The 144,179-nt window shown below is 36.1% G+C and overlaps 1 protein-coding gene, 1 long non-coding RNA gene and 1 pseudogene across 4 annotated transcripts; 2 read left to right on the forward strand and 1 right to left on the reverse strand.

Annotated features, from left to right (window-relative positions):
• The first annotated feature begins 648 nt into the window (after positions 1-648).
• On the forward strand, positions 649-2,006 carry LOC150069523 (ornithine decarboxylase pseudogene; annotated as a pseudogene).
• Positions 2,007-41,881: 39,875 nt separating this feature from the next.
• On the forward strand, positions 41,882-80,765 carry Vgll3 (vestigial like family member 3). 3 transcript variants are annotated; one of them, XM_090347830.1, is made up of 5 exons: positions 41,885-42,296; positions 54,138-54,423; positions 62,839-63,077; positions 63,247-63,375; positions 78,848-80,765. In XM_090347830.1, the coding sequence occupies exons 1-5, from the start codon at positions 42,174-42,176 to the stop codon at positions 79,064-79,066; spliced, it is 996 nt and encodes a 331-aa protein (XP_090203956.1). In that variant the 5' UTR covers positions 41,885-42,173; the 3' UTR covers positions 79,067-80,765. The 3 variants fall into 3 exon arrangements, with proteins under 3 accessions (XP_090203965.1, XP_090203956.1, XP_090203974.1); XM_090347848.1 differs by having other exon boundaries at positions 41,886-42,296; positions 54,306-54,423; XM_090347839.1 differs by having other exon boundaries at positions 41,882-42,296; positions 62,839-63,375; positions 78,848-79,094.
• On the reverse strand, positions 61,879-63,213 carry LOC150069525 (uncharacterized). Its single transcript, XR_016538042.1, has 3 exons — positions 63,138-63,213; positions 62,754-62,917; positions 61,879-62,313 (listed from the first exon to the last, which is right to left on the reverse strand). It is a non-coding gene; the product is annotated as an uncharacterized LOC150069525 (long non-coding RNA).
• Positions 80,766-144,179: the final 63,414 nt, after the last annotated feature.

Genomic DNA, 144,179 nt, shown 5'->3' on the forward strand with positions numbered 1-144,179 from the left:
CAGATTTCTCAGCAGAGACCATGCAAGCAAGAAGAGATTGGAAGGATATATGTCATGCCCTTAAGTCAAATAACTACCAACCAAGAATACTGTACCCAGCTAAGCTCTCATTCATAACTGAGGGAACAATAAAAACATTCCATTCCAAGGAAAAGCTGCAATATTATGTAATAACAAAACCAACATTACAGAAAATTCTCAAAGATGTTCTACACATAGAAAACCAACACAAATGTAATACAGAGAAAGAAATGTCACCTAAAACTAATACCATCTAAGTACCACAAGAACTGTCAAGACACAGGGCCTAATGAAAGCTTTTAAAAATAGCAGGAACTGGTCAGTCTCTGCTGCCACCATCTCTGCTGCCGCCACCGCCGGCCACCCTCAGCCAGCAGCTCAGCGCCACCTGGGGCCGGTGTCTCTGGCAGGCGGGAGCAAGGCACCTGATGGGGGCTGCAGCGGGTTGCCCCGCGCTCCTTGGGCTCCAGCTTCAGCTTTGGTGGCAGGGCATCTCCACGGGGCCGGTGAGCGGCACGTGGACGACCTGAGGTTCATTTGTTAAGAAGAGTTCTTGCTAAATCTTCAGAGTGAACTCTGGCCACTTGGAGCTTGTTGCATTTCAGAAGCACATTCAGAGCCACAACCATGAGCCACTTTAATAAGAAAGAGATTGACTGCCATATCCTCGATGAAGGCTTTACTGCCAAAGACATCCTGGACCAAAAAATTAATGAAGTTTCTTCTTTGGATGATAAGGATGCCTTTTATGTCACAGACCTTGGAGACATTCTAAAGAAGCATCTCAGGTGGTTAAAAGTTCTTCCCCGAGTTACTCCCTTTTATGCAGTGAAATGTAATGAGAAGAAGAGCCATCGGCACCGGCTTTGACTGTTCCAGCAAGATTGAAATACAGTTGGTGCAAAGCCTCGGATTGCCTTCTAAAAGGATAATCTATGCAAACCCTTGTAAGCAAGTGTCTCAGATCAAGTATGCAGCCAGCAGTGGAGTCCAGATAATGACTTTTGACAGTGAGTTGAAGCTGATGAAAGTCGCCAGAGCACATCCAAAGGCAAAGCTGTTTTTGCGGATCGCCACTGATGATTCCAAAGCAGTCTGTCACCTCAGTGTTAAATTTGGTGCCACACTCAAAGCCAGCACACTTCTTTTGGAATGAGCAAAACAGCTAAATATTGATGTCATTGATGTCAGCTTCCACGTGGGGAGTGGCTGTACCGATGCAGAAACCTTTGTGCAGGCTGTCTCTGATGCCTGCTGTGGCTTCGACATGGGGGCTGAGGTTGGCTTCAGCATGTATCTGCTGGATATTGGTGATGGCTTCCCAGGATCTGAGGATGAGAAATTGAAATTTGAAGAGATTACCAGTGTGATTAACCCAGCCCAGGACAAGTACTTTCCATCAGACTCTGGAGTGCAGATTATCACCGAGCCAGGCAGATACTATGTGTCATCTGCGTTCACACTTGCAGTTAATATCATTGCCAAAAAAATCGTATGGAAAGAGCAGAGTGGCTCTAATGATGAAGATGACCTGAATGAGCAGACTTTATGTGAATGATGGCGTATACAGATCCTTCAACTGCATCCTTTATGATCATGCACGCGTCAAGCCCCTCCTGCAGAAGAGACCCAAGCCTGATGAGAAGTACTACTCCTCCAGCATTTGGGCACCCACGTGTGATAGCCTTGATCGCAGTGTTGAGCGCTGTGACCTGCCCGAGATGCACATGGGCGATTGGATGCTCTTTGAGAACATGGGCACCTACACTGTGGCTGCTGCTTGTACTTTCAATGGCTTCCAGAGGCCAACTATCCATTATGTGATATCATGGCCCATGTGGCAGCTCATGCAGCAAGTCCAGAAGCAAGGCTTCCCAGCTGGTGTGGAGGAGCAGGATGCTAGCATGCTGCCCCTGTCCTGTGCCCAGGAGAGCTGCCTGGAGAGGCACCCAGCAGCCTGCACATCTGCCAGTATCAATGTGTAGAAACTTCTTATAGCTGTCAAGTGCAAGTGTAGCTTGAATTAAGGGATTTGGGGGGACCACTAAACTTAATTACTGCTAGTTTTGAATGTCTTTGTAAGAATAGGGCTGGCACAGACACAGCAAAAACAGAAGCCTAGGAGATGGGGCCACACTTTTCTATGTTCCTATGGAAACTATTTGCATATTTGTTTTCTATGGATTATTATTTACTTTTCCAACATGTTATAAAGAGTGCCCTTCGCTGCCAAGCAAGCATTTGTAGCTTGTACAATGGCAGCAAGGGCAAGAAGCTTAGTGTTGGGAGCTGTTTTGAAAATAAAGTATCTTGAAATAATGAGACATTGGAAAAAATGGCAGGAACTAATAAATATTTCTCAATTATGACCCTCAATATCAATGGACTTAACTCTCAAATTAAGTGTTATAAATTATCTAGTTGGATCAAAAAGCAAGATCCATCATTCTGCTGTCTTCAAGAGACACATCTTACCCCCCAAAACAAACATTTTTTGAAAGTGAGAGTTTGGAAGAAAGTATATCAAGCTAATGGCCCCCATAAACAGGCTGGAGTGGCCATCCTCATATCAGATAAAATAGACTTCAAACTAAAATTAGTGAGAAAAGACAAAGAAGGTTACTACATACCATTAAAGGGATCTTTCCTCCAAGAGGACATAACCATCCTAAATATCTACACGCCTAATCTCGGACCTCTGAACTTCATCAAGCAAACTTTACTTTCACTGAAACCATACGTAGATTGAAACACAGTGATTCTTGGTGACTTTACCACACCACTCTCACCTATGGACAGATCAAAAAGGCAAACACTCAACAGAGAAACCTTTGATTTGAACAACTGTATAGACCAACTAGATCTAACAGACATCTGCAGATTATTCCACCCAGCAACAACACAATATACGTTTTGTTCAGCAGCACATGGAACATTTTCCAAAATAGACCACATATGAGGTATAAAACAAACCTGGGCAGATTCAGAAACACTGAAATTATTCCCTGCACACTTTCAGACCACAAGGACATCAAATTGGAACTGAACACCCATCTCCACCAACGAAAACCCTGTAACTCATGGAGATTGAACAACACATTGTTGAATCACCAATGGATTATTAAGGACATCAGAACAGAAATCCAAGAGTTTATGAAATGTAATAAAAAGGAGCACACAAAATACCAGCTCCTTTGGGACAGGACAAAGGCAGTACTCAGAGGAAAATTTATAGCTCTGAGTGCCTACAATAACAAATTCAAAAAATCACAAACCAACAATTTAATATGTTACCTTAAGCTCCTGGAAAAAGAGCAGCAAACTAACCCTAATCCCAGTAGAAGGAAGCAAATTATTAAAATCAGAGCAGAATTGGAATAAAAAAAAACTATAGAAATAATCAACAAAACAAGGAGTTGGTTCTTTGAAAGAATTAACAAAATTGACAAACCCTTAGCAAATCTTACCAAAAAAAGAAGGGAGCATACCAAAATAAACAAAATCACAGAAAAAAATGGTAATATCACGACAGAAAATTACCAAGATCCAGAGTATCATGAGGGAATACTTCTCAAACCTTTACGCCAACAAATTTGAGAATCTAGATGAAATGGATGAATTCCTAGCCAATATTAATATACCCACACTGAACCAAGAAGAACTAACCCAACTAAACAGGCCTATTTCAAGAAATGGCAATAAGAGATCTTCCACCTAAGAAAAGCCCATGGCCAGAGGGATTCACAGGTGAATTCTATAAGGTCTTCAAAGCAGAGCTACACCAATACTCCTCAAGCTCTTCAACGAAATTGAAAATGAAGGTTCTTTACCAAAGTCATTCTATGAAGACAGTATAACCCTCATCCCCAAACCAGACAGATTCATCAAAGAACTATAGACCCATATCTTTGATGAACATTAATGCAAAACTTCTCAACAAAATACTGGCCAACCGTCTCCAACAACTCATCAAAAAAAAATACACTATGATCAAACAGGATTCATCACAGGGAGGCAAAGCTGGTTCAACATATGCAAATCAATTAATATAATTCAACACATCAACAGGAGCAAGGACAAAAATCACAGGATTGTCTCAATAGATGCAGAAAAGGCATTTGACAAGATCCAACACCCCTTTATGTTAAAAGCTCTGGAGAAACTAGGAATCCATGGAGCATTCCTCAGTATAACAAAGGCTGTGTATCACAAACCCACAGCTAGTATTATACCTAATGGTGAAAAGCTAAAGCCAATCCCTCTAAAATCAGGAACGTGACAAAGATGCCCATTCTCTCCACTCCTCTTTAACACAGTATTAGAATTCCTAGCCAGAGCAGTAAGTCAAGAAGGAAGCATAAAGGGGATCCAAATAGAGAAAGTAGAAGTAAAACTTTCCCTCTGCAGATGATATGATTCTGCATTTAAAGAATCCTATAGACTCCACTCCCAAGCTCCTTGAGCTGATTCAAAACTTTGGAAAAGATAGCATGATATAAAATTAACCCTCAAAAAGCAACTGCCTTCCTCTATGCCAACAGTGAGGGGAACAAGGCAACAATCAGGAAAGCAACTCCTTTTGCAATAGCCTCAAAGAAAATAAAGTACCTAGGAATTATCTTAACCAAGAATGTAAAGGACCTTTTTGATGAAAACTTTAAAACCCTGAAAAAGGAAATTAAAGCAGAACCAAGGAAATGGAAAAACCTTGCATGCTCCTGGATTTGAAGAATCAACATCATGAAAATGACAATCTTGCCAAGGCCTATCTACAAATTCAATGCAATACCCATCAATATCCCAATGTCATTCTTTAAAGAAGCAGAATAGGCAATCCAAAATTTCATATGGAATAATAAAAGACCCTTGTATAGCAAAAACACTTTTTAGCAGAAAGAACAGCGCAAGAGAAATTTCAATACCAAACTTTAGACTCTATTACAGAGCTATAATTATCAAAACAGTTTGGTACGGGCACAGGAACAGGCCTGAAGACCAATGGAATAGAACTGAGGACCCAGATATTAAACCACAGACCTATGGCCATCTAATATTTGACAAAGGAGCCAAAAAAATAGAATGGAAGAAAGACAGCCTCTTCAACAAGTGGTGCTGGCAGAATTGGTTAATCACCTGCAGAAAACTAAAGTTAGATCCTCCTTTGTCACCCTGCACTAGAATTAATTCCAAATGGATCAAAGACCTCGAGGTAAAAGCTGACACACTGAAACCTTTACAAGAAGGAACAGGAGATATACTAGGCCTCCTTGGCACAGGTTGAAACTTTCTTTATAAGGACCAAGAATCACAACAAATCAGAGAAAGGCTGGATATGTGGGACTAAATTAAACTGCAGAGCTTTTGTATGGCCAAGGACATAGATAGAAAATTAATTAGGAAGCCTAGAGAATGGGAGAAGATCTTCACCAATCATACAACGGACAAAGGCCTCATATCTAAAATATATCAACAGCTCAAAAAATTGAATCACTCCAAAACTAATCTCTAAAGAAACAACCATCCCATTAAAAGATGGGCCAAAGATTTAAAGAGAGTCTTCTCTGAAGAAGAAATACGAATGGCCTATAGACACATGAAGAAATGCTCAACATCTCTGGTCTTGAAAGAAATGCAAATCAAAACAACTCTAAGACTCCACCTCACTCCAGCTAGAATGGCCAGGATCAAGAAATCTAATAACAACAGATGCTGGAGGGGATGTGGCCAGGAGGGATCACTACTACACTGTTGGTGGGAGTTCAACCACTATGGAAAGCAGTATGGCAGTTTCTCAAAAGGCTAAAGATAGAACTCCCCCATGACCCAGCAATTCCACTACTAGTCATGTACCCAATTGTCCAGAAACAAGGAGATACTAAATTCACTAGCACAACGATGTTCATTGCAGCACTATTTACCATAGCAAAGATATGGAACCAACCCAGATGTCCCTCAGTTGATGAGTGGATCAACAAGTTGTGGTATTTGTACACAATGGAATTCTATGCTGCTGTCAGAAAAAAACGACATCGCCCCATTTGTTAGGAAATGGAAAGACTTAGAAAAAAATCATATTAAGTGAAGTAAGCCAGACTGAAAGGAACATGGGCTCAATGGTTTCCCTCATTTTTCATAATCAGTAGAAACCTTGGGCTCTCCTAGCAGAGATTTTCAATAGAGGAAAACCTAGATACATAAAGCCATATAGTATGACGCTAAATGAAAGGACCTCTAGGATATATAAACAAAAGCCATATAATGAGTGATTGTTGTCCTTAATGTACTATGTTATCTCTCATCTCTTTTGCTGTTCCTTGGTTATTTCATATTGTTACAGTATCTCACTTCGTTATCTGATATATTGGATATATTTGTATTTGGTTATTTGAAATTGGATAGGGAAGGGGGTAAAACAAGATGAGGGTTTGGGTGGGGGGCAGGGAAATGGGAACCAAGACATGAGAAAGGGTATTAGTGTATGTGAAGTAATGCACCTTCTCTCTGGCAAATATAATGTTACCCTTCTATTAATTACAATAAAAATATATGGAAAAAAGAAGGAAAGAAAAAATTAATACATGAGTAGACAAGATATATGTAAAGTAGATTACTGTCTAGAACATATAATTGCTGTATACATAATAAGAATAAATATTTCAAAACAATTAAATGGGAAACTGTAATATAATGTTATTTTATACAGTGAAACTTACCAATGCTGAAAAAGTATATATTTACAGCCAAATCTTGTAAAACCAAATCTATGTTCTTCATTTCTGTAACAAAACATCCTTAAAACTGTGTAAATTTGAAATATAAAACAAGTAACTTTTATAAAGAAAGAAGAGTGAAATAAGCTCCTAAATCTGAGAATCTTGTGCTTCATTTGTTTTTAGGATTGCTTGTATTATTTACTATGAGAATAAGCAACCCATGTACGTTTCTTCCAAAAATATAGTTTAGTTATTTGTTGTTAGTGATCAAGCAATGATCTAAATTCAAGAAAAAACTGGAAATTAAAAACATTAGTTATATCCCAGAGAATGTAATTAGAGATTTCCTCCTAGAACAATTGTTTGTTAAACTTGTCATTTAAAATATGATGTAAACATAAGCCATATAATTAATGATTGTTGTTCTTAAGGTACTATGTTATCTCTCATCACTTCTACTGTCCCTTGGTTATCTCATATTGTTACACTATCTCACTTTGTTACCTGATATATGGGATATAATTGTATTTGGTTATCTGAAATTGGATAGGGAATGGGGGAAAACAAGATGAGGTGTGGGGGAGGGAGGAAGGGAAATGGGGACCATGACATGTGAAAGGGTATCAATGTGTGGGAATTAAGGCACTATTTATCTGGCAAATATCATGTAACCCTTCTATTAATTACAATAAAAATATATTAAAAAAACATTAGTTATAAAAGAACTTGGTGAGCTGTACTTACATTTTGTTAGATTTTTTCAGTTATTTTGATGAGCTAAGACAATTGTTATATTCTTTGTGACTTGGTGGCACTATACCTTAATAGGCATATTCTCCGGAGGTTTTAAAAATACAGTTAATATTTCCTAGCCTTTTACTTATTTTTGTCTGCTATATTTTGCTGAGTAGAATTTTTACCTTCCTGATTAGTATTATTCTTTTGTGATTTGCCATTCACTTTGACTCAGTTAAAATGGTTTTGAGTTTGAAAATATTTTACACCCAATATAGCAGAATTAGATTTTCAAATAGAATTAATAGAATTACAAATATAATTAAAATAATTGAAAAATATAACAGAATTAGTTCATATTTCCTTCCTTGTGTCCACTAGGTGATTATAATCTAAATTATATATTATCTAGATTTTACACCTTTTCGCTCTCATTTGCTTCTTTTGTTCTAGGGTTGTATTCCAGCTCTCACCTATAGTTATTTTTTCACATTAAACTCCTCTAGTTATTAATAGCTATTATACATCCCCAGTCTCTTCCCTATTGTCTTCCTCCTTTCCTTTTTTATCTCCTCTTTCTTGTTTTTAACTTGGACAGGTACTTCTGTGAGGTCACTCAGAATGAATATAGGAAAATGTGTATCTCAGAAAATTATGAAAGTGAGATCCATCTAGTGGACAAAACATTGTACCACATACAATGTGATACAATGCTTTGTGCATATATAGAGACATACATAGACACTTACATATAACACTTAAAGTACATCAGAGAATATTTTCTTCTGAAATAAAAATTATACTTATCCACTCACTACTCAGATTTGTCTCTTCCATGAAGTCAAACACACACCTACACAAAACCTTTACAGCCTGCTTCAAAACGATTAATCTTAACTCTTAACAAAAATTGTAATTTAGTATTCATTTATGTTTATATGTTTACAGTATCTTCCATGTCTACAAAATGTCTACAGTATGTGTACAGTATCTACAGTGAATTATTGTTGGATTATAATTGTGCAGTGGAGGGAACATTGATAGTTTGATAATTTGTTAATTCTATTTCAGGTAATATCTCTGTCTCCTAGTCACTGCCAACCAGGGAGGAAATGAACAGAATAAGTCATTTTTTACTTCAGAAACTAGTATTCACAATGCAATGGAACCTACTCAAAATTTTATTTGGTAAGTGAGTCGAGTTTCTCTGTTAAAGAGAACAAATAGAGCGTGTTAGAACCTTTCCTGTATATGGAAAATAGATGAGGGCCACATTCTTATTTTCTTCTGATGAATGGAGTATCTGCTGGGAAACAGGTTGGACTAGGGAAAGAAACATACAAGTTCAAGGATACTGGATCTATTTAATATTCAACACCCATTCAGTAGACACAGTACCTGAACAATGGATGAAGGGAAATGAATTAAGAAGCATGAAGGAAGAGCACAGAATTGGAATCTATCCAAGTAAAAGTCAGATGAGGGGAAAAAAAAGCAATTTATAGGTAGATAAAATTTCTCTTCTAGTGAAACTGTGAAGCATACCTTCTGGTTTCATTTACATTACCTTTGTTACAAGTAGTTTTCTATCCTGAAAAACATTTTTATTCCATTTCAGTGAAATATTTGAAATTTAAACTGTTAGGTATCTGTGGACTCTTCTAGAATACACAGCTGGAAAAACAAGGATATTTAAACCCTCAAATGGTTTGGGTGTATTTCAAGGTTTTGTTCTTGGCTTTATTATGTGTGGATGAAAAAAACTTGTCCTTGGCCTCTGAATTTAAGAGTAACTATTTAAAACTTCCAGATAGCAACACCAGCATATCACTACTTATTAAATATAGGTTTTATATATTTAAAGCATGTAATAATCAACTTAAATGGATGATTAGAAATGCATACATTGATGAATATGAATATCTAAATCTTTTCCTCTGAAAGTAACATTTTGTCCTAATCCTGTGTGTTTTAGTTTACAATTGCATCAGAAAGGACATAGCTTTTCTTGACAGTTAATATTTTGAACCAATATTTCTCTGTAGAGTTAAAATAATGAATGTTTTATTTATTTAATCCATTCCCTATATCAAGATAGCATAAAAGAATGCTTATGCATAAATATCCATATGGTAATAATTTTTAAAATAAGTTTATCCCCTATAACCACAAAAATCAAACCTGGCAGCTGATGGCTGGCTGTTAGGGAAGACCCAAAAAATTGTGATTGCAAGCTATGATGAGTAAGTGAACCACAAAGGACCCCTGGCACAACCAGGCAAGAAGTCAGGTAAAGAAGGACTTACTAGTAATTATGTTTCCTGGTTGTCTACAAGATGACAACAAATTTTATTTGGGGCATAGTCTCATATGTGTCTGTTTTCTTATTTTGATTCTTGTCCTCCCTCATGAAAACTGGTGACCAAAAAAGCTAGAGTTTAAATTGTCTATTTTGAGTTGGGACATATGACTTCCTCTAAATGTCTCATGCTTCTAAATCAGGTATTACTCTAATTTCTGTAATGTTTACAGATCAATAGGCACTACCGACTATTGTAAATTTCCTACTTTTACCATTTCTATGTTTAGTGGTAAAGAACTAAGGAAACTTGTAGAAATCTGTTTTTAAGACTCAAGAGGAAATTAACTGAATTAAAATGAGTAGAGAGGGGGCCGGGAGTTTGGCCTAGTGGTTAAAGTGCTTGCCTAGCATGCATGAAGACCTGGGTTCGATTCCTCGGTACCACATACATAGAAAAAAAAAAGCCGGAAGTGGTGCTGAGGCTCAAGTGGTAGAGCTCTAGCCTTGAGAAAGTCCAAGGACAGTGCTCAGGCCCTGAGCTCAAGCCCAGGACTGGCAAAAATAAATAAATAAATAAATAATAAAAAAAATGAGTAGAGAGGAACAATTCAGAAAATTCAAGAGCTGTGATTTCCAATTACCAATATCTTCCTCTTCTCAATTTGACTTACACCAGCCTTGGTAAAAAATTAGTTATTGGGGTTTCATCCAAGTCTTTGTCTCATTTCCATTATAGTGTGGAAGGTAATATATATAGTTCAGATATGAATTGTGATACTCTTTTTCTTTTCTACCTTCTTTTCCCCTTCTCCAGATAAACCTTCGTTACTTATTCCGGACAGCCATAATCATAATCAAAATAATGCTAATGGAAAAAGAAGAGCGATAGCTTGGGTTTCACTATGTTCTTTGCTAGGAAATACTTAAGCCATGAAGGAATAAGAGGATTTTTGATTGGAGAGAAGAGTGGTACAGAAGGAAATCTGAGAACGAAAGGGTCTGGGAGGAGTGAAGAGATTGGCGAGAAAGGGACATTGTGACCCTCGGGTCGCCAGGTGGAGTCCTGAGAGGCTCAGAAGCCATAGCCATCATGACAATAATTCTGTGATCCAAATATAATAGAAATATATTAACAGCAAATAACCAACTCACTTGGTCACAGAGTAGGAATTTCAGTGCGGAGTTGAATATTATCATGACTAAGGATCATTCAAAACAAAGCAGAATGGAAAATGCAAAGATGTGGCTTCTTACCCATAAGCACTTACAATAGTGTAAGTCTATCCCAACTTAAACCTAGTCTCAGAAAACGATGCAGGAAATTCAAACTGACAGGATAGTTGTCTGTTACACTGGCAAAATAAGAGCTCAACATAGCGAATTCATATTTCAACTGAGTAAATTCTGCTTCTTCTGCACTACATCAAGTTCTAATAGTTTTTTATCACTACCAATGTAAAAGAAAACACTCTACAGTGAGAGTGGGTATCATATTATGTATAAATATGGTAACATTTGAAAAAAAAGAAATATCAGTAACAATGGGCACATATTTATCAAGAATTAGAATATATGCAAAGGTATATACAGTAAAAGAACAATACATTTGGGTAAGACCTTGAGAAAATTTAGGCCCCAAATAACTAATGGTTAGAAGGCTAACTGTGAGGGCAGGAAAAGCACAAATTGGACTATAAAGTTCTTGCTAACAGACATTGCTTTTGTATTGTTGAAAAGGATCTCCCTAATCTCTGGCCTTGAGAAAACCCAAGGACAGTGCTCAGGCCCTGAGTTCAAGCCCCAGCACTGGCAAAAATAAGTAAATAAATAAAATAAGTTAAAGGATCTACATAAAAATTATTCAACAGGGTATTGACAAGAGTAAACCTGGCTCTTACAGAAATAATTCAGGCAAGGCTTTTAATAATTCAGAAAGACTTTTGTGAAAGCTGATGAGAAATTATTAGGGCTTAATCCATGGAGTGAGGCTAGATGGCAGACTGAAATTTACTTGGCTTGAAGAATTGATGGGATGTGGCCAACTAGTCATGAGTTATGAACAAGAGGTTGATGATAGCCCCCAGTTTCTGAGTGGTATGTTAGTATCATTAATCAAAGAAGATAAGGACTATTGGGAAAAGATATACAGAGATGTCTAGCTGACCACTGGATGATCACAGACCATTTGGTCTCTGGAAATATTTTTGAATTTATGAAGACTAGGGTCATTTCATAGCATAAAAAACGGGATTGAGGGAAATGTATTGAGACTTTCCAGTGTGTTCAATCTTCCTCATTCCTTCCTATTTTTCTACCATTTTCCTTCTTTATCCTTGGAACAAAGTACAGAATGCTTTATTCCCAGTGATGCTCAAGCTTGACATCATCTCTGAATTTGTCTTTACATTTGGTCTCAATCTGTGTTCTATTGCTCTTTCTATTGATTTAATTTTGGAATCCTGAAAATAATTCCATAACTCTTTCCTCAGAATAATTTAAACTTGTTCTGCTCTGTGGTAGGAAATAGGCCATGAATCATCCCAACAAAGCAGAGAAATTATAGAGTAGGATATAATGCATTTCCACACACCTTTCCAATGGACCAAGCTGGTATTCATTCATCACCCAAACAGGTCTCAGTTGTGTAGCAATAATACTGGTGTTATTAATTAGCTGTCAGATATGACTATTGCTCTGATTTTCAATACTATGGACAACACAAACAGAGATTTCTGAATTCTAATCTCATTTTGTGAACTTCTCCTATATACACTAATTTAGTCCCCCTCTCAACATGATAACCAGCGGTTATTACCCATGTAATGCTGATAAAGAAACACAGACATAGAAAATTATTTAATGTCACAGAAAGATATAGATCCAAAACTAAAGTAAATCATTTCCCTCTTATTCAATAAATAAGGTGAATATATTTTAATTTTCTATTGCTGTTATAAAAAAAATTCACCATACCACAAATTGGAAGTCAACAGCCTCCTAGGGTTTTGAATGGTGCTAAAGAAACAAGGAGCATTTGTTCTATAGGCTCTAAACATGATTCTGTCCCTCGTTCTTTTGCTGTTGTTTCTATAAACCATCTGCATTATTTGCCTAGTTGCCTTTTCCACCATCTTCATAGTAAGCATTGCAGTCTCTTCAAATTTTCCTCTGATTGCTTCTATTATATCGCCTTTCTAACTCTGATCCTCTTAAGTCCTTCATATATAAATGCTTGTGATTAAGTTAGGTTCACACAGGTCATTGAGGAATCTCCCCACATCAAGGCCACTAATCATGTAATAAAGTCTCTTTTGTCACATAAGGTATATACTAAAAGGCTTCAGGACTTAGATATATATGTGGAGAAGTAGTATGTTCTTATATCATGTAACCATCTCAATTTTAGCCTTCTGATTTTTTTCTGTAATAGCTTTCTCTAAAAGTAATATTCTCCCCTATATTCACAAAAGACAGTGGCAGAGAGAGAGAGAGAGAGAGAGAGAGAGAGAGAGAGAGAGAGAGAGAGAGAGAGAGAGAGAGAGAGAGAGGGACAGTCAGAGACAGAGACAAAGAGAAACACAGAAACAGAGACACAGAGAAACACCAGTTGTCCATTCATACACGTACTTTTCAAATGTGAGAAGAGGAAGTTACTGTAAACATAAGAAATCTTGTTAATGGTGAGAAATGGCATCTCACAATGTTTAGTACATTTGTTCTAGCCCGAATAACCAAGGGACACCAGAAACTGCAGTCAGCAAGAAGTGTGCAAGAAAACCATTCCTTTGACTGTTTTATCTGCATATGTTTTTCATATCGTATCCTGGCAGACAGTTTGGTTTATTTATTTTACAGTACTACACTTTCCAAAAAATTTAAGCTGATGAATCTACATTGAAGCTGGTTCAAAATGATGATTTCTAGTTCTTCTGATGTTGGAATATTCTCAACAAACATGTAGAATGATACCCAATAAATAATAGTTGGGAGTCGTTCATGTTTCATTCCAGAATCCTCATGCTTCTGTCAGGTGTAAAAAGATATGTCAGGAATGATGCCATAATCTTTCAGGTGGCATAGGGTTAGAAGTGTCTGATTGAGAAATTGTTGGCTAGATACCAAGGTCATACATTCCATGGCCTTTTGTTTCACAATAAATACAGAGTACTTAGCTTCTACTAATTCTCCTTCATAGTCCTACTGTGATTCCATATAAAAGACATCATACAATTATGTTTAATGAAGCTAGTTCATCTCAATTGTTTTAATAAGCATTATTTTAAACTTTCCTTCTTACAACTATTTAAATAAATCTTAAGTGATAGATCCTTTGGGCTCTTCATGGGTAAAAAGGATGAGATGAATTGTCATTTGAGTCATTATTTTGATTATAGGCAGTTCTGCTTTCTGTCTTTCTTTGAATGGTCTACAATCTTGAGAGTTTCATTGATTAGTATTTTCATTCTTCTGATGTATACCCTACTTTAATTATCCAGAAACAACAGAAGATAATTTCTTTTCTTTCTTTTGTTACCCTGGGTACTATTAAAATAAAAATAAGCAGCTTTTGTAAATGGATGCATCTTGTTTATGTCTCTCTAGCAAGTGAGTAAAAATTTCATGTTATTTTTAACTCTCAATCTATTATGAGAAGTTGAGAAAAGTATTTTTTATGGATTAACATTTCTTTTATGTGTTTACTTGCTAACTATTTGGGGAAATAAAATAACCAATCTGCTAGAGACTCCTCTGTCTTGGTATGGTGCAGCCAGTTCTCCACATTCATGGGTAAAGCAGATAAATTTTCATTTAAGGTAGTCATTGGCTAAAAAGCAGTTTGTTGTCTTTTTTCTCAAAAGTGCTTAGGTTTAAAGATACATCTTAAATCTAACTAAAGGAACATCTTTTTAGTTATTTTCTTTTGAGAACATGAGAGTGTGGATCATATAATGTCTAAATGTAAAAAAAGACAGGCAGGTTTTTAACTAGTAAGATCCCTGGATATACTTCTTTAGACTCTTGTTCTACCTTAAGAAGTAACAGAACCTAATTCTAAAAATACACCGTATTTATTTTAGCTGAAAGGGTAGCACGAAGATTCTTGGCCTTTTATTAACTTCCTCACTGCACTTGCTCAAACCCAGATGTGTGAGCAGAGAGATTGTGAGCATGGAAAATGATTGCACATGTGAGCAGATTCTTGCTAAGTGCTGTCGATGGAGCTGTTGGCTGGAGGAAGAAGTGGCTCTGAATTGTGGTCTAAGGAATGACTTGGGAGGAGGGTTAGAGAGAAAATCAGGGAATTGTTGGAAAACATGTTGCCTAAAGCAGAAGGAAGTTTCAAACTGATTCTGCATGTTTGGTTTCAGTGGGAGGAAGAACTGGAAACATTTGTGAGATTTTCTTTCTAAAAAGAGGCACTTCTTACTGCAAAATAGACTACAACTGTCACTTAAAAGAAAAGACCTGGTCTTGGGCATCAAAACAACTGGATTTTAATGAATCTGAAACTATTCTAGTTGTATCTTCATTCATTCTTCAGCATCATTGCATCTAGCTCTGTATACTCTAATGGTGTACATAAGGCAAGGCCTTCTGGCAAACATGTCAAAGCCCCTCAGGGGAGCTGATGTGAAAATAAACATCCAGCAATGCCAATCTCCATGGATGAAATTCACCATCACCCAAGTGAAAAGATAGAATTTAATGTTATCTAAATTTGTTCATAAACACTGATAGAAAGTGTGGGCACAAATGAAGCCTGAAATCACTCACCTAATTAACCAGAGTATCTGAATTTTTTTTCAGTCATTTACTAATCATTTTCAACCATTCTTTAAATGCCTACTAAGCACAAGCTATTGTAATGGGGGTGCAGATATGTTAGTTGATTGAAAGAATAGAGATCACTATATAATGAGAGTCTTCTTTGTGTTCATAGATTTGGTAGATCATTTGATTTTGAAAATATACTGTAGGTGACACCACAACTATGCTGACCCAGACAGGTAGACCTCTCATCATCCACCTCTTGACCAGTTACTTCAGTGCCTTTGGGATGGGTAACCAAGAACAATAAATGCTGTAATAATTTAAAATCATGGACCTATTAAAACCATTTAAGCACTTTTCCCTAAAGAAAGTATGGCCTAGAATAATCTGAGATCTTCTCTTCTCTTTACCTGTAATTAATTTTAATAGTTTGCTTACAGAAAAATTTTCACCTAATTTCATGACACTTTTTTAAGTTAGTTGCTGTATCCAAACTAGAATTTAGTCTATTTTAAAACAAAACTAGTGTTTGCTCCTTTTAATAGTGAAACATGCATCCATAGGCAACCTCTCTCAGAATAACTTGGAAATGTAAAATAACAGCATACAGACAAAGATTTTTTGATATATGAGATGATAATGGCTATGTTGCTTCCTTATTCTTTCTGTCAACTTTTGTAAGCATAGTTTCACTGGTCACTTTTCTTCAGAGGGAATTCAGTGTAGTCACAGGTTTTCAGATTCCCTTGCATCCCAACGTGTTGCCTTGGCTCTGCTATCCTCATTTAGCATTACCCAGGAGGGATTTCAAAGTTCTCATTATTTTTTTGGCTCATCGCTGATCTTTATAGGGAACGGCAGAATTCTTGAGCCAAGAAGCCTAGCCTACAGGAGAGGTCAACTCCAGGAGGGGTGAGGTATTCAGTGCTGACGTCTTTATAGTCCACAAGTGAATGGCCAGCAACATCAAGGGAAGAAAATGTGTGACTAAGTGCTTCTGCTTATCCAATCGAGTGGTCCTGCCAAGACCTCTCCCTGGGTAGAAAGGTACTTAGAGAGATGATGCTTGCTTATCTCATAGAGTAGTCCTGACATACCCTCTCTTAGTCTTTAGAAGAATTCAGAGAGAGGGGGAGATTTTAAGGAGACTGTTTACATAAAGGAAATGTGTCTAAGACATGCAGATCGTTACAAAAGTTATATTTTCACTAAAATTGATTAAGTGTGATATCATAATTTACTTAGAACTTGAAAGCAAAGATGATTTCAATCTTTTTAGGTGACATAGGAAACTGAAAATTATTAGTATGCTTTTTCCTGAGAACTATGCAAAGACTTTCTTCATATCAGTGTTGGATCTTAATCCATAGTAATTTTGTCTATATAATTATGAGGTATAATCAAAATATTTTCTCTAAGAGCCCAAGTGTCAAATCTTATTAAAGTTTAACATTAAAGGTAGACAATGTATCATGAAATAGTGTTATGTATAATATTTATTATTTGAACAACTTATATACCCAGTATTATATGAAGTTCTTTGTTGTTTAACTGTTTTGTTACTGATAAATTGGAATTATTAAATGTTTATTCACTGATTCAAAAAACATAAAAGAGCTCCTCTGTATTAGGTGTGGTAAGCACTTAGGCTACAGAAGGAGCAAAGGAGAATACCTATATACAACTAATAATTATGTAGCTAAATACCACATTCACTTATTCTTTATAACAAATACATGAAGCAGATAATTATCAACTTGAAGGTTCCATAAAGCAAATGATTGTCCAAGGATATCCAGCTCTTAGTTAACCCTTAGCTTATATGATCCCTAGTTAGCCTGAAGAAAATATGACTCTGTAGTATCTTAGAGAGTATCAAAAAAGTAATAATTATGTTTCTGTCCATAAAATCTAGGACAGTAAAAGTACAAGTTTTATAATTAATGGCAAGCAAGGATCTCATTAATTGATAAACAACACTTTCTTTTCCCATACAATCTGTGTACCTTACTTAAAATGTAAATAAATTGAAAACTAGAACCAAATTGCTGTTGTTTATTTTTTTAGTGATTGATTTCTAAACTTGAGAATATCTGAATCTCTTGAAACATTTATTTATTTGGATTTTTGACACTAGTCTTCTCGGTGATAGTTCCAATGTTCAAAAAATATATTTTTAAAAATTTGATAATATTCAAAAGCATTACCATGTAACTTATTACATGGTGAAAATATATTGCAATCAAAATGGAAAAACTAGCTATATTTCATAAAGAAGAATGACTTGGAAAATAATATACATGAACTGAGCAATTTTAGTAAAATTGAGTCCATGTGCAATAATGTTTTCCAAAATATAGAAACTGAACCATCTTCTCTGGACATAAATTAAGTGCAGAAGAGGAAAATAGTTCTTATTCGACTCTATTTCTCCTTATGGTTTATAAAACTAATTTTAAAGTCTTTTTATTTTATTGTAATTGCTTACTGACATTAAATAGAAGCACATTTGTGCTTCAAGTGTTGTTGATAGTTTTAAAATAACCCTTATATAAAACATATTAATGTAATTGTTTTTTGGAAACCATTCTTTTATGGCATGGTATTAGATTTGTGATTAGAGCACATATATTTTCTTAAATAAAATTAAATATAAGCATTGAACAAGTCAGGAAAGTCTTTGCTATGGTGTTGTAATAAACAACCCTCAAATCAGGGAACAACACAGCCCCACATAGATCCCAAATCCATCTCAAAGTCTCATTCCAATCACCAAACAGACAACTAAGACTGCAGGTTCAAATATATTATATTCAAATTCAGGTCTATGGTATTGTGAGCTTTACATGAGCCTATTAAAGGAAAGACTGGAATATTTATGGATGCCCCTAATACCCACAGGATGAATATTTGAGATCATTCAGACCATAGTCATTTAAAAAAGATGTAGATGTTCAGATATGGTGGCCCATTCTCAAATACTTCAAGCAAAGATAAGAAGACTGAGTGTCAAGGCCAAGTAAAGAATATAAAGTAGGAAGTCTCAGAAAACAAGTCAGAGTAGTGACATGTCAGTTATATTGGAAAGAAGCAAGTGAGAGGATAGAAATCCAAAGTCAATTTGAACAAAAATTATGAGACTATATCTGAAAAAAAAGGTAATTGAAGACAACCATTTAGAGAAATGGATCAAGTGGTACAGCATTTCCTTATCTTGAGTTCAAATACTCTAAAGAGAGAAAAGTAGAAACCTATTCCTAACAAAAGGAATACTATTAAAATTGTGTTTCCAAACAAAAGTGTCTTTAATTCATTCTGAAAATTTTATTAACCAACACCATTGTGCTATCTCTGAGTTAGGATCTTGGAAGCAGAGTCAGAAGAGGATCTTAGAGAAAAGAAGATATAGTGGTGTTACAAATAAAATGAAGGTGAGACAGAAACCTAAGAATCTGCAATAGCCACATATGTCTTTCTCATGCCATTTACACAGAAACGATGACTTCAGAATTTCATCTGGGAGGAAAAATGAAGGTTCGGAAGAAAAACAATGGAAAAAATTACCATTTGGTGAGCTGAAGAGTGGTATGAAATAGCACTAGATTTTCTTAGCAGGAATGAGTTATAAACTATAAATGAAGGTCTAGTCTGCTAGAGAACAAAAGGGATGTTCACCATGTAAATGAATCATTCATCTATTCCTAGGCACTATGTTCTCAGGTACTTTACCTGTGTTGATGAAAGAAAAGCAGTGGTGAGTTCAACTTCCTGGACTAGATTATGTTGTGTTAAACAGCCTGGAAGAATTTATAGGAAATTGAGAAAGCCAACGTGGAGAGATCCAGCTTCACAGTCCCTAAACAGGAGTCAGCAGAGTGGAGATGGATCTCTAAGAGCTACAAGCTTTGCAAGCCCTACTGCATTCCAGAGTCACAGCAGAGCACTGCTTACACTCACCATGTTTGTGGGGTTGCAACTCCAGTCCTGCTGATAACAAAAGGGAGCGAGGCTTGGGTTTTCCTCAGTAGGGCATTAACTCAGCTTGATTAAAGAATTACCTAATGTGTGGAAAAGTGGCAGTTTCCATTTTATCACGTATTCCGTCAATCTTCTGTGCTGGGAGAGTATTCTTGATATTCTTGACAAAGGGAAGAGTGTGTGTGTGTGTGTGTGTGTGTGTGTGTGTGTGTGTGTGTGTGTGTGATTTTTGGTGAAGCAATAAAATGAGACTATGTGTACTCTCAATACATCTGACTCTCCATGGAGATCAATATCCAGCATTGTACTGGTCATTTCTCACACTGTCATTTTCTTCAGGCCCTAAACCTTTCCTTATAGTAGAAAATTTAATAAGAGATCATACACTACAAGCAAATAATATTGAAACTTAAAGGTAAAAAATAAGAATAACAAAGAGGAGATAAATTTTCTACTACAGCCAATGCAGCGGACTACAACAAAGTTTAATTCTGACCATATGCAGACCATGTCGCCTAGAAACTTAACAGCAAAGCTGTTGCTCAGCAACTTGAGATCCATCAGCTGCTCTTGTAGGGAGCTGACATTGGTGACCACAGTGCTTTGAAAAATACAGCAACACAAGAGATTAGAGAAAGTAAACTAAACAGACCTAAGCAATTTAGCTTTGGATTCATCCTAAGAAAACTTCATGCAATCTGAGGCTTAATATTCACTGTTTAAATCAAAGCTCAAAATTTATACTCTTTACAGGAGTTGTACTCATATGGTATGGATTTTGCTTCTGATCAAGAACTGTTGACTTAAAATGGTTAGTTCTTTAATAACCAGATTGAGGCTCTACTAAATGTGTTTTTATAATCTTAATCATAGACTGGTAATCCTATGTTGTAATATACATAATAGTAACCTTTCCTGTGATTTCACATTAGGAATAAATTTATTTCAGATATCAGATTAGTGAAGTCATCCCTCAGCCACGTTGCATATATATATATATATATATATATATATATATATATAGTTGGAAAGAAGTGAGGTTGTGTCCATAGTGCAAAATATAATGCTAACAATTTTAGCCAAATAGGAAATGCTTAGTTTTCTCATTAAAATAAAGGGAATATTTCTGCCTGGGAAAGTATACTTTTGATAATCTAGCCTAATGATAAATACTTAGTAAATTGTATAAAACAGGTAGAAGGAAACAGAGTCAGCAATGTTTACTACTCAGGGTTTTTCATAGATATTATGAGCTTTAATAGCTTTCTTGTGCTGTATTTTGAAAGCTGAAGTACTAACCTTAGAGGCATCTTATTAATAGGAAAGTTGAGAGGGTCAGATTAAAGTATAATCCAAAAGGAAAAAAAAATCATTTTTTTCCTTTTTCATTTATCAAATTACATTCTTCTTTTTGGATTTTCAATGGGAGCTGATAATAATGATAATGATTATTTTACATTTTGGCATCTTACTCTTTGCCTCCACTTTCCATGTAAAGCCTATTTAGCATTCACATCAACCACATGAATTTGGTGCTATTATCATTTTGAGTTTTGAAGTGAATGCACTGAAAGAGAGAATGGATTCATCATTAATTCTGAGACTTAGCTAATAGAACAGGGGGTGCACCTCAAGCCTCTATGACTCAAAAGCCTGACCTGTTGACTTTGTGTTCCAGGTACTACAGCAGAGAAAGGAGACAGCTTATCCCTCTATGTGGTAAGTGAGAGGATTTTAAGAAAATAGCATGGAGGGAGTGAGAAAAGCAAGAAAGCTGAGTTAAACAAACAGCAGAAAACATAAATGGTCTCAGTGAGGGATAGGAACCATTTTCAAATAGATTTATTAGACCAGTTACTTGATGAAAGTCATATAGTGATGAAGGAGCAAAAGTTCACTTTGCATGAAATTTAAGGAGTCAACTTTTCTTGTGTGATGATTCTAAAGTGATAATTAAGTGCAATAAACATTACTGCCCATATTCTGGCATGTGATCTATGTTAAATTTTCTGGGCTGTCTTTGAATCTAATATTTTAACTATGTTAAATAAGTTATTTAATCCATTACTATATCCAAGCTGCCTCTTATATGGAATTTAAAAAAATATTTTGAGTCACCAAACTATTTAAACAGAAGACAGTGAAATTAGAATTAATACTTACAAAAGACCTCCTAAGTAATTACGTTCCATTAAATGGGATTCATTTAAGTAGGATTTACAAGGTCCTAGTAGAGAGCCCTCAGTGATTGTTAATTGACAGTTTCCATTACAAAAAAAAATGACATGCATCATGCAAATCTTCCTAAAGCCTCAAGAAAAATTGGTTGTGTTGATATTTTTGTCACTGAGGAAGTATCTATTTCATTGACATAAGGAAACGAAATATATTTAGATTTGTTTTTGCATGTGTTATACAAGAGTCTCAAGGAGTTAGTTCATAGCCAATTAGATGGTAATACTATAGCATAGGCATCTCAGTAGCTGAAAGTCCTCAATTCCCTTAGGGAATTTCAGAAATCCGTTTGGTGTTTTAGAAATCCAGTGTTGAGTTTTGACTTTGTGCTCTCTGGATTAATAAGATGGTATCTAAGTAGTTGATGAGAGAAGTCCGTCTGTTGCTCCTCCATTAGCCCACAGCACATTCAACAGTTTAGATTGTGTTGGATGAGCTGGTATTTTGTAGAGGTTAGGAGAATGGGCTCTGTTCTTGTATACCTAGAGATATGACAATAAAGCAGAGTTGTGACTTCAGAATGTGTGACTCTAAGCAAGTTTTTTAACCTGAGCCTCAGAGTCATCATGTGTCCAAAGTGATTTTTTTTTACAACAGCTACTTAATTGACTGAAATATAATAAATGGGCAACACTTGTTACTATATGTAACTTACAGTGCTCATTGAGGAAGAAAGATGACCATTCTACTGAGTATATTTGTTAAGAATGCCAAAGCAAAAAACAAACAAACAAAAAACAGATTCCCAGTTAAGTTTGAAGTTTTATTTCCTATGTTATATGAGAGAACACAATAAAAAGTAGAAGTTGAAATCTTATCTTCCAAATCTTATTTGGGGGCAATAGGCACTCAGGTTTTACTAGAACAGTTTTTATGAATATATGATGCTATGGAACTGAAAATTTTGAAATAGTTTATATTGATTCATTTAAATATATACAATTTTCTCACCTACTAACTTTACTGGTTGAGAAAGTAGCTTAGGAACTTTCAGATTCTTGATACATTTGTTGGCATGGAGGTGATAAAAAACAAAAATTAGCAAGGAAGTGTAACAAAGATCTAAGGTATAAATCAGTATAACACTACAAATGATACTGTTTGTATGGTAGTACATAGCAAGTGAGTCATACTGAAAGAAGTGCCTAGACCCATGGCTTACAGGTCTTTGAACAACATCAAGTAGATGTGCAATAATTTTCCAACTGTTATTTCATAAATGGATTGGGTTTACAAGTCAGTTCTCAAGCTGGCTGATGAAATCACAATTCCATCAATAAATATCAAATTGCAATGGAAAGGGTATACCTTACAAATGATATTAGAAAAGAATATAAGAATGATTTAATTTAAAAATATAAGAATACAAAATGTGATCTTAATCTTAAAGGTGTCTCTAAAGGAATAACAATGGAATTTAATATGATGAATATGAAAGACAATCATGAAAAGAGAAAATCGTAGCACTAGGAAAAGCAAACACAAAAAGCCTCCAATTTAGACCTATCATTGTTAATGCCATTTCACTCTTTAATTTTACAATTAAATTTTTATTGTATTTTTAAGAAATGAGAGAGGGTGGAGGAAGTAAAGTGGGAGAAAATCATTGAAGGATCAGTACTGTTCAAGAAGTAATGTAACTGTAACCTCTCTATACATCACCCTGACACTAAAATAATATAAATTAAAATTACAAAAATAAAATAATCCTCCATGTGTCTTGTCTACCATGGATTTTCTGGTCTTGGTGTTTTATAAGAGGAGTTGGCATGAATAAAGTAAAAAGCTTTTTGAGTCATTCCCATTCCCTAAGAAATACTGCATAATCTAAATAAAGAATGCTACACTTTAATGGGCATCATATTTTAATTTGTGGAAGGCAAAATTGCTTTCTAGCAGTTTATAAATTATATGAGCATATGAAAATTCAACTGGCATGCATTATTCAAGAACAAACAATTATCCAGGATTGGTAGAGGGAAAAAAAAGCATGAAATACAATTGAGAGTTCTCTACTTTTCTCTTTTTGTTTCTCTTCCCTTCCCTTCTCTCATATAAAGATAATACAAACATATTGAAAATAAAGAGGTAAAGGATTATTTTGTTATTTTCATGAATTATTCATTAGATCATACATACAAACTATAATAGTATAGGGACAATAGCTCAAATCATCGTTTTTGATTAAAAGTCTTACATAAATTTACAAGCAAATTTAACTGAAGAACTAATGAATTAAGATAAACACCTAGATTAGTTTTTTGTTAAGTATGCAAAATAAAACAAATTACAACTCACATCAGATCATAGCAGCTTCTTCTTCTTCTCCTTCTCATCTTCCTTCTCTTCTTCTTCCTTCACCTCTTCCTCCTCCTCTTCTTCCTCCTTCTCCTCCTCTTCTTTCTCCTGCTACTCTTTCTCTTCATTTTCTGGAAGGGTGAGGTTAGGAGTATTATATATTAAATACTCTTGTATACTTCAGTGTGGATTGTACTAGTCTAGATATTTAAAGAAATTCTTTATTAATTATAATACTTAGTCTTCTTTTGTGGATGACAAACTGAAGAGTAACACTATTGCATCTTTTGATTGGTAGGTACTAAGTATGTTCTAGGCACTAAATACATGGTATCAGAAAAGAAATGTTATATGTTCTGACTTTCCTATCTAGTTCCTGTAATCTAGATCAAGGTTGCAAGCTCTTTGCTGGAGAAAATCCAGTTATTGAAATGAATTTCCTGTATATACAACTTTCTGACTCTTCTTGTCTAACCATTTTCCTTAAGCCAAGTGAATAACAGACATTGACAGCCACCTTTTAGCTAATAAATGTGAATTATACATGCATGCGAGTCTGTTGTTTTTCATTTTTTATTTCCTAATTCACAAACAATTTAAGGGATAGAAGACATAATAAAAGAAGACTTCAGAAAATGCCACTTAGAAATTTCTTAAAAGAACTAATCATAGAACAATTCTATGATCCAGCGATACCAGTCTTAGGCATTTATCTGAAAGATTACAAATCAGGGTACAGTAAAGACATGAGGACAACCCCATTCATTCCAGTACTATTCACCATAGCCAAGGTATGGAAACAGCCCAGGTGCCCCTCAATAAATGAATGGGTCAAGAAAATGAAATACATACAAAATGGAATATTTGCTCATCCATTGGGAAGAATGACAGTACCCCATTTTCAAGGAAATGGATGGACCTATAAAAGGAAGGAGAATGTGTCCTAACATTGTATGCCTAGCCTATAAAACTGGAAGGGATTGGCTTCAGAATGACAGAGGAGAATAATAAAAGAGGTGACATTGATGACGATACATTATACTTACAGATTTCTTGAATGTAAACCTTTTGTGCAACTTATTAAAGATAATAAAAACTATAATAAAATAGGCAGCTGTCAAATATGCAAATGTTAAGAGGCAGAAATTAGTAGTCTACAACTAAAAGAATATTCAAATTTAAGTATTACCTTACTTTTTATGAATTAGTCAAGTCTCTGCTTCTTTCTTCCTCAACTCTTTCTTTTGAAAGTCAAACAACTACTCTGGAAGATTCTGTAGCACTAACAGTTTATAAGCCTACTCGATCTCCAGCTTTTTCTCATCCTTAAACATTTTAACAGTCTGACAATACATAAAAATCACCTTATTTATTGACTCCAGACAACTGCAGTGTTGTACTGATGAGATTCACATGTGTTCCTTTACCTAACCAACCAACTACACACATGCTTAGATGTGAAGAAAGTTCTTTAATTAATAGATAATGCCATGTTACATATTCCATGATGATGATGAGGCAGCAAGAAATTATACTCATGTATGTATGTCTATGTTTATGTGATATAAACATACATGCTTATGTATATGTTTCGAGTGATATGAACATATTAATACAGAAGAGAGAAGAGAAGGAGGAGGAAGACTAGGAAAAAGAAGGATGAGGAAGACAATGAGAAAAGAAGAATAAGAAACCAGTGGCTTGTGCCTATAATCCTAGCTATTCTGCCCAGGCATGTACATTAGCAAAACGCACTTATGCTCTGCTTGCCATAAGCAGGAAAACAGGCTCGTGCCACCATGTCTAGCTCTTCCTTCAGAAGAGATCTTGGGGTCATTTCTTGTGCCCAAGATGACTTCCTTTGTCAATTTCAACAATCTCAGCTTCCTAAGGAAGCTGGTGTGAGCCACCATTGCCTGGCTCAATAAATCATTTTTCAAGAGTAAAAGAAAATGTACAATCAAAGGTGATTTCAGTCCCATGTATGGATGTAGAATTATATTTACATTTATTTTTTCTAAATTTTCAATTTTTTTCCTTTTTGTCATGCAGTAATATTTACTTTGGAGTCCTTTGAACATAAATACATGCATACTAATTTATATTGACAAACTTGGCAAAAGAGACCATCTATGATGAGGGAGAGTCAAATTAAAAAATGGGGTGTATTCTTAAAAAATAAATTTTAAGACAGGGCAGTATATACTTTGTGCAGCTATAGTCCTATCTCTGTCCAGGGACAGTTACATAGCATAGAAATTACTTCTTCCTGTTTAAGACATGAGCTAGTTTTTCCATTGTGCATTTATTACATAGCTAATAAGACAGAACCATTCTATTTGTTTTTAATGTCCTGCCAATGAACATACCACCAAGAACAATAACTACGAAATACATTACCATATTTTTAAAAAACAATCTGTCTTTTGCCCTGTAGTTTTGCCAATCTGGGAAAATTTAGACTTCTCAGTAAATCATAAATTAGATATGTGGCATCATAGATTTCCTTGAATATCCCTGGGTGCATAAAGAAATTGAAGGGCAATGTCACAACATTTATTCATTCTGAATTTAATCTTTTATGAGCATATTAGGTTTAGAGTCAGAACTGCATCTTCTTCAAACTTTTGTGTAAATCTTAGTGCATAATTTTATATTTACAATCACAGCCACTTTGCTTATAATTATTTTTAAATTCACTTAGTCAACAAGAGCACATTTAGGCTTCATCTTCTGTTATTTCTATGATATTGAAAGAAATTTTGAACTCATCAGATTTTAGTTTCTTTATACATGCAATGAAAATAATATTGGTGTTTGTCTTAGAACTGTTAGACTCAAGTAAATTTACATTCAAAGTGGTTTTTAAAGTCCTAAAATACGATAAGACATCAGTAAATGCTGCTTTCTTTGGTTGATCAGGCAATCATGATGTGGTAATGAAAAACGGAATTTGGTTTAGGGTAGCTGGAAATCTTTTGGATTCTCAATTGATTTCTAGTATTTTTTTGTGTCTTGTTATCCGAAGCACTGCTAGGCCTTTGTTTTACCCTTTTAGACAGCTCTGACAGTTGTGTAGAGAACAACTTGGAAATTTAGTGTCTGTCTTTATATGCAAAGTTGTGGAAACAGAAATGTTTATGTTGAAAGCAGCAAACCTGCTGTCACACACACACACACACACACACACACACACACACACACACACACACTTGTATGGGTGTTCTTTATACAGAACCAATGTCTTCCTCTGGGACAATATTTGAATAGGCTTTCTTGCACTTCTTTCTAAAAGACTGAAATTTTCTGTACTTAGGATTTCTTCCCTAACTAACTGTTACCCAGAGGTCACCTGGTTTTTGTTACATACATTCCTTTGTAGGAAGTGAGGCTCAGGAAATAAGTACAAATGTTATTTTTGCTTTTGTTTTTACTACAAATACTAAATTCTCCTTTGCTTTGAATATGTTTTCCTTCTATTAGTATCCACAAATCTAGAGCAAGGTAAGAAGTTAGAATAGTCTCAAACTTTTAACAATTATGTACCCAGTAACAAAGAATGTAAGCCTATCTTTATAAACACAAACTGTGTATATGTATATATACATTATTATGCATATAAAAGGGATAGCAATATTTTATTAATGTGCTGAGTTAACTCTAAAAATTGTACATCAGAAGCAAGCATCCGTATTAACTAATCAGGAGTGCTACTAGACATTGTTCACAGGCCATGTTAATCTCACAGTTTTTTCTCTTGTGCATACCAGAATCAATGGCACATTGAATGTACTCAATAAATATAACATCTGCATATTTTAAAATAATTGTGTACATGAGTATATTATTTCATTGAAGATTCATATTCTTTGAAAAATATGAAAATGTTTTTGCCTAAAAATCCAATTCACTACTGGACCTGAGCTTTCAGAAATTCTTCTTTACTGTATGATTTAAGATAGAACAAGGTATGCTGTATTTATAAAAGAATTTCACAACAGTAGTGAAAAAAGACTTATTTCTTCACCTTATCATTTAGTAAGGTGAAGCTGGCCTACCTTGTGACTCTATCCAGAAGTAAAATGAGTTTGTGCAAAAGTTCATTTATTTGAATTAATCCTTTCAGCTGGGAAGATGCTAAGGTATAGTCTCAGCTTCTCAGAAGACAGAAGTAAAAAGATCATAGGAAAAGCACAAGGTTCTATTTGAGGAAAAACAAATTAAGAAAAGCAAAAGAACTGAGGTTAGAGCTGGAATGGTAAAAGACTTCTTCAGCAAGTACAAGGCCCGGAGTTCAATCCCAGTTGTGCAATGAATAAATTAATTAATTAAATATAATAATCAAAATAATTTTTGACTTTTGTTATTCCATTGGAGCAAGCATTAAGAATGATAAATACTTGCTCATTGTATTTGCATGACAGATAAATGTGAAACCATCTATTTTCCTTTAGTTTCTATTTTTCGAGGCTGAATATCATAATTCATGTAATCAGGCCTCATTCAAAATCACCCAGTACCTGATCATGTTCTTTCTTTTCCTCTGAGCAGCCTTCAAGTTGTTACTGACAGTTAATTGTAAGAAGTAAATTCTGTACCTCAGTATCCCGTTATTTGAATTCTAGAGATCTCATATTCTTCTTAATTTTATATCATCCCCTGAGATTTATAGGACACAGGAAGATCTTCTAAAGTATTAACCAATGCTCGCAATTCCTCATTCCATTTCAGCCTGTCACCTCTCCTCCACTCAGGCCTCAAGGCTTCAGGCCGGCCTTGCCTCAAGGTAAATAACAACTGTGGAAACTAGAGAAGGAAAACATCAAATTCCTGGCTTTTAAGCTTTAAAAGCCATACACGAATACTTGAAAATCAAGTTTTTCTTGCCTTTGAAGGGATCTGAACTCTCTGGACTCATAGAGATAGGTAAGTGCTGTGGAAGAGACCAGAAACTTGGACATGGGAAAGGTTTGAGAGGTAGGTGGCTCTTTATCCTCTACCCTCTTTTCTCATCTTCATCCTTAGGGTTAGCTTCTTTAGATGTGAAAAGGAGCAACAAAAGTTAGACAGCATAATTGTGTTCTGGCATGCTGAAAGACAGCGGCTTCCTGAGAATGTTGACAGGAAAAGAAGAAAACAGACATGTCAATCTATTTTAACCACAAATCACTACCCAAATAATTTGAGAAAATCTTGAAGTGACTGAATTGACTAGTGATGTACTAAAGTTGCTTTTTTGTGTGCTTTCAGCATAACCAGTTGCTGGGACAGAGAATACCTTGGGTCTTAGAATAAAGACTGTCAGTGCTTCCGTATTTGCGGGACACAGTGTGAAAATACGCAACTGCAAACAGTTTGCTCATGATTGGAAAAGGTATTTGAATTGAACTGAGATGATCTAAGGTTCATGTCTCATCCTTCTGAATTTGACTCCATATTAATTTTCTCTCATAAAGCAAAATTATTATAATATATGTATATATAATGTATCATGAATTTCTTATGGACAGAACGAGGCTATTACATGAGGTAAGTGCTGGGGAAAATGCTTTGTAATATTTAAGTTGTTGTGAGCACATCATCATTACTGTGCCTTTATCAAAAACTTGAAAGGCAACACAAGTGATTTGATACTGTATTTTGTCCTTGGGTATGAAGAGACAGTAGGGTTTGATCTGTCTAAAGAACCACCCAGACTATTTCAACCATAGAAACAGATTCAGTAGAGGATCACTATTATCCCCTTCTAATCTAGATAATAACAACCTGACTGGATCCAGAGATGACAATTGTGGTGGTAATACTCTAATGATTCTGCATATTTCCTGAACTTAAAGCAACAGTGTTCAATATTATATCTCATATTTCCCAAGAATAGCTCCTGCATTTCCTTATCTCGCCCATGTGTTCACATGAGTTTTCTCATATTCTTAGCATATCTGAAGTTGATAATGCTCTAACCCAAATATCAAATGCTCTAAAATTACTTTTACTTTTTTTGTAAACATTTGTTATTATCCATAGCGAGCATGATGTGCTTCCAGGAAAAATAGAAACAAACAGTTCAGTCACTGAGCATTTATGAGATTTGGTTTCATAAATTTGGCAGCAGACATGTCATTATTTCAGTTATTCATTTTTAAGAAAGAACAAAACTTATATTTGGATACTCTGAGAGAACTGGGCATGTGTTGAGGCAGCTGAAGTACTGTTTTATCCTGATTTGTTTATTTTTGTGTTTCCTGTCTCCTTGAAAGTTCAACAAAAGAGTCCATACAGAATAATTTTTTTTTTTTGGTAAAGATCAGTGCCATTTACAAAACAGAGCGTTATTGCAGACTTAAGAGATGGTCTTGGGCTGGGAGTTTGGCCTAGTGGTAGAGTGCTTGCCTAGCATGCACGAAGACACATACATAGAAAAAAAAAATGCCGGAAGTGGTGCTGAGGCTCAAATGGTAGAGTTCTAGCCTTGAGAAAGGCCAAAGACAGTGCTCAGGCCTTGAGCTCAAGCCCAGGACTGGAAAAAAAAAAAAAAAAAAAAAAAGATGGTTTTAATTGTTCTGTTGGTAAGAACAACAGAAAAGGGCCTGTGGAACTTCTTAATACAATGGGTAAAACAATTTAGAGGTACTTAAATTATGTATCAATAGTGTTCACTCTCCACTTTGAACATAGTAGGCACATTTTATACGAGATGGACTGTGCAGACAAATGCTTGCTTAGATAATGATATCAAATCAGTGGATTATATGGGACCCTTATTTCCTAGTATATATAATGGAGATAATTACTCCTCTGGTCTCGTGAGGTGCCTGTGGATTTGATGAACTAATATATTATAAAGCATTTACAACCATCCAAGAATATTGTAGGCGCTTGAAAGTTTAATTATGATTATGATCATTATCATCACTATTATTATTGTCTCCTTACTCCATTATCATGATCAAGTTTATAGTGTGTTAGATAATCTCAAAAAAGTATTATCCTACAATATACCATTATTTGATGGCTTAAAAAGATAGGGACATCTACTTAAAGATATATGAAAGATGAACTGTAAAACCCATATCAAATATGTTTCTCATCTATGTCTTTATCTGACTGAGAGACCAAAGGAAGAGCATGAGGAAAACATTGATAAACTAACAATTCCACAGCATTCAGCTTTCACAGATCAGATAGAGCTATTCAATTGAAATTAAGCTCAGCAGGTTTACACTTAGTCCTTACCTTTGGTGCTGGATGAGTCACCAGCAATGTATTTAACTGCCTTTTCCCTCAAGGAAGTTATCTTTTTATAAAGGAGGTAATTATCATAATTGAAATGATCAGAGCAACATAAAGAGCAATAATTCTAATTGCATACAATCAAGTCTCCAAATATAAAGTGAAGGTAATACAAATTGCAATGCTATAAAGGAAGTCAATTTTCAAACATTAGGATACCATGGATAAGGCAGGTGCTACTTTAAATGGGCTTTGGCAGTAGGTGGAATTTTAAAAAATATATTCCAAGCAGTGAGAAACACAGAAACAGTAATATTTAGATATCTTCTCCACTGCACACAGTCTGAATGAAGTGGGTTGCTGGGATTCAATTAAGTTTTAAAATTTGAGGATGTATGTATATGTCATTTTTTGAGCAAACAAAAATATGAAAATGGGGAACAGCAACAATAACAAAGTTAACTCTTTTTCCCCTTAAGAAGTTACTGGCCTTAAAAGTGGGAGGGAAACCTTAATATATAGCCAATTGTATACTTATTAAATGCAAATTATTATAAGAATTGTGATTTTTCTCTCAGTATTCTTGCTGAATACCTCTTGGGCAAAGCAAGAGTATAGCTAATGGTGACACTTTGTCCCTAGTGCTTGTTGCAAGTCTGTGTGGGTTTTCTGTTTTCTGTCTTCCGAATGACAGCAACATGGACCTTTGGCTTCATTTACTCTAAAATATTTAAATCAAATTATAAAACTAATGTATTAAAAATGAGAAATAAATGCAAACCAGATCCTTCTAGCTGCTGTGACTTATTAGTCCAATTGGTCTTTGTCTGTGGCTAGTTAGCCCAGTGGGTTAGAACAAAGTGCTAATGATGCCAAGATCAAGAGTTTAATCCTCCCTGGCTGACTTAGCTATGTTCCATTCCATGGACAGAGCCATCCTCATTACCAGACCAGACTTCAAGCGAGTGCGTTCCACTTGTCAGAGGCTGACAGTGAGAATGGATTTGAATCAGCCTGGATCTGTCATTACTACTACGAAAATAAAGCACAAATTCAAGGTACACACTGAACTATTACCATGTCATTGCTTTCCATGAGAAAAGATGATCCCATTATACACTTGAGTGATACTGCTTTGCAATTTTTATTAGTAATTAAGTTGTTAACAGTACATGGATAAATAATTATTACTGAATGCTTGTTTCAATAATTCAGTATCTTAAAATATTTTATTTCATTTGATATATAATAATTGCCTGTACTTATGGGGTGTAAACATATATATATATATATGTATATATATTATGTAGACATTGTGAGATGATCAAATCTAGCCCATTAACATATCTATCATTTCTCTTATTATTTTTTGTGTGAGTTGTGGGGCTTGATCTCAGGGCCTGGCCACTGTGCCCTGAGCTCTTTTACTCAAGACCAGTGCTCTACCACTTTGGGCCAAGTTCCACTTTCAGTTATTGAGTAGTCAACTGCAGATAAGAGTCACATGAGAACTTTCTGCCTGGGCTGGCTTTGAAACTCAATCCTCAGATCTCAAACTACCTGAGTAGCTAGGATTACAAGTGTGAGCCACCAGTGCCATCCTTCTTATTTTCTTATTTTGCAGGTTAAGTTGTGTATTGGTATGTTTTTACCTCATTACTCTAATGTAATAACCATAATAAGAGGAGTCAATAAGAGAAGTCAATTTACTACATGTTAAATAAATCAGGAAAAAAAACAACAACCCTGCAAGGAATACTTGCATCAATATTTAAAACAGTATTTCAGAGTAACCTATTTATTCTTTCCATGATGAATAGACTATAGTAATGCAAAAGGCATGACTAAATGCATGTCTCATGTGCAATCTACACATGTCCTACTCCACAGCCTGCCTTGAATCACAATGTTACCAGTTGGTTTGTGGTTTTACATCAGAGTATTTGAAAAGATTTGCAAATTATGGGGGTTTTGGTGGTTACTGGGGTTTGAACTCATGGCAGTGTGATTTCTAGAGAAGGGCTTTACCTTGTGAATCATGCTTCCATCTCTCTCTCTCTCTTTCTCTCTCTCTCTGGATTTAGATGTCTTATAATACATCTTTTAGAAATAAAATACACTTTTAAATGTAGAATATATTTTATATATTCTATAAATGTCCAAGGTAGGCTTCTGACAGGGATATAAACATATTTTGATATACAAGTCAAATTCTATCCTATTAATTTTATATATTTATTATTATTAATATTTTTATTGGTTGTATGGCTTCAATTGGGGCCCTGAGAATTGTCCCTGAGCTTCTTTTGCTTGAGGCTAGTGCTCTACCATTTTCAGCCACAGATCCACTTTCTGTTCTGTAGTGGTTAGTTGAGAGATGAGTCTCACAGAAACTTTCTTTCCTGGTCTGGCTTTGAACCCTGATCCTCAAATCTCAAGCCTCCTGAGTAGCTATGATTACAGGCATGAGCCACTGGTGCTCACCACTAATTTTATTTATAGTATTTGTAAATCAACCCTAAACCTCTGCTTTCTGTCTCACTTAGATGCAAGAGGATAGGAGGAAAAATTATAAATATTATATTCATCTTTAAGTTGATAGCAAAGACTAAGAATAGATGGAAGACACAAATCTATTATCTGCTGAGCTGATTTAAATTCCCTCCTTCTGAGCCTGCATTATGCTACCCTGCTAAGTGGGATTTAGGCACATTTTAATTTGGCATATTTTTTAAATATGAAAAATACTTTATTTGATAACTGATTGAACTAAGAAAAGGGAATCTTTTCCATGATGATCAAATTATTTGTTGAGATCATTATGGGGTACTGGCAAAAATTTTCTGGAGTAAAAAAAAGTTACTGGGATGAAATATAAATTAAGTATTTGAACTACAATAATAATATAATATGGAATTGTTTTATTTAGTTTATTTATTTATTCATTTTGCTAGTTCTGGGCTTGAACTCAGGGCTTGAGCACTCTGTTTGGGTTTTCTCAAGGCTACCCTTCTATCACTTGAGCCACAGAACCACTTGTAGCTTTTTCTGTGCATGTGGTACTGAGGAATTGAACCCAGAGCTTTGTGCATGGTTGGCAAGCACTCTACCATTAGGCCATGCTCCCAGCCCTCATTTATTAATTTTAAAACTTCCATGTAAGATATTTTTTACTGGAAATGTTAGACATTCTTTGAAACATTCTGGTTCAGAGATTAATCTTCTATGTTGCATTCATTTAGAGGTGATTCAAAGATTGAAAGAATATAGAGCAGAATGTGAAAGGAACAAACTCAATATTTAAAGTTCAAGAAAAGAGGATTTAGCAAAGGAGACTGAGAAAGAATATCTACATTTTTTAAAAGTATATAAAACAGGACAATGCCTTGCAAAGATATCAAGAGGAGAGTCATTCAAGGAGAGTAATCCACAAGGTCAAAATCCATGAACATAAAATGTGGAGAGGTTAGTATGGTAAGGTTTGCCTGTCAATGGGTCCATAACTAGTGATCTGAATAAATTTTCATGGTGAGATGAAGTAAAATAGTACATGGAAAGGGAAATAGTGAAGAAAAGTGAGTTTGAAGGATAAAAGAAAATTTGAGAAGATAGGAAGTAATTATTGTACATGGGGCAGAGAAGCAGTAACCTTGACAAATATGGAGGACTACCCTTTCACGCAGATGACATGAAGCACAATGGTTAATGCATTAGGTCTTAATGTTTTTTGGTTTGTTGTTGCTGTTGTTGTTTTCCCCAGTCCTGGGGCTTGAACTGAGGGCCTAGGCCCTGTCCTTGGAGTTGGAGTTTCTCAAGCCTACTACTTTACCACTTGAACCACAGCACCACTTGTAGATTTTTCTATGTATGTGGTACAGAGGAATTGAACCTAGGGCTTGGTGCGTACTAGGCAAACACTATACCAGTCTTCATGTTTTATCTGTGAATTTGGACCTCCTATTTTTCTTTCTATTCTATTGGCACCATTGACACTTTTCTTAGAGGTAGTCTGAGTCTCTTCCAGGCTTTGAAGTCCACTTCCGTTAGCCCTCTTACACTTTCTTAGGCAAAGGGGCAACAGGGGTTTCTTCATCCTAGGTCTTCCCTCCAGACTCCCTTGCCTCAGACACACTTGTATTGTTTTACGGTGGATGATGCAACCAAGTACCAGAAACATAGTGACTTGAAACAAGGCTCACTCTTTATCTTATGTTTCTGGAGGTCAAAAGTGCAAGACATCTCATTACTGATGTAAGTAGCACTGCATGCTATCTGGAGGCTCCATTGGAAATCATTTCTTTTGCTTTTCTAGCCTAGATTCTGTGCTCTTAAATACCTATGTTTTCTAAGTCAGTGATGACATGTAGTCTTTTATTTTTTATTTTTATTGTAATTAATAAAAGGGTTACATGATATTTGCCAGATAGAAGGTGCATTAATTCACATACATTGATACCCTTTCACATGTCTTGGTACCCATTACCCCCCCCTCCCCCCCCCGTCTTGGTTTTCCCCCCTTCCCTATCAAATTTCAAATAACCAAATACAAATAAATTCAATATATCAGATAACAAAGTGAGATACTATACCAATATGAGATAACCAAGGGACAGCAAAGGAGATGAGAGACAACATAGTACATTAAGGACAACAATCATTCGTTATATGGCTTTTGTTTCAATATCCTGGAGGTTCTTCCAATTAGCTTCATACTATATGGCCTTCTGTATCAAGGTTTTGCTCTATTGCAGATCTCTGCTAGTAGAGCCCAAGGTTTCTACTGATTACGACAAATGAGGGAAACCATTGAGCCTAAGTTCCTTTATGTCTGGCTTACTTCACTTAATATGATTTTTCTAAGTCTTGTAGTCTTTTTTAAACAAACAAACCAACAAAACCAGGGGCTGGTAGCTCATGCTTTTATTCCTAACTACTCAGGGAGGCTGAGATCTGAGGATCTCAGTTTGAAGACTGTCTGGGCAGAAAAGTCCCTATGCGATTCTTATCTCCAATTAGCCACTCAAAAACCGGAAGTGGAGCTGTGGCTCAAGGTGGTAGAGCACTAGCCTTGAGCAAAAAGACCTCTAAGACAGCACCAAGGCCCTGGGGTCAAGCCCCACAACCAACAAGGAAAACAAAACAACAATAACAACAACAACAAAAAAAAAACTTTGCATCAATATGACACTGATTCCTGAATCTCCAGTTTCCTTTTCAAAAAAACCTTGGTGATCACATTGGGCTCAGCCAGATAATCAAGGTTATCTCCTTCTCCTTTGATCCACTCACAATGGTGCTGGAGGTGTGGCTCAGTTAGTAGAGTATTAGCCAATGAGAGAAAGAAGTGAGTACTGAGTCTCCTATTGAACGTAAAAAAAGATCCACTCATAGACAGACTTAATCTAGCATCATCTAATCTCCCTTTTGCCATGTAAGATAATGTATCTCAAATAGGATAGAGAAGCATGTACTGTAAATCTCAGCTCCAGGGAGATTGAAGCAGGAGCCTCACATGTTAGAAGTATTCTGGGCTCCATAGTGAGTATGAGACCAGCCTGGGCTTCAAAATGAAATATTATTTCAATATAACTCACTCAAACACATTCATGAGTTCCATGAGATCAGAGTAATGATCTCTTGGGTGTGGGGGCCAAGGGAAATGCTCTTCTGCCTAGAACAATCATGTAATGTGTGGAATAGATAAGATGCACACATATTTCTTATAGTCAGAAATCTTAGAGCTGGGTATATTTTCAGGAGATTAAAGTGAGGACGGAGGAATGACCAAAAGCTAGCTATTGGTGACTAACGACAGATGAGAAGAGCAGTTTGATATACAGGTTGAGATATCCATACAAATCTATGATGTCTTATTGTAAATAATATTCCACATTTTTTACCCTCACACTCTGATACATGAAAAACTCACTCTAATTTACTTCTCTACTGAAAATTAACTTTGGAGATTCAGCTCAATAAATTACACCTGGAACTTTGAGTCTATTCAAAGAAGCTTGGTCAATGGTACTGAAAATGCAATGAGAATGAACTCCTGAATCAGAAGAATTGAGAACGTTAAGGGTCATTTGTGATTTTTGCTATTATTTGTGTGATTTGGATAAAAAAAAAGAATAATAGGTAAATATATAGGTAGGCTTGGATTCTGCATCAGAACAGAATGGTGAAGAGTGCTTCAAGATGAGTAGCAAATACTTGGAGAAACATTCACTGAGACGCCCACATAATCAAGTTCTAACCTATTGCTCTTCTGTACACTATAGCAAGAGTATCTTAGTGGTCGGGTTTAATTTTCTGATCTGAGCAAGTTACTAATGCAAAATATGATTGGCTTGGCTTATATACCTCTTAAGTTCTCCCCTCCATTTAAATAGAAATCTAACAGGAAGTCTCCTTTTGTGTATTTATAAATGCATGCTTCCATAAATATGTATGACTATGTTCACATATCTATAATTATGTAAGTATACATATATTTACTTAGAGAATCTTTCCAAGGGCTTTATAAGAAGAAGATTGATCCAAGAATGAAAAGATAAGGGGCTTTGATTCTAGTTCTGCCACCATCTCTAAAGATCCTTTCATTAGGTAATCTACTTGCCTAAACAATGAAATCTTTAAATGAGGTGATGCTTTTTGATACTTTACTAGTCAAAAATGTTGACTATCTGCTTAGGATAAGTGGGTCGGTTACATCTCACCTCCTACCAGAATTTCAACTTAGTTCTACTTTAGAGAAATAGTCTTAACTTTTTAAATGAACCACCTCAAATGGTAGAGTTTCACAAGCTCTCCTCTTATGTATATATCTGTCATTCTAGATTCTAATTCTGGGCAAAATTTATTTTTATGTGCTCATTTTAAACTACATTGCAATATAGAATAAATGGAGATATAAAAAACACATTTGTTAAAAATATAAAAATAGTTTGTTAAACATGACATTTGAAATATGTAGAAATCAGTGTTAGCCAGGTACAGTGGTTCATGACTGTAATCTAGCTACTCAGGAGGCTGAGATCTGAGGATCAAAGTTCAAAGCCAACCTGGGCACAAAAGGACCTGAGATTTTTCTCCCCAATTAACCTCTAGAAAACGGGAAGTGGGACTTGGCTCAAGGATAGGGCGGTAGCCTTGAGCTGCAGAGCTTGGGGACAGCGCCCAAGCTGAGTTCAAGCCCAGTGACTCACAACACAACACAACACAACACAACAAAACAAAACAAAACAAAACAAAAACAGTGTTAATAAATCTTTCAAAAAAATAACTAATGTATTTGTAGGTATGTATTTGTAGGTATGATTTGCCAAACCCTCCCAGGCTGATTTTATGCTGTTTAATATGGATGCATTATGTATTTGTGACACAACTAAATATTTGGGACACGTGCATGCTATGGCAATAAGGACAGGCATTGACCTTAGTTCTAGTTTCACTTTTCTCAGTCAATAAATAGAATCTGACATCTCTTCAATAATAAATGTGGGGGTTGAGTGAGGTAGAAACAACCTCTGCCTCTTTTGTGGAGACTAGACTCTCCTCCATGAGGGTAGTGGAGGAGGCAATTAGTGAATGCATCATTGTGCAAAGTAGTAATAATTAATACATTAGATTATTTGAAGATAAAGGCATTAGGTAGAGTGTTGGGGAAAGGCTGCCCTCACACAAACCAGAATCATGGCCTAATGTAGTCATTTTACCCTCTAGCCTCTTAAATTATTTCATCTCACCAAGATGTGTTCATTCTATTCCAGAATAGAAAGTCTGAAGCACAATTAGCACCATGTTCTGTTGTGACTTTCCAAAGACTTCATATTTGCTTAGATCTCTCATGAATTTGTAAGTCCTTCTACTAATCACTGTCTCTTTTCCCTTTTTTGTAAATAAGTTAGTTGATGAATGTTTATTAAGCCTAGAATTATATGACTGAGATTCCAAGATAAAAGTCACCCCTGTTCTCAAGCAGCTATAGTCATGTTGGGGAGACATGACTATAGCAATTTCTGATTCAGTTGTTAATTAACAGTATGATAAGCATAATATCCGTGGAGTTCTGCAGCTGCTGACAGTAGATGCATGGGGATGGTCTCCTTTGGAAGTCTTAAAAGATGACTGTAAAAAATAAGACAGAGATAGAGGAGGGGCTGGCTGTTGATATCAGGTTCTGCAAATCATGAACATCTGCACGATGATTCTATACATGTAGGATATGGTCACATGTCTATATGCTAGATTGAATGATTAAGAATTGGAACTGCAGATTATAGGGAGGTGAGGATTTTTTTTTTAAAGAGGCAGGAAACCTCTAGGAAACCACTAGATTTGCAGTGGATGGAGTACTAAAAATAAGGTTGTTGTCTGAGTGTTTGTGGCTCACACCTATTATCCTAGCTATTACCCTAGCTACTCAGGAGGGTGAGATCTCAGGATGTCCATTTGAAGGCTAGTGCTCTCCTCCTTTCAGCCATAGCACCACTTCTGGTTTTCTGGTTAATTGGAGATAAAAGTCTCAAGGATATTCATGCCTGGGCTGACTTTGAACCACGATCTTCTTATCTCAGCTTCCAGAATAGCTAGGATTACAGAGGTGAGCCATGGTCCATGGGTGTGATTCTTATCTCCAATTAATCAACTCAAAGCTGGAAGTGGAAGTGTGATTCAAGTGGTAGAGCAAACAAACAAGTGAAAGCATGAGGCTATAGGTTCAAATTCAGTACAGCATACACAAAAAACCAAACAGGATTGTAAACTGTGAAGAATGGTTTAGAATAAATTTGAACTTGAGGCCCTGGGAATCAGCAAGGAGCCTCTTCAGGATTCCAAGGGAGACATATTGAGAAAATTAAGAATCTGTGTAGAAAGAAATGTAATCAATAGGACTGAGCACTAGAAAGAGGCTCTATCCAGGAGGGTGAACTAAGGGAAAAAGCATTCAATTGATAACATTCAATATTCAGTGGGTAGAAATGAGCAAGTGAATAAAAGCCACTATGGAGTAGCAAAAGTATTATAGTTTGTGTATTTCTGTGTGTGTGTGTGTGTGTGTGTGTGTGTGTGTGTGTGTGTAGGTATACATATATACATAGGTATGTGTTAGAAAACTCTCTGATTGGGACAGTGGAAAATCAAAAACTTATTTGTTTCTCAGTTCTGGAAGCAGGAAATCCAAAATCAATGTTCAGCCAGTGTTGGTTTGGGGTGATTCCCTGGTTACCCTCTCCTCCCCCTTTTTAAAAATTTTCTTCCTGACTTGTAAACAGGTGCTTTACTTGAACTTGCCTTTCTCCTGTAGTAGGCCAGAAAACAAGAGTGAGAGAAGGAGGGAGAAAGAAACTGAATGGGGTACAGAAAGAAAGATGGACATCAATCTTGTCTGAGTAGACCCTATCTCGTGTCCTCATTGAACCTTTATTACTTCTTTAAAGGTCTGTCTATGGACATAGGCATGGTGGGGGGATGTCTTAAGGCTTCAATTGTAGGGGAACAAAATTCACTGTCATAGCTGTGCCTTTGTTTCCAAACCGAATTTTCTTCTGAGGGAAAAAGAAAAGATAGATTTCTCTGTCACACAGATTGGTGTTCTTCCAAAAGAGGTAAAGACCAGACAGCTGGAGATCGCTTATTGGTAATAAAAAAAAATAAATGTTATTCTTTTTCCACAATTGTATCAGTGCATATTTATATGTGTACAGATTTTTCCTGCTCGTCTTAGATAGGGTTAAAAGCCACTTGCAAATAAACAGGACTTCTATTGGAATAGTTGACGAGTAGCCCAATGCATTCTACTGCTGTACGGAAAACAGAAAAGGAAAAAGCGAGCCCACGAAAAATGCTTGCCATGAAGTTGTAAATTCAAAGCGGAGGTTTGCTTGTAGAGGGGGCGGAGGGGGGGGATGAACTTGCGGTGCATTCTTTGACATGCACACACTTGCCAGAACTTCGTTCCCTTTCTCATCTGGCTATTTTGAATGGAGGAGCCTTCTTTAGGTGTGATTAGGTTCTGAGTTGATGATCTTGGTGGGGAGGGGGGCGGGAAGTTTCTAGGAATTGAGAAACCCTAGCCTGGGTGGAGGTCAGGTGATGGGTGTCAAAGACCAGGGTGGGAACCAGCCTAGCTCGGAGGGCGCGGAATCCTTGACATACCATTCCCCTCCCAGCCGCGTCCCATCCCGGGAGGAGGGCGGGGAGGGCTGCAAACTTTGCTCCAATCCGCAGCCAGCCTTCCCCAGGGTCTCCCCCACCCTCCCCCACCCACGGGCGACCCGCCCACCAGCTCCCCGAGTAGGTGTGGGGTGAGGAATGGGGGAGGGGGTGGGTTACAAATCAACTCAGAGCCTGGAAAGGCAAAGTGCTCTCCCTCCCCAGTCAACCTCCCCTACCCCCTGTAAGCTTCTCCCCCCCGCCCCTGCCTTTGGGTCCTTGCCCAGCCCCGATCGCCGGTGATAGGACGAGCCCGGGGCGTGCAGGGTGTAGACGCCAACCAGTGTCCCGGCTCCCCTGGGCTTCCTCACCCCCGGCAGGGGCAGCGGTGGCTCCAGGGTGTCTTAAGCCAGGGTCCCGCACCCGCGTGGCGTCCCGGAGCTGCGCTCGCGTAAAGCACGCGGGAGGAGAGGAAGGGGCGGGGGGGAGGGAGGGAGGTGGCACCCGGAGGGGCTGAAGATGAAGGTGCCCGCGCCCGGGCCGCATCCGAGTGCCCACCCCTCCCCAGCCCGCGCCCGGCGCGCAGCCCAAGGCCGCGGAGGATCCGCCTCCGCCGCAGTTGCAGTAGCGGCCAGAGCCGGAGCCGCGACGCGGGCGGAGGCGCGGGCAGCGGCGCCTCGGGAACCAGTGCGCACGGCCGCCACTCGGGGGTCGCCGCTGCCCCTGCTGCCATGAGTTGTGCGGAGGTGATGTATCACCCCCAGCCGTATGGAGCGTCCCAGTATCTGCCCAACCCCGTGGCAGCCGCAACCTGTCCTACAGCCTACTATCATCCGGCTCCCCAACCTGGCCAGGTGAGTCACCGACCGGGCAGCCGTCCGGGGGCGGGGGCGAGGGGCACCGGGAGTATCGGTTCTGGGGCTCCCCGCGGTGGGACGAGCGTCCCCGCGGGGATGGGTGGCACCGAGGATGCCCCGGCGGCCGCGGGAGCGCCCTGGCGTGGAGAGCCTGCGGCGCACAGGAGCCCCGGCAGCAGGGAGGGCCGCGAGGGTGGGGAATCTCGGGGAGGCAGTACCTGGCTGAGGGGTGGGGGGGAAGAGGGAGACGTAGAGGGGGGGCGTCAGTGGAGCTGTGGTCACCCCAGCTCAGAGGTTGCTGGGCTCTCGCCACCCCGGATGTCAGGATTTCAGATCTTTGAAGCGCGTTCACCCAGGGCATCTGTTTCAGGACTCTGTGAGTAAACTTCCTTTAAAAAGCCAATGCCTTCTTCCTCTGGAATGCTAGCGAGGTCCAGGGTTTTCTGGAGTCGAGGAGGAAGTGTTTGCGGCCAAGGTAGCCCCAGCTACCTGACCAGTGAGCTCAGACGATTGACCTTGCCGAGACTTTTAAGGTGGGCCATCGGTCTGATGTAACCTGTAGTAAGTGTTTCTAGAACTTTTTTTTTTTTTAATGGCTGTGGTTTAGAGAAACGAGGGATGCTGAGGCTCTTCATTCATTTCCTCACCCCACCTACAGACCATTGCTTGTCTCGTGTTCAGTCTGTGGATCCCATTCAAGAGGTAAACCTTGAATCTCTAAATTAGGGGGGCTCCGCCATGCCAGGGGGACTGAAAATACTGACCATAGAAACGGATCTGGAGCTAGGTAGGAGATGACGGAGTTACTTTTGGAAGAGGGAGTAGGATTCCAGAGAACTGAAAACGAAGTGCCCTGGGATATTACGCTGGACACAAGAGCAAGTGCACCCAAGATTAGTTATCCTTGTAATATCTGCAGCTATACATATACATATATATATATCATAATATGCGAAAGTGTGTTTGTGACCAGGGGCTGGTCTTCCTCAAACTATGGTGCTTAGTGAATGCTGAATTATGAGCGGCAGAACTGATTGATCTTGTTCATCTCTTCAAAACTCTATGTTTTACTCAGACCTTAAGGGTTGAACCGTAGTATTCACCAGCTCTCGGAATCTGGACATTCTCTCCGTCTTTTTTTTTTTTTTTCCTATTCTACACGTGTAGTGCTTTTTGGAAATAAGCAATAAGAAATGTAGTTTTGTTTAAAATGTAGTTGGCTGTAAAATTCAGTTGCTGCCTGAAGGGTCCAGCGAACTTACCTGACTTAACACTGAGGGAGCCTGGAGGAAAGAGCCTTGTTTTCTTATGTTCATTGATTTTAATATTTAGCAGCTTTATTATTTCAAAGCACAATGACTTCTGAGGAGAAAGATGGGAAATATTCGGTGATGTATGGTGACAGGAAATGGATACATTTTAGATGGCTGTTTGCTTTTCTTTGACATATATCAAATATAATAGACACATAAATTTAAGTGAGGCAAGTAAGGCAAAGAAGCTGCTGGTATTAGTAGTTCTCAGCACTGGATGAAGTATTCTTTCCTTTCTAATACCTCAGAAGCCTTCATTTGCCAGTTGGACTGTGGATGAGCAACAGACTCTAAATGTGAAGAGGGATACTTTCTTTTAAAAAAAAATACTAAAAAGCAGGAACTAACACTCGGAATTAAGATGGTTTATTTGAAAATCTGTGACATGAGGCTCATTAAAGTATGAATCTGTTTTAATGTAATTTTTGCTGAAATTATGATCTATTAGAAAAATTGTATCATAGTACGTTTGTTTTCAGTAAGAAATGACTCCATGTACTTTATCTTGCTTTTGCAATAGCACTTAGTTGCAGCCCCCAAATTCCATTCTTTGGCTCAGTCCATCAACAAGCTGGAGAATGAGCTTTAAAAAATGAAAAAAAAAAAGGAGGGAGGGGAAAGAAAATCCTTAATTGTCTACATGGCTGTGTTGCCCAGTGATCAACTTCTGCTATATTTTGAGCTTCTGTAAACAGCCCTTAAGGAAATGTTTGTCTGAGTTGAGAGATGTGTTTGGAAATTTTCATGTTAAGTAAATTGGCTCATTCAAGAGCTCTGCTTTTTCTTTGTGAAGAAACTGACTACTAGTGGTCAGTAAAATGAATAGAGATTTGACAGTAACTACTGTTCTTTTACTGTCAGGAGTTTATTTTGATGACCTATATTTTCTATTGGAGAAAAAAGTAAATCAGGAATTCTTATCAGGCTGACAACATTTTTAGACTATGCAGTGCGTGGGTGAAGTGGGACTAATATTGACTTGGCCCTCATGCAGTCATCTGAGAATACATATTTTGGTTGTTTTTGCATTCCATAAGGTTTTATCATTATTATCCATGAAGATTGTTTTCTCCGTACATGGGAAGTGACCCCTAATAGCATCTTGCCTGGGAGACAAAAATAAGGGATATAATTCATATTGCATTTGAAAGACTGATTTGTTAAGACAGAAAAGAAAAACAGAAATAGAGAATAGTCACCGAGTTCAAAGGTCACTTATAAATGCTAGAAAAGAGAGCACTATAGTTTTTTGTTTGTTTTTACTACTTCTGCATTTAATTGTAGGAATGTATTCTTTGATGGAGGTTTTCCCCTATCAGCTCTATATGACTCTTTTGTATGATTTCTTTTGTGTTTTACAGTACAGAGGATCAAACTCAGGGCCCCACACATGCCAAGCAGACATTTTACCACTGAGTTATATCCCCAGCTCTGTATTCCTTATAAATCAATGTGTCAAAATTGGTTCATGATGGATTTTAACGATAGGCCTATTTTTCTCCCAATACATGATAACTGAAATTCTTTTTCTTCATTTTTCTACACACATACACTGTTAGCTTTCAATTGAAGTTTTGTATTGAAAAATCTCATATAGTTGGCAAGTATTTACAAACGTAATAAGTCCCATCTATATAAACTCTAGTGGGATAAATGAATTAAAAAGTTATCTGTAAATATCTGAAGAGCAAATGTTATAGTCCCAGATATTAACTCTGAGTGTGAGTGTGTGCAAACATCACTATGCCTTATAGAGCCCAAAATTCGTGAGGGATGACAAGTAACCCAGGTCCTGCTGAGTCCACCATTCTTAACATCTCTTTGGAGAACTTGGGACTGAGCATCTCAGCACATGCTCCGAAGGTGGATGCCACTGGCTGGATGTGTATAAAAAAGTGTTTAGGCTATGGGCCAGTGGCTCACACCTTTAATCTTAACTACTCAGGAGGCTGAGATCTGAGGAACAGGATTCAAAGCCAGCCCAGACAGGAAAGTCCATGAGATGCATCTCCAGCTAATCAGAAGTGGAGTGGTGGCTCAAGTGGTAGATACAAGAGTAGCCTTGAGCCTCAAGGACAGTGTAGTGCCCAGGACCTGAGTTCAAGCTCCAGAGCTGTCAGGAAAAAATAGAGTTCATTTTGTATGTGTAACACTGATGGTAAGAGCCAGTAGAACGGATTGAAATATGTGTCAGGAAAAATCAAGGGCCTTAATGTGAAATCATAGATCCCTTTTATACCCAGTAAATTTCTTCTGTCAGTCTGTTGTCAAAATTCTTCCTCATTCCATAATGTTAAAATTGGGAAGGTATGTTAGGTTTTTAGAATTTTGTAGTTTATATGTGAGATGACAAAAGCAGAGCACAGTCCCTAAATTCTAGTTATGTAAAAGTTTTTTTTTTTCTTTCTTAACAATCACATTTCAAGCTTGATATGTGCTAGCACATATTTATGCCATTCTGTTTGAGGGTAACAGCTGGCTCAGTGTGTATGCATGCTTTCACTTAAAAGAATTGGATTTACTTGTGATGCAGTGCTGCAGTTCTGTTTGGAAAAATTTCAAACTCTTTCTGTACTCTGCCACCTTGGTTAAATCATGAAACATCGCTAGGATTTTGTGTGTCATGGGAAAATTATGGAAAAATTACACTTTAGTCTTTCCGCTTACATCTGGCAAATTGCATGTACATAAGGTCAACATAATGAAGATTTCAAAACTGATTGATGACAAAATTAGGACCTCCAGGTCCCAAACTTGCCCGTGAACCAGGTGCAGAATCTTTCCACCATGCCAGGCAATCTCTCCGAAGGAATTTTTTTTTCTCTTTGGCTATTGCAAAATGGACTTATTTTTGTATTTAGTGCCCCCAATCAACATTTTTTTATAAAGAAGATTAATATGCAGTAGATTCTTTGGCCTTGGAGTTTGAGAATCTTTCCAAGTCCTTGGTCGTGTGCTTTTTTTCTTTTAAGTTGAGGCATTCCAAAGGCCTTTTGCAAGCATTTCTATTATGCTAATGACTTTTACTATCTATGTTGCATCTCTTGTTGATGAGGCAGAATACTCACTTAGCAAATGAACATTTATTTAAGATAGAAGACCAGAAGTTATATTGACAATTTTAAGTGCCACATATTTCACTGTTATTCTGATTTATCAATTAGATTCATTAAAGGAGAAAGAATACAATCATAACACAAATTATTTTAGCATACAAATTGTTTAAGGGATAAGATTTTTCTTGCAACTGTAACTGAGGCTTAAGTGTATTTCTAAGGATTGATATAGGGCTTGTTTGACAAAGTGCAGTCCCTGTAATTCCACAATACACAAATTAACGACTGCCAACTCTTAAAAGCTTAAACCCCTCCACAGTTGCAAGTTCCCAGTAACTTCCCAACCAGAAGAATTCAAAACTACAGGAAGTTAAACTTTAAAATAACTGAACTCCTGGCCCTGGCAGTCAAACAGAATAAGCAGTGCAATAGAACATAAAAGCATCCATAGTAAAGTATGTTCATCAAAAAGCCAATACCATGGCACAGTGACTTCAGTTTTAGAGGAGGGGTTTTGGACAAATGCAAGGAAATCCTACTTGATCAACCACATGGTAAAGTCCTCCATTTGGCCGAGTTCAAGATGATGATGACATGACAAATGTTTAGGGAAAGAGTAGTAGCCTTGCTCTCTTGTACAACATCTCTTAATGCTACTTCAGGAGAGACACTGAGCTGACCATGTTGAATAGAATGTATATTTGTAGTATCTTTATTGGTGCAGCAACAATTTTCAAGGAGGATTAAAGAAATTAATGCAATTGATGCTTATGGAAGATCGTAAAGCAAATTTATATTAGATTAAAATAATTTTGCAATAAATATGGATTCATTTCACATTGTGGTGCTTAACTTAGATTTCATACTCACAATCTCTGTTTCAAGCTATCTTTTAACAAAAATGCTAGTCATAGATAATAATTTAAGATATCTCTAGAAATGTGTTTTTTTAAATTTGAGAAACAAACTCTAATAGTTGACTTCAAGGCTGTGGTAGAGACAGTGAGGGTAGTAATTTCTGGCAAAGTTCTACCCTGAACCTTTCAAAGCACACCTCTTTAAACAGCTGTTTTTCTACTTTGGCTACTCATTTAGGACAACCCTGAGAGTGCCTTGAACCATTAGGCCCACACAGCTGTGAGAACAACTCGTAAATGCCATATTTATACATCTCTCAATAGATACAAGATTCATGCTAGTGATTTACTAGTGTGGTCTGAGCTGGTGTAACTTTGAACTATTTTTCACTCATTTTCTAATATTAGTAGAGAAAAAAAATGACCTAATCTCAAGAGGTGTCCTATTGTCTTAAAACTGTTACCATTTTAGGATGCTAAATTACTCTTCCTTGGAGGATAGAGTAGCAGGACTCTAAAGATATATCTTCTTATGTATCATAACCAATTTCTAGCAGTTGAGCTTAGATGGCCCCCATCTGGAAATGAATAAGTGTGGAATTGTATGTAGATATTATTTTTGGCCAGGATTTTGCAAAATCAAAAGAGGTGGCCAAAGTAAGAAACAAAATCAAGTGTGAATTTGTCTAGAGCTCCAGCATTTTGCTTATTAGTATATAGAGTTGGATGAAACCTCTGAAGCAATCCAATAAAAATATTTCATTTTCGGAAAGGCAAGCTCAGGGCTAAAAGGTTCCTTGACTTGTTCAGACACTTTGATGAGCTCCTCTTTGCCATTTTCCTTGCTATAGAGTTTCATTGCCTTACTTTCTACTTATATCAGTTACCTTACAAAGTAGAATTCACTTCATAGGTTTCTTAATGTTCCTGCCCTACTTTGCTCATTTAAAAAAAATGGGATGTTAGCTACTGTGAGAAATAACAGTTAATCATCTGGATAAACCACAGGGCTCTCTTTATTTACTGTGGTCCTTTCAATTTTTTTTTCCAGCCATGAGCAATTTCAGTTATGGGATGATATATGCTGTTTACCTTCATATATCCAAATGTTTGCACAATTGCTGACACAAAATAAGAATTAACTGGCAGTGGATTGAATGAATGAATGAATGAATGAATGATTTGAATGCATCATACCTAAGTCTAGTCACAGGATTATGTACACATACCAGAAATTTATACATCAGAAACTCGTTTCATCCAAAGTAGTTGAAATGAGTAAGAAGACATACTCTAATGATGTGATCATTGCTTAAAACATTTTGGGAATGCAAATTTTGAAATTGCTTCTAAGCCTGTGGCACATTTTTTTAAAAAAACTTCATAAAAAGTGGAAAATTTTCATTTGTGGAGGTGGTAGGTTACTTTTTATGACCAGAATCATTTAAAGGGCATTTATACAAGTTGCGCACATCAGACATCAGGTTAAACAATATTATTTTTGGTTTGCTTCTTTCTACTATTAAGAATTTAAAAAAAAATCCCAAGCAGACAAAAATAAGCCTAGAATCATGAAGTGTGACTATTTCTTACAAGCTAAATTGGTTCACATTTTCCAAAATAGGATTTCTGGTTGTAGGCAGCTGTAGTATGTATCTGACAGCCAAAGGGCCAATGTATTTTCAAATGTGTAAGTTCAGTGCCATCAAGAACTATGCTTTAGAAAAATCATCGCATTTCTTAATAGCTTATCTCTCATATATTTAATATGTTTAAACTAGTTTTTAAATCTTATAACCCTAGACTCTTCTTGTTAGAATGGGGATGGTATCCATGGATTGAATTAGTTTATTTAGCCAAAATAAATACACTCATTCTCCTCAGTCTATTTATGCTAGCACATTCTTTGTAGTCATCCACTTTCTACTTCGGTGATCCTGGTCCTGTACAACTAGGTTTTATATATGTACATTAGTAATAACTTTTTGGCTAAAAATGTGTGTGTCAGAGAGAGTTAATGAAACAATATACATATTTTCTAAGAGTATCTTAGAACAACATCTTGGTTTTTTCCAAGAGATATATTTTTAAAAAGTATGTTGTACAAATAAATTTTTAAAAGTATAATCAAAGAGAAAGGGATTCCTTTTATGGATTTGATGCATTTACTCTGGAGTAATGTTTTTTTTTTTGAGGTTTAGGTGATGTTTTAGACATAAATAATCATTGCATTTAAAGGAGATAGCAGTAAAAAAGAAAGTTTTTTCTAAATGTTCAATGATTTCATGAAAATACTTTTGTTTCCTTAAAAAAAAAAACAGCTTCCACATATGCACACTAATAATTTAGCCTTTTCCAGGCTTAAACCTTGGGGAGTTGGGGCATTTGGCTCTGACAGAAGAGTCATTCTCTCTTTCTCTCTCTCTCTCTCTCATTCTCCCCCCCCCCCACGATCCCCTCTCCCCCATCTCTCTCTTTTTCTCATCAGATAATTTCTTTTCCTTGTACATTCCTGCTACAGTTTGTTTCTTTGGAGCCTACCAGCCAGTCTTGAGATAGTGGCTTTTGGTTTCGGCTGCCCTTCACTCTACTGCTTTATGCCTTTGTATGTATCCACATTATGTTCGTCAATTGGCAACATTTTACTCTACTCCATCCTCAAATCATCTTGGGAAAATGTTGCTATTACAGTGCAGTTGCAATGCAATGCAAAGGTGTATGTGTCTAAATTACACCCACCTGGAGTCCTTATTTTGATGATTTTGGTTTTGTTAACAGTTCTTCAGGGTCTTTTAAAATAGCCATGAATATTTATGAGAAATTAGGATTTTTTATGAACTGATTGTTCATTTTGAGGAAAATAAGAAATTATATATTGTGGGTCCTGGAACTTGTACTCGGCCTGGACTCTGTCCCTGAGCTCTTCTGCTCAAGGCTACCGCCCTACCCTTGAGCCAAGACCCACTTCCTATTTTTTAGAAGTTAATTGAAGATAAGAGTCTTGGCTCCTTTCGTGCCTGGGCTGGCTTTGAACTTTGATCCTCAGATCTCAGCCTCCTGAGTAGCTAGGATTACAAGAGTGAGCCACCTGGCCCAGCTCTATATTATATTTTTATCTTGACTCTGAATGTCTAGATTTTAATGCATAGAGTTTGACTCTAACAGTTGAGATATTTTATTCCAAAAAAAGTGAGCATCAGGTTAACACAGATCATAGCAAAAGTACAAATAAGAAGTATGTTGGGTAAAAAAAGGCAAATAATTTCCTTGTAACTACCAAACCATAGCTACAGAAAGTAACTGAGGGTCAAGTATCTCTGAAGAAAATTAGGGTGGTTTAAATGTTATCATGAGTCAATTGCTATTTAACTTTTGTATCCGTTTTTCTCTTGCTCTCAATTAATTTTAAAGCATTTATTTAAGTTTAATGATCATTTTATGTAGCTTAATGAGCCCTTTTGACACTTTCATATTCTTATTTTAACTAGTACTATTGGTTGTCATGTTAAAACAAATGTGTTGGAAATATATTTAACCTGAACCTCTATAGTTAGTGAAAAGTAACCCAATTTTATCTAAAGTTGTGCAAGTTGGGATGCTAAATATTCATATATCTTGCCTTATGTCCTATGCTCACTTTTTCAGAACTAAAGATGTTTGCAGTACCCAAAGGGAATATTTGGAGCACGTATTTATATAAGTGTAAACAGATATATTACATACTCAAGAAAAAGAAACAACATAATGAACTGGTGCATGCATTGACAGGGAATAATTTTTAAAAAGAGATCAATGACAGATATTTTGTTACAATGACAGTTTTCACTTTTCTCACATTGCTTACTGAAAACTGTGTACTCTTCTCTTTCCCTCCTTTCCTTCCTTCCTTTCTTTCTTTCTTTCTTTCTTTCTTTCTTTCTTTCTTTCTTTCTTTCTTTCTTTCCTTTTTTTTTTTTCTTTTTGGTTTGGTAGTAGGGTTTCAATTCAGGCCCTGAGTGCTGTCCCTGTATTTTTTTGGGGGGGGGGGGGCGGGGGGCTCAAGGATAGCATTCTACCACGTTGAGGTACAGTTTGCATTCTGGTTTTCAGATAGTTAATCAGAGATAAGTGTTTTATGGACTTTCCTGCCTTGTCTGGCTTTGAACCACTATTTTCAGATCTCAACCTTCTGAGAAGCTAAGATTATCTGTGTGAGCCACCAGTGTTTGCCAGATTATGTACTTTTAAAGAGAAATTGTTTTTTCTATTTAACTATCCAACAAACATACATACTATTCAGAAAATTATTCTGCCTTAAATAGAATGAATTTCATCTATATCATAAAATTCAACTGTCATCATTTAATATTTAAGATATTTTATGACTGCTTTTATTGATTATAATGCTGTTTTTCATTTGTATCTGGACTTTCAGTTCTCAAATCTTATACATACACACACATATGACTTTATTACATTTAAGAAATAATTGCTGTTGAGGGTAAAATAAACACTTGGGCTTATTTGGGTAATTAACACAGGCAGGGGTCTTTTTGAAAGAATACATTTTAAAATCAAATGAATGAAAAAATATATGCAAAGCACAACTCATAAATGAATGCTGAGCTAGGCATAATGGCAAGAACAAAAATCAGTTTTGTGTGTAATAATGAGCCCTTGTGGTCAGTGAACCACTGTATATCAATTTTAATTTCCTTATAATATAAAAACTTTTTTCCTAATTTCACAGAATATTCAGGAAAAAGTGTTTTCATATGTTGTGATAGTGTACACTTTTGGATAAATATACACCCAGGGAAACAGAACTGTGATTTTGTGATAAACCATATTTGTTTACTTTTATAATAGAACTCAAAATTAGTAGTCATTTAGTTCAACTTATTAATTTTATACATAATCTATGTTACTATGATATTTTGTTATAGAATGTAAGTATAAATACATTCAAATATGTGCAAAAACAGACTTAAGAAATATAAGCAGTAAATAGAATTGTATATCAAGTAGATATATCACCACACAAGAGGTAAATAAATAATCTATTCTCTGACAGATGATAGACACATTGACACAAATTTTAAGTTAAAAGGAATACGTGCTTTCACAAATAATATTCTTGACTTAGTAATCAGCACGTTATAATAGAGTTAAAGTTCTCAAAAAAAATCTCAAATTTTCATTTATAGAAGACAACCAACTTATCAGATGATAAATTTATATTTTTGGCTATAGATTAAAAACTAATAATTGCAGCATATAATTGGGATATATATTAGTTATATGATTTGATAACATAAACAAGGCTTTTAAAATTTATATTTCCCTTTTTAAGTTTATATTTATTTTTCCAGAACATATTTTTTTCCTCTGAAATAAGAGAAATGATGTGACAAAAGATTGTTTTGTTGATGTAATTTAAAGCGTTTATGGATTTCATGAGATTTTAGCATTGTCTCTTAAAAAGTAATGCGCATCAAAGCAATTGTTAACAAAAAGGTACACTTTGTAAAGAATATTAAAAAGGAAGAAAAGGGAAACAAGTAAAAGGTTAATGCTAAGAAAAAAATCACAGTATATATTTTGACTTTTCCTTCTCATTAGAGATGTTTCTCTTACCCTTCAACACATTTCCTGGGCACAAACATTTAGACCCAAGACACACACACACACACACACACACACACACACACACACAGCAGCACACACGCACACACATGCACCTTATGATATGCTGTGGCTCCCCTTTCCATATTTCCTGAACTTCATCAGATCTTTTAATTCTTTGATGACTTGGTGTCTTTGTCTTTAAGTTTAACAGTAATAACTATCAAGATTGAGTGAGGAAATAAACCAAGATTTGAGAAGTGTTTCCAGTGTAATTAGTACTGTAGTGATGATCATCTGTGAAAATATTTCACATTTCCAAACTTTTCTCATTTTTGAGAAAGTCCTTGTTCATATTTGGTATTATTTTCAGTAAGCCATAATAAAATATTTTTTCTTTCTATGATAATGGTGGTTTGCAGAACATCTGAAAAATATGTTCCATGCGAAATGGATCTTCACACAGACTTATTTTGTCATTTTGGTTTGATTTTTGAGAAATAAGTTAAGTATAGCTGCCAAATCCTTTTATAAGATGCTGCATTCCTGTTTTATTTCCATTTATTTCACTTATGTAAAGCTCTCCTCTTCTCCACCCTTCCCCAGGACAGTTAGATCTCCTCTTGTCCATTCTCTGTCTTAAGCTATAATGTCACTGTTAGCATCCAATCAAAAATGAGGAGAAATACTGAAAAGAATGTGCCACTGTGCTTTAACCAAAGAAATAACAAAACCCAAATTCTGTCTGACACTGAAAATACTACAATTTGATAATGAACTGTTTTCTTTGCCAGATTTGGAATGACAGATTTTTTTTCTTTTTTCTTAGTGTAGAAGGTGGCAACAGGTTTGGGGGAGGGAAATAATGGAATAAAGCAGATGTAGAAGCATCAGTTTGCAAACATGTGAATATTTAGATTTTTTTTAAGTGAAAAGTTAACTGATTAATGCTTTTTTTTTTTTTTACAAACTGTCTTTGATACTGTTGTTTTGTTTATTCCATCCCAGAAAAAGTTAGCGGTATACAGCAAGATGCAGGACTCTCTGGAAATCACCCTTCCCAGCAAACAAGAGGAGGAGGAGGAGGAGGATGAGGAGGAGGAGGAGGAGGAGAAAGACCAGCCTGCCGAGATGGAGTACCTTAACTCTCGCTGTGTCCTTTTCACTTATTTCCAGGGAGACATTGGGTCAGTAGTGGATGAACACTTCTCAAGAGCTTTGGGCCAAGCCAGCACCTTCCACCCAGAATCTGCCATTTCAAAAAGCAAGATGGGGCTAACCCCCCTATGGCGAGGTAAGAATTCAAAAGCAGATGATTTCCAGGGCGCTGTGTCTGTTACGCAACTGCCTGTACCAGGTTCCAGCTGGAGGCTTGCCCCTGGAGGATGGATATCCTCTAGCTTTTTAATTTTTAAGGACAGCAAGGAATTTCTTTCAGACAAACAGCTGGATCAGTTTTGTCACATGTGGAATGCAGGGTTGGAAAGGATGCGGTCACACCCCTTAAATTCCTCATGGAAAATAGTGATATAACAGCTTGAGTTTATAGTGGCTGAATGGAACTGCAAAGCTCCACTGTTAAAGCCCCCATGGCCCAATTTGGATCTCTGAATGATAGGCGTGCCTGGATCAGCTTCTAAAAAACATAGCTTTTGCTCATTCCTGTAGGTGTTATTATGTGGTGACCTACTAGATATCTGTTCCAATGGGAAGGCACTTAAAAACTTTATGTTCTTCTTGTAGCTTTTTTTCCCCAGTCGATTTATTAGTCGCTCTTGATAGAATACAATCTAATATTAAAGGTTGCATCTCTATGTCTTAAACTGATGTTTTTACCGTGTGATGCACACAAAAAAACTTCAGATTACCTCTTCTTTATTGCCATCTCTATGGAGGTCACTCACAAAAGATTGTGTAATTACATGGTAACTTCAAAAAAGAAAATCATGTAACACCTTCTATCTGAAACTATCATGGTAGGGATATGGTATATTCTCCTAGTTACCTTACAAGAAGAATCTAATAAAGTGCTTTCCTGATTAGGAAGACAGGCATGATAAAAGTCTGTTAGAAATTCAAATCTTTGCGCCATACCTTAGACCTAGAGCATCAGAAACTCAGGTAGGGTATTTCATATTAAACCAGCCTCTTAGGTTATTTTGATGGAGAATCAAGTGTGACAAGTTCTGATCTAGTGCTGCTAGGTATGCTATAGGATGCCTTGCTGCAAATTCATTGCACCCATAACTCCATACAAAGGCAGAGGAAATTACACTCTACCAATTGCCCAGAGTGGGCTGTAATAACTGGCTCCCCTTATTGTCAGATGAATGGTTCTACTCTGCTGGACAGGTGCTGGCTTGCTTGCTAGATCTGGTCTGTGGATTGGATGCTTTCCCCCCTCCTTCTGCTCTCTCTCTCATTTTCCCTTCCTCCCTTTTACCCTCCCTTGTCCTTTCCATTCTCATGATTTTCTCTGGCATACATATCACTTAACTGGTAAATACGATAATATTATGTTAATAATTTATAGGAAATAAGAAAGCTTCATGAATCTTATTGTTATTCTAAATAGCCTAATAAATTCTATAAAGACAATCACTTTTACCAGAGTAATAAATGCAATGTTCACTTTAACAAACAAAACAAAACAACGATTATTTACTCTAGAAAGCAGAAACTTGGGCCCAGAATTGTCTACAATAGTTGGTACATGCAAAACCATTTCAACCCATGGATACTCTTCATGAATGTTTACTCTTCATATATATGTATATACATATTTACAATTTAACTAAATTAATCAGAGATCTTTAGATATAATGTTTAGTAAACATAGAGTGAACAGTGATGCTGTTTTAATACTTATGATTAAAGCTGTCTTTTACATCATTTATTTTTCAGATGTATCTCTTGTCTCATTCTAATGAAATTTAGATAATGCATAATTATTCTGCTACTATGTAATAGGCAGTGTTCAGGGTATGGAGACTAGAACAGCAAGATTGAAGCTTTGTTTCCATGGAATAAAGTGTGTGTGTATGTGAATATGTGTGTGTGTGTGTGTGTGTGTGTGTGTGTGTGTATGTGTGGTAGCCATAGTGAAAAAGATACTGTGACCTGCAAGATGATAATGAAATCCTTCTCAGAGATGGTTATATTTCAACTGGAGGAGGTGGCTCAGGCCTATAATCCTAGCTACTCTGGAGGCTGAGTTCTGAGGATCAAGGTTCAAAGCCAGCCTGAGAACAAAAGGACCTAGACTCTTATCGCCAGTTAACCTCTAGAATACGGGAAGTGAGGCTTGGCTCAAGGGCAGTAGCCTTGAGCTGTAGAGCTCAAGGACAAGGCCACACCCAGCTTAGAGCAGTAGTCCTGAGCTGAAGAGCTCAGGGACAGCGCCCACACCCAGTTCAAGCCCCATGACCTACAAATGAAAGAGAGAGAGAAAGAAAGAGAGAGAGGAGATTATATCTCAGTAGAGACCTGAAGAAAATAAGATCATTCTTCTTGTGACTGTTTTGGGGGAATAAAAAATTCTACCTAGAAGAAACAGCTAGAGCCGTGGCCCAGAAGATGAGATAAAGTGTTCAATGCAAAGCAGACAAGCTTTATGAGCTTGGGAAGTGATAGAGCATGCAATCTCTGGCACTTTGTCTTTTCCTCTCTGTTAATACCTCTCTGGTGGGTCCATATAATTTTCTCCAAGAAAATGTATTTTTATGTGGACACTCTAAATAAAATGGATTGATAAGGTATTTTGAAGTGAACTAAGTTGGTGCCAACTTAGTACCAAGATTAGAAAAATAAGTGTCTTCAGTAGGGGATACAATGTTCTATGATATATGTTTTCTCATTTATAAAACAAGTACTTGAATTAAATAATTATTTGAGTTTTTCATTGCCTAAAGTCCTATGGTTTCAAATGTATTTTAATTCCTATTTGTAAAAAGAATTTTCGATTGTTTCTAGTTGTGACTTTGCTTTAAATCAATAAATAAAGATTGGATAGGATCTACAAGAGAGCCACAGAATATATACAGGGTTACAGAGACAGTATAATAACACTAGTGCCATATGGTTGTAAGAATGTAATTTTGATGCCAGAGCAAAGGATTAATACTGTAGTCTTTGGAGCTTGCTCAATTTCGATTCAAGTCCATGTCCCCCCCCCATTGTTTACAGGTTGCAATATAATCTTGGATTAATAACTTAAAATATCTCTGAGATCAAATTCCCTCACTGTAGTATTTGTTTATTGATATTCTTCTAAGGTTATGAAGATTTTGTAATATGTATGAATAATTTAGCACAGCATTTGGAACAAAGCATTCTACTCAAGTCAGGTGCTTATTCTCTTTCCTGAAGTAAGTTTGCGTTCACTGGGCACAGAAAGCAAACTTGATTCTATTCTGAAGCAATGTTTCCAAAGAGTGTTGGAAAGCAGAACTAAAGCCTATCGATTGTGTTAAAGGAGCTACCAAACACCAGTAGTAAAGCATTAGTTTGTGGTATGAAGTTATCACACACTTACTGACATGATACAAAAATACAAATGAACTAAAAGTTGAATTATGTTTGATTGTTTAATAAATTCCATAGTAAGTGTTCAGGATAAGGTCTGACATAGCTAAGAATATATTATCAATTTTGACGTCTTCTATTTCTTATAAGCGCAGAATATTCCTTATCAGTACTAAGATTTGAACTCAGGGCTGTCTGCTTGTTTAGCTTTGCTTGCTTAGCTGGTACACTACCACTTGAGCCATGACTCCAGCGAGCCCTTTGTTACTTAATTGGAGACATAGTCTATTTCTACAGACATTTCTCATTAGGCTTGTTTCAAACTTTGAGCCTCTGGATCAGTCTTTAGAGTAGCTAGGCTTACAGGTGTGATCCACTGTCACCCAGCACCAGGAGAAAATGTTTTTTCATGCTAGTTTGCTACAACCTTTCATCTGTTTTCTCTAACTTCACTATACGTTTAGTTAGTGGTGAAGAGAGATTTTCAGTTAAGAAAATGTAATGAATTTGCTTGTCACCTTACACTGTTATGCATCAATTTTCCCCCAATTCTGTGTGTAGTTGTGTGTGTCTGTCTGTCTGTGGGTCTACAAACAGGTAGTGTTTGTCAAGGCATACCAAAGTAGGTCAGATATTGAAAACCGCACATTGGTACAGTTACTGTGCTATAATTATGTTAGAAGCATAGTTTCTCAGTGTTGAAAGGAAGACCTCTGCACGTGAATTCTGACTGGGAACAACGGAGCTGAGCAGAGATATTCCAGGAAGCACTGGAAAAATACCCTTGAAGAAAGTTTAGGACAAACATGTGAGAGAAAAGTGAAGTCCTGCTTAGGTCGTCTTCCTGCCCACAAGAGATACTCTAAGTCTATCACTCTAAATCTCTTTAGGGAGTCACAAGACCTATTTTGAGCAACTCTATAATAAAATAACTAGATGCCATGTTTTTTTTCTTTTTTTCATTTCTTTCAAAAAAAATTTTAAATTCTCCTAGTCCTGGGGCTTTAAGTCAGGACTTGGGCTCTGTCTTTGAGTTTTCTCAAGGCTAGCACTCTACTACTTGAGCCACAGCACCACTTCCAGCTTTTTCTGTGTATGTGCTACCAGGAAATCAAACGCAGGGCATCATGCATGCTAGGAAAAGACTTCACCACTAGGCCAAACTCCCAGGCCCTACAGGCAGTCTTTCCATATAAAGATAACTCATAATTCTTGAATGAGAAATAGTAACAGAACAGAGATTTCATTTGACATCTTCTCTAGTAGAGAATGGGTCTTAAATTATATCAAGAACTTTCAAGAATTATGTTGAATATTTTTTTCTTTACCAAGGTCTTTAGTATGTAAAGGTTATCTTTAACTATGAGGCATTTTTCACCAGTAGTTTAATACTAAGGTTATTAAGATGATGAGTTCAAGGTCCTAGAGCTGTATGTTCCCATTTTCTTAGTTTAATTTTCTCTTTTTCAAATTAAATCATATTTTTAAATAATTTTGTATTTGAATTTTTTCCTTAAAGTACTTTTTCTCTTCATTAAAAAAAGAAATATGTAAGATTAATATGAAATGCATCCCACATTGAAAGAAATACTAGTATTCCATGTTAAACTCCTTCATTTTTCTTTGAGACGTTTCTGTTCTAAAGTTACCTAGCAGTATTGCTTAGCATTCTCTGGGTAGCTTGTACTGGAAAAATGCATGTTTTATTGTCTTTTTTGTTTAGAAATAAATGTGTGTGTATATGTGTATGCATGTGTGTGTGAATCTCAAATGGAAACTGAACCAAATTATATTTGGGTTCTACATATCAAAGTTAACATCACCAAAACATTGATTAATGTAACCCAAATATTGAATAGCAGTGAACCCAGAATTACCAGAGAAAGCTTAGGGTTGCCTCCGCCAACCCGAAAAAAAGCCATATTGCATGGAAATAGCTTGCAGAGGTTTTCATGTGCTTTTTACATTCAACAATGTGGCTGTGATTTACTACACATAAGCAGAGTCACGTATTGAAAAAATTTACATACATATGAAATAAGCACACTGATTCTCCAACATGAAGCAAAAAAAATGTCATCTGTTTCTTTGTGTCAGGAATTTTCTTTTAAATAAGCAAGATACCAAATAGTGATTCTGGAGTATAGATTTCTGCATAATTATTTTCCACTCAGTATTGTTTCACTTATCTATAAAGTGCAAAAAATGTTTTTGTAAAGGCATTTATATACCTCTGGAGACTTTATAGTACAGGGTTATGTTAGCTGGGAAAATATTAAGTTGCTTTTAATTTTATTTTTTCCCCTCTTGGATTGTTAAGCATTGTGCAATTTTTCAAAAACAAATTTCTACTTTCAATGATAATGTGTTCACTTTTTGCAATATGATATTTAATAAATAGAATGATAATATAGGGGAAGGAATTTGTTCATTATATATTTGTGTGTGAAGAACTCAAATCCTAACAAATGTGTATAGCTGTTTCTACAAACTAGAAGAGATGAAACATAAACACCCAGAGAAATGGAATATTCTCTGTACTTTTGACATTTTGAATGGGGGGTTTGAATAAAGGGAACTCTGTCTATGGCACATATTTGTGGTCTGGAGTTCAGTAGGTTTCATAATGGAATTCTGGTTGTACCAGGAGATGGAAGTTATGAGCAGAATGAAGATTTGGTCTAAAAGATGGAATTTGTGAGAGCAAAGTGACAAATTGGTGGTGGCCAAGCTGTGGTGTGTGATTTAAAGATCCTCTATGAACTCAATATGGGCTTTATGTCTTAAACATGATGACTATCATTATTAGTAGAACAAAAATGTTCTACAAATGGCCATTGCCTAAGACAAACTGAATTTTCTTCCCACAAGATTTGCAATTTTCCTTTCCATTAGCAGCATTTTTCATAAGCCCACAGGAGGCAATGATTAAATAAAACATACTTGCTTCAAGTAAGAGAACAGCATATTTGCTTCTTTTAAGAGATGGAGAGTGAAGCACAAACTATTGATAGCTTGCTGGAAATGTCTGAAGATTTGGTGAGCAGGTAGTCTTATCTAAAGCCTCTTAAGCACAGTTTTTTCCTATTTCTACAAACAGTTTTGAGAGCCAGTTTTTACACATGGATTTTACTGTCAATTTGCTTATGCATAGGAGAAATAAAGAATATGATGTTGATGTCAGTGTTGCACTACTAGTGCGCCAGCTTCTATGAAAATTCAAGAAAATGAGCAGCAAAGTGTTAGCCTCATTATATTACCTTCATGATGTATTTAGTTAGTTATACTTTTCCCTGCAGCAGGAAAACTGTCTCTTAGAAATTAATGAAGTGAGACAATAAATACGTTAGGCTTTTGAATACTCGTAATTCAGACCACTCCTTAGAGTATCCTTCATTCAGTGAGAAGACCTAGCTGGTTTCTTTTATAAATGTGGAATCAATATGAAAATACATGTATTACTATATTTTTCGTGGCTATGTTCAGCTACAACAAGAAACAACCAATAAAGCACTCAACAGAATGGGTAGAAAACATGAGTGAAATGCATGTCATCACTTAATAGTTTTGAAGGAGGGGGGGCGGGAAGTGGTAAAAGAATCAGTGTTTCCACTTGTAGTCATAAGGTATGAGCTCTCGCGAAAACTCTGACTACCTACACAAAGCTGGTGACAAGAGATTAAAGATGAGTTCACTGTAGGTGAACATATCTACATCTTACTCTACATTTCCTAGATTAAAATCCTTTGATTTTTGCTGAGATCCTCTTCAGGGGATAGAATTACATTCAGTACTCTGGGCAGAAAAATCACACTCTTCTGAGGCCTTATAGTTGGACAGTCTTATAAATTTTGCTTTTTGGTCACTTTTTCCCTTCTGAACAAATTTTATTCTTTAAATGATGTGCTGTTTTTACTACTGTATGTAGGCCTGTAGGAGTGCTGTGTGTATGTATACACACACATGTGTATGTATGCATATAATCTCTCATCTTTTACAGGATCACCTCCAATGAACCATCCATATTTGACAGTTATCACTTTGTTATGCCCTTTCCACATTCTTTCTCTCCATTTTTTCTTTGGAAACATTTTATCTTCACTCCTCAAAATTGTAAAAAAAAAAAGTGAGGCCTACCTATCTTTAATCCCTCTATTTGTCACATAGTAAATAGGTTATTCATATATTGTGATGATGAAGGTATTAAGTGGATAGGATTGTGGAATTGTAGAGAATTTTTCTGGTTACTTCTTTATAACTAAGGGGCATTACTTGTTATTTCTAACTCCTCATAGCCTCTGAACTCATAAGCTTCTAAACCCATAACTTCAACTAGAATCTCCTTTCTTTATGATTTCCACAGAATCGTCATAAAATCCAGAGGTCCAGGGTACAGTTTTCATTGACCCCTCTGGCATTTACAAAGTCTTTTGATCATTGATACAGGCTATGTGGCTTGTTCTTACCAGTTTTTCTTAGACTTTTTTCTCAGCCTCTATTTCTTCATTATCAAAATGGATTGAATAAAATAACTCCCTCGTGACATTGGCATGATTGTTGACTGAGATCACCTGTGAAAAGTCCTTGAGCTGGCATTGCGGTTATTCTCAGTCCACAGACCCATAGGTTTCCACAGGAGAAAAATGAAATGATATACAATCTTAATGGTAAAAAAAAAAAAGCTGGTGAGCACAATTAAAGATTATCTTGGTGCTGTTTGCTACTGTTGGCATTGGAAATATGTGACCATAATTGATTTTTGCTTAACAAGAGCTGATAAAATTATCCCCAATCCACCTACATCTTATAACCCACATGATATAACTCTTATCTGAGAAAAACAGAGCTAGGTCCTTTTGAGGCTTAAGGCCCATATGACTCCCATGAGGAAACAAAGCTTTTCAGTTCTCAAATTACAAACCTAGGACAGCACAGGCTGAGTGATCAAACGGTGCAGTGTATATGTTAGGAAAGGTGGGGAAGGGGGGAGAAAAGCATTTATCAGGTGGAATTCTGTCCACTCTCTTGGCACAGAAGCCAAAAGCTAGGCAGGAATCACTTTACCCCATGTGGAGAAAGAAAGAATGCATGCTAACGCACCTGCTTATCACACATGATGGGGCAAGTAAAGACAAGTCTTGTGTCTGAAAGGCTTCTTACATAAATGTGTTTTCTGTCTTCTCAGACAGCTCAGCTCTCTCAAGCCAGCGGAGTAGTTTCCCAACTTCTTTTTGGACCAGCTCTTACCAGCCCCCACCTGCACCCTGTTTGGGGGGAGTTCATCCTGACTTTCAGGTCACCGCCCCCCCTGGCACGTTTACTGCAGCTGATCCCAGCCCCTGGCCAGGCCATAGCCTACATCAGACTGGCCCAGCCCCTCCCCCTCCCACGTCTGAGTCCTGGCACTATCCTTTGGCATCTCAGGTGAGCCCATCTTACAGCCACATGCATGACGTATACATGCGGTCCCACCCACATGCTCACGTGCACCACCGGCGCCACCACCATCACCACCACCACCACCATCACCCCGCTGCTGGCTCTGCTCTGGATCCGTCCTATGGCCCCCTGCTGATGCCATCCGTGCGTGCAGCCAGGATTCCTGCCCCCCAGTGTGACATCACAAAGACAGATGCGACCACAGTCACCACTGCTACCTCAGCGTGGGCTGGAGCCTTTCACGGAACAGTGGACATCGTGCCAAGTGTGGGGTTCGACACAGGTGAGCTGGCAGGTGCCCTTCTTTCTATCAAAAGAGACAAAGTTTCAGAAATAAGATGGGTAGTTTTGTTTAAATTCATTTGAAATGTTCTTATATGTTACCCATATAAGGTAAGTTAAGCTTTGTTGAGAGGTAGCAATAATACCTGCGTTCCTGGGAAAACTGGTATAAGTAGCTAGCTCATGGCTGAGGGAAGTCTCAGTACTTTTTCTCCCACCGGACAGACTAGGGATTGATTCCTTGGAACTGAGTCTTTAGTTCCTGATGTTTACAAAGATATCCTTATAGCTCCTGGATCTCTGTGCTCAGTATCTTGTACAATGCCCAGGAGAATTCCTATGCTTCAGTAAGTTTTATTTTGCTTTTATCTTACTCAGTCCTCAAGTGTTATAAAACAGAGTGCTTTCTGGATTGTCTTCTATAGTTTAGTCTTTTGAAAAAAAAGTTAGAAAATATATTTCAAAGGAATATCTTTTTCTTTTCTTTCTCTTCCCTTCTTGACCCTTTTGTAACCCTGATATCTTTTTTAAGTGCTTTCCTCCCAAATTCCTCTCCTTAAATAATACAAGTCTTAAAAGACTACCATAAAATTCATTTCCAGGGGCCGGGAGTTTGGCCTAGTGGTTAAAGTGCTTGCCTAGCATGCATGAAGACCCGGGTTCGATTCCTCGGTACCACATACATAGAAAAAAGCCAGAAGTGGTGCTGAGGCTCAAGTGGTAGAGCTCTAGCCTTGAGAAAGTCCAAGGACAGTGCTCAGGCCCTGAGCTCAAGCCCAGGACTGGCAAAAAAAAAAAAAATTCATTTCCAGTGGATTTTAAAAGATGGTAAGGACTATACTTCTTCAGAGTGATCAACTCTGTGGAATTCACTAGTTCTCATGGTCATGGTATGAAATGTTTGAGCTTAATTCATGGACCAGATGAGAGATATTATAGTAATAATAGTTCAGAGTTTGTGAAGTCAAGATATCAAACAATACACAATATACAGTATAGGTGCACAAGTATATACACATGTAATAAGTATGTAAATATATTTTTAAATGATTATATTCCTATAGAGTCTACATTCCAAAGTTACCCATTTCTAATTTTATCCGTTTTTTTTTTTAACCTAACATACTTTGTAACACATAAAAGACATGGTTAAAGACACTTGTTCAGTTTTTAAATTTTCATAGCTGGGTGCCAGCAGCTCAAGCCTGTAAGCCCAGGTATGAAGGAGGCTGAGATCTGAGGATCAGAGTTCAAAGCCAGCCCAAGCAGCAAAGTCCTTGAGACTGTTTTCTCCATTTAACCACTAGAAAACTGGAAGTGGTGCTGCAACTCAAGTGGTAGAGCACTAAGCTTGTGCTGGAGAGCTCAGGGGAATAGCCCCTGCCCAGAGTTTGAGCCCCAGGACAAACAAACAATTGCAGTGTAAGTAATCCTTGAGTGCCAGTTTATAACAGACTACTGTAGATGATCAATTGCTTGGTACTGTGCTTACTCATGTGAATGGAACTTTCTAATTTTGGTCAGCTCTTCTCCACTGAGTTTTCCTTTTCCTTTTGAGTCTCTGCTTTTCCAAAGTATTTCCAAGTGTGCTAGATCAAGCCTGTATCAGGGAGTGGGTCTTGATTTCTGTGCTCTGGGACTAGTAATCACAGGCTTTCTTCCTTTAAAACAACAGCTTTTGAATGATTCATACATGTAGCCAGATGTTGTTGAAGTCTCACTTTAGTCATCTTCATGGATGGCCAGTCTGGGGACAGTATTTTCTGTTTCATATCCATGATACCTGAGTAGCACTTTTAGGAAATGATTTTTTCTCTGTGTTCTATGGATATGCTACTTATGGCTCTCCATTTTTAATTATCTGTCATCTTTGGGCTAATGCCTACGAACTAGTGTGAATCTGGTTTACTCATTATTCTGAATGGCAGTTTTCCATCTCATCAGAATGAAAAGCCTTATTCTTACCTCTCAAAAGTGGGAAAAAGTGTGTTTTTGTTGTAGAATAATCTTGGGAGAGGTTCCATTTGGGTATATTAAATAATATATTTTTAGTCTTGTTAACAGAACCTTTTCATGTCAGTTATTTACTAAGTAAGCTCTAATTTTATGCTGCATAAAACTACTGTCCTCTTATGTTTCCGTATGTCATGGGGGGATGACAGGCATGGAACATGGCATCCAACCACATGTGCTTCCCCCACAGCTGGGATAAGAGGCACAATGAGCTGGAACTAGATTACAAGCTATTTCTATATAGCTTAAACCCCCCCCCCCCAAAAAAAAGAACAAATTGAGATTTAAACTAAGACTTGTCCTACTTTAAATAATTAATAGGGTAGAAGCTCCTTGTGTATTTATAGAAAAAAAATTGGGCCCAATGGTTAATAACGATGAGTACACATGATGCTTTTGTGAAGTTTGAATCAAGAGTGCCTTACTCCTCTCACCATACTTGGCAGGGTTTTTCTCATTGTCTACCCTCACGAACTGCTGTGTGTTTAACAGGCTTTGTGTGCTCTTTCTGTACAATTAGTGAGTTGATGTGATTGTAGGCCACCGATGTCTCCTTGGAAAAACATTCATATTCTCAAAAGGACTGTCACAGGTATCACATTAGGCTATTTCTCACTATTATTAGCTGGGTTCTGTGAGTCCCATGGGAACAGTAATTCCAGAATGTGAGATTAATTGAATAAATAGAAAGATCTATTGTCAAATAAATTTGACAGCATTGCTTAGTATATTTTTCTCTTGGAATGCACCATCTGCTTTAGCATTTAAAAAACTTTTATACATTCTTTAGTAAATGAATGTTACATTTAATAGGAGATTTTTTTTCTACTATGATTTTCTTTTGGGCACATTTTGTTTTTAGCATACTTATTAGCTTCTCATGGAATGCTTTTTGGCTCACTTAGCTTACTTGCTTTTCTTCATAATAAAAGACATAGTTTTCAACCTTAATTCATAATTTTCATCTTTCATTAAGCTATGATGAAGAGATAGAGTTTAAAGAAGGTTAGGTGAGGTTGCCATTAATATATAATAGTAAGGTAAAGTAGAGGGAATATCTAGCCTCAATTATCCTTAGAATATTGTATGGGTCCTTTAGGAATAAGACCGTTAAATTTGCAAATGTTTCCAATTGTGTTAGTAAACATTCAGATGAATGAGTGAATCTCTAATTAAGATGAGAATATGCCTCCTTTTCTGCTCAGAGCTTTTGGTGATGACATTAAGTAAATTCTGTTGTACTACTCACCTTTCACTGGTCATAAACATTCAATGCATTAAATCAAAATATTGTCATTCTGCCTTCCTGTTATGTCGAGTAGCTGAACTAGTACGAGGCATATCGCCTCTTGATCTGTTTAAATTAATTTTCATGTAAAGATTTGTTAATGAAACCTTTTGACTGAACCACAAGGGTGACTTCATAACATTCACTTCATTCACTGCATGTTAATTTTATCAAAGTAAAAGAATACTACTTTGTAATGTGAAGTTTCTATAAACACAAGCTGCTCATGGCTTGAAATTGTAGTCATCAGAAGAGCCACAGATTTATTTTTCTTATGAAACCTCATGTTATTTTCACTACAATTTTGTCATGGATTTGATTTTTTTTTTTTTTTACTGTGAGGAATGTCACAGTAGTGTGGTGTAAAATATGCATAAATAACAGAGATGAGCTGTATGTATTGTTTTTACTAAGGCACATTTAGGTAACCTAAAATTGAAACTCAAAACCCCAAAAAATTCTGTATTGTCTCAGAGGTCTGTGGTGCTAACAAGGAATTAAAAAATGTTGATGTCAGCCGGGCGCCGGGCTCACGCCTGTAATCTAGCTATTCAGGAGGCTGAGATCTGCGGATCAAGGTTCAAAAGCCAGCCCTGGCACTAAAGACTGTGAGACCCTTATTTCCAATTAATTATGGGTAGAGGGGTAGAGGGGCAGCCTTGAGCTGAAGAGTTCAGGAACAACACCCAGGCCCAGATTTCAAGCCCCACTATCAAGCCCACAAACAAAAATGTTGATATTATTCTGGCGTCTCAAAAACATATTTTAGTAGTGTTAGCCATAAATTTGTGCATGTAGATTTAATGAGGGAATCATTGGAAGAACTTTCCCCAACTTATGAGGATGGATAGAAAGTACAAATCATCTAGTTCATCTCTTCCTAACCAAAATATTGTCAGATATCAAGGAAAATCAAGATTGCATATCAGGACAATGGTTTTTGCCAGGCAGAACAAAACAAGACTACTATAGATATTCGATCCACACGTTGCTTGTGAAATGAAGGTTGTGAAATTTTCCATAAAAACAGGAGGCTAGATTTCTGGAACTTTTGTCAGATGTTGATGTATAAAATGAATGGTTTCTGAAAAGACTTTTTATGTCATTTGGCTTCCCTCTGAACTTCAACTAGAAACCTGATGTCTTAAATGTTGTTTTTAGGAGGGAACACCGGATACCAGTGAAGAAGTTTGAAATACAAACATATTCTAATCTATTCATTTCTTTTCATAGATGTTTTGTATCTTGTAAATCAAAGTTTAAACACTTTAAAGGTTTTTATGTGGCTTAATATGAACTTTCTAGTTCATATTTTTTTTAAAGAACTTCATTCTTAAATAACAAAAAATTAATTTCAATTGGATTTTAGTTGCACTTACTAATGCTCAAAATTGTAGTTTGGTAGAGCATGTGTTTAGCATATGCAAAACCTGGAACCCAATACCAAGCATGCCCCACAATTGACTATGTACTATATAGTGTTCCCTTGAAAATAAGCTAAATTACTGGTTAAGATTACAATTGTTATTACTATTAGGATGCTTTGCAGTGAAATCTTTGGCTGCGATGTAAATGTCTTTCTTTCATTAAATGCAGGGAATATAGAAAAAAATAAAAGTAGTTGATACTATAGCAGCAAATAACCACATTAGAGAAGCACAATAGTAACAGTAGACTGTTATTAATGTTAAAACACCAAAGTACATAATACTTTCCCTCCCAGAGAAGAGAGCATCCTCAAAGGAAGAAAATTTTCAGATGCTCTCTACAAATTGTTCTCTTCCTTCCCACTTCAATACCTCCCTGGAACATAATACTAGCCATCTAAATTTTGAAAGACAATAATTAACTGAGCCTTCTGACAATGAAGGCCATATCATCAATTTTTATGAATGTTTAAAATTAGGAACCTTTATTTAATAGTATGAAAATGCAGATGCATTTGGTCTCAGTCAATAGAAAGGTCTAATTAAAAAAAATCATCTCCCACCAAAAAGAAATATTAAATGATATTTCTTTATGAAATCCAGCACTAGGCAAACTATATATTGTTTTTCAGTGACAGTGTTGTTCACTAAAAGATGTGGAGATGCTTACATACTTAGATGGAATATACTATTTTAGTGAATATACTTAGGTCATAAGGCAATATTTGCAGATAAATTACAATGGTAGAGAAAAAGTTTATGAGCTAATGGAAACACTTTCTTCATATTGTTATTGTTGAGTTTATTATGATTTTGTAACGATAAAGAGCCTGGTAATCAACAGATGATTGCTTCACACTTCCTACAAAACTTCAGTTTTGTCCTTTGGCATAGGTCATAGCCCTGTTTTCCACTAAGGGAAGGAAAAAACCATCAAAGATATGTTAAAATATTTACACAGTCTTTGTATGGTGTTAGTTGTATCAGGCACACATCCAGAATGACAATTTTGTGACTAGAAGGGTAATGGAAACCATCTTTGAGATGCATGCAAAATGCTCAGTGATTCCTGCCAGATAGGGAGGTCGGCATGAAAAGTAAGTGGATGATGAATCAGAGGGGAGCGATGCATTCCAGAGCACTGCTGCCAGTTTCACGTACCCATGGTGTGGATTCCCTTGTTCTCTCAGAGCCGTGAAGACATCATGCCCACGCTCTTCTGTGGGGCTTCTTCCATAGAGGCCCACAGTGACATAGCTTCCAAAGCATGGAAATTTGCTCACACATTCTCTATCAGCTTGAGTAGGACAAGTTCAGGAGCCCTTGAAAGAGGCTGATGAATGCTTCAAGTTGTATTTCTGTAAGAGTTACAAATAAGATTGAATGTGAAATTTGAGTCATTGGAAAGGATATATTAGCTAAAGGGAAATTCTGTCTCACATTTCTATTTCTGCTAGAAAATTAAAGAATTGTATAGACTTTTAAGGGAAGCCGGAGAGTGATTTTCCTCTAAAAGTACTCAATAAATGAAAAGTACTTGTTTTTCCTCAACATTCCACTTGCATCTACTGAACAAATCTAGTTTGCAGCATATGAGTATATATGTTTAAAAGAGCTTTCTCATAATAGTTATAAATAGGATTTAGAGTCTGAACTTTACAGAGGAATCTGTGGGTGAATTATATGGGATGTGGTATTGTTGACTGAAAATATTTCAGAAAAATATACACACATATGTCCTTTAACAAAGAGGGAAAATGTATTTTTGTGTGTATATACATTACATTTAATGAAAGCAGAGAAAATCATTTTCTCCAGTTATGTTCCTTCTAGACCTTCCAGTATGAAGGTCAATAATATGAGTGTGAGGAGACCAAAGGAAGAAAGTTAGAAGATAAAAAGATGTCCATACTTATATATGAGTTAGAATAAGACAAACATGTTATATGAAACAGAGGATATGAATATGTGAGAGACCAAACAATTACAAAGAGAAAGAGTAGCTTTTCCTCAGTCACTTAAAGGCTCATAAAAATAAGGATCAAGATAGTAATTTTAATCTTTGAAAGGACAGGAATTTGTATAAGACATACGGAAAACAGAACAAAATCAAAAGATATTTCTTAGCTGTGAAAAGTCCCATAATTCCTCAGGCCCGCCTTTCTTTTGATTCGAATCTCAGCATGGCTGTCTGACCTGATCATGCTGAGATTCCAATGATCTACGGTTCATGATTGTGTTTTCCAGATGATGAGCACTGATACAAAATGAAATATTTCAGACTCCTAAGAAATATGGTACATTTTAAACAGAAAAGTTCACACTGAGGTGTAAGGCATCGTGAATAATTGATATGCAAGCTTTGAATTCTTCCTTCACATTTGGCCTGTGTCTAGTGTAATTCATGTCTGTTCTTAAAGATTAACCATGATATCTGTTGGAGCCAAGTTTGTCAGTAGTGGTTTATAGTAGCATTGTTCATACAATAAGAACTGGATGATTTTTTTTTCATAGTGTTTGGGTAGATAATCAGAGGGCTGGGATGAAAAATATCAACTGCACGTGTGTAATAAAGTGCTGGTAAGTTGTAAATAGATATGTCTTCAAGGAAGATCATTCTGCAGCTTTGATAAGAGTACTAAAACAAATAGACTCAATCTAAGCATGTTTCTGTGGAGATGGTCACCATTTTCAGTCACAGGATCAAAGGAAATTTATGGACAGAACAAGAAAGTTACTCCCTCAGTTAGACTCAAAATAATTACATTAATACCTGCTCATCCTTTCAACGTGACTTTTTAGTTCACTGATTCATCTCAACATTTATTTTATAACCAACTTTCAACATTCCTTTATTTATAGCAATTACTATACAAAGGAGATAACCCCTCTTACTTTAAAAAATGTTTCATAAAAATCTCCAGCAAAATTTGGCAATATATTGGGCCAGGAGTATGGCTTAGTGGTTGAGTGCTTGCTTAGCATGCACGGAGCCCTGAGTTCAATTCCTCGGTACCACATATACAGAAAAAGCCAGAAGTGGTGCTGTGACTCAAATGGCAGCGCACTAGCCTTGAGATAAAAAGTGTCCAAGGACAGTGCTTCGGCTCTGAGTTCAAGCCCCAGGACTGGCAAAAAATATATTTTTTAATGGTACTGGGGATTGAACCCAGGGTCACATGTGGGTCAGGTAAGCATACTACCGCTGAGTTCTAACACCAGGTCTTTTTATTTTTAAATAAAAAGTAAATTGTTTAGGCTGTCCTTGGGGGGGGGAAACAATTTTTAACTGAATAATTGTATAAATGTACTGTGTACAGAATATTTTAATATGTGTATGCAATATATCAAATCAGAAAATTTGTATTCCATTTTTGTACTATTTATGTTGATTGTTTCCTTAGTCATCTGTTGTCTGTGGCTGTAAGTTGAGACCTTTAATAAACTATATTGTGACTTCTTAAAAGGAATAGGAATGTTCTGGGAGAAGATAAGTTGTAGACATTGAACTTTTTCCCAAGGAATTCTTGTGCAACTCTCATTGGAGAACTACACAAAACACTGAAATAGATGTTTCAAGGGTCAGGGTTGTTCTGTATCAACACATAATCTCTTTAGTAATTCTTTGCTGTTTCTCATATTTTGCAGAAAAAAAAAACATCTAAAAGAACAGCATGGAAAAATTTACTTCAGATAGCATTGCATTAGCTTTGATATAGACTACACAGATTACAGACAAAAATTCTATGTGGTCTGAGGAATTTATACATATTCTTTCTCCCTTTTTGGTTAGGGGATAAAAGTTAAGGCTGCCTAGCTTTCCCTTATTGTCCTATTTATCAACAATCTAAAGTTTCACAAACAGTTGTCTGTGCCCAGCATGTTCTGAATTTTTTGGCAACACAGATAGCCAAAAAAAAAAAAAAAGTCTTGCAAAGGACTAATGAGAGGCAAACTATGCCATTTTTTTTGGATGTAGCCTGATATACTGGAGATTAGCTTTCATATTTTACAGGCATATGTTTAAAGCTCATTTTCATGCCAGGTTTGCTTGGGCTGTATCAGGTGTTACTTAGCATCCTCATTATCATTGGAACCCTATTTATGTTCCTTACGTTGAACAAATTCGCCTGTTCCAGAACAGGCTTGCATTCATACCACGTCGAAATAAGTAGAGAGTTACTGATGTCATGGGTTTTAGCCTACCTAATAATTCCCAATATATTTTGCCTTCACGGAGATTGACAATGTAAACCAAATGTACATTAAAAAAAACACACTTGTATTTTAGCAGCATTGAAAGAAATTTTTAGTATTTGTTTTTTTAATAATTCATGCTTCCAGGTACCTTGTTTCCTGTGTGGATATTGCCTGTAATTATGTTTTCATGGGCAAGTAATGGATGCAGATTAGCTCTTCCTTCACTTGGATTATCTATTTTCTGAATCGTAAAGCTGTCACTGCATAACCTAGAAACCTCTTTAAAGATGCATGTTTGGCCACATTTGTTATCCAACAGATGTCTGGATAGTTAGAATCTCTGGAGAGGATTGTAACTTGTGGTTTCACTTACAATAAATGGTCCAAACTTTTTCCCCCCTTGCTCTTGTTCTTCACAGTGCTGGGAGAAAGTCTGTAGACAGAGTATTTCATTTCATTCTCCCCCACTCCCTTCTTCCTTTATTCTTTGCCTCTGTGCGTTTGAACTTGAGTTTGCTGAATTGGTAAGCACTGTCTAAATTCTTTATTGTGGCCTGATGCTCCCTAATTGCCAGATCAGGAGAGGAGATCAGTCACTTGAGTGTTCTTTTTTGACTCTAGTAAATTGTTTCCATGATCAAAAAGTGCCCAATTCTGTGGTTTGTACTTTATGTTTGTCTAAAAGCTCAATTTTAAATGTCTGATTCAGCTTTATGCCTTTGCATCATCCACTTTACCTTCGGGCTGGATGTGCACCAGACTGAAAACGTGGATGGCGCTATGGGCAGAGGCAAAAGATTCTACGCATAGAAAAGGCTGTGGTTTGGGGAAGGAGGAAGGTTTGGAGAGGGAAACATGCTAGATGTGTTGCTGTGGGGGCCTGGGAAGACAAGAATAGTTAACTGCCATGTTTGCCTCAGGTACGCAGGTGCTTTGCTTCTGACAACCACATGGTAAATTATGGCCTACTAGAAACATCAGGTTTGTTAGATTTTCAATTTCTATTCTTCTGATAAATGTGAGCTTGAAGACATTTTTTACAAGTTCAGACAGTTTTCAGCTTATTATATTTGACAGTACTACTGTGTGAAGATATAAATGAATTCAAAATATGCTTCAAGAAAATACCTGTACATAGTTTCTTGTATCATTAAAGGAGTGTGTGAGAGTTGTAATTACAAGAGCATAATTGTGATTGAAATGTCATAAATTAACTTACAAAAAGAATACATTTTATTTGTCATAATAAGAAGATGTATCTAGCTGGGTGCTGTAACTCATGCCTGTAATCCTAGCTACTCAGGACGCTGAAATCTTAAGATCATGATTCAAGAGATTCAAAGCCAACCCCGGGCACATGGGACTCTTATCTTCAATTAGTCACTAGAAAATGGGAAGTGGTGCTGTGGCCCCAGGGGAAGGGTAGTAGCCTTGAGCTGAAGAGCTCAGGGATAGCTCCCAGGCCCAGAGTTCATGACCAATGACCAGGGGAAAAATATGAAGATAAATTCTTAACCTTCATATAATAAATGTGAAGACAAATGGTCATATATACCTACTACACAGAAATCACTTAGCTATCAATAAGGAACTTTATAAAAACATTAAAAAGTCACTGTTTAGCAGTGCATATGGTGGCATTTCAATATTTTAAATGTATAATAATTATACATAAACTTCCTATGCACACATATCCACCACAATTAAATGTTAAATCTAATAATACAAATGATTGGATTCAACAAAAATTTCATATAGTTTCAACAACATATAAATCTTAAGTTTCATACAAGTAACAAACATTTAAGTATGTATGTATGTACGTACATGTGTCTCCAAATTATATAGAAAATTGACATTGTGTAAACTAAATGCTCTGAAACTTTCCAAAATTTGAGCTATAGTAATATTTTTCCATGATCATATTGCTGATATAATAATTTGCAGGTCAATATAAAGAGTAGTTTGTGTTTGTAGATCTGAACTAAATTCAGTAAGCTTTCTGCTGACAAGAGATTACTCAATAGACATTTTAATTTCTATATAATATTCATCTTGTTTTGGTGGGGCTTTTATAATATTGTGATACTTTAAAAAGTTATTTGGGGGCCAGGAGTTTGGCCTAGTGATAGAGTGCTCGCCTAGCATGCAGGAAGACCTGGACTCAATTCCTTGGTACCACATACTTAGAAAAAGCCGGAAGTGGTGCTGTGGCTCCAGTGGTAGAGCTCTAGCCTTGAGAAAGCCTAAGGACAGTGCGTAGGCTCTGAGTTCAAGCCCCAAGACTGTAAGTAAGTAAGTAAGTAAGTAAGTAAGTAAATAAATAAATAAATAAATAAATAAATAAATAAAAGATTTACCTTAGGAGCCAGGTGTTTGGCTTGCTGATAGAATGCTTGCCTATTATGCATGAGGACCTGGGTTTGATTCCTTGGTACTACGTATACAGAAAAAGCCAGAAGTGGTGCTGTGGCTCAAGTGGTTGAGTGCTAGCCTTGAGAAAGCCCACGGGTACTGCAGGCCTTGAGTTCAAGCCACAGGACTGACAAAAAAAAAAAGAGTAAAAAAGTGGTTTGGGGGACAATAAGAAGATATTTAAAAGGGCTTATACATTTTTCTTTGATATTCACTTGAAATCAAATTTTAGTTTTCAAAATAAGCATCTCTTGCATGTACATTTTCCCCTTCATAAGAAGTAAGGTGCTGTGCTTACATAGATCTTATTGAAAAATTCCTGACTTGCTTTGGATTACCCTTGACTTAAACAAGTTCAGTTATATGATCATTTATAAGAATAATTTCATAAAGTCATAGAAAATAGAATGACTCTTTCTTGCAGGTTGGGATTATTTGTCAGTTTTTCAAAATGTGAGGTTAAATTGCTAAAAAGAGGTCAGGTGTTTTGATACAATATCCTACATAACTTTTGTCAGTTTTCAAAATACAGAACGTATTTACCATCTTGTTACTGTAAAAGAAAACATTCTAATCTAAATTAGTTGTAGACCTTCAGTATGGATGAAATATAAACTTTATATTCACTCAAGTTTTTTCTTTACTTTTAGTTCATAAAATAGTCTACATATATTTTCAGATTTCATCTTCCTATTTATCTTCCTTTTCATCAACAACATGTTTTTTTCTTACATAGTTTTATCTTTTACCTTCAGCAATAAAAATAATTGAAAGGATATCAGCTTAAAGAGGTGTGGTCAATCATGTTGTCAAATGATTGGGCTTGCTTAGAAGTAGGACATATTTTCAGTGGGAAATGATTGACAAAGTCTTCAAAACTTAGTACTACTGGAGAATAATTTTTTTTGTCAGTTGTGGGACTTGAACTCTGGGCTTGGGTGTTGTCACTGAGCTCTTCAGCTCAAGGCTACCACCCTACCCATTCAGCCACAGGTGCCACTTCCTATTTTCTGGTGGTTAATTGGACATAAGGGTCTCATGGACTTTAGTGCCTGGGCTAGCTGTGAACTGAGATCTTCAGATCTCAGTATCCTGAGTAGTTAGGATGACAGACAAGAATAAATTCTTAAGTTGCCTCCTTTATTATTATTCTATGTAAACATAGACAATTTCTACTAATATTCTGACAATTTGTTCTGATATCTTCATTCACTCATTGGTATCTCTATTGCATTCCATTTATAACAACATTCTGTTTACACAATTCTGAAATTCTACTTCATCTCCTCTCTGTGGTTCTCCCTATATTTCTAGAAAGTAATTCACATGCAAAAGTTATGCATACTCTGCTCCTTTTATTCAAATTGACCACTCTGGCCTATTGGGTTTTGTGTTCTAGTATAGTGTTTCCTTCAGTAATAACCTATTAAGCTTGATGGTGTTTTCATTTTTCTGGTAGTTTTTGATGCTTATCTGTAGTGGTCTAGGCCATTTCTTCTTCTGTAGCGTAATCTAGATCATAACTTCAGCTGGAAAGTACACTACAATTCTCTCTCACTCAAACTTCTTGCCCTTCTTTAGGATATTTTTCTACAATGCTTAGTAAGGGAGGGAAGGGAAGGGGGAAAGTTGCTAGACTTCTTATGCTTTGTTCTGCCCAATTGCTATTTTTTCCTTATTTCAAAATCGTGTGGAAAAATGTAAATCTGTGATGATATATCCTTCTAAAATCAAAGCTAAGGTATTATTTTATGACTTTTTGGAGAGTTTTTCCTAAAAAATAATGTCCTCTTACATACTGCCAGTGGTTCAATCTGAATGTTTAAAGAATTCCTTCCAAAATTCTTAAGTCCATATGGGGAAAATATGGCATTTATGTACTTATTTTAAGTAAATAGTATATGTATATTATACCTTCAGAGAGAAGTCAAATTGATATAGTTGTTTTACAAAATCGCTAATAAAATTTGCTAATTTTGTTACCCATTCTACTACATGTAGGCATTTCTAAATAATAGTATGAAAAGGAATATGAAAAATAACTCAATTTTTCTGTGAATTGATTTGTGAGAGGGTGCTTACTTGCGCTGTGATCCTGCTACAGCCCTGCATCTTTCGAGACACTTCATCTACCATTCAGAAATTTCATGTGTCCTTTTATTTTCCTCTTAACTATAAATTGAATAGTATTAGAGCATATTATGATGTATTGCATGGGATGTTTCACCTAAAGCTCTTAGCACAGTGCCTGTCATATTCAAAACCTGAAGACAGTGTTAGGTAGCATCACCTATTTTCTTCTCTACCAAAAAAATCTCACACACTACGTGAAGAAATCAAAACTGCTAATATAAAGAAAAGAAGCATTAGTGGTTTCTTATGGTGAATGGGAAGGTGTCAGGAAGTGTTATGAACTTAGTCTCATGTAAGTTTGAATTGAAAAGAAGAACAAGCCTAACTAAATAGGAGCAAAACTTGTAGCAGAGTGGGTGGGTTCTGTTTTGGAAAAAAAAAAAAAAAAGTGAAATCCCATCTCTATATTGATTACCTTAGAGTTTTCATCCGTTTTATTTCTCATTGTTTCTGGGGAGAACTAATTGACTGACACTTCAATGGACTGATCTGCTCTTACTGGGTTTCTTACCTAAAAAAATCATACCTCTGCCTTTCTGTTAGAATTATTTATTAGTAGGTCTTTTGATTGTGATTCCTCTTTTTAAGTGTGTTCATACTTATGCCTGTTTTAACATTTACAAATAATAGTGCTTTATAATTAAAACAAAAATTTGATACTCTTCTTGCTACCAAGAAGAAACTAAATCATGAGGATTTATTAAGATACTTTTTTGTGCTGTAAATGAAATTATTTTTTAAGGTTTATATTGGGGGGGCATACAGACATGGAAACAGAAATTGAGATGAATTTGAAATGAGAGAATGACTTGTCACATCGGGGAATTTTAAGTTATCTTAAGTAATGCAGTATTTCTCTATAGCAAAGGCTAACATAATTCTGAAGAATTTGTATGAGTTTGAAAAAACAAACAAACAAAACAAAACCCGTAGGGACAGCCATTCTTCAAAAATGAAAGCACAGTCAAACCACTTGATGATTACAGCAATATTCATGACTTTCAGTGCTGACATTCTATAGATTGATGCAGTCTTCAAGTGTGGAAACAGTGAGTCATACAGAAGATGAGACATTTTAATAATGAAAAAAATATTTATGTAGTCAGCAGATTGTCAGGAAAGGTGGTTTTGATTATAAAAGTGCCCCAATAGAGACTATGCCAGGTTGCAAATTATTCTAACCAAAAAATCATTTAAAAATGAGTAAAGCAAACTTGAGTGATTTGATGTAACCTTTGTCCTTTTTACTCCGCCTCTTCCTCCTTTGTCTTTTTTTTTTGTAAATTTAGGGGGAGGAAAGGCAGAAACCTGCTGATTCTGCATCTAGATGAAATTCCAGTGCTCTGCCTGGAGAAGAAAATATTGGGGGGGGGGATTGTCTTCCTTTTGATATTCAGAAAATACTTAATTTTCCAAATACATCAAGTAAATACAGTATATGAACTGTTACTTACAATTCTTTAGGGGTCATTTTTGGTCTCTCTCTCTGTGTCTCTCTGTCTCTCTCTGACTTTTTCTCTCTGTCTCTCTCTTTTACTTGCTAGATATGCCTCATCAGTTTAGCCCCCAAAGTCATTTACATAGTTCTGCAAAGTATTAATTGAAGTACTACCTACTGTCTCCCAGAAAATTAGCTATGTCTTCTTTTTCTCCCAATATTGGCTCCATTTGACACAATTTAAAATTTTAATTCATTTTGTTATACTTATTTACTCTAAGGAAATGAAAACATAATCACCAGGAATATGCATTGTAAAAATATCACTATAAATAGTATTGAGATTGTCCACAAATTGAGTTGGTTGGTTTTCTGCAACTAATGTGTAGAATTTGCTTTTAGAATAGATTATTCTACCCAATTTTAGCTGTTTTCCTACATTTTCCTGGATTATCACTTTGTATCTATGCCCCATACATTTGAGGAGAACAGAGTGTTGAGTGCTTTATATAACCCTTTTTCTTTTTTGTTTGCTTGTGTTCATTGTCATCTCTGTTAGGTCTACAGCATCAAGACAAGAGCAAGGAATCACCATGGTACTGACCAACAGTGTCAGAAGTCTGAATTCAGATTGCAATGTAAATCCAAAGCCCACCGGGAAGAGATGCTGTTGGGATTTTCCATTCTGCAATGGGACATGAGAAATGGAAAGAGAAGTGTCAGGCAGTTGACTTTGGGAACCTTTCTTGGAGAAAGCAGTATGAGTCTGAGTTATTGAAGAAAAGCATTTTTGTTTTATTCTCTCATCTGAGCCTTTGTCAACTGTGTATCCCTTTCTTTTTTACTTTCTAGCTTTTACCAGTACCAGAGTTCATTTCTGTTTTATTTTTATCTTATTTTATTTTTGATTTTTGAAGCAGCCACAATGTCAGGAAATGATGAAGAAACAAAAATGAACATGCTCATTCTTTCAGGAATATAATTTTGTAGATGTATCATCATCTATTTTTATAGTAATACAAAAAGTTTGGCTTAGCATTGAGGGGCTATTTTTGAGAGATTTTTTTGTTGTTTTAATATTGTAAAAATTGTTGAGTTCTGTTTAAAGAACTTGCTCTCAGAGAAGCACTGGCAAAACCATTTAAAATATTCATCTTTAAAATGTCTGTGATAGGCTCATGTCTATGCTTTCTAGGTTACCTCAAGTGTTTGATTTATTCTCCTTTTTACAAGAGTAGCTGTACCATAGAAAGCCAATACAGTATTGTTTTTTACTTTAAATCTCAGAGAAAATTTAATTTCATGTTAGCTCACATGGTTTTGAGTTATATGTATAGATTGGAAAGAGAGTGTGTGTTTTCGGGTCACACTAATGCAAACGTATTTTCATTTCTTCCAAAGAATACTTAGAGGTTGAATAAGAAAAAAAAGTTTGCGTATGCTCCTGAATCACATTGAAGGTTTGCCTGCAGTATGAAATCTTTCTAGTCCATTCAACTTTGATAGAACTCATACTTATATAACTACTGTACTTGGAAACAAAATGTATTTCTCTGTGCTACCTGCGAGTTGTTTCCTTCATTTTGGATTATTCATTCATGGCAATTTCAAAGTTATATTTCCAATGAATTGTTTGTTGTTGTTGTTCCTGGAGAGAGTTCGAAGGGGTAATATAAGGAATGATTTAACACACAAAGCCATGGCTCCTTCACATAATGTAACATTTTAATTGAAAAATGATGTATTCTATAGGTAATATTTTAACGATAAGTTTTTGCAAAAGATTTCTGTCTTAAATGTAGTTCAAAACTTGCTTTGATCTGCTTAAAAATTAGGATGAAATAAAACATATTTGGTTTTAAATTTATATTAGCATTAATGAAATGAGGCTAAATTTGAAAATGAGAAATGTGAGAATTTAACTTGGCTCTAGGCATGGACCATATAAAAATTAGAGTAAAATAGATAATTTTATTTGGTAAAGAATGTCTCAAATTTCTTCTCTTTCTCCATGCACATGAAATAGAATGTTCATTGACATGCTACATTCCACCTATAACAATGCACATCAAATATGTCAACACCAAAATTATTCATAACATTACAAGATTCTTCAGACAGAAGTCTTACAGATGCATTTAAAACATTTTTCATTATATTTTGCATATTATTATTTGCCTGGTACATCCTGCAAGTTTTTGTAAACCTCTACGCTCTCTTCTAGTCTTAGCTCTACGTACTGTTTCCTCTTAACTACATTCTCTTTAACATCATATCCACATTTTTACCAGTGAGGATCCCAAACTGAAGTAATAATCCTCACAGACCATAAGACCTTACATTTCTAGGAAGTTGGTTACTGAAATTCTGCATATGTTGATGCATATTTTGAGTGGCTATGATTGGTGTGCTTGTAATTTTCCCATAATATGTAGAGTGCAGAGATGGACGAATCTATAAACTTTATTTTACCTTGATTTCTGCGCTACAGTACTTCTCATGTAACTCAACTGGAGATGACTTGCCCCCACTTCTGTTGGAACCTGCTGGCTTCCCCTTTTGTTTCTTTTATAGTTTCTTGAATACACCTCATTCAACTGGCTTTTTCCCCCAATTAAGAAGTAGGGGAAAGTATAAACAATTTGCTTCTTTTTTTATACATCACTAAATTGAATTGAAATGGAAACAACAGGACAATTAGATGGCTTCACCCAGAATTTAGATTTTTTTTTTGTCTCTGTAGACAATATATTTCTTGGCTGTGGAAGCCAGAAGTGAATTGTACTTCAGCATAATAATCTCAATTGTGTCAATCCTCTGGTTCTGGTTTTCTCACATAAAAACTATGACTTTGGATCTAAAAAGATTCCAAACTGTTTTTTGTTGTTGTTGTTGTTGTTGTTGTTGTTGTTGTTGTTTTGTTTTGTTTTTTTGCCAGTCCTGATATTGAGCTCAGGGCCTGAGCACAGTCCTTGGACTTTCTCAAGGCTAGAGCTATACCACTTGAGCCTCAGCACCATTTCCGGCTTTTTTTCATGTATGTGGTACCAAGGAATTGAACATGGGTCTTCATGCATGCTAGGCAAGCACTCTACCACTAGGTCAAACTCCCAGCCCTTTGCTTTTTTATTTTTTTGAAAGTTATTATCTGCCTCTTTGTAATGTTTTGATTTGCAATTCTGGGGAACCAATCCAGGCTCCCTGCAAGCTAACCTAGGGCCTAACTTGAGCAAGATCCTCAGTCTTAACACACCTCTCTATCATATGTAGAACCACTATACCTTAGACTACTTTTAAAACTGAACTTTATTCAGATATTAGAAAAATCTCATTTACCCAAAGTCTGTGCTGTGCTTCCACCATTAATTCATCAGGAGAAGGAACAAAGTAACTTTGGCAAATAGGATCACAAAGGTTAGCTGGCCTTTCTTAACTTTCTTCTCTAATTTTTCTCATTTATTTTAATGCTATATTATGTTAAGGGGAAATGGCCCTCATTATTCCAAAATATGCAAAAAGAGGACCAGCTGAAGGATGCATTTAATTTAATAGTATTCAAAAGACATCCTCTATCAATATTTGACCAGTTCCTTCTATGGCTTGCATAATATGAGACAAAACCTAATGTTTGAACTTACTAGCTTAATGTTTCATTTGTAATTTAAAATGACAGCAAAAGTTTATTTTTGAGAAATTTCATTTTATTCCTTACTGAGTGTATCAGTTGCATAGTAGGAACAGTGACATAATGTGGAGAAGGAAAGAGAGTTGTGAGTAAGGAATGATCAAGGAAGCAGAAAGAAGTCATGTAAAAGAGCTTCACCACTGGACAAGTTTGAACTCTGACGGAGTCACAAATTATATGATGTTTTTTTTACTTCATTTATTTACCATATGAGCAAAATGTGATAATACTAGCAAACAGGCAGACTGAGAAAGTTGTAAATGATATGTAGATGGAATACTTGATTCAGATACTCAGTATACACTAACTACCATAATTGTCCACTAGCTGAGTAAGTAGTTCTTTTAATGGAGCTTCTAAATGTCCTCTCTTCACTTTGCACCTGCCTTTCTGCCTCAACCGAGTAGGTGGATGAATGCTTTTCTGTAAGTCATGATTGCAAGAGATTCTTTTTCCTACTACTACTGCTATTCCTCCTCCTCCTCCTCCTCCTACTATTACTACTACTACTACTACTGTGGAGGTAGATATGAATGTCTTAGTTAACTCTTATCATTTTTATTCCAATTCTGAAAGGAAATTAGGTGTTGGTGGTATGTAGGCTTAAGAAATTTTTCTTTTTCTTTTTTACATATAATATTGTATTCATCTAAAACTCCTATGTGTTTCAGCTTCCAAGACTGAGAAAGCAACACCACTGCATCACTAGAGTTTATATTTTTTTTAGTTATATTTTGGTCTCCTATCCTTGACTTTTGAAAGAAGAATGTTTCATTTGAAGTTACCCCCCCTCCCCCACTGTCTGCTTTTTTTTTTAAATTTTAACTTGCGTCGGAGAAAAAGTTATAAAATATGATGGGAAAAAAAAACTTTCCCTATCAAAGGGGTTGTAGAAGTATACCCTTTCCAATCTCAGTCAGCAGATTTATTCTACTTGAAGAAAAAAGTGAAACATCTTTATTGGAAGCACATGTTGACACTGTCAGTTATTCCAGATAGAAGGGATCACTGAATCATTGAAGTTACAAAGCAGTACTGATGGCAGTTAGAATTCCTGTGAGAAATCACCTTCACAAGCTGACAGAAGACAACACACATTTTATATGGCCAAAGTTGAAATCAGCCTGCTAAATGTAATATACAGGACTCTAACAACTAAGTTTTTGGTTTTCTTCCCTGTAGATTAACAAAACATATCTTTCACATATAGTAAGTCTTGTTTGGGAGAGAAACTAGTTTATTTTCTAAAAGCAAGTTGGAAATCCTTTATGACCATTAATACATCGTTTTTATGATTGCTAATATGATTTAAAAATTAGGTAGAAATATATGTCCAAGCTGGCATGGTGGCTCATGCCTGTAATCCTAGCTACTCAGGAGGCTGAGATCTGAGGAGGTTCAAAGCCAGCCCGGGCACAAAAGGACTTGAGACTCCTATCTCCGATTAGCCTCTAGGAAACAAGAAGTGGGACTTGGCTCAAGGGTAAGGTGGTAGTCTTGAGCTGAAGAGCTCAGGGACTGTGCCCAGGCCTAGTTCAAGCTCCATGACCCACAAATAAAATAAATATATGTCCAAAAGAATAAGTCAAAAATGGAATATAAGCTATGATGGTTCTAGAGGGAGGGGCTGAAGGGAGTCTATAAAAAGCCCTGGGATTCAATACAGTTTCAAAAATATTAGTCACCTTGATAACTTGTTTATGGTAATTGGTCACAAGATTTTCTTTTCTTTTTTTTTGGTCTATTGTGGACTTGAATTCTGGGCCTGGGCACTGTCCCTGAACTCAAGGTTCCCATCCTACCCCTTGAGCCACAACACCACTTCTGGTTTTCTGGTGGTTAATTGGGGATGGGAGTCTTACAGACTTTCTTACTCCGGCTGGCTCTGAATTGTGATCCTCAGATCTCAGCCTTCTGAGGAGCTAGAATTACAGGCTTGAGCCATCACACCAGGCTTACAAAACAGATTTCTATAATTGCACTTTTTTTTCTCTCTTTCAATGCTTTCTGGGAAATTCAGATCTAAGTGAAAGCCATAATTATGAAACTATCTTAATTATATTTCCATTATTTTTTTCATCTACTTGAGAAATATTTTTTATGATTTCAGATAATCAAAGTAATATTCTCTTGAAATTCCAATCAGCTTGATGTCCTTTTCTTGATTCCAAGAAATTCTGATAAATTTAAACAGTGATTTACCCATTTAAGTAAACTGCCATTTGAAAATTTCTGCTAAATTTTGGGCTCCTAACTGATTCTAAAAGAAATTCTTTCACAGGACTGGAAGTATGGCCCTGCAGTCGCCAAAGGCTATGAGTTCATGACAAAGCAGAATAATTATTCCAGAAAACAAATTGTAAATCAGAAATTTTTGGCATATTTTAAGATGTGAACTTTCAAATGATATCTCTTTATACTTGTAAAGATGTACATTTTTCCTACATTAAGATGAGCAAAAGTGAATGATTATTTACACACTTGATTTTATTAAGATATTTACAGTGTTGTACATTTTATCTGATTTGCATATATTCCATACATTTTTGAGAGATGCACAGCATAGGGAAAGTTTTCATATGATTTCTTTGCATCAATTTAAAATACATATATTTAAGGATGAAATATGGGTTTGATTTTTTTCTTCATATAAACCTAGGTAAGGTTTTCATGAAGAAAAAATATACAGTACAGCAAAGTTTATATTTTTCACTTCTATTAGGTAAACTAAAAGTTAATAAAATTACCTTACAGCAATGAAAAATAAAATGGCAGATTTGTTAATTCTATGAGCAATTATAATACTTTAATTTTACATTTGAGAAAGAAAAATAAATCTTAGTTATGATATCCTTAAAAGTATATATAACTCATAAAACTTTTGGCTTTGTATTATAAAATCATATTTTTTGTGTTTTTGTTGGGTTGGGGAAGAAACATTTTAAATTTCTATTCACTCTTCAAATGCAGGACACATAATTGTGTCAATGAAATGAAAGACTTTGTAATAAGAACATGTCATTACATTCAACTCATTCAATAAATAATTTAATGTGAATTTGATGTAGCAATTTGGTTTGCACTTTTTGAGAGTTAACTTTACTACTTTTGTTTCTTCTTTATTTAATTAAGAACTTGTAAATATCTTTCAAAATAACATCTCAGATTTACATTTTTTGAGGTTAATTTCTAGAGCCAAGACATTTATTTGTTACAGTTTAGAGTGTATTATAAAACATATGGTTATAACACAACAGCAAGTGAAATGATTATATTAATTATATAAAGCAGGAGTCCTGATCTTTTTCTATTTTTTTAACACATTGCTTTTAAGGTTTTGGGGTTTTAAGGTTGCTTGGCACTTTAGGAAATATATTTCTTGTTGTTTTTCTTCATTTTTTTGACACAGAATTTCTGTAAATAGCATGAAAAAAACTAGTATGTAAAAAATACTTTGCTAAATTTATTAACGTCCCTAGAAATGGTGCGTTTTGGGCTGGGAGTTTGGCCTACTGGTAGAGTGCATGCTTAGCAAGCACAAAAACCCAGGATCAATTACTTGGTACCACATTCATAGAAAAGCCAGAAGTGGTGCTGTTTCTCAAGTTGTAGGTGCCTATCTTTGAGGAAAAAGGTCAGGCCCTGAGTTTAAGCCCCAGGACAGGCAAAATCGAAAAACAAAAACCCAAAAGGGTGCATTTCAAGAGCTTCAGCTTTGAAGGAAGGTAGAGTTCCCCCATAACCCTTTATTAAATGTGTCTTTAATTTGAAAATGCAAACGTTGGAAAATCAATACCCACCTATGTCTGCAATGTTAGACATTATGTACTTTGTCAAAGCAATCACAAGAGCCTGCCATTTTTAGACTAGCATATGAAGATATTTTCAGACTACTAAGAAATATTGCTACAAATACAATGGCTTACGATAACACAAACATATGATTTCACATTCTGTTGGTCAGAAAAATGACTTGAGTTTTCTCTTAGCTGCAAAATATAGGCTACCTTCTATCTACAGACTTCAAGGGAGAATGTGTTTCCCCGGTCTACAGCACTTCATATTCAGGGCCCAGGCAAAGCAAGCAACAACAATGTCAAGTACTTCTCACCTCCTGTCTCCTAACTTCTTTTTTTTTTTTTTTGCCCCCTTATATATTAAGGTCCTCTGTGGTTGTTTGGATTATACCTGTAAAATTCAGAATGTCTCTCTCCAGCTCTAGATCCATTATTTAAGTAAGTAAAGCTTTGGAGCAGTGCAGTGTGAATGCCTTTAATGGCTTCCACAACTAATTGCAAATTTCAATGATTAAAAAAAAAATCAGCTTTATAATCCAGGAGGATTTACAAGTCCCATAATGTTTATATGAAACATGAAATTATACATTTTTTTATAGGAGATCCTCTTCATAACTTGAATAATTGTATAGGAAGGAAACATTTCATGTAGCTAGTAGAGTGGCTTAGACTCTGCGAGGTTATGCATTGTTTGTGTAAGACAAGTACTCTGTGGGGGGAGAACAGGTCATCCAGTGCAGATTCTTCCGAGCTGAAGTGTGTTTTCTCCAGGGACAACCAACTATTTAATTGTTATGCTTCCTTTTTTGGGAACATATGCCTATCGCATGATGTCCTAAGTCTGCAAGCATCTCCTTTGACCTGCCCATGCACATTTGACTATGTAGCGATACATGACCACATTGCCGTGGTAAAGCTTTAACTTTTCTGTCCAGGCTGAATCATTCCATCTGTTATCAGTTAAGCAGTGGAAAAAAACTGTTAGGGAAAAGCAAACATGTTTTGATAGACTTAATGTGCAAAGTAGGTAACCAAACTGAGCCAGGCTGATGATCAATAAATGAGCTGCAAGACTTTGTTGGAAACAACACCTAAAGCACAACTGTTTTACTTTCCATACCAAGTTTGGCTGCAGCTGAATGAAGAACACAAGCATTGATCTTTGCTTTGCACTTGTATGAGAGACTATTTGCAGAGAGCCAAATATAGCAACAGAGGATTTAATATCTTGCCAAAAATGACAAAATCTGTTCCTCTTTAAGCATAATACTCTAGACTTTCTTGTGGATCTTGCAAAACAAAAAGCTTTATCCCTTTTTCAAATGAGTTATGTATGGTTTTGTCCTGGTTTGTATTTTTTTTTTTTTATGTCGGTCCTGGGGCTTGAACTCTGGACCTGGGCTCTGTCCCTGAGCTCTTCAGCTCAAGGCTACCACCCTACCTTTAGGCCTGGACATTGTCCCTGAGCTCTTCAATTCAAGGCTACTGCCCTAACACTTCTGCCACAGCACCACTTCTGGTTTTCTAGTAGTTAATAGAGATAAGAGTTTCACTGACTTTAGTACCCAGGCTGGCTTTGAACCTTGATTCTCAGATCTCAACCTCCTGAGTAGCTAGGATTACAGGCATGAGTTGTTTGTATTTCTAAAAGACAGCTACATGACATTATCCAGTACTGTAAGTTTTCTTACAAAAATTCTGATAAATTATTTGGTAATTAATTGAGGCATTCATCCATATCTGGAAATGTTTATAATTACTAGCAATCTTATCTCTCCTGAAGATACAGATTATTACATACTTAAATCCAGTTCACAAAACTTTTTTTTTGCCAGTCCTGGGACTTGAACTCAGCGCCTGGGCACTGTCCTTGGGCTTTCTCAAGAATAGCACCCTACCTCTTGAGCCACAGCACCACTTCAGACTTTTTCTGTGTGTGTCTTACCAAGAAATTGAACCTGGGCTTTGTGCAGGGTAGGCAAATACCCTACCACTAGGCCATGCTCCTGGTCTCTAAAAACTAGTCTTATGACAAAGATTACAATTCATGGTAGTAAAGAAAGTTTCACATAAGTAGCTTAAAGATTGGGGGGAAAGGGGGTCAATGTTTCATATTTCATATCTCTAATTTATTGTTTAAAGAATTGTCTTCAACCTGTAGAGTGATACTTGTTTTCTTTGTCTTAGAACATGGGTACTATGTTCTAAGTTACCTGACATGTAGATGGGATAGTCCAGATTTCTTGCTATATAGCTAGGAAATGACAGTGACTCTTTCTGCTCAGCATACACACACACACACACACACACACACACACACACACACACACACACACACAATATATATTGAAGAAAATTTTACAAACTTTACCAAGAAAATAGCTTTCTACAATGACTACTTTACCAGACATTTCCATGGGGGATTTTAAACAAACACAAGGCTGTTTGGAAATACTTGGTGTATGTAAATATGCAAAATATGTTCAGCAGTGCTAACAGCTGCAGGGTGTACTCCCTTATCCTGGAGCAGAATATTTTGATGGCAGTCTTGGTTATATTTTTTTTCCATCTTTGATTTTCATCTCCCCTTTCATCTTTTATAAAAAACTAAAATTTAACGTTTTTCCCCTTTTCACACGTAAATGCAGATACACAACACCCCCACCCCCCCCCCCCACATTTTTATGCTGTTTCCAAGAGTGCCAGTAGATCCCACTGGAAAAGGTGGGTGTGGCCTTAAAGGAATGTTTCTGAGTGAGATGATGTTGTAAAGGCTGCTCTTCGGGGAACTTGCTTGGACTCGTTCTGACATGGGCCTCACACAAGGCCCAGACGCTCCTCAGGCCAGATTCCATTAAGGCTTGTCATGGTAAAGGGTGAGAAAGTCCTGTGTGAGTGGCCCTCCAGCTGTGACAGTCCATACCAGAGATCACAGAATATTTTTTTTTTTTTTTTTGCCAGTCCTGGGCTTGAGCTTAGGGCCTGAGCACTGTCTTTGGACTTTCTCAAGGCTAGAGCTCTACCACTTGAGCCTCAGCACCACTTCTGGCTTTTATCTATGTATGTGGTACCGAGGAATCAAACCCGGGTCTTCATGCATGCTAGGCAAGCACTTTAACCACTAGGCCAAACTCCCGGCCCCACAGAATAATTTTAATTGTCACTGTTTTATCAGGCTCAATAATGTCAGGATAATTGTCCATTTATGAAAATAAGCATATGACTTTTCCTCAGACCCACAACAGGAAAGAAGGACCAAATAGAAATTTTGTTTTTTTTTTAAACATGATTTAAAAGAAGGTTTGGAGAAAAAAAAATGGAAAGAGAAAAGTCCCAGATCCCAGGAACAGATTCTATGGTAATTTGTTGATGTCATTTAGTGCCACAGGTTTTGGATTTGTCAATGAAAACAAAATGAAATAAAGTTAGACTGCTTTAGGAAAACTCAAGATTCTGTTTAGAAACACAGGAAAGTAAAAATCCTCTATATGCCATAGCATGACACTTTCAACACTTTTTGGAAGTTAATATAAAAAGATTTAGGTTTTGACATACCATTGAAGAGTTAACCATATCTGTACTCTTGAGTCTCAGTGTCTTCATAGGAAAAATGAAGGCTTGAAAGTCAACTACTTCATAGAGTTACAGGAATTAAAGCATGAGATTCATTTTGCACTAAGGTACTATTGTTTTAGTTGTCTCACTTGATAATAGCATTTGCCAAAGGTACTCAAGTATGAGTAACAGAATTTGAGCCTAGGTCTACCAAACAAGAATTTCAAGAGTTCTATCCTGCTTCCTAAGTTTGTGCTATTGTTACATTTAATATGGGCACATATTACCTGTCACATTTAAGTCTGAGCAAATTTTAATAGTTTCTAAGCAAATTAGAATAAATGAAAAATTGGGGAAAAAAAACAGCAAGAGGAACTAAGATGCTCAGAAAAGGAACTGTAAGGCAGTAAGAAAGAACTATATGGCTTTGGGAAGTCAAAAAGAATGACAGACTCTGGAATTATAGAACATTATCTTTACATAAATATATACTGGCCTGAAGAATTATGTTCATTTTTCTACCAAGCTCAACCTCAAATCTCTTTAAAATAGTGAATGGGTTAGAAGAATTATAACTTTTTTTTTTCAGTTGTGAGGCTTGAACTCTGGGCCTGGGCATTATTCCTGAGCTCTTCAGCTCAAGGATAATGCTCTACTACTTGAGCCACAGAATCATTTCTGGTAGTCTGTTGGTTGCTTGTAGATAAGAATGTCATGGACTTTTGTGCCAGAGCTGGTTTTGAACCTCATCCTCAGATCTCAGCTCCCTGTGTAGTTAGGATTGCAGGCATGAGCCACAGCTATAATTTCTGATATAATCCCATATCTAAGGATGCTAATACCTAATCTCGTTAAATGATGGGATTCTCTTTTGCCAAGAATTGAAATTGTACTTTAGTCTTCATTCTGTTTATATTGAAGGAAATATTTTACAGTATCCTAATTTCTCATAAAATTAACACCCCACAAATAACTCACAGCTTCTCTGTGAGTTATTCCTGCCCACGAATAGCTGGACCCTGTGGCTCAAGCCTATAATCCTAGCTACTTAGGAGGCTGAAATCTGAGGATTGCGGTTCAAAGCCAGCATGGGCACTGAAATCTGTGAGACTTTTATCTCTAAGCACTAGAAAACTGGAAGTGGCAACGTGGCTCAAGGGGGGTGGTAGCCTTGAGCTAAAGAGCTCAGGGACAACGCCCAGGTCCAGAGTTCAAGCCCTATGACAGACAAAAAAAAAAAAAAAAAACAAGAATTGATAAAGATTTGACTATAACCATGTCATTTATTTTCAAGCTGTTTGATTGGAAGTAATATACTTCCTAATAAATAAATAAATAGTAAGGCCTATAATATTCATATATGTGGATTTAATGTATTAGTGCATAAATATTCCCATACTGGACTTCACTGAAAGTATAAGAAATCATTTATTGATATTGACCCCATAAATAGGAGCTTCCTAAAAATCCCCTCACTGACTATTAAGCCTAACTCTCAGAGGAGTTCCATTAGTCCTTCATTGCAGATAAAACAGAGTTGCAGAGATTTTAAATCACTTTCAGTAAGGAGAATTGTTTAGCTACTATAGTTTCTAAGCTCACCTTTCCTCTCCAGTTATACCAAGATAGTGGTCCATTTTCTTTCCTTTCCTTTCCTTTCCTTTCCTTTCCTTTCCTTTCCTTTCCTTTCCTTTCCTTTCCTTCCTTTCCCTTTTCCTTTCTTTTCTTCTCTCTCTCTCTCTCTCTCTCTCTCTCTCTCTCTCTCTCTCTCTCTCTCTCTCTCTCTCTCTCTCCCTCCCTCCCTCCCTCCCTCCCTCCCTCTCCCTCTTTTCCTCCCTCCCTCCCTCTCCCTCTTTTCCTCCCTCCCTTCCTCTCCCTCTTTTCCTCCCTCCCTCCCTTCCTTCCTTCCATCCTTCTTTCCTTCCTTCCTTTCTTTTTTGTGGATTATGGGGCTTGAACTCGGCCTGGACACTGTCCTTGAGCTCTTCAGCTCAAGGCTAAGTGGTCCATTTTCTAAGACATGAGTGGTTTGAGAATCTACACTAATTTCTAGATTGCCCAATAAGGCCAGTGAAGCAATTCAGAGTCTCCTAAACACATAACAGAGAATACATGAACAAAAATAACATGGCTAAATTACCTTAGATTGGAAAAAATTAACATGTCAATAGAACGCTTGATATCCATGCCAAGGCCTTGGAGGTGCCTGTGAAACTCTGAAGTTTTGGTTTTATTAGGTTATGTGTTTTGTACATGGTACTTCAATGGCTCACTCTTGGAATGCAGTAAGAAGGTCTGTTTGCAAGAACTTTGGTTTGTGACTACATTTATAATTTCTGGTGCCTACCATTGCAAGTCCGTCAAACTGCAAATTCACATGGGTAAGAAAATTATATCAAAGTTTAAAAAATACTTCAGGACACAGGAGAGAAGGGAAACTGAAAGGTTTGGGAATGAATTTTACATAGACAAACAAGGAAAAAGATTGTGAGATGACTCAAAAGTGAAGAATTTATGTTCAAATAACCTGAAGCTAAGAACAGTAAGGAATGAGCTGTCCTCTGGGTAAAGCAGTCTTGTTTTTCTTGATAATAAAGCTATATGATATTTCTGACTATGAATGAGCATAAACCAGAACTATTGTCTCATGCTTAAAGTAATGAAGTCTTACTGAATAATGCAGCATTACTGAAAGAATGTGCCCTAGATTGTCTGGAAAAAATGTTTTTTTAACCTAGTTGTGTCACTAATAACTTCTGTGCCCCTGGAAAAAATTACTGCATCTCTTGTTGTGTTCTTTTACTTATGAATGAAGGAGCTAGATATTTTCTGGGAATTCTTTTAGTTCTGAAAATTCTGACTGTAAATGTAATCCTATATCCTATTTAAATGTTTAAATGTAATATCATATCCTATTTAAGCATCAGAATTAGTATCTTCCAGGAGCTAGAAGAGTTTGGAAAGAACAACCTAATTGGAAAAGATTATTTGACAACTTCTTTAGCTGCGAATGGAAGGCCGAGCTATAAAAACATAATAATGGCAATGTGCAGAGAGCAACAAATAAAATTCCAAAGAATTTCTTTGCAACAAATGCCATTGGTATTTATGTACTTTACAGTGGGAAAAAAATAGCAAGAAAAGACAAGATTCCCTTAGGGATTTGACATCCTGGAATTTGTATTTATAACACAGTTTATCCTTGAAGGAGCCAATATTCAAACCTGTGTGTAATTTAGAATTTCTGCTCATCCCATGTGTCCTGCGTGCTGGTTTGAATTACTCAGTGATGGAAAATAGAAATGTAGGGGGAAAAACATTTACAGCATTCCTATTACTAATTGTGTGCAGCACTGAAAGACAATGTTGCAGATACATCAGTGAAACAGACTCTGGTATCCAGGCTCTTCCCCTATACACTTAGCTCTGTCTAATTTGTATAAGAAAATAAAATCCTGAGAATGTGTCCAGTTTAGTCTTATATTGCCTTGTATAATTTCTACTGGGAAACTGATACTTACATACCTTTCAATGTCATTTCTCTGTATTTGCTAACTACTTCATTTCCTTATGTCCAAATTTTCATTTAATTACTGCCCAGTAATTCACACTTCCATCAGGAAAAAATAATTTATCATAATAATCCAAACACATTTGACACCTGTCTATGATGCCATCTGGTGAGTGGATTAAAACAAGGTTTCTTCTGAAAACATCCTCTTTGTCTATTCTAAGTGTTTGAAATTCACTACCATGTTCTCTTCTAGCAATAAATGTTCCATATCATATGTAACCACCTTTGGTTTCCTCAGTCCCTGTGAGGTTCCATTTTAAGGGTTCCATGTTAAGTGTTCCAGGTTAAGGGTTCCATGTCTTCCTTCTTATACACAGATAGTACATGAAAGTATACGCCTTGGTGGGCAAGGAGTTAGTGCCTGAGCATTCCTGAGGTGCAGTGAGTTTCTTCTCTTAGGTAAATCACTCTGTTCAGCCTTCTTTTATTTTACCACAGTTATAGGAACTGTTTGATCAGGAACTGATTTTCTTTTTTTCCCTAAACCTTCCAGTAGCATCTCAGAAGTATCACAGGAGGAGTGACTCCTGGCATTGGTAGGAAAGTGTGAGAGAATTAAGGAAAGTGTGAGAGAATTAAGATGAGTCTCTGTCCTGCTTTGCTTTAGACATTACTTCTAAGAGCAGCTGTGTCCCACAGAAACTGACTCCTTGGAGGTCTCAGTGCCTGTTGCACTTCCATCTGTTCTGAGATGTGTTTTTTGAGACAGGGCATTTTATGTTTTTCCTGTGGGTGTTAGTGATTTCCTCACCTAGAGATGGATTGGTCTGTTTCACTGTCTCCTTAGGTTTTTTGACGTTGTGTACCTATTTCTTGCATTGACTTTGCTCTTGTAAAAATTATAGTGACAGATTCAATTTGGCCTAGTGGAGTGGTCCCAGAAAACAACACCTCAAGGAAGAACCATGGCATAGCATCATGTGCATGTTTCAGCAGGAAAGCAAGAACGACCTGCTTTAAGGCAGAGAGGAGAATTTAAGTAATCCCTGGTATGCAGTATCATCACAATTATCTGGGTTCTCAAAGCTGTAAGAAATTAAGTAACTTGTACACTTGCAGCTGTACTGACAATGACTACAAGTCTAGTAGGGATTGGGAAGAAAAATTGGAGACAATAGTACAGGAATTTGTGGAGGAGAGGGAGTGGAGAGGGGGCTGAAGATTAGGCTTAAACTTCTATGGTACAGTCTGGAGAATGTGGAAGTAAACTTGTCCGATAACTGCTAGTTTTCTTCTGATAATATTAAGGGATTAGTAAGACAACAAGGTTTTCCTTAGACATTGGCAAAGCATATGCATGATCACAGCTAATGCTAGGAATGCTGGACTCCTATAATGCAATGAGCCCCACCAATAAATAACAAAATTTACATGCCCAATCCAAAAGCCCACTTCATTCTAAGGAAACTAGCTACCTTTTGTAATCTATATCACATTTCCTTGTCTCTAGACTTGATTCTAGAGTCAGAATCCATTACTGTACTAGACTCTTGGTCATCAGGAAAGAAATTATCACAAAAATTTTGGAAGGGGAATTACAAAAGCTTTGAACCTACAGATTACCTTACACAAATGCATTTTAAGCCCAGTAGACCAAAGAAGCAGACTATAAAACTAGGTCCGTATATGTGATGGCCTGACTTGATCATCTGGAAGTGTCCTCTCAGTCTGTCTGGTTGACTGAACAAAGCATGGTTTCCACAAAGGGCTATGTTTAATGAGGTCAAGCTGCCAGGACTTCCTTGTAATTATTTAAAGGAAGGAAGGAATCTAAGAGACTTACAAATTTGGTAATGTTAGAACAAAATTATTGTGTGCAACTTGCTTTCTCTCCTCTTGACAATGCTGCCTGGAAGTTAGAACACTCCCATCTCTTGGGCATTGAGAAACGAATGGTTGATGGGAAAAATCTCAAAATGTGGCAATCAGAAGAATGGGGATGGCAGCAGGCATTTACATCCTCAACGCAGGCTTTAACAGTAGACCCCAGAGTGACAGAGGCCAGGTGGCAAAACTTAGCCATGAGAGATAACAATGGGTCATTTGCTATAACTGGCTATCGACAATGATTGTCACTGAAACTGCTTTAACCTGCACAGATCCAGGCTACACATGATTGATTACCGGGCCTTAAGAATGAAATTAAAAATACATATAAAATATTACTTGTACAGGAAATACACTTATCCTGGGACTACAAATCTTGAGTCATGGTCTCTTGCCCAATTCCTCCAGCTGAGCTAGAAGATAAGCCAGAACTCTGACTGACAGGCAGATCTGGCCACGTCCAGGAAGGCCCTGCAACACCGTCATGTGTTCAGATTGTAAATCTTCCTTCCAGCATGCCCCAAAGGAGTATATGACCATTTTGCTTGTGACTCTGAACAAGAGAAAGGAAAATTCCAGACACTGTCTCTCAATTGACACTGATCCCAGGGGCCTTGAAGTACCATTATGATTCAGCAGGGCTTGAGAAGGGAGCTGATGCATGGAATTTTGTGTCAGATTTATCTTAAATTTAATAGGTCCATGGATTCTACTTTTGATTATTTTGTTCATAACAGAATCCTTGCATTATATTAAGTCATTATTTAGGTAAGGCTGAAGTTATTACCCTCTAAGAGACATCCTTAACTAAACAATAAATAACAAAAAATCTTTATCTAGGAAAATATGTACATAATTACTTTCCATCAAAGCATTAAAGGATTTATAGGAACAACGGTCCTAGGGCTGTCAATAATACTCTGTAAAAAAGCAGAAGAAATCTGGGAGGGTAACTTTGGAATTTCTTACATTCAATGAGTCTGCTTGTGTCTGTTGTTCTGGAAGTGTTTTCTGAGTAGAGTAAACCAAAATGATCTTTGGGGTTTAGTACTTAACAACTGATCTGGCTCAGAGAATGCCTCCCCATTTTCCATAATCTGATAGCTAAATGGAAACACTTTAGTATCTGTGGTCAGGTTTGTCAAAATATTTTGTGCATAAGATTTGGATACTGCCATATCTAAGTGTGTTTCAGTGCCTTTGTTGTTTTTATACTAGTAGCATCCTGGGGTCTCCATGGGGACATTCCACAGTGCATCTCACAGGTTCTTATCATTAATGATGATTGAATCTAGTAAAGAGGGAATAACAGCAACAAGCAATATTGCTCAATGCCTATCAACTCGTATGTGTATAGAGAATAGGAAATGAACCAGATGAAAATGCAGGGTTCTGCCATGTTGGTGAAATTGCTTATGGCATGTAGGAATACTTGCTCCAAGGTAAAAGGTAATTTCATCAGATTTGTACAATGTACCTCCTTGAAAGAGAAACAACTTGTGGTAAGCAAAACTAGTTATACTATAAGTAGTGTGTATGTATTTCAGAAGGAGATTTGCCTTCTCTGTGTAATATACTTTTTTTTCAGCCCTACCACTCATAAGTCCATACAGCTCTCACAAAAGCAGCCATCCATAGCTATGCAAGAGTTGATCTGGTACAAATAGTGAAATGGATGACGATTCAGTTTTAAGGTCACCTCAAAAAAAATAAAACCCTACCTTAAGTTCAGATTTGAAATACTGAATGATGACTCTATTTTTCCCATAAACATAAAGAATACTCTGATCTGGAAATTAAGTCAAGGCAATAGAAGAGTTAGGGATTGAACCCCATTGCCAGGTATTAAGAGTTGGAGTGCTCAAGAGAATATTAGAGGCTAAAATTCTCCCCTTGTGAATAGATCAGTGCAGAAATTAATAGATATAGCAACAGTGCCTTCTTGCTTGTCACTGCCTCACCATGTCAGACATCTGCCCTATTAAGATGTAGCAACAAGGCCCTGACTAAACTGAGTAGATCTGCTGGGGCATCTTGCCCTCTGACTTTTTCCCTTAAGTCACCCAGTTTGTGATGCTCCCTTACAGCAACAGAAAACAAATGAATATAAGAAGTGACCCTGCTCATTATTCTATGAACCTGATGACAAGTCAGGACACCCCCTGAAGGCTCAATTTCCTTTCCCTGTTGGTAGCTTGCAAGAGAGCTGGAACAGCTAAACTAAACACCTACAAAGAGAAAGAAAGCCTTTCACTGATGTTAGTATTCCTAGCATGCAGAGCTTTCTACACCTGGGTGACTTTTGTGCTTTTCCTGTAAGCCATTCTTGAACCCAGAAGAGATATCTTGATCTAATTCTCATTTCTTAGTGAACTTAGTGCTTTTTACTCCCTGTCAAGCTATCCTTATAAATGAGTAGTAAAGGGGTGTGGTGGGGGAGGGAGTATTTGGGTTCACTCACTGTCAGTCTTTCTGCTTTCTGGTCTTGGCCCTCTCTTTTGCTATAGCCGTGATCAGGGTGTATTTAAACCTTCTGAACTCTCCCTAGCTGTCAAAGAGTTTAGGAGACAGCATGTGCTTTAATACTTTTCAAGTTTGAGTTTTCTCCAATAAACGTTATGCATGTATGTTTTCCCCAGTAAACCCTATGGACACTACAAACACATGGTGTGTTTGTGATTTATTTTTCTGTTGCAACACACAACTCAGTTTATACAAGTTGTCTTTGTTTTTCTGAAACATTGGGTATTACAATGCCAGGGCTCCCTAGGGAACTGACAATTGTTTCACTAAGTTGAGAGTGGAAAGAATAATTTTTTCACTCTGTGCTTCTTATACTACTGAGCCTTTGAGAATGGAGGAGACTGATGAGAGAATGGATTGTTGCTAATGAGAGTGAAGACTAAAAATATGCATGGAATTCAGAAGATTTCTGAAGGCACATTTTGTGACTTCCATATTTCATAGCAAAGATGAATGGGAGATAATATAAAACCAAGTCAACCAAAGTCTCATGACCCCAGATGACACAGAATTATAGGTAACACTTATCAGAGTGAGTAATGCACCTGACTATGCAAGGTCCTATTTTTGAGAATTGAATAAAATGAGCACGCCCCAAATCTTTGGTTCATAGTAAGTGTGTGGGGGGCTGGGGGTGTTGTTACAGCTTTTGACAGAACTGCCTGTGGTCGGTTCTCCGAAGACAGATGATTCAGAATCAGGTTTATGTCACAAGGGCTCAGGACTTAAAAAAGAGGAAAGTATATTTGCTCTTAACTTTCAGGCTTGCACTGAGAGGAAAATGATCATTTCATCGCAGTGTTCAGCTCTGTATAATTAAGAGGATCTCCAGATCCCAATTTTTGTTGTTATTTATGTTTGACAGTACTGGGGATTTGAACCTGGGGCCTAGCACTTGTGAGACTACAAATATTATTAAGCTGTATTATCAGCCCTATTATTTCCCTAATTATTTTAGGTTAGAGTCACACTTTCCATCTAGGCACTCTTGAGTTGAAATCTACTTTCAGGCTTCTGGATCACAGGGTCCAGTGACCAAGTTGTATTTCCCTTCCACGGAAGCAGAATTTTGAAGATTTTTCTGCATGAGTTGTCCTTGGTACTGCAGTCTTCCAGTCCCAGGCTTCCCTATGTCTTGGATTGGCAGATGTATGCTAGTATTCCCAGCTATGAGCTAAAAAGGAATGTCACAAATGTATTTGTCCAGGCAGTCTCAAACTACATCCTTGCATTCTCAACCTCCAAAGCAGTTAGGATTACAGGTGTGAGCCACCAATACCTGATATCCCAGCACTTTTATTAAGACCATTGTGAATGAACTGGCTCTTAATATAATACTCCTTGTGCTTCTGATTCTTAAGAGCATGTTGACCATATAGAGCTTTATTCCAACTCTATCGTGATTTTGAGTTAGCATTGAGTATCTTCTCCAATTATAGTGACTTTTTTTCTGAACTAGGATTTAAATTTTTCATCTAGGCTAATAACATTTCATTTATTCACTCATTCACTCATTCATTCATTCGTTCCTTTTGTTTTGGGGGATAGATTTTCTTCTCCACATTGTCTTTTCATCTTGTTTCATTCATAGGACTTTACTAGAAATAAAATTCCTATTTTTAAATTCAACTTCATATTATAAGAGATAGTTGAATTGAGCTCCTAATATCATGGCCGTTTAGAGTTTAAAGTAGTCATTTCCTTATTTATATTATGTTTTATATTAAGAACTTATTGTAATTTATTTTTAAGATTAGGATCAGTAATAAATGGCATTGCTGTAATATAGAATTCTAAAACATGCTACACACGGATAGAGAGTTGTTTCTATTCTATAGGCAGTATCCTCAAATTTCTACCCAATGAACAAAAAATTTATTTGTTATCATTAATTTTTTCTAGTCAATGTTAATAAATTACTTTCAATTTTTTACTAATATCAAGAATGGCAATTATTGGAAAGATGTATTAGCAATAGAATTTCTATATTGATATATATTTCTATAATGATAATATATTTCTTCTTTGTCTTTTGTAGGCCCGATGTACTTCTAAGCTTTTGAGGAAATTTACTATTTTTGTTTAGAATATTACTGAGACATAGAACTATGCATACATAGAACTATAATACAACTACGTAGTTTACATAATTTAAGATGTTAAATATCTTAAAGCTCACTTTCTTTTTGCCAGTCCTGGGCCTTGAACTCAAGGCCTGGGCACTGACCTTGGGATTTCTCAAGGCTAGAGCTCTACCACTTTAGCCAAAGCACCATTTATGGTTTTTTTCAATGTATGTGGTACCGAGGAAACGAACCCTGGTCTTCACGCATGCTAGGCAAGCACTCTACCACTAGGCCAAACTCCTGGCCCAAGCTCCCTTTTAATGGTGGCAGGCTGCCATGTTTTGAAGACAGTTTCAACTTGTCTTCAGATACAGGCTACTGCACTGGAAGTTTGGTCCCTTGTGTGGGGAGCTAAAGGTAATGGAAGCTAAACAGTAGGAAGTGGAGCTTTAAGGAAGGCCCTCAGGTCACTGGGATCTGCTGTGGAAGGGATTGGTGGATGTCAGCCTGTCTAGTTCCTTCATCTGAGATAAGCTCCCTCTCTCTACCACACATGCTTCTGTCACTGCTAAAGGAGGCCTTTGCAAGAGCCTGCACAATGTTATTTCAACTTTCATTTCTGTATCATGAGCTAAATAAACCTAGTTTCTTTATCAAGCTAGCCTGTTTCAGACACTTCATTATGGCAATGAAAAATAGACAAATAAACTGTTCTGTATATCTGTTATATTCATTTTGCTAATTGATGAGCAATATAAATTGCCATAATGTATTACGTGGCTTTTCTGTGTATCATCCGATATATTTGTCATCCTTACCCTAGAGTAATTTCAATGACTATATTGAAAATTAAGACTGCCTGACTTTCAGATTCCAACAGTATCCCATTGCTTCAATAGTGCCTTATCAGTATAAATAGGGCTTCAACAGTTTGAACCTAAATTTAGGAAGTTGCACAGATAAGTTTATCTTAAATATTAAAATATTCTTTGGAATTAATATATCAAATCAATATGATATGGGTTAGATTTTTTTCCTTTAAATTTAATTGTACCTTTTGTGAAAGGGTTTTAAAATAAATTTCACCTGAAACAAAGAGTACATAAATATTGAGGATTTCAAACTTTACAAATATGTACAGAAACACAGAAATAAAATGAAAAGGCAGAAACGAAGCTCTTTTCAACCAGATTTGCCCCAATATTTATCTTCTCACTACAAATTCTTACAAAATTAGACAATTTAGTTACTAGGTCTGCAGTTCTATACAATGTTACTGATTGTTCTTACTGTACCAAAGTGTGGTTTCTCACTATTTTATCTAGAATGAAAAAGTTAATAAGGAAAATATTTTGTTTACCAGAGATTACAGTGACCAAACTTAGAGGACCAACATAAAAAACATCGATTTCCCATTCATACTTAGCCACTGTATAATCTAAAATATGAAGGGCTTTGCTTCTTGAAGTTGCAACATCTGGAAAACTTTTTCTTTTCAATTTCTATTTTTTAAAAATGATTTATTTTGAAAGTTGCAAATATTCCTTCTGCTCATATTTAATTTAGTTCAGACTATTCGCATATGCCTACCCAGATGCAGGAAGGTGGAGAAATGCAAGCAAGAAGTTCTTGGTGAAATTTTCTCTGCCAGAGTCACCATTATGAATGCGTGCTGAGTACATTTGCATATGTGCAGCCTTGAGCAAAAGATCTAACATGAAATGAGATAGTCTTCAGAAGGTCTTTATGCTAACCATGGAATATTCTCTTCCTTTATAGTATTTTATATGCAATAATGCAACAACTTCTCCAAAGAATCCTTAAGTCCAAGTTTGAATTTACATATAAAAGAAAGACAAATAATTAAAATATGATTTGTAGGTTTTTTTTTTCCTGAAAATAGAAGTTACTTGTTATTTGTGCTTATATATCACTTTAAAATCAATTATACAGTCATTTTTCTGTATTTTATTGTCAGGGTGATGCATAGAGAAGTTACAGTTACCTTCGTCAGGTAATGGGTACATTACTTCCTGAACATCGATACATCTTTCCATGTTTTTCTCCAACTTTCCCTCCCCCCACCACCCCATTCATCTTGGTTTTCCCCTTCCCTTTCCTATTCCAAATAAACATATATGCAGTATACCATGTAATAAACTCAGATACATTAACAAGACTTGAATATATCTTAAATTAAATATATATATTTAAATACACATATTTAATACATATCAGTACAGATAGTTAATGCACATTAAATACGTGCATGTAAATACATTAAAACATGTTTTACATGCAATGGGTGTGATTTAATCTGTTTTGTACTGCTATTGAAGGATACCAGAGACCAAGTAATTTTTTTTCTTTTTTTGGTGGGTCATGGAGGTGGGAATTGGCCCTGAGCTCTTCAGCTAAAGGCTACCACCCTCCCCCTGGGCCTGGGTGCTGTCTCTGAGCTCTTCAGCTCAAGGCTATGGCCCCCTACCCTTGAGCCAAGCCCCACTTCCTGTTTCCTAGAGGTTAATTGGAGATAATTGTCTCAGGTCCTTTTGTGCCTGGGCTGGCTTTGAACCTTGATCCTCAGATCTCAGCTTCCTGAGTAGCTAGGATTACAGGTGTAAACCACCACACCTGGCAGACTAATTCTTAATGCCCAGAAATATATTATTTCATAATTCTGGAGGCTGAGAAGTCTAATAATTAAATGATGGCTTTTAGCAAGGGTCTTCTTGCTATGTCATCATGTGACAGAATAAAAGATGCTAAATGATAGGGCAAGTGGGACTGAACAAAATAAATATTCACAAAACAACGCTGAGGATGTGTGTGCGTATAATATGTGAGAATATGTGTGCTTTTATATTTGTGTATATTATTTATGTGCAGAAAAGTAGATTTAAGGAACTTCATATACCTCCTGATTTAAAATGCCAGTCGCATTTAAAATGTACCTCAAAACAATATCTAGCCTAATAGTTGGGAATTTGCCTGTATCCAGTTGCACAAGCCAGTTCCCATAACTTTAGCCATTCAATATATGAATGCTACTGATAAAGTACTTAGAAAAAAATCTGAAAGAACATATAATCTGTAGTTCTAACTAAATCTTTAAGAATAAATGCATAACCCTCAAATGTCTTCCTACTATTCTTTTATATTTAAATATGTCCAAATAAAGGATGTTTTTCCTGAAAAGCAATAGGTATTGTTGTCTCAATGAATTACACTATTTGATTTGGATTGCTAATATCTTCAGAGTGGGGCTGATCTGCAAATGAGCACAGCTCAATGCAGCACTACATGTATTTGTTGCATCCAAGATTAAGCCAAGAAGCCCAGGCCCTTTTGTCTTCCCATTTTATTCTGCCATTTTCTTCCCTATGCACAGCCTTGAAATATGAATTGTCTCTTCACACATGGAGATTCCCTGATATAAACTGAATTGTGAATTATATATTTGAAATAAAGGGACTGAACTAAGCAAGTGCTCCAATTACTAAGTGTGCCCTGTGCGCGTGTGCATGAGTGTGTGTGTGTGTCTTTGTGCACGCAGTGAGCCTTGAACTCAGGACCACAAATTCTTAGCTTTTCTTCTCAAAGGCTGATATTATACCCCTTGCGCCACAACTTTATTTCTGGCCTGTTTTTGCTGGTAAATTGGATGCAAGAATCTTCTAAACGTCTTATGTCTGAGCTGACTTTGATTTGTGATCCTCAGCTCTGAGTCTCCTGAGTAGCTAGTACTATAAGCATGAGCTATCAACTCCCAGAAAGTATATATTTTAATGTTACATGATGAAATTTCTTTCATACTGGAGACTTTTGTTTAGTTAGATATGAACATATTATAAAAACGAACTCGAGAAAATGATTTATGTGTGATTAAATTGTCAAAGGTACATTCTACAGTTTTGTGTATTGAGAGAACCTTCATTTATTTCTGGATCAATCACAGAGAAAATGAATGATATGGTCCATGTCAACTTTCTCAACATCCAGAAAAATAATAACTTGAACCAGAGGTAAACAAGTTGAAGATGAATAATCTTTGAAATATTCTAGGATGCTATTGACACGTTCAGGTCTCCTAAATTAGCTTGGACCCGTTATAAATACTGATACAATATCTTTGAAATATAATGGGTACTGATGTAATATGTTGAAATTGCCTTTTAAATCTAAAAATTATTGTAGGAAGAAGACCAACTTAATTAATAAAAAAAGTCCCAGATGGCACATGATAAACAGAAACATTCTGGTGTTGTATCATCCTGTTTTAGTTGAACGATATTTTTAAAAAGAAAAATAAAAGCAGACCTAATATTTTTGAAAGAACTGACTTCTGTCAGCGTTTATGGCTGGCATTTCTGAGTATTATGTATGGCATTTTGATTGGCAGATTGAATAAATCTAAATGGGATATTAGCAATCCAAATGAAATAGTATCAAAACCTGCACATCAAGAATGAATGTCAAACTCTAATGTATTCTACAGTTACTAGAATCTTCTGTAAATCACTATACTGTCACTTGTTTTATGGAGAAATCTACTAGCAGAGCAATTGTGTTTGGGTAGGATGCTTTCTGAAAACCTCCTCCTCCTCCTCCTCCTCCTCCTCTTCTTCCTCCCCCTCCCCCTCCTCCCCCTCCTCCTCCTCTTCCTCCCCCTCCCCCTCCTCCCCCTCCCTCTTCCTCCTCCTCCCCTCCCCCTCTTCCCCCTCCCCCTCCTCCTCCTCCTCTTCCTCCCCCTCTTCCCCCTCCCCTTCCTCTTCTTCTTCTTCTTCTTCTTCTTCTTCTTCTTCTTCTTCTTCTTCTTCTTCTTCTTCTTCTTCTTCTTCTTCTTCTTCTTCTTCTTCTTCTTTCTCCTTCTTCCTTCTCCTTCTTCCTTCTCCTTCTCCTTCTCCTTCTCCCTCTTCCTCTTCCTCTTCTTTTTTTGAGAGGTCAAATTTAAACCATCTATAGACAGATGGAAAGGAAAGTAAAATTAGAGCAGTTACCAAAAACTCTGCAGCTGTCAGGGTGTGTTTGAGGCAGTCCTAATGGCTCATTAGCAACAGGAAAAACCACGTCCTGGAAGAAAAAATAGGGCCATGTGATGGTTCTGACTTAAGCTGGACATCCCTTCCATAACTGGCTGCTTATGCAAACGTTGTTAAGTTGTAGCTGTACTCATTGCAGAACAATGTTCACACAAGTTAAGATCATGGATTCTTTTTTTTCCATATGTTTTTATTGTAACTAATAGAAGGGTTACATTATATTCACAAAATAGAAGGTGCATTACTTCACAAACATTGATACCCTTTCTCATGTGTTGGTCCCCTTTTCCCTCCCCCTACCACGGCCCCTCATCTTGTTTCCCCCCCTTCCCTATCCCTATATGATGTATACAATATATCATCATATATACAATATATCATAAAACAAGGTGAAATACTGTAACAATTTGAGATAACCAAGGGACAGCAAAAGAGATGAGAGATGAAATAGTACATTAAGGACAACGATCGCTCATTATATGGCTTTTGTTTCGTTATCCTGGAGATCATTTCATTTAGCGTCATACTATATGGCCTTATGTATCTAGGTTTTGTTCTATTGTAAATCTCTGCTAGGAAAGCCCAAGCAAAAGAGATGAGAGAAAACAATACCTCGTTATATGGCTTTTGTTTTTATATCCTGGAGGTCCTTTCATTTAGCATCATCCTATATGGCCTTATGATTCTAGGTTTTGTTCTACTGTAAATCTCTGCTAGGAGAGCCCAAGGTTTCTACTGATTATGACAAATGAGGGAGACTATTGGGCCTATGTTCCTTTGAGTCTGGCTTACTTCACTTAATATGATTTTTTCTAAGTCTTTCCATTTCCTTACAAATGGGGTGATGTCATTCTTTCTGACAGCAGCACAGAATTCCATTGTGTATAAATACCACATCTTGTTGATCCACTCATCAACTGAGGGACATCTGGGTTGGTTCCATACCTTTGCTATGGTAAATAGCGTTGTAATAAACATCATGTGTTAGTGAATTGAACATGTCCTTGTTTCTGGACGATTGCGTAAATGCCAAATAGCAAAATTTCTGGGTCATAGGGGAGCTCTGTGTTTAGTCTTTTGAGGAACTGCCATACTGCTTTCCATAGTGGTTGAACAAGTTTGCACTCCCACCAACAGTGTAGTAGTGATCCCTCCTGGCCACATCCCCTCCAGCATCTGTTGTTGTTAGTTTTCTTGATCCTGGCCATTCTAACTAGAGTGAGGTGGAATCTTAGAGTTGTTTGGATTTTATTTCTTTTATGGCCAGAGATCTTGAGCATTTCTTCATGTGACTATAGGCCATTTGTATTTCTTCTTCAGAGAAGACTCTCTTTAAGTTTTGGCCCATCTTTTAATGGAATCGTTGTTTCTTTGGACATTAATTTTGGAGTGATTCAATTTTTTGAGCTGTTGATACATTTTAGATATGTCTTTGTCTGTTGTATGGTCAGTGAAGATCTTCTTCCACTCTATAGGCTTTCTAGTTAATTTGCTAGCTATGTCCTTTGCCATACAGAAGCTCTGCAGTTTAATGCAGTCCCACTTATCCAGATTTTCTCTGATTTGTTGTGTTTCTGGGTCCTTATTAAGAAAGTTTTGACCTGTGCCAAGGAGGCCTAGTATATCTCCTATTCCTTCTTATAAAGTTTTCAGTGTATCTGCTTTTACCTCCAGGTCTTTAATCCATTTAGAGTTAATCCTGGTGCAGGGTGACAACTTTAGTTTTCTGCAGGTGCCTAACCAGTTCTGCCAGCACCACTTGTTGAAGAGGCAGTCTTTCTTCCATTCTATTTTTTTGGTTCCCTTATCGAAGATTAGGTGGCCATAAGTCCGTGGGTTAATATCTGGGTCCTTAGTTCTATTTCATTTGTCTTCAGGCCTGTTCTTGAGCCAGTACCAAGCTGTTTTGATTATTATAGCTCTGTAATGGAATCTAAAGTTTGGATTCTAATCAAAGCCTTTTCTGAACTTTAAGATCCAGTAGTCCCTTTTATACTTTTTCCGCATGTGGGGGTAGAACTAACTCGGCCTTCAGGCTCTGATGTATCACCACCTCTATCTCTTCATTCTTCTTGTTATGATCATTGTCCAAATTCTCTTATTGATTTTTTTAAAAAAGTAGAAAAAAGTGCAATATACTAGAGGACTTCTAAGCTTCTATATTTTATAAAATGCAACAACACTGCCTAGTATAAGAGGACATTTGGAAACACAAGCACTCTTTCAATATTGCATACAAAAAGCATCTCTTCTCATGGTTCAGATATTTATTTATTTATTTATTTATTTATTTATGTACTTTGTGGGTCATGGGGTTTGAACTAGGTAGGATCAAGGCTACCACCAGACCCTTGGAGCCACAACCCTACTTCCTGTTTTCTAGAGATTAACTGAAGATAAGAGTCTCATGGTTGATCTTTAGTGTCCAAGGTGGCTTTGAACTGCTATCCTCAGATTTCAGCCTCCTGAATAGCTAGGATTATAAGCGTGAACTACTACACCTTGATTACCTATCTGGCCCTGAGTTCAAGCCCTGGGACTAACCAAAAAAAAAAAAAAAAGTACTTGTGCTTAAGTTTTACCATTTATCATGACTAGTTGATATTCAGGTTTACCTTTTATTTAAAGAAGTAACTTCTTTCCTGTAAGAAGGTAGAATGCAATACAATGCTCAGAAGACATGAGAAAGTATGAAACCCTGAAAATAAAGAGAAGTCATTAGTGGAAATGTAGGAAGAGGGATAGCAAGGATCCACAGTTACAAACAGTCTATGATAACAGGGGCTTAGTAGAGTCTTCAATTAGTGCACTAAGTGAACAGAATGGGGCATGAGTCATCTATGCTGAAGGCTACCCAAGAACATCACAGGACAACAAAGGTAAATTAGCTGCATGATCATTGAAACACACATTAGAATGGTTATTATGATTATGAAAGCTATGAATACAAACATACTGATTCATGAATACAAACATCACTTGTTCATTGAGATCTGGAAGAAAAGTTTTTTGTCATTATGACTAAATATCTGAGAAAGTATGTTTAAGGAAAGAAAGATTTACTTTGGATTATGGTCTTGGACTTCTCAGTCCACTATTGTGGAAGAATATAAATGGAGGAAAGTTCTTTAGCTCCTTAAGCTGGGAAACAGAGAAAATGCTTCTTTCAGCCTTTTATCCCCCCATCCCCAATTCTATGTGTATGTCAGTTTATGAAATGGTACTGACAGTGTTATGAGGAAATTCACACACACACACACACACACACACACACACACACACACACACACACACACCTTTGTGAACTTACCCATCCTTTGTGAACTTGGTAACAGCACAATCCCTTTACACCGTAATAGTGCAACCTCAGGCCCCAAATGAATCAACACATCATACAAAAATCCATTCAGTCCATTTCCCAGAATTCTCAGCATTGCATAAAATCCACATTCAAAGTCTTCTCTGATGCTAAAGGCACACTCTCACCTGTCAGTCCTTGTCCTAATTAAAAAAAAAGATAAACTATATACTTTCAGAAATACAGAGCAAACATCCCCACTATGAAAGGAAGATGTAGGAGACTAAACAGCAAGACAAAAACTGAGCAGACAGAATGTTAAATATTTAGCTTTGTCATGTCTGGCATGTAGGACACATGGAAGCTTGATGTGAGCTAGAGTTAAATTCCTGACTAGTCAGCTTTGTGACTTCTAACAATATCCTCTCATGGGAGGCCTCTGCTTGCTACCTGAAGCTTTCTTTCCTTGGCACACATTCCCAGTTCCTATCATCCCCAACAAATTTCCTGCCGCCTCTCCTCTATCTTCAACTTCACTCTCACAGCTCCATTATGACGGGTACTTCATAGAAGCTTTTCTGGTTCTTGCTACATACTGCCTGGCTTCTCACATTTTCCTTTGGAATGTAGATATAAACCTTTATGAGCTTATTAAAACTTCCTATTTTACAAGATTGTAAAACCAGTCCAACACATGGAGGGTACCAAGTTGCAACAGGAACCAGAAGTTTCTCGGACCATGGCTGCAGCACTTTGCAAGTACTTGAGCAGCTGAGCATGGCAGCATGAAGCTTAAAGAAACTACACAAATGGAGATCTCTGCTTATACTTTCATATTCTTTAGCCTGTGATGGGTGGGGTGTAGTGAATTCCTGAGCCATCTTCAAGGCATCTTTTTCTCTTGTCCCAGCCGAAAAGTACTTGGCTTTTTTTTTTTTCAGTTGAATTAATCTCTTTAACAATCACAACCTTTTTGCTTTGTAACTTTAAACGTACTCCTTTTCTTGCCAAAGTGCACATTTTTCAAATGTTTCTGCTTTGCTCTTTGTTCCCAAATGTCACTATAAATGTGACTAAAAGAAACCAGGAATAGCCACACCATATCCTGAATGGTATGCTGACTTGAAATCTCTGCTGTCAGATTAATTAGTTCATCATCCTTAAATCCAGCTTCACTCAGTCTCAGGAACATGGACGATATGTAGATAAAAGCTTTGCCAAGATGAAACATGAAGAGTTGCTAGTCCCTATCCATTAGAGCCCTCACTCCTGCACAATGCTTTATGAGCATCGTCATTACTGTTCTGTCTAGGATTTATCTAGCCTGTATCTCTAAACTTTTCCAAATTTCTCCCATAAACTGAGTATAAAGGTTTCTAAACTACATTGTCGGAAATAGTCAGTGGTGACTCCACTTCCTCAGTGTAATTTTCTTGAGTTATTAAGCTACTTATTGGGGACATCGATTGCCCCAAAAAAGCCAATTTAAAGGTTTATTTTAGCTTTTTAAATTTTTTGATGATATTGAGGTTTGAACCTTTGGCCTCCTGGTTACTAGACAGGCACTCTACCTGAGTTATGCACTCTCTCCTCTAGTTGTATTTTGCATAAGGTACTACATTTTTGCCTGGAGTTGCCCTGGGTAGCTGGGAGATATATATACCTTCTCATCCAGAGCTTCATCTGGTTCTAGCACAGTTGTGTGACAGTTTTGGCTCCCTTCTCAAGCTAGAGTGACAATGTACGGTTAGTAAAGATGTCCATGGGTTTGTTTATAGATAATATTAGTTGATTGAATTTCATTAGCCAGTGAGCACTGAGTGAAATTCAAGTTATAGCTCCACTCTGACAAGTCTATGCCAATAAGATTTGCAGAAACAACGTACTACTAAACGTTTATCAGATGGCAAAAAGTAATTACCAGTTTCACGTATCATATTTTTCTTTTCTATTGAATGTTTACACAGAGGGGTGAACTATTACATAATACAAGCTAATTTGTTTGGATTAGAATACATGACATTAGCCTGCAATTGTATGTACGTGGCTACTTGAGGTACCGAGATTAGGAGACTTTTGGTAAAAATCTAGCACTGGTTAGAAAAGATGCTTATGAGATCCAAACTCAACCAATATCTGGGTAAGTTGTCACATATTGGTTACCCAAACTATGAAAGAAAATATAAGCAGAGCCAGTATGAGCCAGCTTGAGAAAAATGCTTACTTCAGATTTCACCAGAGTAAAATAGGCTAGAGGTTTGGATCAAATAGTAGAGATGGCACATGGCAACAGAGATATAACAAGGAAACTGTAGTAAAATAAAATACATAACTTTATGTTTTCAACTATTCTATCCACTAGAAAAACAAAACAAAACACTAAACATTTACCAGCAGATCTATGACTCCATGGTCTAAATTTACTCTTCATTAAGCAATTTAATTAAGAGGTCTTAGTCCTTAATTATACTAAGTTGTGTTTCTTTCACTTTCTGTCCTTCTATAAGAAAGTCAGTTTAACATTCATCCTGGGTAATTTTCTTTAAATATTATTTTCTCTTGCTGTCCCTTGGTTATCTCATATTGTTACAGTATCTCACTTTGTTACCTGATATATCGGATATATTTGTATTGGGTTATTTGAAATTGGATAGGAAACGGGGGAAAACAAGATGAGGGGTGGAGGTGGGGGGGAGGGAAATGGGGACCAAGACATGTGAAAGGGTATCAATGTATGGGAATTAATGCACCATCTATCTGGCAAATATCATGTAACCCTACTATTAATTACAATAAAAAATATATGAAAAAATATTTTTAAATGCCAATTAAATGTAACTAAATTGAGAAACAAAAAAATAAATATTATTTTCTAAATTTCTATCTGAAATGATCTAATGAATATCTATCATCTGGAAAATAAAATATATAAAATAAATTAAATTAAATTTTTGTCCACTTTCAACTGAAGTATCCCATATCTGCCATGTCACACTTTGTTTTCCATCAATTTAAAGTTCTAATTGTTCATTTTCTTTTTTTCAAGAGATGTTTTACTAGAATTTCTTACAATTCCTTTATCCATTTTACTACAGTCTTCATGTATTCAATAAGAGTTAAAGAAGTTAATCTTTACCTTTTTCCATAATATTGTAACTTCATATGACTTGAAAGGTCATTGATATAATCATTACATATGTACATGTATATATATCTATTCTCTACATTCCATCCTAATTATACATAAATCTTCTTACTCTCATTTTATTTCAGATTACCAGGGTGTTGTCTATATTCTTGAAAGTGAAAAAAGTTAAGTTCATTAATATTATTGAATCATTACTTGCATTATCAGCTTTTTACTTTTTTCCAAATTCAGATGTATATTTCAACCACTCCTTTATATCTCCTACTGAAAAAAAAGAAAACGGGTAAAAATTCTGAGTTCTTATTTATCTCAAGCTCTTCTATAAATCTTATTTAATGATATCATTCCTTCTCTAGTACCTTACTCCCCAAACCATTCATTCTTGATTTCATCATTTCCTGCCTTCCATCTGGCCCCTTGATTTAGAATGTTTGTGTTACTTGCATTTCCACAAGAGTAGTCTTCCAAAGTTCTGAGGAAAACGTTTTAACTCCTACATGCAAACTTTGAAAAGCACCTTAGCATCACCACAAATTGTTGAAAAGTTGAGTGAGGGAATGGGCTGGGTGGATGTAAATTCTTAGTAAGTGGAACAATTTTTTTTATATCCTCAAAAACAAAATGGGCACGTAAATTCTTACTGTAAATGTAAATTCAACTATTGAAGTTGTGATCAACTTTCTAGCAGAATACTCAAGATTACTCCCTATTTGATACCAATGGAAATGCTCAAGCATGGTAGTGCTCACACTGTCCCATTCTGTGTCATGTCTGTTTTCATACTTCCTTATGCCTAGTTGACAGGATAACATTTCTACCTGTGATCATTTTTCAGCTTTGTCATGTAGTCCCTGAATGACTTTGAAAAATAATAATGAGCTCTCTGTACCTTGGTGTCTTGAGATTCAGAATATAGAGGAAAAATGAAATGCAACTCATGCAATATTTCCGAGGATTAAAAAAAATATGGTTCATTTGCTTACTGGAAGTTGTCTGTTCTATGATAAATTTTAGTTATTACCTAAAGATAGTATTATTATTCATTATTTGTTACTGTTAGGAGGATTGGCAGCATTAGTAACATTGCTTAGAGAGATATCCTACTTATCTTATAATTGTGATTAAAGTATTTTATGTTATCTATAAAGATTGCTCCGGGAGCCCTGAAGTTTGACCTAGTGGTAGAGTGCTTGCCTAGCATGCATGAAGACCTGGGTTCGATTCCCTGGTACCACATACTTAGAAAAAGCTAGAAGTGGTGCTGAGGCTCAAGTGGTAGAGTTCTAGCTTTGAGAAAAATCCAAGGACAGTCCTCAAGCCCTGAGCTTAAGCCCAGGACTGGCAAAAAAAAAAAAAAAAAAAAGATTGCTCCGGAGAATTCTATCCCTTCATGTTACAATGGTATCCTCTATCTTCCTTCTTTCCTTCTTATCTTCATTCATCTTTCCATTCTTTTTTTGGTGCTGGTAATGGTGCTTGGACTCTAGACTTCACATTCTCACTCATGGCTGGCTCTCTACCATTTGAGTGACACCTCCATTGCCAGATTTTTTGCTGATTAATTTGAGTTAAGAGTCTCTCAGATTTGTCTGCCCAGCCCACAGTCAGATTTCAGTTCCTCAGGTAGCTGATAGGGTGATAGATGTTAAAGGTCAGGACTTGGCTATCCATCTATCAATTTCTGAGCACATTAAGGGTACAAATCATTACAATAATGTTTGTGTTTCTAACACCTGGTCATTGATATCAGATAGTAATTGCTAGAAGAATAGTTAATGGATAATGAAAACTGTATTTTTAGTGGGTGAGAAATTCTACAATTTTTTTGATCAAATCACCTGTTTCTCCAATATCCCTGTACTTTGCAGCTGCCATTGTCATCCTCATTGTGTTGATGAGAAACCAAGAGATGGAGGCTTTCGCTACCACTAGGATTAATGTTGTAGAACTGAATACTGAATATGTAACCTCAATTCTACATAGATTTCTGTGGGCAAAAAGGAAGGCAGGAGAGAAGATGAAATTGTGTGGTTCTGTAAGGTCCTTTCGGTTCTGACTTTTGTGATTCTATGATTTCTGTGAGTCTTTGAATTTAATATATGCAGAAGTAATGTATAAGAATGCCTAGTATGTCTTCCAAAATTTTATGAGCAGTTCTAACTATTCATATTTATTCACTGGACATTTCTCATCTAACAAAATGATTACGTTTCATATCAATTAACCATAGCATGCTTATTCATACTTGCACCTACTTAGAATTGTATTAAAGTTCTTTTTCTTGAGATAAGTGGTCCTGTTTTAAATGAAATCTATTAAAAAAGAATTACCTTGAATGTGAAATTGTATACTTCCCAAAGTTTAAACTCTACTTTCCTTTATCTCAAATGTAAATTGTATTATAGATTTGACTACATTAAAATTTAAAGCACATTGAATTTGGGAAAACCTTTGTGTGTACCAAAGGGAAGGTATTTCCTTTACAATTTCCTTTTCTAAAATTAAATGGACCTAGGGACACCCCACATTTATTAATTAAGATATTGTAAAAGAACTGAAAAAAAGACAGACTAGGATGGAGCAAGCTGATGGTTTGGTTGTCATGCTATTTCACTTATAGGAAGAGGATTTCCAGTTAACTTAGAGATGTGATCCAGTTTTCAATCCTAGATCCTGTCAACCTTGAAAAACTTTTCACTTGTTAGCAACTCTAACAAGTTAAACCTGAAGCAAAGATTCAAATGAAGATGTACTAAATGTTATTCAAATGATCATTCAACTAAAAAGTTTAGTATGTTAGAGGCTCATTTTAGGAGTGTTAAATTGGAAAATATGAGGAATAATTCTCATCAAAGTACTGCAAATATATAAAGGCTGTTTTTTTTTTAAATCAGTACTTGAGTTGCTAAGCAATATTGACTCTCTAGTAAAGCATCTGTATTACCCTAGTAGGTTGAATTTTATTTTGGTATATATATATATATTTCCATTTTTTCTTAGCACTATATAAAAAGCTTAACACTTCTTTCTAGAGATTGTGGACTAAAGTATACTTTACCATTTTTGCTCACTGGTAAACATACAAGCAAATACGTCACTAAAATTCTGTTGTAACATAGAAAATGACTAACAAGGAACATCAATGGGTACTTGAATGTGATTTAGTTGTAATTACATATAATTAGCTGTTATTCCTGAAGCCGCAAGAATTTTCAAACATACACTTTGCCTCACAGTTACTTCTTACAAATTCGTTGCTAGATGCTGAGAACATGCTTCAGTCATTAAACATTGGTTTTGATTGGTACTACTGCTGTCTTTTTTTTTACCTTCCTTCCCTTTCCTCCTCCTTCCTTCCTTATTTCCTTCTTCCTTCTTCCTTGTTTCTTTGATTTCATCTCAACAAGAGTCATAAGAAATTATTAAGTTTGAAAAACAATGAACAAGCCATGCACAGTGACTCATGTAATCCTGGCTACTCAGGAGGCTGAGACCTGAGGATCAAGGTTCAGTGCCAGCTTGGGCACAAAAGGACCTGAGACTCTTATATCTAACCTCTAGAAAACAGGAGGTGGGCTTGACTCAAGCCCAAGGTGGGAGCCTTGAGCTGAAGAGCTCAGGGACAGCACCCATAACCCCCCCAAAAAAAATGAACATAAGAACATAAGATTAAAGGTATTAACTAGCATAATGATGTTCATTGAAGCACTATTTACCACAGCAAAGATATGGAACCAACCCAGATGTCCCTCAATTGATGAGCAGATCAACAAGATGTGGTATTTATACACAATGGAATTCTGTGCTGCTGTCAGAAAGAACGACATTGCCCCATTTGTAAGGAAATGAAAAGACTTAGAAAAAACCATATTAAGTGAAGTAAGCCAGACTCAAAGGAACATAGGCCCAATAGTCTCCCTCATTTGTCATAATCAGTAGAAACCTTGGGCTCTCCTAGCAGAGATTTACAATAGAACAAAATCTAGAGACATTAGGCAAAATAGTATGACATTAAATGTAAGGACCTCAGGATAAGGAAACAGAAGCCATATAATGAGTCACTGTTGTCCTTAATGTACTATGTTATCTATCATCTCTTTTGCTGTCCCTTGGTTATCTCATATTATTACAATATTTCACTTTGTTATCTATTTTATATGTGCTTAATTGGTTATTTGAAATTGGATAGGGAATGAGGGAAATCAAGACAAGCGGCGCTGGGGGGGAGGGAGTTTGGGAGGGAAATGGGGACCACGTCATGAGAAAGGGTATCAATGTTTGTGAAGTTATGCACCTTCTATCTGGTGAATATAATGTAACCCTTCTATTAATCACAATAAAAATTATAAAAAAGATTAAAGATATTAGTGATGATTTGAAAAGTATAGTAAAATTCCATTGAATAGAAAGCAGCAGGACAGAATCCAAGTCCTCATGGTCTTGTTTATTCTAGCACCTCTTAAGTTCTCAAAATAAAAGACTGAAAAAGTTTTGTGACTTTACTTCTAACAGCAACCATGTTTTCAGTGTATAATCACAATGTTACTTTAGAACTGTTAAAGTTTTCTCCACCTGATAAAGAGCATATTAGAAGTAGCAGAGAGATTGATTGTCTTTTTTTAAAAACTATAGGTTTGCAGTGATAAAATTTACCTTTGGAAGCTTGTAATGGAAGTTTGTATGGAAGATTTTTGAAAATTATGTTCTAAGTAGTAATTTGCAGCTCTCCCTGCATGGTGTAAATGGCATGTAGAGGTACATTTTTTCATATCTATATGCATGTATATATATATATATATTTAGGATAATTGATTAGTACATTACTCAACACTGTTAATATGAATTGAGGAAAAATGAAGGAAAACCCCCAGCTTCCTAAAATAGCATATTTGATTAAAGCATCAGATGAGCTGTCAGAAAACTCCAAATATCAAGGCATGGGTTTTTCCTTTCCCTTTTTTTTTTTTTTTTTTTTTTTTTTTTTTTTGCTCGCTGCAGGCTAGCAATGTGGCGGTCATAGATGCTCAGGCCCATCGTCTTGACTTCCCCATCTCCATTTCATGGAGCATTCATGTTTCACCATCATTCTTCTCTATTTACAAGAAATTTGATGGCATTTCCAAAGAGTCTTTTTAAAAAGTAAATAGGGAGAGATTGGAATTAAACATGAACTAAAAGTATTAAAAATAACTCAAATTCAAAACTCATTCAAGCCAATTGAATAGTACAAGCTGTGGTTAAACTCATCCTACCACTAGGGGAGGGCTGACATTTTCCTTATATATGTTCAGATGCTGTCTCTTCTACTACACGAAATAGAAACATCATGAAGAAATAATGGAATAGACATAGAGCATGACACATATGGTGGGCATTTGTTTGAAATCGCGGGATGGAAGTTTATTTAAAATAGGGAAACAATGCAATAAAACTCATCAAATGACTCATTCACATTCATACCTAGGTGTGGGATTTTTGCTTTAGTTCTGTTAAACAGGATGCTTGTTTTTAGATTAATTTAATATGCAGAAACAAGCAATATGAGGGTCATACTACAATGTGGAACTGTCTACAGTGTTTCTAGTTTAGCTTCCCCCAAAGTGCATTGTGCCAAACACTTTTTCTCCTTAATTTTTAAACCCTTGTGTATTTTTAATGAAAATGCAATCCACATGTTTCTTATATTTACACTTAACTCATCGAATTCCTCTTGTATAAGAGCAGCTTGGTGACCAAAAGGATTTGGATATTACTCTCTTTGAAACTCTTTTTTTATTAGAAAAGTAATGCCATGTCTTTTGGCATTAATATTGTATTTTAGATACTCAGGTTTTCAGTTTTTCAAGACAAAAAAAGCACAAAATCAAGAATGTATGGTCCTTTGGATTTGTGTCTTTAGCCAATTAATATAATAACAAATATTAATCATTATCAACCATAATAATACTAGGTCAGCATTACTATTTTTGTTATTATTAAGGTAATAGTAACATTAGAGGTTTAATAAGAAAATTAACATTTAATGATATTTTCATTCACAAAGTGCTTTCATGTAACTTATTAAAATGACAACTAGAACTTGACTTCCCAACTTTGATATACCTACCAATGTCACTTCCTGATGTAGTCAGGTTGTGACAAAATCTGCCAATTAATTGCTTTACCTCTTATGCTAACCCCATATCAGAAAACAGATTGAATCCGCTACCTTTAGAAAAAAATAAAACTATGAAATTGTTGAGTTAGAGCTCTTGTCTTCTTGGTTCCACTTACGTCTTATTTCTATGTGTATAGAAATGTGTGATTTTTATCTGATCTATACATTATTCAAGTCTCTCACTGTTCCTGAATAATTTTATCATTGTCTAGTCACAACTGCAAGAGTCACAAGCATCCTTCAAAATAATATCCATGAGTTTTTTCTTTATTTCCTCTCCCAGTGCTCTGTCCCAGTTAGTACAATTTAACAAATGTGCTTTGTTGATTGTGAAACGCTGGATTAGTTGTATGACCTATACTTTTTAGTTTCTTCATGAGAAAATACTGAAAAATATCAGATTAAAGTGGAATTTTACTCTTGTCACTTAAAGCAGAGAATGTGTTTGTGATTTATTAGCACAAGAGACTGCATCCTTAAAATATTTAAAATCTTGGAAATAAATTTTACACAAAAAGCAAAACTGGTGAACAAGACTTTAATTGTAGTCGTCAGTTATCAAATATTGTTAATTTTCATAAAACAGTACGTATGGCTCAACCATGAATTGATAAAGTATTGCTCAGTATTTGTGCTGGATGTTGGCAATGAAGAGAAGAAGAGGAGAGATAAATTGTTGGACAATATTCGGCCTTTCTGGCTGTCGCAGATGCTGACAGTTCCACCTATGTGAAAGTGATGGGTCAAAGATGACAAAGGAGAGGTGAGCATCTTAGTACATTGTCAGTAACACTGGGAGAATCCAGCATGCTGTACATGGTAAGCAACGTGACCGACCAAGCAAAGTCTGTATTTAACAGAAGTCTTTATCTCCCATAACTCTCTATTACCCTCATTTTGCAGGTGTGAAACTGAAACACGTAGAAGTCAAGGTGATGGCCTAAGGGAGCAGAACCAGGACTTAAATCGTAGCCTGCATCTCCTCCCCCTACCCTTGCACCAGGCATCAGACTTGCAAAGTGGAATTTAACAATGGTCAAAGGAGAATCAGCCATTACAGATTGTCTGTGGGTCATCTACCTGTGTGGCAATTTCAAGAGGTGAGAGTTGAAGTAGCGGAGAGGGGAGGAAGTGTGAGGCACAGTATACTGTCCTACATTAATCATTGTGACCATGCAAATGATGAGACTATTTCAGCCTTGAAAAGAAAATTCTGACACCACGGTAGAACATGGTCTATAAAATGACTGGATCATGAGGCCAAGAGGTTATTCAGTAATAGAAGTGAGTAAAGAGGAAATACGGTCATGAAGCTTGCAGGGGACATTTTAGGACTTGATGAGCTATTGTTGAGACACAAGAAAGCATGTGATGTCTAGAGGATTTCAATGAGTTTCTAATGAGGATATCAGGAGTCATAGTAGTACCATTTGAAATAGGAAAGACAGAAAGAAGAGTATAGAAATGTCAACATGCTCATAATGAAAATAGAAAACAAAAGAGATGGAAACAGTATTATCTTAAAAAATTGTGCATTGAATATAAACTTAAGCTTTAATAGGAAAAAGAAAGATTACTCACTGTGGACAGTAACATTTTTAATATGATTTAAAAATTTTTTTCTCATACATTTTCTCAATTTTCTGCAATGATTATGAGTTAAATATATTTAAACTAAACTAAAAATAAAGTGATATTTAAAATATTTTATTTCTATTTTCTTTCCATTTTTATTGCGCATTATTGACAAAAATATTAGGTAGAGGTGATATATGATAAATATGTTCCTGGAAACATTTGAAAAAATGATCTTAATATTAACTAGAATAATTGAAAGTGATAGAAATTTTCAAAATCAACTGTTCAAATGAACATTTCCCAATTATTAGAACAACTGTTCACAACTATATTTACTTAATACTTGAGAGATCTGAAAGGTTCAAGGCCTATACTGTTACCTCTTACATACACTGTGCATATCATGTAATTCTGAATGAGAGGTGATACTGATTTTCTTCTCTTTCTTACTTTCTTTCTTTCTTTCTTCCTTCCTTCCTTTCTTTCTTTCTTTCTTTCTTTTTTATTTTTCTTTTTTTTTTCGTTGGTCATGGGGTTGAACTCTGATTGGGCCAAGGCGCTGTCCCTGAGCTCTTCAGCTCAAGGCTAACACTCTACCAGGCTGAGACACAGCACCGCTTTCCAGATTTTCTTAACAACTGCCTTTGTATTTTTCCCATGTCTGTACACTATGCCTGCTTAAGATATCTTAATAGAGTGATTTGATTTTTTCATCAGATGCCTCCATTGACAAGAGTGGTGCTAGAGTATGTACACATATATACACATATATACACTTTTTGCAAATTGTGAACGTTTTGTTAATTGTCCTTTTCTTTTCTTTTTTTTTGCCTGTCCTAGAGCTTGAACTCAGGACATGAACACTGTTCTTGGGTTTTCTCAGGGCTAGTGCTCTACCACTTGAGCAACAGCACCATTTCAGCTTTTTCTATGTATGTTATACCAAGGAATTGAACCAGGACCTTTGTGCATGCTAGGCAGGAACTCTTTTTTTTTCTTTTTTTAATTGTGATTAATAGAAGGGTTACATTATATTCACCAGATAGAAGGTGCATAACTTCACAAACATTGATACCCCTCTCCCCCGCTTATCTTAATTTCCCGCCTCCCCTATCCAATTTCAAATAACCAATTAAGCACATATGAAATATATCAGAAAACAATGTGAAATATTGTAACAATATGAGATAACCAAGGGATGGCAAAAGAGATGAGAGATAACATAGTACATTAAGAACAACAGTCATTTATTCTATGGCTTTTGTTTCCTTATCCTGGAGGTCCTTACATTTAGTGTCATACTATTTGGCCTAATGTCTCTAGATTTTGTTCTATTGTAAATCTCTAGGCAGGCACTCTTACCACTAGGCCAAACTCCTGGCCATTTGAAGAAAAGGTCATACTATTGTTTATGATAGTTTACCAAGAAATGAGGTATAGCAACAAAAACTTCATCTACAATACAAGTCAAAATAATCAGCCATCTATGTGTGAGTCTTGAATGTTATTTCGCAAAAATCTCAAGGAAATGACAATGCTTTGACAGCCTGGGTACTATCCTTGAGTTTTTTTGTATTCAAGGCTAGTTCTCTACCAATATGAGCCAAATGTCCATTTCATGTCTTTATTTGTATGTACGTTAGGGGAAACGGGGGGAGCATTTTATTGGAGATAGAAGTTTCATGACCTTTCCTGACATAACTTGATTTGAACTGTGATCCTCAGATCTCCAGTTACTGAGTAGCTAGGATTACCAGAGAAAGTCACCAGTGTCCAGCTCAAATGTCGTTTCATCTGCTTAGTAGTATGTGGAAGTCTGTATTTTAATGCTTTTCATTCTATTTAAAGTTCTAATCCTATCATATTCAAATACTCCTAAAAAGAGTTTCTAATATGATCCTTGTTCTCATGCTTTTTATTCTCATTTGCATTTGTGACTATGACCAGATGCTTCCTTTGATGATAAGATTAGTATCTAAGTTCAAAATACACATACATATACATTCCTTGTTAATTGTGGGTTTACTGTCCATCCATTCTGAGCAGGAATCAAAAAGGTTCATACGATAATAGCCATACATGACTATTATTATTATTATTATTAGTGCTTTTATATCAATCCTTTCTTATTAAAAGCTAATACTTACAGAACAACTTATTGCCTGTCCTAGAAATGCATGATCTTGATTCATTCTCAGAATAGGGAATCTGAGCCTGTACCTTTGAATTCACTTTAATATATAGCTGTCTGCCTGGTAATAGACTCAACAGAAAAGTAGGTAATGCTACCTACATATAAAATACCTACTAGTAAATAAGGTTGAAAGAGTATAAATAACTGGTCCAAGTAACATCATTCCTGGAATTAATATGGCACTTTTCATCTTTTTGAAGATCCTTGAGAGTTTGGCATCTTAATGATTGATCTTTTCTTTTTAGAATGCCTGCATTACAGTACAGATACCTGTAGAATATACTGCTTGTGCTCCTTCCCTTTGTGGTTACACTTTTAATATACATCTGTTGACAATTTAATTTTTCTAGTATGTAGTTTTCCATATGTTCTTTATATTCTCATACTACCATGATTGGATTTAGTCACTTTGGATTAAGAAAAAAAATACTATTTAGAATTAAGACATTTCCTTACTTCTTCATCTCTCTTCCTCCTTTCTTTAAACTTTCATATTCTTTTTGTACTTTCTTTTGAATGTACAGATTAATGCTATACATTTATGCTTTATGTGGTTCAGAGAGGGAATGTTTTAATGGTAGTGAGTGTGAAATTTTATTCCATGTAATTCTTTACATACAAAGAGAAAAAAGTAAGGGAAGAACATTTTACTAGAATAATCATTCCAACAAAATATTTATATCATTATTCTTCAGCTTTTCTTTTTTTCTCAGAGTAAGAATTGTTTTCTTTATTAAGCAGATGAGTCAGAGACTTAAAAGGTACATGTAAATGAACGAGCATGTTTTCTGAATGTAGATTTTGGCCTACATCTTCTCTGTTAAAAATGCCCATGATTTAGTTTCTAAATTTATATTCTGGCTTTTATTCTTAAACATTGGATTCTAAAATTTCGGAGCTATAGGAATGTTTGAGATTACTTCTCCAACTACATTGTGTTATGCTTTAGGGAACTATAGCTCATGACAGACTACTTACCTAAGATCACACAGCCCACTACCACCTTGCCAACATTAGGAATGAAGTTACTTTTCTTTTTTTCATTTTATCAACTATTTAACTCAAGTTATAGGACCTAATGGGTTTGACTGAAAATATAAACTTCAGTTGAAAATGAAACTTTGACTATGGCACAACTGAGGATAACTTCTGTGTGTGTGTGTGTGTGTGTGTGTGTGTGTGTGTGTGTGTGTGTCACGGAACTTGAACCACCACTTCTGGTTTTCTGGTAGTTAACTGAAGATGAGTCTCATAGACTTTAGTGCCTGGGCTGGCTTTGAACCACAATCCTCCTGAATAGCTTGGATTACAGGTGTCAGCCACTATGCCCGACATGAAGATAATTTTTTTAAAAAGAAAAAAGAAGAATGAATAATTTAAAAAATACACTGTGCATGAGGAGATGACAAAGAAGAGCTATCTGAACATATTATTGCTTTATACAGTAAGTCTCTGCTCCTATCTACACATCAATTACTAGATTACAAAGACTGATGGAGGACTTAACTCTTTTGTTTGCTTTAGTTGGGTAACATTGGACTATATGAACTCACAGGTTTTGGAAGTAATTCTTTAAAAGAAGACAGACATTACACAGACAATGTTTTGAGAGTTTTTTCCCTCTAAAATGATATCTTCTTTAGAATTTAAAATGTGATGCTGCTTGGGAAACTCATGAGTTACTATAACCCGGACATGAATTATTGTTTTAATTAATGCCCCTAGGTGTGGCTTGATATTACACTAATATTAGCAAGGCTTTCATTTATAGGGTTTCCTTGCAGAGGTCACATATCTCCAGAACCCATGGTTATAAATCCTTTCTGAACAAGCCCTTGAAGCTTGCAATTACCTTTCATTCATATGATGTTACCCTTGACAGACAAAATAAGCCACAAAAGAGCTACCTTGTTTTGCTACTTATAAACAACTAACTCTTCCCATCTTATTCATTTTACTTCATTTCAGAAGTAAAATCAGCAAGTCATCTGCCTCCTAAATCAGTAGCCCTCAAAGTGTTTTCCATGAATTGGAAACTCAAGCATTTTTGGGGCATTCATTAACAGCAAAAACTCTTGTGCTTGTTCATGCTTCAGGACTGAGTGACTTTGAGGTTTGAGAGCAACAAATCTAAAGGATGGAGATTTGGTGCTTTCCTCCTCAGATAGTCTACATTGTATTCAAACAGGATGGTCCATTCATTTCTAATTATGCCATCTTTCATCCATTGTGCCATCTTGCAACCTTTGCTCAAACAGTTTCTTCTGTCTCAAAAGCCCTCTTCAGTGTTTACATGGCCATAAAATTTCTTTCTAGGTCCCTTCCTGACAGCTTATCCCGATCAGAATCATGTATTCATTCCATCCTTTGTGCAATCGCCTTCATATATGTTGTAGGTGCTTATATGATTTATACTTATGCAGTTTTCTGGGTTACATTCTTCAGAGTCATGGTCACTCTCCAGATTAGTCAACTTTAAGAGTGTAGGCTGTACATTTTTAAGCAATACTGAGGTACTTTACTACTTGAATCATGTCTCCAGCTTTTAAAAAAAATATTGTAATTAATAGAAGGGTTATATTGTATTCACCAGAGATAAAAGGTCCATTTCTTCACAAACATTGATACCCCGTCTCATATTTTTGTCCCCATTTCCCTCCCCTACCCCCTTCCCTCATCTTGTTTCTCCCTTTCCCTCTCCTATTTCAAATAAACAATTAAACATATACACAATGTACCAGATAAAAAGGTAACATACTGTAACAATATGAGATAACCAAGGGACAACAAAAGAGATGAGAGATAACATAGTACATTAAGAACAACGATAACACATTATATGGCTCTTGTTTCCATATCCTGGAGGTACTTTCATTTAGCCTCATCCTATATGGCTTTATGTAACAATATGATGAATATTTTCTTAATGAGTATCCAAATAGCCTAACTGAAAAAAATATATTTTTTTCTCATGTCTACCTTTGCAGGGATCTTGATCATGCTTTATTTTTCACTAGTAACTTGCATTGATGCCTACTCTGGGCTGAACATAAGTCTTCAGTGCTTCCCATGCAGCTGGGGTGAGAAGCAAGACTAGCTTTTATTGGATGAGATAAGCTCTTGGCAAAATTTTTGATTGAGCTAGCCTCAACAACAGTCCTTCTGAGCTCTACTTCCCAAGGTAAAATATATTCATGTGTATGAGGCATCAGATATTTTTAAAGATACTCAAGTTTTTGTAGAAGATTTCAATGAATTTTTGTTTGTTTTTGTCTATGTGGGATTGAACTCTGGGCCTGGGTGCTGTCCCTGAAGTGTCCCTGAGCTCTTCAGCTCAAAGCTACTGCCCTAACACCTTAAAGCCACGTTGCCACTTCTGCTTTTATAGTGGTTAATTGAAAATAAAAGTCTCATGGTCTGTAGTGCCTAGCCTGGCTTTGAACCATGTTCCTTAGATCTCAGTCTCTTTGGTAGCAAGGATTACAGGTGAGAGCCACTGTGCTAGGCTTTTCAATGTTTTGAATCTGAAAATAGTTACTCACTTTCAAAAATGGCTGAAAGACCTGCTTCCTATATTAAATGTCAATTTCCTTAAACGTGTGAAAGGATGGTTACTTGCAGCGATTTTTAGGGTCCTCATTAGAAAATGACAAATCTCAAGGATCAGAACAAGATAAGGGTTCAATCATAAAGTTATTCAGGGATTGAACCCAAATAACAATATTAATATAGGTTGGAATTCATTTAAAAATAAGATACCCACTTAATGGAACTAAGTATATTACTATAAATTAAATTTCTGAAAAAGTACAATGCTAATAATGATTCCATGTTTTTCTTATTCAAAATGATATTGTCTGATTTGGAAGTCAGGTCAAAAGTGGCTTTTAATTCAATGTTAAATATTTTATGAAATGAGCACTTGTACAGTAGAGTTGCTAGTTTTCTTAAAATATGACAGGAGAGCATGAAATATGTCTATTACGTTTAGAAAAATGTACATTGGATGTGATTAAATTGTTCAAGAAAATTATAGTTTTAAAGGAGGAGAAGGAGGGAAGAGGGGGGAGAAGTAGGAAGAGGGAGGAAAAAGGAGGAGAGGGAAAAGGGAAGAGAAAGGGGGAGGGGAAGGAGGAAGGTGGAAGGAGAAGGAGGGAGAGGAGGAAGAAGAGGAGGACAGGGAGGGCCATACTATTGATCACTTGCCTCTGTTTTGCAGGCTTTACTCTTCACCAACAGGAGTCCTGACCTTTGCTTAATAGTGTGTCCAATGGTCATAGAAAATTGTTTTTCTTTATTATTCACACTTGATGAAATTGAAGCTAGGAAAGGGTAAGTGATTTACCCAGAACTACACAGACAGTAATTAATAATGTTGAACAGTATTCAGACTCTATACAATACATTTTTGAAGTTTATAAAGGGTTTCAATTACTTTGCCCTGAGGTAAAATATAGAGTAAACTGGCCATGTATTATATTGAAGGCAGATAAACTTAATATTTTTCTTTTTTGTATAAATTGTACAAGCAGCTTAAGTCAGAAGACTGATTTAAAAGATTCAGCATATAGGATTCAAAACCTGCCAGCACTTGAGCACAATTTATTTTGATTCTTCCACAGTTTATTATATTTTGTTGCCATTTTCTCACTTACGAAATGTGAAATTGTGGTAATATTACTTATCTCAGTCTCTCTCCCTGTCTCTCTGTTTCCCTTTCCCGAAAATAATTCTTGTCACATACTAAGCCCTGTAGTTATAATCAAGTATCATCATCATCATCATCATCATCATCATCATCATCATCATCATCATCAGATTTAACCTTCATACCAATGAAATCCTTCTTGTCACATACTAAGCCCTGTAGCTATACTCAAGTACCACCACCATCATCATCATCATCATCATCATCATCATCATCATCACCACATTTAACGTTCACACCAGTGAAATCCTTCTCAATTTTAACTCAACATTGTCTAAAAGATAGAGTTGTGACAAAAATTTACCTCTGTTATTATGAAAACAAATAATTTTAAACATCCAGGGACACTTATTTTTATTTTATTTCCTTCCAAGACCCAAGGAAGATTTCCATTTGGTATTCTTGGAGCTGACATGGTAAATTAAAAAAAAATTCTAAAAGGAACAATCTCCGTGGGATTGGAATTCAATCTAAGTAAGGAAAGCTCCAGGTAGTTTCCAGCTTTCTATCAATGAGGAAATTTATTAGGAAGAGTCTTTAAAATATATTCAGTACATATTTTGTTCCCTTTTAAACACAGAAATATTTTTCGTAATCAGGGAGTGTTCAATAGTCTCTAGTAATTTTGGGGCCCAAAGTACTTGAACAGATAGCAACAGGCCACAGAGCATTTTATGACAGAACCAACTAGCACCCAAAACTCTGACTCTTAGCTTCATCATCTTTAAGTTATATTGTTAATGAGTACCAACACTTTCAATAATAAACGATTTACTTCTCACATGTATAATTGCTATTCATGATTGCTTCTAATTGGCTTGTTGGCTACATGTTTCTAAAGAATAGCTGTGATAGGCTCAAACCATTCATCTATTTCTTAATTTATTCCAAAAAATGTAGTTGTGGTAAGATGAGTGTTGTTTTTTCTATTTTTTTGTATTATTTCTAATTTCTGCTTTTTAAAATTGAAACATATGGGTTTATTTGCTTTAATCAATAACATGTCAGCCATTTAGACACTAAAAGTATTAGTGATTCAAACATTATAATAGACATTAGATGTCAAATTGCCTTGCCTTAAATTAGTTATTTTATTTCTATGGTAATAACAACAGCTTGAGGTATATTGTTGTTTCTGTTGCTTTAGACATAATACTCATCTTGATTAATATTCAACTTTGAAAATAGAGGCAACTTATAAAAATAAGTAAAAACTCATGCAACTGAACACAGCAGTATTTTGCCTCGTGTTTTCTATGGAGATCTCTGTTAAAGAGCTGCTACTGTACACAAGAGACAAACCGTTCCCTGGCCATGTTGTGGCTCACAATACACGACAGCTAAAAGCATCCAAATGACATAATAGGAATATAATTGCAGCTCTTGGAGAGTCTGTTCCACCACTGCTTATATGTGAATTGTACCAATTGTAGAAGCAACATGAGCACTTTGGGGGATAATTTAAATTCACGTGTTTTCTCTTCGGTTGTGGATAATAATGAATCCAGATTTGTTCCTTAGTTCAGTTTTTCATATAGAATTTTCAGTGGTATGTTGACTTATATTAATAAGGAATTTTTAATTTTTTTCTTTTCTTACAAAACAAATCATAAACAAGAGAGAGCAGAAAGTCAAAACAAAACTAAAGTATTCATACAGGAAAAAAAACTAGTGTTTAAATATAAATCAGAAATAAGATCTTTCTACAGTCCCCAGACATGTATATTTTACTCCCCAAAAGTCTAGTGAAAGAAAATGCTGTATTGTTGCAATGTTAAAGAAATTTCAATTGTTTATATAAAACCTTTTGAGAAAAAAAAAACATCATTTTCAAACACAAGCTTCAGGTTCTAGACTTGAAAGAATTAGTTTGCTTCAACAACTCTAAGTAGTCTAATATATGGCATCAGTATTGTAATGTCAATAAAAATGTCTTTACTAAAGGTTATGGTAAAAAGAAAATGATTTAAGACCTCTGAAGCCTGGCCATGTTATCATTAGAGTTACCTGGAACTAATCTTTAACATGTCTAAAGCTAAGTGTAGAAAAAACACTTCCAGTACTTAGATTTGGGGGTTGTTGTGGTTTGTGTATAATTTGAAAGTTACTAAGTGATAATTAATTTGAAAGAAGGCATTGTTTTGGAAAAAAAGAAACACTTGTAATTAAAGACATTGGATGTGAAAACTATGATACTTCAAATGATGGAAATTCAACACACAACTTAGTATTTTTGCCAAGAAAACAATTGAAAGTGCTCACGTAAGTTCTCTAAGACCTAAGCGAAGACTTCTGTGGTGCTTGCACTAAAAAGAACACAGTAACTAGCACTTTTGGCACCATGGGGAACTAACATACCTATCAAAAAAATCCTTGGAGATTTTTCAAAGGAAAATATTTGCTGCTGCATTCAATGAGTTTATTCATCACTCTAACAGTTTTAAAAATAACCTCCAAATACTTAACTGAAACCGTTAAGAACATTCAGCCATTCAGTCATTTTCCATTCAGCACATATTTTTAACTGCCTACTATGTGTCAGAGATTGTGCTAGACTTACGATGAAAAACATATGGTTGCAGCCTTGAGGAACCTACAATGTTCTGCCAAGATCATGTCTCAAAGATTCATGGTTTGTTTTTGTTTTGGGGTTTGGGTTTTTTTTTTTTTCTCCAGTACCCAGCATCAATTTTTTTTTCATTTTTTATTTTAATTTTTTTTCATTTTTTATTTTATTTATTTGTTCGTTTGTCAGTCATGGGACTTGAACTCTGGGCATGGGCTCTGTCCCTGAGCAATTCAGCTCAAGACTGAGCTGGGCCTGGGCCTGGGCCGGAGTTCTTCAGCTCAAGGCTCCCGTCCTATCCCTTGAACCACGTTGCCTCTTCCAGTTTTCTAGTGGTTAATTGAAGAGACTCATAGTCCTTAGTGCAAAGGCTGGCTTTGATCTCAGCCTCCTGAGTAGCTAGGATCCTGTCCTAGGGCTTGAACTCAGGGCCTGAGCACTGTCCTTGGACTTTCTCAAGGCTAGAGCTCTCCCACTTAAGCCACAGCACCTCTTCCAGTTTTTTCTATGTATGTGGTACCGAAGAATCGAACCTGGATCTTAGTGCATGCTAGGCAAGTACTCTACCACTAGGCTAAACTGCTGGCCATCAAATCTTTTAAAATATATATATTCATACTTCACGATTCACTGATCAAATATGAAATATCTGAAAGAAAAATGTTACTTCTAAGAGACTAGAAGAAAAACATTACAAGCTGTAGCTGTAAGGCTTTTAGATTAAAAAGTAATCCAGATTCAGAAAAATAAATTGTATAGTTTCCTTCATTTGCTAGATTGTGCCTGTAAATTCACAAGTAAACACACTAGATGGTAAGCCAGAGGCTACAAATTAAGTAACTGTCCTGTAATCGATACGATGGAGAGTGCAAATAGTATAATTCTTTGAAAAGAGTAAGTAAAAGCCCAACAAAATACGTAGCAGGAAATGGTTCCTGCAAGAAGGTAGAGTGGAGCCAAGGGAGGAAGGGTAGAAGAATGGCAGGGGAAAGTGGGAGGAATGCAGGCAAGAAGTCTTGGCATATACAAGAAAACTGAGAAATATAAAGGAAAGGATGGGGTGGAAGAGGGGCGAAGATATTGAAGTGGTGACACAGATCAAGAGCTCTTGTGTATATAAACTGGCTTTGTTAAATGGCAAACAAATCAGTGCATAAAATTATGAAAAGTGAAGAAAGAGATGGATTAGGAGGGTTGGGTGATTGATGTTGAAAGGGTGACATGGATCAAGATGTACTGTATTCATAAACTGCTTTCCTGAATGGGAACTCCTTTGTACAACTACTTAAAGGTAAGAAACATGCTCAAATGTGAATTAATGTACCTTCTATCTGGCAAATATCATGTAACCCTTTTACTAATTACAATAAAAAAAAGAAACATGCTCAAAAAGATGTTGAAATTTAGGCTTTAAGTCTCAATATTACACTGTGAAGAACAGAAAAATCACATATTATAAAACAAATGTAAGTAGATGATGCGAATCAGTTCACTGTCAGTTCACAAGCTTACAGTGCTAATTTTTCCACCTCCTTCCTAATTCTACTTTAGAGTCTTTGTCTTAATAAGTCATAAGAAAGAGCCCTGAAGTATTTTACCTACATTTCTTTTACTTTATTCAAGAAGCATTTCTATTATGTACCATGACTTAAATAAAAGTTTAAAATATCTGATTAATTTTTACAGTTATTTTGGAAATTAGATCAAGTTCATTGAACTTGATTATTTTTCTGAAATCATATGCTTGTTTTACATAACAAATCATGTTTGCCATTTCTATAAGTTCCAAACTCAGTTATATACTATGAGTAGTTGTACCTATCTAGATTCCTTACAAAAAAAAATAATCTGAAAAGAAAAATTATGTTTCAAAGTCTAACAATAGTGAGCACACTTATGCCTTATATTTGTGTATATATGTGTGTCTGTTTATAAATTATATGTATATATACATGACTGTATGTGTATTACTGTTACCAAATGGGAATCATATGTCAATCATGTGAGAAAAAGAAGAATGCCAGACACTAGTTGGAGGTGCAATTTCTCCATGGCTGAGGTGGTGAACTCAATAATTTTTCTAGGAATAGGCTCTGTTACACCTTTTAATGTCATAGATTTTACAAATAGTTTCTTCCCAAGTTTAATGTAAGGAAAGGAAATAAGTAGTGAAGGACCACAAAAGTGGATGACCTGTATGTTAAAATGTACTTGTGGAAATGAGTATAATTGGCTTACTTCCTCAAAAACATTATCATGTTTACAGCGGTCTCATGAAGAAATCTGGTGCACAAAAAAATCTATGGAGAAAAACCTGGATTTGACTGAATGCTGTCTGTGGGTTACCATTATTTATTTATTTAAGTTTTTTATTTCTTTCCTTCATTTCTTCTACTGCGTAAGCCAATTTCAACAGGCTTCAGTGTTCTATTTCAATAGGTGCATTAAAAAGAGCCTTAGGGGCCCAGAGTTTGGCCTAGTGGTAGAATGCTTGGCTAGCATGTGAAGACCTGGGTTCGATTCTTTGGTACCACATACATAGAAAAAAGCTGGAGGTGGTGCTGAGGCTCAAGTGGTAGAGCTCTAGCCTTGAGAAAGTCCAAGAACAGTACTCAGGACCTGAGCTCAAGCCCTGGACTGGCAAAAAAAAAACCCACAAAAAACAAAAAACACTACTTCAGCCATGTGCACCCCCATTCCCATTCTCTGATGTTCCTTCCCTCTTGCTTTCCCTGCTCCCCAACCTCAACTGCATAACTTTCTTGCGGTTCATCTTTTCAATGTATATTAATTATGCATGATAATTCATATGTTATGTGCTTTCTATGAGTGCTTCACACTACTTAGTTAATGTAGAATTTTTAGTTAGGCATAAATAATGCTAATGACTAAGAAAAAATGTAGGAAAAAATTAAGATTTTAGATATCTCGTGATATCTGGGTCAGATATTTTTGTAACTGAGTTACCCAGCCTGAAGATATTATTCTCATCTCCAGGGGATTGTATGACTAAACATTTAAATGGAGATATATCATTTTTGATCATACCTTTAAGAGGAATTAAAGTGACTTTTAACTAATTATAAAATGAGCATGAGACTATGAGACCAAAAGTAAACTGGACAGGAGGTCCACACATTTCAAAAAGAATCTAATATGATTATTTGAACTTCCTTTCTAAGCTCAAATAGACAAACACACATACAACACACACACTAAACAAATAAGTAAATAAAATGAGATTCTAGCATGAACATAGCAATGAAGAATGATAAATATTTCCCTTTTAGTCTATTTTCAACTGGCACTATCTTAAATTTAAATGAGTTGACTATTGAGAGATCCCAGATAATTAATATAGGTCCCAGGAGTAGCTAGTGTCAGAGGACATCAAAGAGAAAAATATAAGACCCCTAGAACAAGTGTGCAACACCCAAGTGACCAGTGGACATAGAATCTTAAACACACATATACAGAAATAAGAATCCCTATTACAGCCAAGTAAATTTGGGAAAAGTATAACTTTTGCCAGGTGCACAGACCAACTATTTGCACAAGTCAGAAGACTGCCCAATTGTTGCTAGTACTGTTAGAAGCTAGAATTGTACATATTCATATTAAAGTGTCGTACTAAAACACTGGAATATAAATATCATAGATGAAGCATTGTGAACACATCATGAACCACTTTTACCCACAACTCCACTTCTGGTTTTCTGATGTTGTATTAAACATAAGAGTCTCGCAGACTTTCCAGCCCAAGGTGGCTTCTAACTGCTATCCGCAGCTCTTTAACTCCTACATAGCCAGGATTCCAGTTGTGAGCCACCAATGACTCATACCTGCATTATCTGCCAGTGCCTCATTTAAGTGCATATTCCCCATGTAGATGAAGCCATTTCTGTCAACCTCAGCAGTGTTTAGTTCAGGAGTTTATTATGATTTCCTCTAATAACAGAACAATTTTTAATTTTTTTGGTTGCAGGGCATAAACTCAGGGCCTGGGCACCATCCCAGAGCCATTTTGTGTTCAAGGTTAGTAAGTACTATACCACTTGAGCCACAGCAGCACATCCAGTCTTTGAGTGGGTAACTGGAGATAAGAATTCCATAGCGACTTATGAATTGGGATAGGGATCCTCAGATTTCCTCTTTGTGAGAAGTTAGGATAACAGGAACGAGAAGGGGCACCTAGTTCAAAATTTCTTTAAATGTGTTCACAATTTTGAGGTAAGTTTGATTCCTCTTTAATATCAGAATAAAAAATAACATTACTAGATTTTCAATTGAACAGACACAGAGACAAAGACACAGAGCGAAAGAGACACACAGAGAGATTTTTTAAAACATTGAAAATGAGACTTAAATGATGGGAAATGCTCAACCTCAGAAAGACATTCCTTGACACATGGAATTAAAACTGCAATGGAATAGCACTGACTGCATAATCTCCTCATGTTTAATTTCTTTCCATCGTACTTGTAATTACCACTATTGAGATTGCTTTAAATGTGCAACATTTACCTTCACTTTCACCTATCTTCTTTGAGATCAGGTACTGTATTTGTTTTGGTATGCAAATAGTAACTGACAAAACAGTCTCAAGATGTATTTGTTGAGGAAGTGAAATTTTGCTTTCAAGAATTTTGCCTGAATATTTTCACTTTTGTTTTCATAGATGAAAAAGACTACTATTCTGCCATTATCCAAAAATAGAAATTTTCCATTTCAAGATTATTTAATACATATATTTATTAATGTTATATTTGGTAGATGTTTATCATAAGTATTTATTTGATATTCATTTCTATAAAGAAATACTATTTTTAAATGAGCTGTTTTTAATGTTATCAGAATGTAAAATCTGCTCTACAGTTAGTAATCAGATAATTATTTTTGTCTTTGATTTGTGTTTAATTTATACAAATATGAAATATCTTTCATATTTCATGTGATACTAGATATCATTTGTGGCCAGGGAAGTTTCAAGACATTTTGTTTAGCACTTGTGAGTTTTCAATATCATTGAGTGGTTATGCTGATAAAATTAATTGTCCTGTTCAACAAAAAGTAAGGAAAAATAGAGAAGGCCTTTAAATAAAGGCAAAATTAACTATAGAATAGCAAAATAGGCAGTAACTCCATCTTTGGTTTAAGTGAATGCACTATTTATCAATCTATTCATATAGTCTCAGTATGGTACCATTTCCCCATTAAATCTTGATACAGAGGGTGTGGGGTAGTTTTCTATGCATATCCTTTGTTCTTTCCCCACTTTTTTCTGCTCATGTTTACATTACAAGAGGGAAGTTAAAATAAAGAGGAAGCCAACTGAGAAAAGTCACATAGAAGATTTGAGGGCTCAAAAGTGGGAGCAGGGAGCTCAAATCCTCCAGGCATTTTGTTTGCTAGGCTTACAATATGTTTCATTTTAAAACTCAGTTAAATGACATGAGAAGCTACATTATTATTTTCAAGAATTAATTTCTCTTTCCAATGCAACAATAACTGTTCTTCTTATCAACCACTCTCATAATGCCGAGTAAACAACCAACCACCTCAGCAACATATATTATGAAGATTCTTCCTTTTGCAGGCCAGCTGTCCCTGCAATTATATTTTACAAATACATTCTACACAGCTCCTCTCAGTTGAACACAATAATGTAATTTTACTGAATGACTCTGCAGAAGGCCTAATTATTTCTTGAAGCAGGCTCCTGATGTTATTTTGCATTTAATTCAAGACCACATGCTGAAGGTTATTATCTGTGCAGCAACCAATCAAAATGATTTCTTTCTCTTCTGTCTGTCTCTTTCCCCGTGTCTGTGTCTTTCTCTATTTCTCTGTCCCTCAAAAAGGATTTCAATGCATATATTAGGCTGACTTGAACTCATGATTCTCCTGCCCATGCATGTTATATAATGAGATTACAGGTGCTTACAAGATTCCAGCACTGTAATCTTTCTAAAATCTCTTCTATATAACTTTTAACCAGTAATGTCTAAAAGCAGCCACACCCAGACATACCTGAAGGACACAAATAAAGGATTGAAGAATTGAATTATAAACTTTACATTGATTGAATTAAATCCATTCCCATTCAATATTCTAGTGTCACTGAAAATGCCTCTTTGTTATCCAATTTAACCATATAATTTAGATCAGTGAAGAAAAGTAAATCTGGAAAATCTATGACATCTTTTGCAATGATGGAGTTTTTTCTAAAAAAGGGTAAATAAAAAAATGTCTTCTTGAAATCTCTACAGTCTACTTAGATTTCCTGTACCAAACTTTGTATTTTATTTCAAATCATGGTACCTTTTTTTCCACATATGATTTTCACATATGATTTACTTCATAAATTCCTTTTCCTTTGAAGTTATCCTGATACGAAAACATTCAAATAAAACCAGTAGTTACCCAAAGTTCTCTCAGCATAACAAGATTATACCACACTAGGAGGTTCATTTGCTTCCAGAGGCTACAATGAAATACGTGTGCTGGATCTAAGTAATGTCATGTTGTCCTCACTCCCATCTTGTTATCTGAATGACAGGGTACTTTTCACCTGGTGAGGAGAGCTCTAGAGGTGGTACAGGTCCTTCTTGCAGCAGTGTCATGGATTGTCATTCTCCAGAGAATCCTTACCCTTCATTGCTCTTCAGTGCTCCTAGATAAGATGCCCTGGATCACCCCATTGTTACCCTTAGATAACTTTGCTTTGCTTCTGTAAAACAGGCTTTACTAGACCCCCATACCGTGTGGCATGTGGTGTTTGCCTTGATGAATTTTCTGCTAGCTACGGGGAGGAGGAGGGAGGGGAGACATATACTCATGACACACAGGCTTTCTAATAAAGTTTGTCGATTCAATCTACCAAAATGTGACGCTTCTCTGTAAGTCACTGATGAATTTCCCATGTAACACACGACGATCGGGAGGAAGTTGTCATTTTATGGTGTTATACGGGAATTCCATCTCTGGATACAAAGAGACTACATTTTGACTGGTCAGAGCAAGAGTCTTTATTAAAAAGTCGGCGACTCACTGCCAAAAGATTGTCACCTCAAGTGCAGTTAATACTGAGGAAATGCAGCTACGAGGGCAGTCAAGAAAAGCAGAAAAGTAATCTCAACAAACCAGATCCGGTCTAATGGAGGGTTGAAGACGAATGCCATGGTGATCTGAGGAGAATCAAGAGACAAAGTCACGGCATTGGCCGCTGAGGTGATGGGATCGAAATAGGGTCATGGTCTGGGAACGTGGTCCCGAGAGCTTGAACATTCCAAGGATCTTTCCAGTTCACTGCATAGTCTGGCTGGCCCGGTAATCTACTGTCCAAATCCCCACCCCTGCTTCTAGGAATTCAGCCACTCCCATCACCTGAAGGTGGGATTTTACCTTCATCCACCAAGAAGCCAAGATGGTGCCAACCAGACTAAGTATCCATATTTCTACAGGTAAGAATTGAAATGCTTAGAAATATGCTGCAAAAGGATACACAGGTAGAAAACAGAAAACAACTATTTTCCCCAGTCCTGGGGCTTGAACTCAGGGCTTGAGCACTGTCCTTGGGCTTTCTCAAGGCTAGAGCTTTACCATTTGAGCCAGAGCACCACTTCTGGCTTTTTTCTATGTATGTGGTACCAAGGAATGGAACCTGGGTCTTCATGCATGCTAGGCAAGCACTCTACCACTAGGCCAAACTCCCAGCCAGAAAACATAACTTTTGATCCAAAGATTTATTGTCACAAATCCTTGTGACACTGTATGTGTCACACTATACTTTTAGTTTATAATTACTGAAAGATATATGCAGTTGTGTGTGTGTGTGTGTGTGTGTGTATTGCTTCTTCAAGATATAGTTATTTTAGAAAAGAATAAAGGGTTCAGGAAGTTGGCCTAGTGGTAGAATGTTTGTCTAGCACACACAAAGACCCTGTTTTGATTCCTCAATTCCACATATATAGAATAAGACAGGACTGGAAAAAAAAAAAGAACAAAGATAAAATTAAAAAGTTTTATGATGAATCTTTAATAACAGTAGAAGTAGTAAGGTACATTTCTAAATTAAAAATCAAGGCTATAAAATACAGTGATATTTCCTATATGACTGACCCCTGCGGCATTTATTTAATTCTCATTTTCTACATTCTGAAAATGAGAGGAAACTTGCAATATTCGTTTTTCTGATCTTGGCTTCTTAGGAATAACCTATTGATTTCCTATTCTACTCATTTTCCTATAAATCACACAATTTCAAAAAAGTTTTATTGCAATATCCTACTGTGTATATGGACCACATAACCTTTACCTACTCATTAGTTTTGGGACTTTTCCAGGCCAATTCCCTACCTTGACTAGTAGAAAAAGTGCTGTTCTAGCCACGTGCAGTGGTTCATGCCTGTAATCCTAGCTACTCAGGAGGCTGAGATCTGAGGATTACAGTTTAAAGTCAGCCCGGACCTGACTCTTTTTTTTTTTTCAGATTTTTTTAAAATTGTGATTGATAGAAGTGTTACATTATATTCACCAGAAGGTACATAACTTCACAAGCATTGATACCCTTTCTCATGACATGGTCCCCATTTCCCTCCCATCCCCCCTCACTTATCTTGATTTTCCCCTTCCCTATCCAATTTCACTCTTATCTCCAATTAACCTCTAGAAAACAGAGCAGTGGGGCTGTGGCTCCAGGGATAGGGTGGTAGCCTTGAGCTGAAGAGCTAACCTATCTAATCATTTGATCTTTCAGTAATATAAAATGCAAGCTGCAGATTCTATTACCTGTGTGCACTTTCTTCACTTGGTTTTCATAACTTTTTTCTTAGTTTCCTCCTCAATCACTGGTTGCTGCTTCTCTGTCATGTTTTCTTGCTCTGATTTTCACCATCTCAATCCTGAAGAGCTTCAGACATAGTCCTGTGTTTACTCTGTCAAAGCACAGACCTCATGGTTCTAAATACTGCAATTCCCTGGCTGAATCAGCTTATTATAAAGCACTATCCAACTTCTTGTTCAACATTTCCATTTGAGGATTTAATCCAAGTCTCATTCAACTTCTCCAAATCTGGACTCCTCATTTTTCCATTAAATGGTGTCTCTGTTCTAGATAGAATATAGGATCCAGACTTCTCATGTTCTAGTGTATGGAACAATGTAATTGTTTAATATGTTTGTTGAAACAAAAAGTAAATGTGTCTATAATGCAAATTTTTAGAGCAAAAATACATTGATATAGCTATTGAACCAGGTACATTTTGCCTGATCCATACTACACCAATCAATTAAATGACCGGCTTGGCAAACAACAGCTGATCCGTGAGTGTGGTCAGAATCAGGATGTAGGCAGAGTGAGGAAACAGGAAATCTAAACTTCAAATCTGCCTCCCTGGGGACAGGATTTGAGGTTGGTCAAGTGCTGAGACATCTACACAGGTGATTGGATCAAACTTCATCAGCTGTCACTGCCATAACCCTCATGTCAGTGGCAATAGCCAAGGGAAAACAAGGGCTGAAAATGCTAAAGGGTTTATCCAGGAAATTGGAGCAGCTGGCTCATTCAGGATTTCCTTTGGTTTCAGTATCTGAACATTAGTGATCCTCAGTGGTGGAGAGATGATATATTCTCTATTGATTATATATTTCTCTTATGGCTAGAGAAAGCAATTCCATCTGGATTTTACACTAGATTATATTTTTAGGGAAATATTTAATTTAGTTTAATCAAAATAAGAAATTTCAGTGAAAGGAATTCGAATCAAAATTTTTGCCAGATTGCTATCTCTAATATTTAGGAGAGTGACTGACACTACTTGGCAACAACTATTTCTTCTAATTTAAAGTGCTATTTTTATTTTATAATGCAAGCTTATTTATAAGTAAATAACATTAATTTATGTTAACTTTTTCAAATCCCTCAGGGCCTTTCATATTTAATATGAGTTTAAATTATCAAGCCATACTTCTATTAAAATAATTCAGGCCGGGAGTTTGGCCTAGTGGTTAAAGTGCTTGCCTAGCATGCCTAGACCTGGGTTTGATTCCTCGGTACCACATACATAGAAAAAGAAAAAAAGCCAGAAGTGGTGCTGAGGCTCAAGTGGCAGAGCTCTAGCCTTGAGAAAGTCCGAGGACAGTGCTCAGGCCCTGAGCTCAAGCCCAGGACTGGAAAAAAAAAATAATAATTCATACATTGGAGTATTGAAATCTTCCTCTGATGTAGTTAATGTTTTCAAGTTGAAGATCTGAACATTTTATGAACTAGGTAAGTACTGCTAGTTTTTATTACCTTCTGAATTATATTTACTTTGTAAATGTGTTCATGGAATTACTCAGATACTATTTGGAACGTAAAGTCTAAAGGACTTTAAAGTTGTAGGGTAGGCTACTCTAAAAACAACATAATGCTCCAGAGACCATGCCTATTATCCACATTCCTCACGAATATTGAAAAATCCTTGTAAAAATAGATCTAATAACAGGTGCACATGCATGTCCAAATTTGGTTTAAAGTCTATCTGATTTTTCATCAGGTTTTACCAAAAACAGTGGGTTTTCTTGTCCTTTGTTTCTTGATGGACAATGTTTACTACTTAGTATTAAACTGAACTTTACTTATTTAGACGACAGTAATTCTGACTTAGAGCTTTGAGACCTGAGCTAGTGTCACTTTTCGGACTCAGTTTTCTTTTTCAATAAATGACATACCAAGACTTAGTGTACATTTCAATTTTCTAACTAAATTAAATAATACATTTTTATTTTCTGATATTGAGGTCCTGAGCTTCTTTGTTCTCAAGGCTAGTGCTCTACCAATTCAGCCACAGCCACCACTTCCAGCTTTTTTTGAGTACTCTATTGGAGATAAGACTCTCAGACTTTTCTGCCCAGGCTAGCTGCAAATGCTGATCTTCAGATCTTGGATTCCTGAGTAGCCAAGATTACAGGTGTGAGTCACTTGTGTCTGGTTGAAATAAGACATGAATATCCAGATGTATGTCCATAACAATTATAACATAATGTAAAACATGTCTGTATAAGAATAATTTATTATTTTTGTGCATTCTATTTAGCTTTCTAGGGCTCTCATAAAAAAGTGATACAAATAGTGTTGCACCCCTATAATCTTTCTACTTAAGAACTTGGTATATAAGGATTGCTGAAACCTCAGCTTGGGCAAAGCTTTGAAACGCTAAAAAATACACAGACTGCATGGCAATAAACAACAGACATTTATTTTCATATGGTGCTAGAGGATAGGAAGTTCAAGATCCAGAGGTCAGAGACTTTGGTTCCACTTGTTCTTGATACAGATGATCATGGTTCACAAAGTCCTCACATGGTCACTCCTCTGTATCCACCATGCCTGGTTTTTCTCGTGTGTCAAATTTCCTTTTCCTACTGGGTTATGACTCATATTGGATTAAGACTCATTCTAACTTCTTCATTCTGACTTAAAAACCTCTTTAGTGACTCCTGTTTCCAGAGTCATAAGGTTTAGAAAGGGACACATGAATGTGAAGAGAAAATAATTTAATCCATAGAATATATGTATACATGTAACAAAATTCTATTGTTGCCATTATATCTAGATATCATCATCTTTATATTATTTAGTGATTTTAGTAGTCCTCTGAAGGATGTTTGTTCATTTTTGCAGATTCTAATCTACATTTTTTAGTATGCCATCTCATTGGCTGCAATTTCAGTTTTCTTTCTGTTACATTTCATTTTATGGTGAACTGGGTCAATTATGCTGTTAATTAATTTAATTGGTAGGTAAATTGGGTAAGCTATCATTTGTTATACTTGTCACTTTTAATTTTATCTAGTTTTTACTTATTTCTGTCATGGAGCTGTTGGAGTAATGAGTGAGCATACATGTAATTTTGTGGACATTCCTTTTCATGCTTAAGGGAACTTTAGTTTTGTTGTTACTGTTGTCTTTAAACTAGTATTTGAACTCTGGGGTAGACTTGATTGCTTGCTTGGTGCTTTCTTTACATTTAATCTGTGTGTCCAGCCTACTTTTTTTTCTGGTTACTTTGGAGATGGAGTCTTGTGGATTTTTCTCCATAGGTGTAGACCTTTGGACATGATCCTTCAAACCATAATCTTCCCTCCAGAGCTCAGCTTTCTGAGTAGCTAAGGTTACAGGTGTCAGCTACTAATACCTGGAGAAACTGGGAATATTTCAATGACTAGAAAAATAAATATTATTTAAATTTTCTACTAATACTTGCTAATTCTTTAGAGGACACTGGAATCCACAAAAGACAATGGCAGAACTGAACTACCTCTGCCTAGGTGGCCATTTTCTATTATTTTATATAAATGTGATAATAAGATCATTAGGAATTTTTAGAAGGTAAAACTATGTAAAAAACTACAAACATATTAACTGCAGTATAATACTTCTGAACAAGAATATTCGCAATGAAGATTAACGAAAGATTAATATACAAATGGAATTAGCACTGTGCCTTTTAAAAAAGGTTTAATATTGGAAATAGAAATAACTAATACATTGTCTTATAGTTTTTCTTATTGGATTTGTAAAGGAGCAGTATTTTTTTTTTAAGAACACTGACTTCAGTAAATACCATACTTTCAGAAGCCTCATTTGTAGCAATTGGCTTACATGTTCATCTGTGGAATCCCCAGTTAGAATGCTCTCACAAAATATAAATTTAGAAACTTTGTTTCTTTATTTACATCTTACACATTTACATATTATTGTTTTCCTTTTTCCTTCCTATAATATTTACTGAACTTCAATGAAAGATATAATTCACCACAATAACAGCATTTTAAGGGAAAATTAAGGCTACCTATACATTGTTATTTTTTTACTTCCTTTTAATATTACTCCCACAGAGACTATTTTTAGCAAGGAAAATGCAACTCTTTGTAATAGATCTAGAATACTAAGTAGTTCCGAGATGAGAAAACTTGTGACAATTTGAAATTTTGATCATACATGAAAGCATACTATGTAGTCAGATTATAAAAAAATACTGAGAGGGAGCCAGGAAGATAGACAGACTGAAAGACAATAAGTTTATGTGACTTCTAGGGATAAATAAATTAGCAACATATTTTCACTTAAATTTTATCATTTATCATTATTTCTTTGTATCATGGTAGGGTTAAGAACTTTCAAATAGCATATAGATTTTTAAAATCTCATCTATACTCTATTTCAGGGAGAAATAGTATAATCAGCAAGCTTCTTATTAAGTCTAAGAGATAGAACAAACAAGAATATTAGATAATTTAGGAGAAAGAAAATTCACAGAATCATCAAAGTCATGGGAGGAGATATTCAAAGAAAATTCAGAGAGAAAAATTACCTTTGTCTCTGAATAATGCCTAAATCATTTCTCATCCAACTCATGATTCAGTTTTTCACTTTTTCTTTCTTTCTTTCTTTCTTTTTTTTTTTGCCAGTCCTGGGCTTGGGCTCAGGGCCTGAGCACTGTCCTTGGGTTTTCTCAAGGCTAACACTCTACCACTTGAGCCATAACACCACTTCTGGCTTTCTTCTATGTATGTGGTACTGAAGAATCAAACCTGGGTCTGTATGCACGCTAGGCAAGCACTCTACCACTAGGCCAAACTCCCGGCCCCCAGTTTTTCACTTTCTTTTTTCTTTTTCTTTTTCTTTTTGACAGTCCTGGGGTTGAGCTCAGGGGCTAAGCACTGTCTTTGGGCTTTCTCAAGGCTAGAGCTCTATCACTTGAGCCACAACACCACTTCTGGCTTTTTCTAGGTATGTGGTACTGAAGAATCAAACCCGGGTCTTCATGTATGCTTGGTGAGCACTCTACCACTAGGCCAAACTCTCAGCCCTTATCATTCAGTTTTTCACTTTCTGTAGTTAATTATGAAATATAAACAAGGTACATTACTATAGTAATTAGGTCATGTATAATTTGTAATGCAGCACAGAGAGTAAATTTTTCACAAGAGAATTTCACAATATTGGTTTTGATTAGGAATTTAGGATATAAAGAGTGCTGACCGGTAGCTCACCAGATATTATCATCCATCTGAGTCTCATCCTGCAGTGACTCACCATTACTGTTCTTTGTTTTGGTTGCTATGACAAACGACCATAAATGGAATTAATTCAATGGTGCATACTTATTTTCACACTCTGAACCATTGGGAAGTGTAAGATTGTGGTTTGAACTGACTTGGTATCTGCTGAAGCGCTTCTTGTTTGTGTATAGAGAGCAGAAAGCAAGCTCTGTCACATGGCTTCTTATAAGGAATCTTATCCTATTATAAGGACTTTACTCTCATGACCTAATTATACTTCAAAGGTCTCAAAATCACACATCATCAATTTGGTAACATTAACATTTGAACCTTGACTCAAGCTTTTGGCTCTTGGCAGAAACTCCTGTAATACTACTGTGTAACTTAATGTAACTTGACTTTTGCCATCCCTCCCTTCTCTCTTGTTCTCCTCCTTGCCTACCTCAGATCTACATCATCCATTACCAAGCTCTCATCATGAGTTCTCTTCCTCATCCTTCGACAAAACAGTATCATGTCACATATTCTATGGCAGCTTCCCTTTTGTAAACTTTATTGATTCAACTTCAGTAATATTTCAAATTTCCATTCAAGCAGTAACTCTGTGCATCAGCATTCTGTTTATTTGGTGACAAGATTGTTGTTTTGATGATGTATGTTTGTTTGACATGTGTTTCACTTGCATTATCAGGCCTCATTAAGATGTAGAGGCTTCACTAGTAGAGGGGTCTTTAGTGCCTTAGCCTCCTTGTGGCTGTGATTATAGATGTGTATCATTATGTCTGGCTTCATCACTTAGTTTTATAAGTGGGAAGATTTCGTAATGTAAAGAATATGTCTATTTTATACTATTATTCACTTGCATACCTACAGTATGTGACTTATGTTACTTGAATGACACACAACTCTAGAGACTATTGAAATAAAAAGGATCAAATTGAGTTTTAGACCAACTAAATAGGGAAGAACTTTAGTTCTCTCTTAAGAAAGAAAACAAAATAAAAATCCACTTTAGGAAATAGAGTGGAAATGCATGTATACTCAGTTTAACCATGAATTTTGTTACATCATGTAATTTGTGAGTATTTTATGAAATACCAACAGTTCTTGTTCATAATGTAGAAATGAGATTGTCCAATTATAATTGGAATTTCATCAGTTTGAGGAAGCAAAGAAAGTCGATATAAAGATTCCCAATTAAAAAAAATACCTATAGTACTGACAGTTACCTACTTTTCAGAAGAGTTCTTCAGTTGGCTGTAAGGAATAATTAACTGGCAGATATAAAGCGATTTGCAAAGAACATAGTTAGGTTGAGTCTTTTATCTAATGATACAAATACTTTTCTATCATATAATATGTACATGTTGAAATGGCATTATGATGCCAAAGTAAGTCGTTCACATATCTCCCAAAAATATTTGAGGAGAAAAATATACTGAAAGAACATTATTTGTATTCCCTCAAATTCATACTATAATTATAACTAGTACTTGAATTATACCACAGATTCTTAGCCATAAGCATTTGTTGCTGCTAGTACTTGTTGAATAATGTGTTCAGAACATTATAATCCTAAGCTTTTGTTTTACATGGCATCAAAATTGTCCAGACTTTTGTAGCTCCTAATTTTGGAATTTAGCATTTTCTTAAATATGTGTCCTCTGAGTGAAAAGAAAGGACAAACTTTAGTAGATATTAAAAATGCTTTTCCAGGGGCGGGGAGTTTGGCCTAACGGTAGAATGCCTGCCTAGAATGCATGAAGACCCGGGTTCGATGCCTTGGTACCACATACATAGCAAAAAGCCAGAAGTGCTGCTGTGGCTCAAGTGGTAGAGCCCTAGCCTTGAGGAAATCCAGGGACAGTGCTCAGGCCCTGAGACCAAGCCCAGGACTGGCAAAAAAAAAAAAAATGCTTTGCCAGGGGCAGGTGGCTTATGTCTGTAATCCTAGCTACTCAGGATGCTGAGATCTGAGGATCACAGTTCAAAGTCAGGCTGGACACAAAAGTCCATGAGATTCATATCTGATTAACCACCAGAAAGTGGAAGTGGCTGTGTGGCTCAACATGGTAGAGCAGTAGCTTTGAGCTGAATAGCTCAGGGACAATGCTGAGGCCCAGA

Source organism: Megascapheus bottae, chromosome 1, assembly GCF_031878675.1.
Source record: "Megascapheus bottae isolate mThoBot1 chromosome 1, mThoBot2.hap1, whole genome shotgun sequence".
NCBI classification, from domain to species: Eukaryota; Metazoa; Chordata; class Mammalia; order Rodentia; family Geomyidae; genus Megascapheus; species Megascapheus bottae.

What these genes read in the sequence shown, in the direction of transcription:
- Vgll3 (XM_090347830.1), top strand. Translation starts at nt 42,174, where the DNA reads ATGAGTTGTGCGGAGGTGATGTATCACCCCCAGCCGTATGGAGCGTCC. An exon ending in CGGCTCCCCAACCTGGCCAG is followed by an intron (nt 42,297 to 54,137) that starts GTGAGTCACCGA and finishes ATTCCATCCCAG; the next exon opens with AAAAAGTTAGCGGTATACAG. An exon ending in ACTATCCTTTGGCATCTCAG is followed by an intron (nt 63,078 to 63,246) that starts GTGAGCCCATCT and finishes CCGTGCGTGCAG; the next exon opens with CCAGGATTCCTGCCCCCCAG.